At 43.8% G+C, this 144,179-nt stretch overlaps 1 protein-coding gene across 1 annotated transcript; it reads right to left on the reverse strand.

The window, feature by feature from the left end:
* Positions 1-3,107: 3,107 nt before the first annotated feature.
* LOC134355255 (calcium-activated chloride channel regulator 1-like) lies at positions 3,108-100,102 on the reverse strand. The gene is made up of 14 exons (XM_063065050.1): positions 100,031-100,102; positions 71,860-72,003; positions 68,339-68,489; positions 67,754-67,862; positions 62,279-62,444; positions 58,147-58,368; positions 56,825-57,049; positions 56,570-56,747; positions 53,574-53,680; positions 47,142-47,363; positions 29,992-30,253; positions 26,154-26,321; positions 17,111-17,335; positions 3,108-4,362 (listed from the first exon to the last, which is right to left on the reverse strand). The coding sequence occupies exons 2-14, from the start codon at positions 71,998-72,000 to the stop codon at positions 3,965-3,967; spliced, it is 2,574 nt and encodes an 857-aa protein (XP_062921120.1). The 5' UTR covers positions 72,001-72,003; positions 100,031-100,102; the 3' UTR covers positions 3,108-3,964.
* Between the last annotated feature and the right edge of the window lie 44,077 nt (positions 100,103-144,179).

Here is a 144,179-nt window from a genome sequence, read left to right on the forward strand (position 1 = left end):
TCACTCCTCACTTTTGAGGCTATGCCTTCTAATTCTGGATACCCCCTATCATAGGAAACATCATCTCCACATCCATCCTATTTAGTCCTTTCAATATTCAGTAGGTTTCAATGAGATTCTCCTACATTCTTCTAAATTCCGGTGAATACAGGCCAAAAGTTGCCAAATGCTCCTCATATGTTAACCCCTTCATCCTTGGAATCCACCTCATGAACCTCTGCTGGACTCTCTCCAATGACAAGATATCCTTTCTGAGATATGGGGCCGAAAACTGTTGATAACACTCCAAGTGCAGCCTGACAAGTGTCTTATAAAGCCTCAACATTATCTCCTTGCTTTTATATTCTATTCCCCTTGAAATAAATGCCAACATTGCATCTGCCTTCTTCACCACAGACTCAACCTTTAAATTATAAACACAAAATAATCTGCAGATGCTGGCTCAGCACTACCTACCCCTCCACTTTTCTACGTATCATCTGCAAACTTTACCACAAAGCCATCAATTCCATTAATGACAAACAATGTGAAAAGTAGCAGTCCCAATATTGACCCCTGAGAAAACTATTTCTCACCGGCAGTTTACCAGAAAAAGCCCCTTTTATTCCCACTCGCTGCCTCCTGCCTGTCAGCCATTCCTCTATCCATGTCAGTATCTTTCCAGAAATGCAATAGGATTTTATCTTGTTAAGCAGTCTCATGTGTGGCACCTTATCAAATGGCTTCTGAAAATAAAAGTAAAAGACACCCAAGGCCTTTCCTTTATCCACTCTGCTTGTTATTTCCTTGAAGAACTCTAGTAAATTTGTCAGGCAAGATTTCCCTTGACAGAACCCTTGCTGTCTTTGATTTATTTTAACATTAGTCTTCAAGTATGTTGAAACCACATCCTTCATAATAGACTCCAACACTTTCCCAACCACTGAGGTTAGGCTAACTGGCCTATAATTTCCTTTCTTTTGCCTTCCTTCCTTCTTAGAGAGTGGAGGTGACATTTGCAATTTTGTATGTCCTTTGATGTTCTGCTCCCAAGTATGGCCTTCTTTCAGCTACGACTCAGTGATGCTCACAACCTCGTACTGACCAATCTCTAATGGCGGTATGAGTTCGTCCATCTTATGCCAAATTCTACGCGCATTTAAATTCAGCACCTTTAGTCCTGCATTCTTTGCCCTTTTTAATTTTGCTTCTGTGGTTCAATTTCACTCTTTTTTTCTGTCTGCATTTGTACCCAGTCATTGGCTTGTCCTTCCTTACATTCGTGTTACACCCATCATATATTCGTAAACCTGCTGGTGCATCCTCAGCTCTATCATACTGGTTCCCATCCTTCTGCCATATCAGTTCAAATCACTCCCAACAGCTCTGGTAAACCTGCCCACAAGAATGTTTTGTGGGCCGCAGGGCCTGTATTGTGCTGTAGGTTTTTTGTGTAATATTGGTCCCCCTCGGAAGCAAGTGCAACTCATCCTTTTGTGCAGGTGCCATCTGTCCCAATTATCCAGAAATCTGAATCCCTGCTCTCTGCTCCAATTCTTCAGCCATGCATCTATCTGCTGCTGTTTCCCATTTACTTCAGGGTTCGACATGTGTATTCAGAGATGCCTTGTCTGCACACTGCTGTGAACTCTAGTGTCCGTTGTGCTGATATGAACGTCTTATCATATTATGGGCGTATTATGCCTCTGTGCCTGTACACACTGAAATTTAGAGGAATAATTGGGGATGGGGAGGCGGGGGGGGGATCTCTTTAAAATCTATCAAATAGTGAAAGGTCGAGACGGAGTGGATGCTTCCTATTCTGGAGGAGTCTAGCCTAAGAGGATACAATCTCAGAATAGAGCGATGTTCATTTAAAACAGAGATCAGGAGGAATTTCTTTCACAGAGTGTGGTGAATCTGTGGAATTCATTACCATAGGCAGCGGTGGATGGCAGGTCATTGGGTGTATTTAAGGTGGAGGCTGATTGATACTTAAGTTAGGGCGTGAAAGGTTACAGGGAGAAGGCAAGAAAATAAGGTGGAGAGTGAAATGCATCAGCCACGATGAAATAGCGGAGCAGATACAAAGGCCCAACTAGACCAATTCTGCTCTATGTCTTTATGGCTTAAAATCCCAGAGGAACAGCAGTTTCTGATATACTCAAACTATCCTGTCTGGCACCAACAATAATTCTGCTGAGATCAAATTCACTACGATCACATTTTTTCCCCAGTCTGATGTTTGGTATGAACAACTGAATTTCTTGATCATGTCTGCATGCTTTTCTGCACTGAATGGCTGCCATATAATTCAATAATTAGATATTTGTATTGAATAATAAGTGTACAGGTGCACCTAATAAAGTGGCCACTGAGTGTACTTATTGTTGTACTCATTATTACCATGTACTCTGTTTACCTTGTTACCGTCACACAATGTATTTCATTGCACCCTGGTGTCAATGACAATAAAGCGTTCTGCCCCTGGTGTACATGACAGTAAATCATTCTGACCCTGGTATGAATGACAATAAATCATTCTGCCCCTGGTGTACATGACAATAAAGCAATCTGAGCCTGGTATCAATGACAATAAAGCATTCTACCCCTGGTGTACATGACAATAAAGCATTCTGACCCTGGTATCAATAACAATAAAGCATTCTCACCCTGGTGTACAAGACAATAAAGCATTCTGACCCTGGTATCAGTGACAATAAATCATTCTGACCCTGGTGTACATGACAAGAAAGCAATCTGAGCCTGGTATCAATGACAATAAAGCATTCTCACCCTAGTATCAATGACAATAAAGCATTCTCACCCTGGTGTACATGACAATAAATCATTCTGACCCTGGTGTACATGACAATAAATCATTCTGACCCTGGTGTACATGACAATAAAACAATCTGAATCTGATTCACCCCTTTCTTCTGTGTACCTGAATTCTTCAATCCATGTCAACATAGTTCCACCAATACTTTAAAGTTTCTCTACACCAGACTTCTATGTAGCATTAAATATTTATCAATAGTCATTTTAACCACACAAAGGAGACAAAATTTTCAATGGAAATATTTTATTAGTGCATAGCAAAGGGAAATGCTACAAAATTAGTCCATTTTACATATTGTCCATTTCAAATACATGGTTGAGCGAGCTAGGGTTTTTCGGTGAGAGGTGACTTGATGAAGCTGTGTAAGATAAGAGCCATTGGCAGAGTAGAGAGCTAGCACTTTTTTGTCCCCCAGGGTAGAAAAGGCTAATCCAAGATGGTGTAATTTTCAAGTGATTGGTGGAATGTATCAGGAATATACAGCGGTACTTTTTTTTTACACGAAGAGTGGTGTGCGTGTGTGTGTGTGTGCGTGTGTGTGCGTGGATTGCCCTGCTAGGCATGGTGATAGAGCCAGATACATTAGACCAGGGGTTCCTAGCCTGGAGTCCAAGGATCCCATAGTTAATGGTAGGGGTCCATGGCATAAAAAAAGTAGGAAACATTTAACAGACTCTTAGATATGTATATGAATAAAAGAAACATGGAGGGCTTTGTGGGAGAGATGTGATAGATTGATTTTGGAGTAGGTGAAAAGTCCGGTTCAGGTTTGTAGCTCAGTGGCCTGTACTGTGCTGTATTGTTCTATGTTCTACATTCTATATCTGTATTGGATACACGAATTTGCTGAGATTCAAAGAGCTGGGAACCTTGGCTCAAGCACCCAGGAGTATAACCAGTACAAATCAGTTTAAAGCCTGGAGAATTAACAAATAGTCATTGAGGGTGAACTTTGCACGGGTATTCTCCCAATCGCTATAATCCTGGAATATCAATCATATATTGGAAAACTGACTTTGGATCATAATCTGATCTTCCCCCTTCTAACTCAGTCCCTAAAATGAAACCCAGTTAAGAAACCCAATTGCTCAGATCTAGGCAATTTTAATTGCAAGCAACTTCATCATTCCCTTTGTAAAATTCCTATGCATTTGCAAGATTCACTCGCTTCCTTTTCCTTCGTCGACACACAGCGCAAAGAATGATACTAGTAATTGTACTCAGAGTAATTCCACTTAATATTGGAATCCATCCTTTCCATGATAAATAAGTGGAATGATGTTTCTTAGCCAAAAACACGAAGTAAGATACCTTGGCTATGTTTGACACCTCAGAATATTGATTGCTCTGGTCATATGCACGCACAGCAAAGTAGATCACTGTCCCATTTTGCATGTTTGGCTTCTCAGAATAAACAGTTAGCATTTCTTTGAAGCCATAAGGTTGCGGAATCATGACAGTCGTGTTAATTAGTCGAGCTTTGGGAAAATTATCTCGTAGTTGTAGCAGTTTGTCACTTGTTCTCACTTCATAATGAGATGCTAAAAAAGATAGAAGAGGATTGATTTTAATATATTTTTATATACTCAGTGGCCACTTTATCAGGTACCCTTCATCAGCTAATCAGACAGCAGTAACTCAATGCATAAAAGCATGCAAACATGGTCAAGAGGTTCCATTGTTCAGACTAAACATCAGAATGGGGAGGAAATGTGATCAAAGTGACTTTGACCATGGAATGATTGTTAGTGCCAGACAGGGTGGTTTGAGTATCTCAAATACTCTAATTTCCCGTGATCTTCACAAACAACAATCTCTAGAGTTTACAGAAAAACAAAAGAAGTTTTGAGTGAGTGGTACCTTTTTGACGAGAAAGATCAGAGGAGAATGGCCAGACTAGCTCAAGCTGACAGGAAGGCAACAGTAACTCAAATAACCACGTGTTACAACAGTGGTGAGCATCTTTGAACACACAGCACAATGATCTTGAACTGGATGGGTTACAGCAGCAGAAGACCACAAATATACACTCAGTGGCCATTTTATTAGGTCCAGGAGGTAGAGTGGATGTGGAGAGGATGTTTCCTGTGGCGGGGAGTCTAACATCAGAGGACACAGCTTCAGAATAGAGGGGTGTCCTTTTAGAATAGAGAGGAGGAAGAATTTCTTTGACTAGAGAGTGGTGAATCTGTGGAATTCATCGCCACAGGCAGTTGTGAAGGGCAAGTCATTGGATATATTTAAGGCAGAGGTTGATAGATTCTTGTTTAGTCAGGGCATGAGGAAGGAAATTAGGGCTGAGAGGGAAAATGAATCAGCCATGATGAAATGGCGGAATTGGGAACTGAACCTGGTCAGGTGTCAGATCTCTCAGTGGGAGAGCATTTTGCAGATAGTGATCACAATTCTGTCACCTTTATCATAGCATTGGAGAGGGATCGGAACAGAAAAGTTAGGAAAGCATTTAATTGGAGTAAGGGGAAATATGAGGCTATCAGGCAGGAACTTGGAAGCATAAATTGGGAACAGATGTTCTCAGGGAAATGTACGGAAGCAATGTGGCAAATGTTCAGGGGATATTTGTGTGGAGTTCTGCATAGGTACGTTCCAGTGAGACAGGAAAAGGATGGTAGGGTACAGGAACCGTGGTAAAGGATGTTCTAAATCCAGTCATGAAGAAAAGAAGAGCTAACGAAAGGTTCAAAAAACTAAGTAATGATATAGATCTAGAAGATTTTAAGGCTAGCAGGAAGAAGCTTAAGAAAGAAATTAGGAGAGTCAGAAGGGGCCATGAGAAGGCCTTGGCGGACAGGATTAAGGAAAACCCCAAGGGATTTGACAAATATGTGAAGACCAAGAGGATAAGCCGTGAGAGAATAGGACCAATCAAGTGTGACAGTGGAAAAGTGTGCATGGAACTAGAGGAGATAGCAGATGTACTTAATGAATACTTTGCTTCAGTATTCACTACAGAAAAGGATTTGGAAGTTATAGGAGTGACTTAGAGCAGACTGAAAAGCTTGAGCATGTAGATATTAAGAAAAAAGATGTGCTGGAGCTTTTAGAAAGCATCAAGTTGGATAAGTCACCAGGACTGGATGGGATGTACCCCAGGCTACTGTGGGAGGTGAGGGAGGAGATTGCTGAGACTCTGGCAATGATCTTTGCATCATCAGTGGGGACGGGAGAGGTTCCAGAAGATTGGAGGTTTGCAGATGTTGTTCCCTTATTCAAGAAAGGGAGTAGAGATAGCCCAGGAAATTATAGACCAGTGAGTCTTACTTCAGTGGTTGGTAAGTTGATGGAGAAGATCCTAAGAGGCAGGATTTATGAACATTTGGAGAGGCATAATATGATTAAGAACATCAGCATGACTTTGTGAAAGGCAGGTCGTGTCTTACGAGCCTGATTGAATTTTTTGAAGACGTGACTAAACACATTGATGAAGGTAGAGCAATAGATGTAGTGTATATGAATTTCAGCAAGACATTTGACAAGGTACCCCTTGCAAGGCTTATTGAGAAGGTAAGGACGCATGATATCCAAAGGGACATTGCTTTGTGGATCCAGAACTGGCTTGCCCACAGAAGGCAAAGTGTGGTTGTAGACGGGTCATATTCTGCATGGAGGTTGGTGACCAGTGGTGTGCCTCAGGGATCTGTTCTGGGACCCCTACTCTTTGTGATTTTTATAAATGACCTTTTTTCCTTGGAGCGATGGAGGGTGAGAGGTGACCTGATTGAGGTGTATAAGATGATGAGGGGCATTGATCGTGTGGATAGTCAGAGGCTTTTTCTCAGGGCTGAAATGGCTAACATGAGAGGGCAGAGTTTTAAGGTGCTTGGAAGCAGGTACAGAGGAGCTGTTAGGGGTAAGTTTTTTTTACGGAGAGTGTGGTGAGTGCAAGGAATGGGCTGCCAGCAATGGTGGTGGAGGTGGATACGACAGGGTCTTTTAAGAGACTCCTGGACAGGTACATGAAGCTTAGAAAAATAGAGGGCTATGGGTAACCCTTGGTAATTTCTAAGGTAAAGACATGTTCGGCACAGCTTTGTGGGTCGAATGGCCTGTACTGTGCTGTAGGTTTTCTCTGTTTTTTATGCAATGGGCCAAATGGCCTAATTCTGTTCCTATATCTTATGTCAAATAAAGTGGTTACTGAGAGTATACAGCTGGAAAAAGCACACATTTTCCTTGGCTTTATGAAATGAGTCCAAGGGCATGAGGGCAAAGAAGTCAAACCCTCATTAAGCATAGATTAGGCCTCACATAGTATGTGCTAAGCAGCATACTTAAGCAAGGATATCATGTCCTTGGAAAAGGTGTCACAGAATTTTACCAAGATGCTGTTCAGCCCTGGCTTTTGTAGCACTGAATGCATCTCTCCATTCTCTTCCCATAATGATGCACCACAGAATCAGAGTCAGATTCATTATCAGTAAGATATGCCGTGAAATTGATATTAGTTAGACTGGAAGTGTACAGAGAATATTTCCAAGGATATTTCCAGGATTTGATGACATGAGTTAGAGGGAAAGTTTGACAAGGTTAGGACTTTATTCCCTGGAGCATAGGAAATGAGGGGATATACAAAATTATGAGGGTGTGGATAGTGTAAATGCAAGCGGAGTTCTTCCACTGAGGTTGGGTGAGCCAAGAACTAGAGTTCATGGGTTAAGACTGAAAGGAGATATAAAAACATGAAAAATAAATATTTAGTGCAAAAAAGAAATAGCAAGATAGTGTTCATGGGTCCTGTTCTGATGCATCACATCTTGGCATGGCAACTGTTCTGTTTGAGATCATAAAAAACAACAGAGAGCTGTGGACAAAGCCTAGTCCATTATGGGGACCAGCCTTCCCTTTGGAGTTTGTCCACATTTCCCACTGCTAAAGCAACAAAAATGATCAAAGATCTCACCCAGTCTAAACATTCTTCTCCCTCCTCCTATTGGGGAGAAGATACGAAAAGCTGAAAGCATGTATTTGTACTGATACTGGTTTATTCTTGTATGTGTACCAAGGTTCAGTGAAAAGCATGTCTTGCATATTGTTCATACAGATCAAATCATTACATGGTGCATTGAGGCAGAGTAACATCAGGCTGCTGTTTATTGATTACAGCTCATCACAATCCTGCCCTCAATTCTGATCAACAAGCTCCAAGACCTGGTCCTCTGTGCCTCCCTCTGCAACTGGATCCTTGACATCCTCCTGAGGAAACCACAGTCCGTGCAGATCAGAAATGACATCTCCTCCTCACATGACAATCAACAGTAGCACACCTCAAGGATGTGTGCTTAACCGACTGCTCCACTCTCCCTATACCCACGACTGCGTGGTTAGGCACAGCTCAAACTCCATCTATTTACCTCTCAATGTCACAACTATTGTTGGCATTAATTCAAGTGGTGATGAGGAGGTGCACAGGAGCGAGATGGATCAGCTGGTTCAGAGGTGTTGCAGCAGTAACCTTGCACTCACTCAGAAAGGCCAAGGAATTGATCGTGGACTTTAGGAAGGGGAAGTTGAGATATCACATACCAGAATTCAATGGGGGATCAAATGGAGAAGGTAATCATTTTCAAGTTTCTGAGGATCTCTGAGGATCAATCCTGGGCTCAACATATTGACGCAGTTACAAAGAAGGCATGACAGTGGCTATATTTCATTAGGAGTTCGAGGAGATATGGTATGTCACCAAAGACACTTGCAAATTCCTACAGATGTACCATGGAGCACATTCTAACAGGCAGCATCACTGTTTGGAATTGGAAAAAAGCTGCAGTAAGTTGTAAACTCAGCCAGCTCCATCATGAGCACTAGCTTCTGCAGCATCAATTTCACTTTCAAAATGTGATGCCTCAGAAAGGCAGCATCCATCACTAAGGACCCCAATCACACGGAACATGCCCTACCATTACAGAGCCCGAAGGCACACACTCAACGCTTCAGGAACAGCTTCTTCCCCTCTAGCATCATATTTCTGCATGGGCAATGAACCCATTACTACTGCCTCATTTTTTTCCCTCTTTTGCACTACTTATTTAATTTCATTTTCTTTTTTATATATACTTATTGTCATTTATAGTTTTTATTATGCATTGCAATGTACTTCATGACATATGTGAGTGATACTAAACCTGATTTTGATTCTAATTCTGATTCTGACAAGATACGAAAATAACAATCCAGAGTAAAGTGTAAAAACTACAGAACAGATAAAAATAAAGGACTGCCAGGCTCAAGGAGATATACTCTATCCTATTACTAGAAGACTATAGAATGGGCCCCTAGTATGATAGGATGAATTCCTGACCTTACAATCTACCTCATTATGGCCTTGCACCATATTGTCTCCCTTACCTACTGCCTGTTATGCCGCATTTAGGGCAGCAATGAAGGTCCTCAATTTCTGTATGTATAGAAGGATTCTTCATTGTTGTTTCGGTAACGATTGTTTTTTGACTAGTCAGGATTGTTGGCCCTGAGCTGAACTCCAAAACCTGGAGGACTGGTGGGGCACTCTTAGTCTGGCCTCTACCCTTTGACCTGTTTGGCATGGATGACCTTACCAAAAGCTAAAGCACAAGGCCCTGACTCCAGCCAACATAGTGCTCCGGGTCATTGAGGCACACAAGCCTCTAAACCCTATGATAGGGTCTTGGAGGATATTATCTATCTGCACAGAACTTGCTCTGTAGCTGTAACACTTTCTTCTGCATTCTATTATTGATTTCCCTTATACTATCTCAGTACACTGATGTGATGAAATGATCTGTGTGGATGGCATGCAAAGCAAAATATACCACATGTGATGTGTGGTAACTATAAAAGTAATTTACCAGTTTTGTGGGGGCCAGTCCCTTCAGATTTACTGATATTTTCTTCCTTCTCCATCAACCACTTCGCTTCTTGTAGCACTCTCTAATGCCACCAGAGGAGATGCATGTCATGCACTTTCACTGCATCCTTAATCAAGCACAGACCAAACATTGCTTTCAGGGGTAGCAGTGACTCCTTGCACTTCCTGCAAACTAATGTATTTGGTGCTCACAATGCAGTCTCCTCTTCCCCGCAGAATCCAATATAGATTGAATGACTGCGTTCAGGTCTCTCTGAGCACTTTTCAGAATTAGAATCAGGTTTTTATCACTGAAGTAGTATGAAATTTGTTGTTCTGTGGCAGCAGTACAGGATAATGCATTTATATATATTTCTATAGACATCTGTTAGTCTCATGAGACCATGGATTTGCACCTTGGAAGGTTTTGCGCCTGGGCAAGGTTGTATGGAAGACCGACAGTTGCCCATGCTGCAAGTCTCCCCTCTCCACGCCACCAATGTTGTTCAAGGGAAGGGCACTAGGGCCGATACAGCTTGGCACCGGTGTTGTTGCAGAGCAATGTGTGGTTAAGTGTCTTGCTCGAGGACACAACACGCTGCCTCAGCTGAGGCTCGAACTAGCGACCTTCAGATCACTAGACCAACGCCTTAACCACTTGGCCACGTGCCAACACAGGGTAATACTATAATTATGATAAGAAATATAGTATATAGAAAATAATTAAATAATCAGTGCAAAAAAAAAAGAGCAAAAATAGTGACACACATCAAAGTTGCTGGTGAACGCAGCAGGCCAGGCAGCATCTGTAGGAAGAAGTGCAGTCGACTGCACCTCTTCCTACAGATGCTGCCTGGCCTGCTGCGTTCACCAGCAACTTTGATGTGTGTTGCTTGAATTTCCAGCATCTGCAGAATTCCTGTTGTTTGAGCAAAAATAGTGAGTTGGTGTTCATATGTTCATTGTCTATTCAGAAATCTGATGGCCGAGGGAAAGAAGCTTTCCTAATGCACTGAGTGTGGATCTTCAGGTTCCTGTACTTCCACTCTGAAGGCAGTATTGAGAAGAGGACATGTCCTGGATGGTGGGGGTCCTTTATACTGGTGGCACTTTTCTTGATGGTGTTGGATCTGCCTCATTCACCTGTAAAGTTATCCACCTTAGGGGTGACACAGCAGCATAGCGGTTAGCGCAGTCGCCTTACAGCACCAGTGATTATCAATCAGGGTCCAAATTGCATTGCTGTCTGTAAGGAGTTCGTACGTTTTTCCCGTGACTGCAAGGTCCTATTCTGGTTGCGCCAGATTCCTCCCACATTCCAAGGACGTTCAGTTAGTGTTACTAAGTTGTAGGCATGCTACTGGTATGTTGTTACTGGAAGAATGGCAAACAAAAAGCGACGCTGGTTGTTCCCAGCGCAATCTTCTGACTGTGTGTTGGTTGTTGATGCAAAATGACTCATTTCACTGTACGTTTCCATGTTTCATTGTACATGTGACAAATAAAGCTAATCTCTTTAATGCTAACTCATTTAAGCTGGAGCTTGGGAGGGATAATTGCGCCTAACGGCGACTCCTTTGCTTGCATCTTTGGAAACAGTTCTATTTCCACATTTAATATTTTTATTTTTCCCTTTCAGGGTTCTTTTGAAGACCCTGGCCTGGAGTTGTGCGCAGGCTTCGGTTCTTTGTGGGAATGGGACCCTTTCTCGGAGTTCCACATGCCAAGGGTTTGGCCTGAGAGTCTCAATCGTGTTATCGGGGTTCTGGAGATGGGTGGATCGAGGGTTGGTGTCATGGCAGGAGACTTGTTTGTCATTGGGGAGGCTGGAAAATCTTTTGCTGTGGGCCAGAAGACCTGAGGCCTTTGCAATCTTTGGACACAGAGCTTGAGAAAAGCGACGAAACGGACTTAACATCGTAAACCAGCGGGTTGTTGTTATGTCTCCCGCTCGCTGTGAAAATGGGGGACACCTCCCTCTCCCTTGCCAGGGAGAGAGAGAACTTGTGGTTTGTCGAATGTCGGATGAAATGCGAAGCCTTTGGGGTAACTTTGGTCTGTGTCTTTGCTATTGCTTAGCACACGCTTGGGCTTGGTGATGGTACCGATGTGTATTTTTTGCTGGTGGGGGAAGGGGGATCGTTGCTCGCTGCTGCTTACATGTGGGAGGGGGGAGCTGGGGGAGACTTTAGGGTTCTCACATTTAACTGTTGTTCATTCTGTGGGGCACTCCTCTGCTTTCATGGATGTTTGCGAAGAAAAAGCATTTCAGGATGCATATTGTGTACATTTCTCTGACATTAAATTAGACCTCAACCTTTCTCTCTCCACAGAACCTGCCTGTTATTTCCCCTCAACTATCAGGCTTTGAACCAAAGGATATAACTTCATTCACCTTCACTTGCTCCATCTCCGAACTGTTTTCACAATCTATGGACTCACTTTTTACTTATTATTATTGCTTCTTTTCTTTTCTTTTGTATTTGCACAGTTTATTGTCTTTTGGGCACATGGCCAAGTGGTTAAGGCATTGGACTAGCGACCTGAAGGTCGTGAGTTCGAGCCCCAGCGAAGGCAAAGTGTTGTGTCCTTGAGCAAGGCACTTAATCACACATTGCTCTGCGACGAATGTGGTGCCAAGCTGTATGGGTCCTAATGCCCTTCCCTTGGACAACATTGGTGTCATGGAGAGGGGAGACTTGTAGCATGGGCAACTGCTGGTCTTCCATACAACCTTGCCCAGGCCTGTGCCCTGGAGAGTGAAGACTTTCCAGGCGCAGATCCATGGTCTCACAAGACTAATGGATGTCTTTTGCACACTGGTTGTCTGCCCTGTTGGATGCGATCTTGCATTGATTCTGTTATTGTTATTGGACTTATTGAGTGTACCTGCAAGAAAATATGTCTCAGGTTTGTATATGGTGACATATATGTACTTTGTTAATAATTTACTTTGAACCTCAATTTGTACACCTCTATAAGATCACCACTCAGTCTCCTATGCTCCAAGGAATAAAGTCCTAACTTAGTCCCTCGAGTCCTGACAAGATCCCTGTAAATAGTTTTGGAACTATTTCTAGTTTAATAACATCTTTCCTAGAACAGGGCGAGCAAAATTGAACACATTCCTCTAAGTGCAGCTCCAAATGGAAGATGGACAAGCAGCTGAGATGGAAAGGAATATCAAAAAGGATACACTGAAGGGAAGGGATAAAGGAGGAAGGCAGGTACCACTGATTGAGCTGAATGATCCAGGGTTGGGGTTGAGGGTGCCTAACCCTCACCCAAACCCCAATGCAACCCTAAACACATCCCAAATCTCAATCCTATCTATAACTCCAACCCCAGTTGTAACCCCAGCATCAACCCTAACCCTAACCCTAATCCTAATCATATCCCCAACATCAACCCTAACCTGAAATTTAACCATAGATTGTGATCTACCAAAGCAAAGGTTAGGTTCAAACTTTAAAGAGTTTGATAGAGGAAAAGAGGAAGAAACTGCTTATCATAATAATAGTGTCAGTAACTGAAAACTCAAGTTTAAATTTATTGACAAAAGATTTAGTAATGTGCAGGGTTAGTATTCTGGTGGGATGTGAAGAGGAAGAACTATAATGGGTACTCATAAACACAAAAAAAATCTGCAGAGGCTGGAAATCCAAGCAACAAATACAAAATGCTGGAGAAACTCTGCAGGCCAGGCAACATCTATGGAAATTCTTTTCGAGTCCTGATGAAGAGTCTTGGCCTGAAACATTGATTCTTTCCTCTTTTCAATGGACGCTGCCTGGCTTGCTGAGTTCTTCCAGCATTTTGTGCGTGTTGATTATAAGGGGAACTGCTGAGATCTGAAGGGAAGGTGGAAGGAAGTTCAACAGCAGCTTTCAAAAAGATTGGGATTGCAGAGCGATGAGAAAGATCAGGAGCCAGTAGGATGAATGGATAGTCCTTGTACAATACAGACCGCCGAGAAGACCCAGCTGGTTTTATATGTAGTTTCACTGATTCAATGATAAAATGGGAAAGAAAGAAAGAAAGCAGCTCTCAACATCTAAATAGTTAGCAATAGTTTCCAATGAAAGGTCACATAAACATTGGCCAAAATTCAATTTTAGTGGAATGTGCATTATTAAACACAATAATGTAAATCTTTCTATCTCACCACTTCTTTATTATGTACTCCATTACATCTTCCTTGATCAAAAAATTTTAGACATAGGAGCAGAATTAGGCCATTCAGTCCATCAAATCTGCTCTGACATTCCATCATGACTGTTTTATTATCCCTTTCAGTTCCATTCTCCTGCCTTCTCCCTGCAACCTTTTGTGTCCTGACTAATCAAGAACCCATCAACCTCTGCTTTAAATCTACCCATTGACTTGGGCTCCACAGCCATTTGTGGCAACGAATTCCACAGATTCCCGACTTTCGGGCTAAAATAAGGCATGATGAAGACTTAGCATCAAATAACACTTAACAATGCTTATGTGAAGCAATTTACAGTGTTTTGCTTTAAAGCTGCAGAGAAATGTGTGTACGTGTGTGTGCACACGCATGCATTTGAATGTGCCTGTGCACATGTGCATGTGTACGTGTGTCTGCCTGTTTGTCTGTGAGTGATACCTGTAACCAAACCTAAATCAAGAATACAACTCCTTTAACCTAAGCCAACATTAAACTCAACATTGACTAAAAATTGACTGGAAAAACAGTCTGTCGTGGGTCGGAACTTGAAAAACAAACTGATCAGAACATTCTGTGAAAGGAGTCCTTTAGAATCAGAATCAGGTTTACTATCACTGATATATATCTTGATGTTTGTTGTTTTGCAACAGTAATGTGGTGAAAGGGGAGTCTAGGGAGGGATAGCAGCTGAGGTGAAGGGGCTTGTCATGTCCAATCCAGGGCAGCTCAATCACCTTTGGGCCCCACTGGACAGTGGCCACAGCTCGGTACACTGCTTCAACAGGTGGGCTAAACCAGGTGAGGGTAGCCAGCAGTTTCATACCCTGGTGAGATAGGGACATGCATGTCCTAGCATGCGCGGTCAGCTCCAGACCTACAGTGAGATCCAATGGCCAGGAAGGTGCTACTGCAACACTCCATGGAGCCAAGTGCCTGACAAGGCACAGAAGACGTCATGGTCATCCTCTGCAACTAGGGAAGACCCCAGTTTGTGACACTTGTTTGTACCACTGGACCTGGACTTTTGAGTTCGAAAGAGTGGAACTGTCCCAGTAGAACAGTTTTTCCACTTTAAAAGCTCTCCCGCACAGGTTTCCTGTCATCATTGGACACAATGGTCACCCACTGCAATGCAATGCATTGAAATTACTATAAACTACAAGATAAATAAATAGTGCAGAAGACAAGGTTCATGGGTCAATGGACCATTCAGGTATCTGATTCACACACATTGCAGACAATTTACTTATCTGCTTTCTCCTCAGATCTTCTGTGTTATGTCTGCCCAAACAATTTTCAAGTCAACAGATGCATTTAAATGATCATGAAAGTAAAAAAGTTCTTAAGATGCTGATAAGCTCAGTGATCTTCTCAAACCAATGAAATGAAAACAAGTATGAATTTTAGAAGGCAATATCAAAGAAGATGGGTTTGCCAGCGTTTAGTTTTTGGATATTATTATTTAGAAAATGGAACTAGATTAGGTGGACCTTGGCTGGCATAGATGAGAAGGGCAGAATGGCCTGTCTCCCTGTTGTACTACTCTGTGACTATCACTCTATAAAAAAGAATGCTTCAGAGCAACTTACAAGGGAACTGCAGACAGAACTGTTCACCTTTATGGATAGGAGCTGGCTATCCATGCAAGTTATCACAGGGTGAGCTGTAATCAGAATTTGGGTTCAAGAAATATACATGTGTTGTAACTACAGTAACTGTTTAGATTTGAAGCTTTGTAAGATTGTCAGAATGCAGATGTTGTGTCAGTGTGTGGTATTTTGTATCTTACACACAATGGGCTGAATGTACGCACTCAGTGATCACTTTATTAGGTACAGCTGTACTCCTGCTCATTAATGCAAGTATCTAATCAGCCAATTGTGTGGCAGCAACTCAGTGCATAAAAGCATGCAGACATGATTAAGAGGTTCAGTTGTTGTTCAGACCAAACATCAGAATGGGGAGAAAATGTGATCTAAGTGACTTTCACTGTGGAATGATTATTAGTGCCAGATGGGGTGATTGGAGTATCTCAGAAACTGCTGATCTTGAGGATTTCCATGCAAAACAGTCTCTCGAATTTACAGAGAATGTGCATAATTCAAAAAGAATGAGTGGCAGCTCTGTGGACAGAGATGTCTTGTTAATGAGTGAGGTCAGACGAAACTCGCCAGACTGGTTCAAGCTCACATTAACTTAGATAACCACACGACAATAGTGATGAGCAGAAGAGTATCTCTGAACATACAACACATTGAACCTTGAGGTGGATGGGCTACAGCAGCGAAAGACCGTGGACATACACTCAATGGCTACTTTATTAGGGACAGGAGGTACCTTAATAAAGTGGCCACTTGATGTATAATTCTTTTGCAACTTCTTTCAATAGTTTAATAAATATGTATTGCTTTAAGGGTCCTTAAGATTGTTATAGCTGGGGACAGTTATGGGAACAAACTCCTGCTGCCTATTAAATGCTCCCAATGGTGTGCGCCTCAAATAGTCTCTGACAACCAAGTCCAGCTTCTGGCCTTCATGTGTGGCTTAGCTACTAAGCCCGGCGGAACCTTTTCTACAGACAGAAGGGGCAAAGGTGGGTTATCAGTGCCTTAAAACCAGTTACTTCGGGGAAATGGGGCTCGTCAGCCATGGTTGACAGCTCTGCTAGAAGAAGGAAAACTCGGATCTCAAACTTCCGCTGCCTTGCGGCAATGCCTACTCATGAGGAAGGCTTTGGGAGTAAACCCCAAGAGAAAAATCCAGAACTGGAATCTCTAAGGCAGTCCTACGTTGAGCTCAATACTGACTGGCAACTCCTGCAACACTTCTGGTACTAAACTGGATCGGTCTCTGCCGTTCCTTTGGGTTCATCAGATGCATGGAGAGGGGGAGTTTGTAACATGGGCAACAGCTTGCTCTCCATATTGTACTGTCCAGACTTGCGTATCTGAACCGCTAGAAAGCATTATCCATGGTCAACTCTGACGGATGGAGGCCCTCATTCATAGTATAATTCATAGTATATTATAATATTCGTGTATTAACAATGCTTTATATTATATTAGTTCTAATAACCTTCTAAAAATAACTCTGCATTGTCCCTTTGTGTCTTGACTTGATTTAATCCACCCAAATGTTTTAGGATCAAATCAGGTATACAATACGTGACAGCTATCTACATGTCCCTGCAGGCTGTCAAAATTCAAACCCAGAAAGCAAAACTATTCTTAAGTAACTTCAGCCCAGCCAGAGTTACCTGATCCATGGTCATAGTCTCCTCCTGGTGCCGTCCATTCCAGATGAGTTTTATTCTCAAGTAATGTTGCTTGAAGGTCTGTGATTTTACTTGGTGGGAAGTCATTAGTGGGTGTGAAGGGAAGCGAAATTGATCCTCCTGCTTGAACCCTGTTGAAGTCTCCTAATTCGCTATTAAGTTCCTTCTCAAGAAGTTCAGGTTCTAATGAGTTTATTTCAAAATTTCCTAAATGGAGAAAAAGGACATGCATATTTATTTCCTGACTTTGTGGGCTTAAATGCCTCATGACTTCAAATTCCCTAGGTGTTGTTATTTCAGTGGATCTGTCCTGGGCCCAGTATGTAAGTGCAATTATGAAGAAAACATGGCACCTTAGCCATTTGTGAAGATTCGGCATGACATCTAAAATTTTGAGAAACTTTTGTAGATGTGTAGGGCAGAGTATATTGACTAGTGGCATCACAGTCTGGTTCACCCTTGAATGGAAAATCCTACAAAGAGTGGTGGATATGGCCCAGTCCATTCCAACCATTGAGCTCAATTACATGAAACTCTGTAACAGGAAAGCAGCATCCATCATCAGGGACCCCCACCAGCTAGGACATTAGAATTAGAATCAGAATCAGGTTTAATATCATTAGCATATGTCATGAAATGTGCTAACTTAGTGGCAACAGTACAATGCAATACATGATACTATAGAAAGATTGTGAAATACAGTAAATATATATCTATTAAATAGTTAAATTAAATAGGTAGTGCAAAAACAGAAATTTAAAAAGTGGTGAGGTAGTGTTCATGGGTTCAATGTCCATTCGGAAACTGGAAGACAGAAAAGAAGCTGTTCATGAATTGTTGAGTGTCTGCCTTTAGGCTTCTGTAACTCCTTCCAGATGGTAGCAATGAGAAGAGGGCATGTCCTGGGTGGTGGAGGTCCTTAATGGTGGACTTCACCACCTTTGTGATGGACATACTCTCTTCTCGCATCTGCCATCAGAAAGAAGGTACATGAGCCTCAGGACTCACACTACCAGTTTCAGGAACAGTTATAACCCGTCAACCATCAGGCTGTTGAACCAAAGGGGATAACTTCACTCAACTTCACTTGTCCCATCATTAAAATGTTCCCACAATCAATGGTCATCACAAGGACTCTTCATCTCATGTTCTTGATAATTATTTCTTATTTATATATTTATTTACCAATCAATCAATTAACTATTTTTTGTATTTGCACAGTTTGTTGTCATCTGCACTCTGGTTGTACTCCCTAGTTAGGCAGTCTTTGATTGATTCTGTTATGGTTATTATTCTATAGATTTATTGAGTATACCCACAAGAAAATGAATCTCAGGATTATATATGGTGATGTACACTTAAATAATAAAATTTACTTTGAACTTTGATAATTAGAATCGGAGTTAATATCACTGAATTACATGTTGAGAAATGTGTTGCGTTGCAGCAGCATAATAATGCAAAGATATAAAATTACTATAAATAACAAAAATAAATGTGGAAACCATAGAAAGGGTGTAGAGGAGATTTACAAGGATGTTGCCTGGATTGGGGAGCATGCCTTATGAGAATAGGTTGAGTGAACTCAGCCTTTTTTCCTTGGAGCGACGGAGAATGAGAGGTGACCTGATAGAAGTGTATAAGATGGTGAGAGGCATTGATCATGTGGGTAATCAGAGGCTTTTTTCCCAGGGCTGGAATGGCTGGCACGAGAGGACACAGTTTTAAGGTGCTTGGAAGCAGGTACAGAGGAGATGTTAGGGGTAAGTTTTTTTATGCAGAGAGCGCTGAGTGCGTGGAATGGGCTGCCGGCGACGGTGGTGGAGGCGGATACGATAGGGTTTTTTACGAGACTCCTGGACAGGTACATGGAGATCAGATAAACAAAGGGCTGTGGGTAACCCCAAGTAATTTCTGAGGTAAGGACATGTTCAGCACAGCTTTGTGGGCCGAAAGGCCTGTATTGTGTTGTAGGTTTTCTATGTTTCTAAAGTAAAAATGCAAAGAAATGGAATAATGAGGTAGTGTTCATGGACAGTTCAGAGATCTTATGACAGAGGGAAAGAAGCTTTTCCTCAATCATTGAGTGTGGATCTTCATGCTCCTATGCCTCCACCCAGATGGTATTAACACCAAGAGAGCTTGTCCTGAATCATGTGGGTTCTTAATGATGGATACCTCCTCTTGAGGCAGCATCTCTAGAAGACGTTCTGGATGGTGGGGAGCTTATGCCTGAGACAGAGCTTGCTGAGTCTACAACTCTTTATAACCTCTTGCAATCTCACACATCAGCAATGCAATTTCCATCCAGACCGCAGCTGATTGAGTAATTCTCTGAGCAAACAAGTCAGCTAACCAGATCACAGAATTTTCTGGAGGCCAAACATTTTAATTCCCATTCTGGCATTTTGTTCCATGGCTTCCTATTGTGCCAAGATGAGGCCATGCTCAGGGTGGAATAGCAACACCTTATATTCCATCTGGATACCCTCCAACCAGATGGGATGAATATCAATTTCTCCTTCTAGTTAAAAAAAAAATCCCCCCCTTCTTTTATTCCCTTCTCTGTACTTTTAGCTCTTTTTATTTACCTATCACTTTCCCCTCCTCCTTTTCTTTCCCTCATGATCCACTTTCCACTCCTATCAGATTCCTTCTTCTCCAACCCTTTACCTTTCTTAGCCACCTGGGTTCACCTACCACTATTGAGGAAATTTCCTTCCGTTCCCCCACCTTTTTATTCTGGTGTCTTCTCCTTTCCTTTTCAGTCCTGAAGAAAGGTCTTGGCCCAAAACGTTGACTTTATATTCATTTCCATAAATGCTGCTTGACCTGCTGAGTTCTTCCAGCATTTTGTGTGTGTTGCTCTGGATTCCAGCATCTGCAGATTTTCTCAAGTTTATGAATGTAATTGATTTTTGTTATGTGTAACTCTCCTCGAGCATGTCATAGAGTTCCTCTAGCATTTCGTGTCATTTGTTCCTACTTGCCAATACTTGCTAAGCACCTCCTTTTTTTCTCTTAACCAGGTCCTCAGTACCTCTTGAAAACCAAGGTTCCCTACACTTATTATCTTTAACTTAAATTCCGACAGGCACATATAAGTTTTGTACAATCAAAATTTCAGTTTTGAAGTCCTTCCATCTTCCAAGTACATATTTTCCAGACAACAGCCTGTCCCAATCCACACTTGCTGGATCATTTCTGATGCCATCAAAATTGACCTTTCCTCAATTTAGAACCTCAACCCGCAGATCTGAATTTGCTCCCCCATTAAAAAAAGTAGTCTATGCCTTTATTTCTTCTACCAAAGTGTATGGTTATACACTTTCCTACACTTTAATCCATCTGCCCTGCTACGTATTGTAGATAATTAAGTCCATAGGACTCACTGCCTTTTAGTCCCACTGACCTCTGGTGCTATGTTTGTAGTCATATTCTTCAGCTCTTCAATCTTGCTAGAAACTTGGTTCCAATCAGGCTAAATATTTTATGAAATAATACAGATTTGAAACAGATATACTTTCCCTTGTGCACCAAATCATAGCTGGAGTGGTTTTCTAATGTGAATTACAGGAAATATTAAAGATAGTTATTACAGGCTTATTAAATTGCTAGAAAAGGCAGAAACCTGAAGACTTTGAATACTCTAGAATTGAGCAAAGGATGACAAAAGAAATTAATAAAGAAAGAGAAAACTGAACTTATAATAGCATAAGAACTAAATAGGTTCTTTTGGTATGTAAAATGGGAAAGGCTAGTATGAGTTAATTGGACCCCTGGAGATGCAAGAGGCTGTAAATGCTGGAACAACACACAAGAAATTCAAGAAACCTAAGAAACGCAGGGAGTCTGGCAACATCTACTGCGGGAGATTAGAGGTCAACGTTTTGGATTGAAACCCTTCAGCTGGAGTGAATTGGATCCCTTCCAGGCAGTAAAGTTTATAAGGAAAAAACAATACAGTTAAACAAGAATTTGCTGTTTCTGTTTTTGCAGAAAGCACATTAAATCACACAGAAATATGAGGAAATCAAGAGTTTTCTGGGAATGAGGTGTTACGAGAATACACATAAAATTAAGATGTTTGCTGGCCTGGGTTAGCATCAGTGACATCAGCAGTTGGTCTGCCACCTGCCCTCAGGGGAAGGAGAGATAAGGAACAATGGAGCAGCGTCTGGAGATGTGTAATGAAGGGACGTGGGAGAGAGAGAGCTGTCTGGAGCGGCTCCCCCTTTGAACCCTGAACTGTTTGAAGTGGTGGACAGGCGATGCCCCAGCAGGGGGATAAAAAGGGACAGGTTCGCTAAGGCTGGACACACGCCACCCGAGGTAACGAGACCCTGGAAGCGGTGCGCCTCTCACGAGTGGGTGAGAAGTATCAGACAACGACAAGGGTGGAAAGGTACGATCAGCGGGAACCCGGTGTGTGTCCGCCCTTGCCTGGGTGCCGGGTTCACTGCAGAGGATTGACCGCATCTGGAGGAGGGGTCACAGTCGGTGACCTCAGGTGACATCACCAAGGACCCGCCCAAAAGTTGCTTGTGAGCCATCTCGCTGGTCTGTGAGTGAAGCAGTGTTCTGAATGATCAGTTGTTCCTGTTCTCTCTGTCTCTTCCCCCACCTTGTCCATCGCCATGGCAACGATTACTGCGAACTGAACTACTAACTGGACTGAACTTTGAGTCATTTTGAAATTTGGTCATTTACCCCTAGACAACGATAGAGCTTGATTGATGCTGTTATCTTAATTCTGTGCACATGTGTGTTTATCATCACTGAACTGTTGCATTTATTATCCTTTCGATTACTGTGTTGCTTGTTTCTTTAATAAAACTTTCTTAGTTCTAGTACTCCAGACTCCAACTGAGTGATCCATTTCTGCTGGTTTGACAACCCAGTTACGGGGTACGTAACAGAGGAAATAAATAAACAATAGAAAATTTATACTGAAGATAATTAATCTCCAAGTTGAAAAATTCCAAGGATATGATGATGTATATATATTCCAGAGGGGATTTTAGTGGTTGCTGTGTTCATCACCTTCCAAGATCCTACTGATTTTGAAATGGTTTCTGCTGATGAGAGGGGAGCAAATGTGACTGTTTAATTAAAAAACAAGAGGGGCAGAAAGCAGGGTCTCAGAACTGGAGTTAATGCTGAAATCTATAATTTTAGGTTCTGGTATCAAGACACTTAGAAAATTGTAATGAAATTGAACAGAATTAATATGGATTAAGGAAAGACAAATCATTTTGAATAACTGTTTGGAATTCTTTGAGGATGTATCTCAGTGAGGGAGCGGGTCAGTTAGTGATTTTTGGAATTCTGGAAGGGTTTCATTAAGGTCTTACACAGGAGACTGGTGAACAAAGTGAGTGCACATGGAACTGAAAGCAGAATACTAGCATGAACTGGGAGTTAACAGACCAAAAAAGAAATAGTTGGACAAAGCAAGCTATTCTCAGGTTGGCTGACTCTGACTAGTGATAGAGTACAGGGATTGGAGCTGGGGGCCTAAATACTCAAAAGCTTATTGCAATGATAAAAATACAAACATTAGCTTTGTTTGTCACATGTGCATTGAAACATGCAGTACAGTAGGTCTACAGCAGATGCAATATCACTGGTTCTATCACCTGGACAATACTTATACTGTACTTCTGTCAGGCTGTTGTTTATTGACTAGAGCTCAGTGTTCAACACAATCATTCTTACAGTTATGAGCAAAAAGCTTCCAAACCTCCCCCTCTAACTGGATCCTCAACTTCCTCATCGGAAGAGCACAATCTGTGCAGATCAGCAATAACATCTCCACCTCGCTGATTATCAACACTGGTGCACCTCAGGGATGTGTGCTTAGCCTACTGCTTATTTTCTCTACACCCATGATTATGTGGCTAGGCCAGCCCAAATGCCATCTTTAAATTTGCTGATGACATAACTGTTGTTGGCAGAATTTCACATGGTGACGAGAAGGTGTACAGGAGTGAGATAGATCAGCTAGTTGAGTGGTTTCACAGTAACAACCTTGCACTCAATGTCAGTAAGGCCAAAGAACAGATTGTGGACTTCAGAATGGGTAAGACAAGGCAACACTCACCATAGAGGGACGGTCTCTCGTAGAGGGATCAGAAGTCGAAAGAGTGAGCAACTTCAAGTTTCTGTGTGTCAATATCGCTGAGGATCTATCCTGGGCCCAACATATTGAGGCAGTTACAAAAAAGGCACAGCAGCGGCTATATTTCATTAGGTGTCTGAAGTGATTTGGTATATCACCAAAGACACTCGCAAATTTCTACAGATGTACTGCGGGCTGCTTTCTTGTTGGCTGTATCACCGTCTGGTACGAGGAGGCCATTGCGCAGGATTGACAGAAGCTGCAGAAAGGTGTGAACTCAGTTATCTCCATAAGGGCACCAGCCTCCATAGAATCCAGGACATCTTCCAAGAGCGATGCCTCAAAAAGGTGGCATCCATCTTTAAGGACCCCCATCACCCAGGTGACGTTACCATCAAGATGGAGGTACAGAGGTACAGAAGCCTGAAGGCACATACTCAATGAATCAGGAACAGTTTCTTCCCCCTGCCATCTGATTTCTGAATGGACCTTGAACGCAAAAATACTACCTCACTACTTTTTTGTACTAATTATTTAATTTAACTATTTTATTTATACATATACTTACTGCAATTCGCAGTTTTTATTATTATATATTACAATGTACTGCTGCTGCATAACAACAAATTCCATGATATATGCTGCTGTTATTAAACCTGACTCTGATTCTAAAATACATTGTTTTTATGTCACGTCATGGTGTGGAGAACGTATATGCCGTGGCAGGAATTGAAACTCGATCGCTAGTGCTGTAAAGCTTCGTGCTAATCACTGTGCTACTGTGTTGCCCATGGCAACTGAGGTTTCCAAATGTCCTGTTTCTGTGCTTGCTGATGACATAACTCACAGCAGAAAGGTGAGTGGTGATGAAGACTGAAAGAGGCTGAAGGGGGTATAAATGTACTGAGTGAACGGGCAGCAACACCTCAAGTGGAGTACAGGGTGGAAAAATGTGAGTGTAAAAGCAGAACATTTCTTAAACTGCTGGCAGATTAGGAAATGTTGTTGTTCAAGTTAACCTAAGTACCCTAGTTACAAGATGCAAAGCAATAACGTGCAGATGCAACTTTAATAAAACAGTATAAACCAGGAATAGGTCCTTTAGCCCACAGTTGGGAAGGAAATTGATATATTGGCAAAAGGTGTTAAATACAGTATTCATTTCCCACTATTGTCTGTAAGGAGCTTGTGCGTTTTCCCTGTGACTGTGTGGGTTTCCTCCGGGTGCTCTGGTATCTTCACACATTTCAAAGATGTACAGGTTAGGGTTAAATTGTGGTCATACTATATTCATGCCAGAACAATGGCGATACTTGCAGACTGCCTCCAGCACAATCCTCAGACTGTGTTGGTCATTCACACTAAGGATGCATTTCAATGTATGTTTTGATGCACACGTGGCAAATAGAGCTGACCTTTAATCTTTTATTGTGATTATATTGGTCCTGATAATACAATTCCTGGAGCATTTTGTACAATTTTGGCCTGAAGTGCAGGTTAAAAAAAAACATATTTGCTTTTGGGCTGAGCAGTGAAGATTCAGCAAAATCCCATGATGCCTGATCTACTGTGCAATCAGAGCCTGAGCAGGCTAAGCCACTATTTCCTCAGGTTTAGAAAAAAAATCAGAGGGGACAACAAGGGAGATGCAAAGTACTTTAAGAGGCATTTAGATGAGCACAAGAATGTGAAGAAAGTGGAGGAATATGGACATTGTGTGGGCAGAGGAGATTAATTTGGTTAGCCATTTGATTACTAATTGAATTGGTTTGACATAACATTGTAGGCCAAAAGGCCTGTTACTGTGCTGTACTGTTTTATGTTCCATGTTTCTCTGTCCTAGAATGAGGGATCATGGTCTCCAAATAAAGGATAAGGTCTTTAGGACTGAATTGTGTAGAAATTCTTTTACTCAAAGGGAGGTCACTTACTGGAGTTCTATTCTCGGGAAGTCACTCATTGGTTGCATTTAAAACTGCAATCATTTACTTTGGCTTATTAAGAGTATCACATGATATGGTCATTGAGAAGAAAATATTGTTTGAGGTGGAAGATCTTGTTGAATGGTGGAGCAGGCTCCACTCCTCCTCTTTCTTAGGTTCAAGAGCCTCCAAGAGGACCAAAACCTTGCTGTGATTTGAAGGCTTTCATGCTTCAATAACCCAGAGAGCTATATTGGCTGCACTCATGGCTTGTGCTTTGGCTTTTAGTAGGGTCATCCATGCCAAAAAGGTCAGGGGGTAGAGGACAGACTAAGAGTGGTCCACGGTCTTCCAGGTTTGGGGGTTCAGCTCAGGGCTAACAGCCCTGACTAGTAAAACAGAACTGTTACAAAAGCAGCAAAGAAGAATCCTTCTACATCTATGGGCGACAGTATTCCTGAGTCTCCACCTGGAACTTGTATGACTGACAGTCAAGAAAACAGAGCTTCTGACACAATGAAGGAAGCCTTGAACACCACCGGAGATGGTGGACCTTTATTGTTGCCTTAAATGTCAGTGGCATAACAGGCAGTAAGTGTAAGAAGGTTCAAGTGGAGTGAGACTTGCACCCACAGCTCTCTGCCTCTGAAGTGAGAGTGTCATTGGTAATATCCTAAACAAACCCTTTACTTTGGTGTTCACTTTCATTCCCCTGAATGATCGCAACAGGAAAAAGACTTGGGATGCTCATACGTTCAATAAAATCATGGTTTTGATTCGCATATCAGATGTTTCTATCAGTAAAATGCATTGGAACAATTCTGACCCTTGGTCTCTGACCACTGTCTACATGTCAACAACAATCCAGGCCTTGATATGAGCTGTAAGGACCAATATAGCCGAACTCAATGATTTACCTTGACATCAAATTGTTCACTGTTACTATAATAATTCCACATTGCTACTTTATAATATGTATTACCATTTTCCATGAATCCTGGTAGGCACTTGGCCTGTCCTCCTGTTCTGACTGTTAACTTTGTGGTACCTTCGAATCCCTGTACACGCACTTTAACCGCATATCTTCCAGTTCCACTAAAGTCGAAGAAATACTTAGAGTAAATCCCGTCATTCCTGACGATATCAGCACCTAAAGTCAAAATAAATGGATAAAGACTACTGTCATAATATAAAGAAATCTGAATACAGAAAAATTAAGTGACTGTGTACAAGAGGTACAAAGGATATTAAAACTTCACTAATAATTGCTAAAAAACAGGATTATGGAGGTGACTAACCTCACCATAATATGTCCAAACACTGAACTTCAAAACTTTCTTTGGTTGTTGTGTTGCATTGGCTTTGATGTCAATAGAGCCACAAAGCAGCGCTTTGGTCGAATGAGTCCACGATGCCCATTCAGCTAGACCCAATTTCCTACATTTTGCCTGCATCCCTCCAGGATCCTGCTTCCATGTACTTTCTTAAATAATACTATAATCTGCCTCAACCACTTGCTTCTTCTGGCAGATCATTCCATATACTCACCAGACTCTTCTTAAAAATTTGCCCCTCAAGTTTCTTTTAAAAACTTTTCCCTCTCATCCTAAGTCTATGTCTCCTAGTTTTAGATTCCCCTGACTTGTGGAAAAATACTGTTACTATCCACCTAATCGATACTTCTTATAATTTCTGGTTATAACCAACTAATGCTAATATTTGACTTGCATTTCAGAGTCACGACATGGTGTATTAGACAAGATAAATCTGACCTTCTCTAAAAAACTCCAGTGAACTAGATTGGTATGGATTTTTAAAGGAACAATTCCACTGATTGTGGCCACCCTTGGGGGCTTCCCTTTTATAGTCCCTATTGTTAACTGAATATAAAATGGAGAGTTTTGTTTCATGATGAGATTTGTTGAGTCAGGTCTCTTGATTTAATATTCTGGTAAGTTAACTTCTGCCCTACCACCACATCCATAACGAAATGGTATAGGAAGATGAAAACAAGACAATTTCACAAGTTGGAATCTGTAAATTAAGCCAAGCTACACCAACTATTTTTTGATCCAGAGCTGTTTTGCTTTTCAGCTGCACAGAGACTAAAAATCAGCTTTATTTCAAGGCCAAAGTCAAGGTAAAATTTATTATCAAAGTACGTATATGTCACCATATTTCTTACAGGCATTCACAGAAAAATAAAGAAATAGAATAGAATTTATGAAAAACTCTACATAAACAAAGACGGACAAGCAACCAATAAGCACCAGAAGACAACTGTGCAAAATAAAAAAAAAATAATACTGAGAACATGAATTGTAGAGTCCTTGAAAGTGAGATCATAGTTGCAGAATCAGTTCAAAGTTCCGGTGAATTTAGTTATCTACGTTGGTTTAGGAGGCTGATTGTTATAGGGTAATAACTGTCCCTGAACCTGGTGGTATAAGAACTAATGCTCCTGTACCTCCCATCCAGTAGCAGCAGTGAGAAGACAGCATGGCCTGGATGTTGGGGGTGTTTGAAGATGGATGCTACCTTCTTGCAGTAGTACTTCATGCAAGTATATTAAAGGTCAATGTAGACATGGTGCACACAGAGCATTCAGAGCAAGTGCAAGGCCTGGACTCGTTGGTGTATCATTGGAACTACTGCTGACTCAATTTAGGAGATGAAAGGAAGGTTGCCTTAGCAATGAGGGGAAGAAGCCTGCACCTGCCGAGAAGGTGTAGATTGAGTTTGTGGAGACGGTGAGCAACAGAAGCACTGTGCCATGAGATCTCTGAATTTACTGAACTGAGTTATATTTACAACGTTATCTTTCGGTACTGTGATGCCTTACAATCACCTGACCAAACAGAGACTGTCCATGAGCCAATGCTGAAAAGCCTTGAGCGAAGCAATTCTTCAGATTGTAATTTTGAATTTACTGACTTTATTCCATGACAAAAAAGAGATCAAAAATGAGCTTAATTTGTCATATGTATATCAAAGCATCGAAACACATACTATTTGCATCAACAATCAATGTAATCCAAGCTTTTTAAAAGATGTTTTAGTGAGCTAGAATGTGGAATAGCCCTTCCGGCCTTTACAGCCACACCGCCCAGCAATCCCCTGATTTTAATCCTAGCCTAATCATGGGACAATTTAGAATGACCAATTAACCTACCAACCAGTAGGTCTTTGGAATGGGGGAGGAAACCGGAGCACCCAGAGGAAACCCACATGGTTATGGGGAGAAGGTACAATCTCTTTACAAACTGCAGTGGGAATTAAACATCAATCTTACAGCTGGCACTGCACCAGCATTACATTAACTACTGGGCTACCTCCAATACACCTCCAAATTTAGTGGTTTAATCTCACTAATTACATCTTGCGTCACATCACATCATATCCTCCATCACATCACCCCTCACACCCACCTAATTTTGATCAACACTCACCCTTCATTTTCCTGATGCGTGTCCAGTTATCTGTCCAACATTGCCAGTAACCCTTTTCTTTTTGCAATGTGACACATTTGCCTTATCATCTCCTGACTGAATGGGGACCATACTATGGCCAGACATTGAGAAGATCCAAGCATGGCGATCGTAAAAACCACTGAGCAGATCACTGGGTTCTCTCTCTCTCCTATTTGTGACATTTACTGGGAATGTTGTATACAAAGGGCCCAAAGCATTGTTGAGGATCCCTACCAACCATCTGACAATCTCTTTAACCCACTACTATCAGGAAGGAGGTACAGGAACATCAGGTCGAGAACTGCTAGACTGGGTAACAGCTTCTTCCCTTTGGCTGTGAGACTGGTGAATATCCTGCCACCACCAAGCTGTGTTCTGTTTACTGTACAGTTTGCTATTTACTGTTTATATGTGTTGTGCTCTACATGCATTGTGAATAATATTTTATTAGTTTATTTATGGTAATATTTTGTTTTATGTGCCATGTGTGAACCATGGTCCAGAGCAACGTTGATTCGTTTGGTTATACAATCAGATGACAATAAACTTAAACTTGGACTTGTTAAGATTGTGATGTTGCCATGGTTAAATCACAGTTGTTCCTTTTGTCCTCATCTGTCCAAAATTGTCACAAGACATGCATGAAAATAATTCTTCAATGGCTTTCTCCCCTCCATGGGCACTGTCACAAGACGAATGGACCTATGGAAGAACTTACGCATGTACCAACGTGGGACTGTTCAAAAAGTTAGATTCTTATCTGCTGAAACACAAGCCAGGAGGGAAAAGAAGTAAGCACCAGAATTCAAAGTCAGGTATTAATTGTGAAGGTGAAAAGCTTAAGAGAAACATGATGGGGATCTTCTTCACTTAGCGGATGGTGAGAGTGTGGAACAAGTTGCCAACAGAAGTGGTAGATGTGGGTTTGATTTCAACATTTAAGAGAAATTTGGAGAGGTATATGGATGGGAAGGGTATGGAGGGCTATGGTCCAGTGCAGATCAATAGGATGAGATGGAATAACAGTTTTGCATTGAATAGATGGGCCAAAGGACTTGTTTTTGTGCTTTAATGTTCTATGACTCTAGGAGCAGGGAGAAATGGAGATCACTTTAAGGCAGGGAAGATGAACGTGGGATCCACAGTGACTTGGATCCAAAGATATAGTGTAGTGGTGGAAGGTTGTTGCACAATTCTAACAGCTTTCAAAGACAATGTGTTATTAATCCCATCATTATGATCTATCATATAGTTCTTTAGAAAGGAAGCTAACTTTCGATATATCTGCAGTTTTGGAATGTTCAATAGGACTACACTTTCTTATTTACAGGGACATTTAATGAGTCCTACCTAATCCATCATCCAAGAGCTTCAGTGTAACTGGAGGGCCTTTGGGACGTTCAATAATAGCCGTCACATTTGTATTCAGAACCGGCTGAAATCCATAACTAACTTCCACATAGGAAATCATCGGGCTGGTGGGATCCTTCCTGCTGATGTACCCACTAACTTTGATTGGCGGAGCTTGTGGATCTGCTGCTCGTGACGTTATGATGATTGTTATGACCTGTTTGGTTCCTGGGTTTTGAATGCTGTAGATCCAAGTTCCAATCTAGGAAACAAAGAGTTAGAAAAATATTATTCTTCCTCATTGACTTGTTTCATATAATCCAGCAGAGCCCATGTTGTTCTTATGCCAGCTGAATTGATCTCAGCCAAGTCTCCTAATGTTCATTTCAATTTCTTTTACAGTTACACAGATCTACCATTGCTCTGTGCAGGAAATATTTACATGATCTGAAAACTCTGGGGACCTTTTTTTTGAAATATGTATACTATGACTATTGAGAATGAAAATTGAACAAATCACATATTTTTGATTTATTAATTGAAGTATATAATGAAATACAGTACAAAAAAGAAAATCGTTAACATTTTGTAGCTTAGATGGCATCTGTCTTCAGCAGGCTGGTGGTTTATTAACAACAAGCTATCCCATTCCATTCTATGTTTATTATTAAAATTTGTGACAGTGTTGTAACTTGAAACACTGACTATGTAAATATGTTGAATCTCTAAAATGTTTCAAAGTAATTGTGGTCTGTTTATCATTTAGAAAATTTATGGATTATATTCATCAACTCAATTAATTATGCAATTTCACAATTATATTAGCATAATCTCAAAATCATACTAACATTATAAGACCATATAAGATATAGGAGAAGAATTAGGCCATTTGGCCTGTCGAGTCAGCTCCTCCATTTCATCATGGTGGTCCAATTTTCCTCTCACCCTCAATTTCCTCCCCATATCCCTTCATGCCCTGATCTATCAAGAATCTATCAACCTCTGTATGTATATTTTAGGCTTAGCCTCCTCATCTGCCTGTGGAAAGGAATTTCACAGATTCACCACTCTCCGGCTGAAGAAATTCCTCCTCATCTCCATTCTAAACAGACAACCCTCTATTCTGAGGCTATCTCCTCTGGTCTTAGACTCTCCTACCATAGGAAATATTCTCTCCACATCCACACCATCAAAGTTTTCACCATTCAATAGGTTTCAATGAGGTCCCCCTCATTCTTCTGAATTGCAGCAAATACAGGCCCAGAACCATCAAGTGGTCTTCATATGTCAAGCCAGTCAATCCTGGAATCATTTTCATGAACCTCCTTTGAACCCTCTCCAGATTCAGCACATCCTTTCTAAGATAAAGGCCCAGAATTGCTCACAATACTCCAAGTGAGGCCTCACCAGTGCTTTATGTAACAGAAAATTACAGCTGCACATGAACGAAGACTATGTGCATGGGAACATTTCAGTCACCGCCGGTCACACACCCATGCAGCTCAGAGGGAACAGTACTCTCAAAATAGCCTCATTATTATTTGCTTGGCTTGGAAGCAATGGCCAGGACACTTATGGCTGACTGCTTTCCAGCTTTTATTACTGGGCATTGAATTCAGGAAGGGGGACGGTGCACATGTTCCTGTCTACATCTTGATGAAAAGCTTCAAAGATATGCACAATCAACACTTTTTATTGACACTTTTACCTTCAACTCTATTATTAAGCGCACTATCTACAATGCTAATCTACTGGAAGAAAATTGCAAATAGTTGTGCAGAAGCCTAAAGATACCAAAGCCAAACCTTTTCCACTCACTATCAGTCTCATCCATTCTCTAAAGATAAAGCTTAGCTTTTTTTTATTACACGTACATCAAAACATGCAGCAAAATGTGGCATTTGTGTGAACAATCAACACAGTCTGAGGATTGCTCTGGGTGAAACCTGCAAGTGAGACTATGGCGACCCACCTTCCAGCGCACACAAAACGGCACGCGGCGGCAGAGAGGCCGGCCCCAAAAAGGGCGCCAGGCCATCTTCACCAGCAGGGGAAAATCCACGCGCGGGAAGGGTCTGTGAATATGCGTTCCCCACAGCAGTCCCGCCCAGGGAGGGCGGGAACGGGAAGGTTTTAAAGGAGGCTGTGAAGTTTGAATAAATCTCTTTTATCGCAACTCCAACTCACCGACTACGTGTCATTATTCTAGCGCTGTGTGTAGCACATCGTTACAATTGGTGACCTCGATGGCACAAACGATATTTGGACCAGAGATGACCAACACCGCATCTGTTCACGCAGCTTCGTTAAAACTGCCAAGCTTCTGGACGCTGCGACCTCGCTTATGGCTCAAACAAGCAGAAGCACAATTCCACATTCGGCAGATAACCTCCGATTCCACTCCTGACTACTACGTGGTGAGCTCCCTTGATCAGGAGACAGCTGCACAAGTTGAGGAGTTTATACAGTCACCCCCAGAGGACGGCAAATACACAGCATTCAAAGCCCTGCTCATAAGGACTTTTGGACTCTCGGACTCTCATGGCGCGAGCCAGCTGCTCGCTTACTGCACCTGGATGGTTTGGGAGACAGGCCGCCATTGGCATTAATGAACGAAATGCTGGCCCTGGCTGAAGGACACAAACCCTGCCTCATGTTTGAGCAGGCGTTCCTAGAGCAACTGCCCGAGGACATATGCTGTCTGACGCAGATTTCAGTGACCCCTGGGAGGTGGGGGCCCGGGCAGATGTGCTGTGGAATGCCAGGAAGGAGAGAGGGGCATCCGTCACACAGATCACCAAGCCGCGTGCCCAACGGCAGACCAGACCAGGCCCGGCAGCAGAGCCTACAAAACCCGGCGACGGGAGTAAATAGCCCAACGAACAATGGTGCTTCTACCACCAGCGGGTGGGGCACAGAGGCCCGCCACCATAGACCGCCCTGCAAATTCCCGGGAAACGCCAGGGCCAGTCGCCGCTGATGGCTACGGCGGCGGGCCATCAGGACAGCCTCCTGTACGTCTGGGACAAGCAGTCGGGATGCCGCTTTTTGGTCGACACCGGAGCGGAGATCAGCTTTTTACCTCCAAAGAGTTATGACACCCGCAACAGAGAACCGGGACCCACCCTGAGGGCCGCAAATGGCAGCACAATAAGGACCTACAGCACCCGCATGGTGTGGCTACAGTTCAGCTCCAGCCGGTTCACGTGGGACTTCATACTGGCCGCCGTGGCCCAACCACTCCTGGAGGCAGATTTTCTGCGAGCCCACAGCCTGCTGGTCGACCTGCAAGGGAAGCGATTAGTCCACGCCAAGACTTTTCAAACGTACTTCCTGGGTGAAGCCAAGTTGCCAGCCCCACACCTGGACTCCATCACGCTGTCCGATGACGAATTCACCAGGGTCCTGGCGGATTTCCCATCAGTTCTGACACCGCAGTTCACCGCAGCCATGCCCAGACACGGAGCACAGCACCACATCCCGACCCAGGGACCACCCCTCCACGCCCGTGCTTGAAGGCTCCCCCTAGACAAGCTCCGACTGGCAAAGGAGGAGTTCAAGAAGATGGAGGAATTGGGGATCATACAACGGTCCGACAGTCCATGGGCCTCCCCCCTGCACGTGGTGCCCAAGGCAACAGGGGGCTGGAGACCATGCGGCGACTACCGCAGGCTGAACGAGGCTACAATGCCAGACCACTACCCTGTGCTGCACATTCAAGATTTTGCAGCAAACTTACATGGCGCAAGGATCTTTTCCAAGGTAGACCTCGTCCGGGGATACCATCAAATCCCGGTACATCCGGACGACATCCCCAAAACAGCACTCATCACCCCGTTCGGCCTTTTCGAATTCCTCCAAATGCCTAAAGAATGCCGCACAGACTTTCCAGCGGCTAATGGACGTGGTGGGATGTGACCTGGGCTTTGCATTCATCTAGTTCGATGACATGATCATAGCCAGCAGTAGTCGTCAGAAGCATCTGTCCCACCTCCGTCAACTCTACTCCCGCCTGAGCGAATTCGGCCTTACAATCAACTCGGACTCGACACCGTCGACTTCGTGGGCCACAAGATTACTAAACTTGGGGCAACCCCTCTGCCCACCAAGGTAGACACGGTCCGCCACTTCCCCCGACCCAACACAACCAAAGGCCCGCAGGAATTCGTGGGTATGGTGAATTTCTATCACCGTTTCCTCCCCTCAGCAGCCCGAATCATGTGCCCCCTGTTCACCCTGATGTCAGGTAAGGGCAGGGACATTACCTGGGATGAAGAGGCCGTGGTCGCTTTCGTTAAAACCAAGGAAGCCTTGGCAAACGCCGCGATGCTAGTGCACCCCAGAACAGATGTTCCTACTGCCCTCACAGTGGAACCATCCAACACAGCGGTCGGTGGAGTGCTGGAACAACTCATCGAGGGTTGCTGGCAACCCCTGGCGTTCTTCAGCAAACACCTACAACCACCCGAACTCAAATACAGTGCTTTCGGCCGGGAGCTATTGGCACTATACCTGGCAATCCGGCATTTCAGGTACTTCTTAGAAGGTAGGCCCTTCACCGTGTTCACAGACCACAAACCGCTTACCTTTGCGTTCACTAAGGTGTCCGACCCCTGGTCGTCCCGCCAGCAGCAACATCTGTCCTACATCTCCGAATACACGACGGACATCCGGTATGTCTCGGGAAAGGACAACGTCGTGGCGGACGCACTATCCAGACCTACCATACAGGCCCTGTCCCAGGGGGTGGACTATGCAGCGCTGGCAGAGGCACAGCAGGCAGACGATGAGATCCCTAGTTACAGAACTGCGGTCTCCGGTTTGCAGCTCCAAGACCTCCCTGCAGGCCCAGGTGAGAAGACCCTACTGTGTGACGTAGCTACTGGCCAACCCCGCCCCATCGTCCCAGCAGCCTGGCGCTGGTGGGTTTTCGAATCCATTCACAACTTAGCGCACCCCTCCATCAGGACAACTGTCCAGCTGGTCTCCAACAGGTTCGTGTGGCATGGACTTCGTAAACAGTGAATGGGTCAAAACGTGCATGCAGTGCCAAACGGCCAAGGTGCAGCAGCACACCAAGGCTCCGCCGCAGCAGTTCGAACCCACCCGCCAGAGGTTTGACCACATTCATGTGGATATCGTGGGGCCCCTGCCAGTGTCACGAGAAGCGCAGTACCTCCTAACTATCGTAGACCAGTTCACCAGATGGCCAGAGGTGGTCCTGCTCACCGACACCACCTCTGAATCCTGCACCCGAGCACTGGTCGCAACCTGGGTAGCCCGCTTCAGGGTACCAGCCCACATTACCTCCGACAGAGGGGCCCAGTTCACCTCCAGCCTGTGATCAGCTATGGCCAGCCTTTTAGGAATACAGCTACACCACACAACTGCCTACCACCCACAGTCGAACGGACTAGTGGAGCGTTTCCACCATCACCTGAAATCGGCTTTCATGGCCCACCTGGAGGGGCCTAACTGGGTGGACGAACTTCCCTGGGTCCTGCTCGGAATCCGCATGGCGCCCAAGGAGGATCTGCACACCTCGTCGGCCGAGTTGGTGTGCAGCGCACCCCTGGTAGTCCCAGGAGAGTTCATACCAGCCCCAAGGGGGCAAGAGGAAGAACCCACAGCAGTTCTGGACAGACTACAGGAGAGGCTCAGTAACCTGGCCCCCATACCCACTTCACAGCACGGACAGAGCCCGACCTGCGTACCCAAAGACCTGCAGAACTGTAAGTTTCTTTTTGTACGACGGGGCGGACACCGGGCACCGCTACAGCGACCCTACGAGGGGCTGTTTAAGGTGATCAGGAACAATGGGTCCACATTCGTGCTGGACATTGGGGGGGAGAGAGGAGGTTTTCACGGTGGACCGACTCAAACCGGCCCATGTGGACTTGGCACAGCCGGTCCAGGCTCAGGCACCGCAGCGCAGGGGCAGACCTCCCAAACAGAGGCCGATCCAGACTGTGGACATTGGGGGAGGTATCGCCAGTTCTGGGGGGGCGGTTATGTGGCGACCCACTTTCCAGCGCACACGAACCGGCTCACAAAATGGCACGCGCCGGCAGAGAGGCCAGACCCAAAAAGGGCATCAGGCCATCTTCACCAGCAGGGGAAATGCCCGCGCACGGAAATGGTCTGGGAATATGCATTCTCCACAGCAGTCCCGCCCGGGAAGGGCTGGAACGGGAAGGCTTTAAAGGAGGCCGCGTGGTTTGAATAAATCTCTTTTCTCGCACCTCCAACTCACCGACTACGTGTGGTTATTCTAGCACTGTGTGAAGGACACCGCGACAATACCATGCTTCTGGCACCAACATAGCATTCACTACTCTCTTACTAACTCCAACCGGAACACATACCTCTTTGCAATATTGGAGGAAACTGGAGCACCCAGAGGAAAACCATCTGATCACAGGGAGGACGTACAAAATCCTTCCAGACAGTGGTGAGAATTGAATCATGATCGCTAATTGTCTGTGCTGTAAACTATTACACCAACAGCTACTGTGACAACCATGCTGTTCAGATATAGCTCCATTCCGCACAGCAGACTTGCTGGTTTTGAACAGCAGATTGAACCTGGAGAACTCAAAATGTACCGGGGAAGTAGTTCTGGTGTGAAACAAAAAGCTCATTAAATGTGCTGTAAGGAAGGGTGAGAGCACAGCTAACACAAATTTTGCTTCACAGTTCCAGAAACCTGGTACAGTCCTGAACAATGAAACAACCTCACCACTGCATGGAGTCATCAGCCAATAAACTCAAAAGGCGAAGCAGTATTCAGGAAGAACTTTGATTGTCTGGAATCTCTATTATGTAGGCACAGTGAGGTCAAGCAGAAATAACAAAAGAAATCTTCAGCACCCTAAGCAATCCATTCAAGTACGAACTGCCAGCGCTGTGAATGATCATAAGACCAGAAGACATAGAAACAGAATTAGGCCATTCAGCCCATCAAGTCTGCTCTGTCATTCTGTCATGGCTGATCCCGGATCCCACTTAACTCCATACACCTGCCTTCTTGCCATATCCTTTGATACCCTGACTGATCAGGAAACGATCAACTTCCACCTTAAATATACCCACGGACTTGGCCTCTACCATATATGTGTCAGAGCATTCCACAGATTCTCTAGCTAAAAAAATTCCTCCTTACTTCTTTTCTAAAAGTTTGCCATTCAATTTTGAGGCTGTGCCCTCTAGTTCTGGATATCCCACCACAGGAAACATCCTCTTCACATCCACTAATCCTTTCAACATTCAGTAGGTTTCAATGAGATCCTCACACATTCCTCTAAATTCCAGTGAATACAGACCTAAGTTGGCAAATGCTCTTCATGTGTTAACCCCTTCATTCCCAGAATCATGCTCAGGAGCCTCCTCTGGATTCTCTCCAATGACAACACATCCTTTTTGCAGCCAGCAGGGTGAGTATCAGTGCATCAGAAGTGCAGAATCAAAAAGGGTAGCAAATACAGTACTCATCGTGTTACATCTCAATGCACGAAGTATAAGAAATAAGGTGGATCATCTTGTTACACGTTTACAGATTGTCAGGTATGATGTTGTGACCATTACTGAATCGTGGCTGAAGGATGGTTGTAGTTGGGAACTGAGAGTCCCAATTTACACCTTGTATCAGAGGGGTAGGAAGGTGGGCAGAGGGAGTGGCGTGGCTTTGCTGGTAAAGAATGACATCAAATCAATAGAAATATGTGACATAGGATCAGAAGATGTTGAATCCTTGTGGGTTTATATTAAGAAACTGCAAGTGTAAAAGAACCCTGATGGCTGTGATATACAGGCCTCTCAACAGTAGCTGGCTGTGAGCCACAGATTACAACAGGAAATAGAAAAGGAGTATCAAAAGGGCAGTGTTATGATAGTCATGGAGATTTCAACATGCACATCGATCGGGAAAATCATTTTGGTAATGGATCTCAAGAGAGTGAGTTTGTTGAATGCCAATGAGATAGCTTTTTAGAGCAGTTTGTCATTGAGCATACTAGGGGATCAGCTGGACTGGATTGTGTGCTATGCAGTGAACCAGAGGCGATTAGGGAGCTTAAGGTAAATTAACCCTTAGGAACCAGTAATCACAATATGGTTGAGTTCAACTTGAAATTTGTTAAGGAGAAAATAAAGTCTGATGCAACAGTATTTCAGTGGAGTAAAGGAAATTACACTGGAATAAGAGAGGTGTTGGCCAAAGTAAACTGGAAGGATATCTGGCAGGGGTGACAGCAGAGAAGCAATAGCAAGAGTTTCTGGGAAAAATGCAGAAGGTGCAGGATAGATGTGTTCCAAAAACAAACAAATTCTCAATGGCTGACAAGGGAAGTCAAAGCTAATATAAAAGCAAAAGAGAGGACATACAACAAAGTAAAAAATAGTGGGAATACAGAGGATTTAAAACCCTACAGAAAGCAACAAAAAAAAGTCATTAGGAGAGAAAAGATGAACTATGAAAGCAAGCTACCAAACAAGATCAAAGTGGATAGTAAAAGCATTTTCAAGTATGTAAAAAATAAAAGACGAGAGTGGATATAGGACTGCTAGAAAACGAGGGTGGAGAAATAACTAAGGGGACAAGGAGATGACAGATTAACTAAATGAGTGTTTTGCATTAGTCTTCACTGTGGAAGACACCAGCAGTATGCCAAATGTTGAAGGGTGTGAAGGAAGAGAAGAGAGTATTATTTGGAGAAGGTGCTCAGTTGTCTTGGTACATGTTGGTACCAATGACATAGATAGGACAAAGGAGGAGGTCCTGAAGAGAGATTTCCAGGAGTTAGGATCGAAACTGAGAAGCAGGACCTCCAGGGTAGCAATCTCGGGATTGCTACCTGTGCCACGTGCTAGCGAGGGCAAGAATAGTAGGATCAGGCAGATGAATGCGTGGCTGAGAGACTGGTGCAGGGGGCAGGGCTTCAGATTCTTGGATAATTGGGATCTCTTCTGGGGGAAGAACGACCTGTTCAAAAAGGGCAGGTTACACCTGAACCCGAAGGGAACCAATATCCTGGCGGGAAAGTTTAATAGAGCTGTTAGGGAGGGTTTAAACTAATTTGGCAGGGGGATGGGAACTGGAATGACAGAGCAGAGGAGGGGGAAAACAGAAATAAATCTAAGATGGTGAGCAGTAAAGATGTCAGGAAAGACAGGCAGGTGATGGGGCAAATTTGTAGCCATTGGGATGAGCTGCAGTGCAATAAAGTTGTAGTGAAATCAAAGCGGAAAGTACCAAATACTGGTCTTATGGTGTTGTACTTAAATGCACGCAGCATAAGGAATAAGGTGGATAATCTTGTCGTACAGCTACAGATTGGCAGGTATGATATTGGATGCATGTCTCTGGGAGCTGAACGTCCAAGGATACATGGTATATCGGAAGGATAGGAAGGTAGGCAGAGGAGGAGGCTTGGCTTTATTGGTAAGAAATGATATTAAATCATTAGAAACAGGTGATATAGGATCGGAAGGTGCAGAATCTTTATGGGTTGAGCTAAGAAATAGCAGGGGTAAAAGGACCCTGATGGCAGTTATTTATAGGCCCCCAAACAGTTGCAGGGATGTGGACTACAAATTACAACTGGAAATAGAAAAGGCTTGTCAGAAGGGCAGTGTTATGATAATTGTGGGGGATTTTAACATGCGAGTGGATTGGGAAAATTAGGTCGGCACTGGATCTCAAGAGAGAGAATTTGTAGAATGTCTGCGAGATGGCTTTTTAGAACAGCTTGTTGTTGAGCCCACTAGGGGATCGGCTGTACTGGATTGGGTATTGTGTAACAAACTGGAGGTGATTAGAGAGATTGAGGTGAAGGAACCCTTAGGAGGCAGTGATCATAACAGGATTGAGTTCACTGTGAAATTTGAAAAAGAGAAGCCGAAATCTGATGTGTCGGTATTTCAGTGGAGTAAAGGAAATTACAGTGGCATGAGAGAGGAACTGGCCATAGTTGACTGGAAAGGGACACTGGCGGGAAAGACGGCAGAACAGCAGTGGCTGGAGTTTATGCGAGAAGTGAGAAAGGTGCAAGACAGGTATATTTCAAAAAAGAAGAAATTTTCGAATGGAAAAAGGATGCAACTGTGGTTGACAAGAGAAGTCAAAGCCAAAGTTAAAGCAAAGGAGAGGGCATACAAGGAAGCAAAAATTAGTGGGAAGACAGGGGATTGGGAAGTTTTTAAAACCTTACAAAAGGAAACTAAGAAGGTCATTAAGAGGGAAAAGATTAACTATGAAAGGAAGCTAGCAAATAATATCAAAGAGGATACCAAAAGCTTTTTCAAGTATATAAAGAGTAAAAGACAGGTGAGAGTAGATATAGGACCGATAGAAAATAATGCTGGAGAAATTGTAATGGGAGATAAGGAGATGGCAGAGGAACTGCACGAGTATTTTGCATCAGTCTTCACTGAGGAAGACATCAGCAGTATACCGGACACTCAAGGGTGGCAGGGAAGAGAAGTGTGCGCAGTCACAATTTTGACAGAGAAAGTACTCAGGAAGCTGAATAGTCTAAAGGGAAATAAATCTCCCGGACCAGATGGAATGCACCCGCGTATTCTGAAGGAAGTAGCTGTGGAGATTGTGGAGGCATTAGCAATGATCTTTCAAAAGTTGATAGATTCTGGCATGGTTCCGGAGGACTGGAAGATTGCAAATGTCACTCCACTTTTTAAGAAGGGGGCAAGGAAGCAAAAAGGAAATTATAGACCTGTTAGCTTGGCATCGGTGGTTGGGAAGTTGTTGGAGCAGATTGTCAAGGATGAGGTTACAGAGTACCTGGAGGCATATGACAAGATAGGCAGAACTCAGCATGGATTCCTTAAAGGAAAATCTTGCCTGACAAACCTATTACAATTTTTTTGAGGAAATTACCAGTAGGCTAGACAAGGGAGATGCTGTGGATGTTGTATATTTGGATTCTCAGAAGGCCTTTGACAAGGTGCCACACATGAGGCTACTTAACAAGATAAGAGCCCATGGAATTACAGGAAAGTTACATACGTGGATAGAGCGTTGGCTGATTGGCAGGAAACAGAGTGGGAATAAAGAGATCCTATTCTGTTTAGCTGTCGGTTACCAGTGGTGTTCCACAGGGGCCCCTGTTGGGGCTGCTTCTTTTTACATTGTACATCAACGATTTGGATTATGGAATAGATGGCTTTGTGGCTAAATTTGCTGATAATACGAAGATAGGTGGAGGGGCAGGTAGTGCTGAGGAAATGGAGAGTCTGCAGAGAGATTTGGATAGATTGGAAGAATGGGCAAAGAAGTGGCAAATGAAATACAATGTTGGAAAGTGTATGGTTATGCACTTTGGCAGAAGAAATAAATGGGCAGATTATTATTTAAATGGGGAAAGAATTCAAAGTTCTGAGATGCAACGGGACTTGGGAGTCCTCGTACAGGATACCCTTAAGGTTAACCTCCAGGTTGAGTCGGTAGTGAAGAATGTGAATACAATGTTGGCATTCATTTCTGGAGGAATAGAGTATAGGAGCAGGGATGTGATGTTGAGGCTCTATAAGGCACTGGTGAGACCTCACTTGGAGTACTGTGGGCAGTTTTGGTCTCCTTATTTAAGAAAGGATGTGCTGACATTGGAGAGAGTGCAGAGAAGATTCATTAGAATGATTCCGGGAATGAGAGGTTTAACATACGAGGAACATTTGTCCGCTCTTGGACTGTATTCCTTGGAGTTTAGAAGAATGAGGGGAGACCTCATGGAAACATTTCGAATGTTGAAAGGCATGGACAGAGTGGATGTGGCAAAGTTGTTTCCCATGATGGGGGAGTCTAGTACGAGAGGGCATGACTTTTAAGGATTGAAGGGCGCCCATTCAGAACAGAAATGCGAAGAAATTTTTTTTAATCAGAGGGTGGTAAATCTATGGAATTTGTTGCCACGGGCAGCAGTAGAGGTCAAGTCATTGGGTGTATTTAAGGCAGAGATTGATAGGTATCTGAGTAGCCAGGGCATCAAAGGTTATGGTGAGAAGGCGGGGGAGTGGGACTAAATGGGAGAATTGATCAGCTCATGATAAAATGGCGGAGAAGACTAGATGGGCCGAATGGCCTACTTCTGCTCCTTTGTCTTATGATCTAAAAAGCTGAAAGAACTAAGGGTACATAAGTCACCCAGACCAGATGAGCCTCACCCTAGGGTTCTGAAAGAGGTAGTAGTAGAGATTATGGAGACGTTAGCAAAAATCTTTCAAAAGAGTGTTTGGATTCTGGCATGGTGCCACAGGACTTGAAAATTGCAAATGTCTCTCCATTCTTTAAGAAAGGAGGAAGGCAGCAGAAAGGAAATTATAGACCAGATAGCTTGACCTCTGTAGTTGGGAAGATGTTGGAGTCAATTGGTAAGGATGAGGTTATGGAGTACTTAGTGACACGGGACAAGACAGGACAAAGCCAGCATGGTTCCCTTAAGGGAAAATGTTGCCCAATGAGCCTGTTGGAATTCTTTGAGGAGATTACAAGTAGGATAGATGAAGGGGATGTTGTATATTTGGACTTTCAGATGGCCTTTGACAAGGTGCCACACACGAGACTGCTAACTAAGTTAAGAGGTCATGGGATTACAGGAAAGCTACTGGTATGGTAACAGCGTTGGTTGATTGGTAGGAGGCAATGAGTGGGAATAAAAGGATCCTTTTCTGGAAGGCTACCAGTGACTAGTGGTGTTCTGCAAGGGTCGGCGTTGGGACCACTTCTTTTCATGCTGTTTCTCAATGATTTAGATGATGGAATAGATGGCTTTGTTCCCAAGTTTGCAGATGATACGAAGATTGGTGAAGGGGCAGGTAGTGCTGAGGAAACAGGTAGGCTGCAGGTCGACATTAGGCAATTGGACATGGGAGTGGCAAACGAAATACAATGTTGCAAAATGCATGGTCATGCACTTTGGTAGAAGAAATAGATGTGCAGCCTATCTTCTAAATAGGGAACAGACGCAAAAATCTGAGATGCATAGGGACTTGGGAGTCCTTATGCAGAATATTAGCTTGCAAGTTGAGTTGGTGGTGAGGAAGGCAAATGCAATGTTAGCATTCATTTCAAGAGGTCTAGAATACAAGGTGCTGGTGAAGCCTCACCTTGAGTATTGTGAACAGTTTTGTCCAGTCATCTTAGAAAAGATGTGTTGGTATCAGAGAAAGTTTACAAGGATGATTCTGGGAATGAAGGGGTTATCATAGGAGGAACTTTTGATAGCTCTAGATCTGTACTCGCTGGAATTTAAAGGGATGAGGGGAATGTCATTGAAACCTTCCGAGTGTTGAAAGGCCTAGACAGGGTAGAGGTGGAAAGAGTGTTTCCCATGGTGGGGGAGTCGAGAACAAGAGGGAACGGCGTCAGGATAGTGGGGTGCCCACTTAAAATAGAGATGCAGAGAAATTTCTTTAGGCAGAGGGCGGTGAATTTGTGGAATTTATTACCACAGGCAGCTGTGGAGGCCAGGTCGTTTTATGTACTTAAGGCAGAACTTGATAGGTTCTTGATTGGACATGATATCAAAGGTTACGGGAAGAAGCCCGGAGGGTGGGGCTGAGGAGGGGGAGAAAGTGTCAGCCATGATTGAATGGCGGAGTTGACTTGATAGACCAAATGGCCTAATTCTTTCCTATGTCTTATGGTCTTATATGAGAGCCCAAACTGTTGACAATACTCTAAGTGTGGTCTGACTAGTGTCTTATAAAGGCGCAGCATTATGTCCTTGCTTTTATATTCTATTTGCCTTGAAATAAATGCCAACATTGTATTTGCCTTCTTTACCAGAGACACAACTTGTAAATTAACCTTCTGCGAGTCTTGCATGAGGACTCACAAGTCCCTCTGCACCTCTGATGTTTGGATTTTCTCCCCATTTAGTCTGCACTATTGTTCCTTTTACCAAAATGCATTATCATACATTTCCCAAAAGTGTATTCCATTTGTTTCTTCTTTGCCCATTCTTCCAATTTGTCCTGCTACCATTGCATCGCTTCGTCAACACTACCTTCCCCTCCACCTTTCTGCATATCATCTGCAAACTTTGCCACAAAGCCATTAATTCCATTATCCAAATCATTGACAAACAATGTGAAAAATAGTGGTCCCAATAATGAACCCTGAGGAACACCACTAGTCGCTGGTAGCCAACTAGAAAAGGCCCCCTTTATTCCCACTCACTGCCTCCTGCCTGTCAGCCATTCCTCCATCCATGCCAATATCTTTCCTGTAACACCACAGGATTTTTATCTTGTTAAGTAGCCTCATGTGTGGTATCTTATCAAATGCCTTCTGAAAGTACAAGTAACATCCTCTGCCTCTCCTTTGTCCACCTTTTTGTTACTTTCTCAAAGTACCTTAACAAAGTTGTCAGGAAATATTTCCCTTTACAGAAACCATGCTGAATTTACATAAGAACATAAGAAATAGGAGGAGTAGGCCATCTGGCCCATCGAATCTGCCCTGCCAAATTTAACATATTTTATCATTAATCTCCAAGTACCCCAAAACCTCATGCTTAATAATAGACTCCAACACTTTCCCAACCACTGAGGTTAGGCTAACTGGCCTATAATTTCCTTCCTTCTGCCTTCTTAAAGAGTGGAATGACATTTACAATATTCCATTCCTCTGGGACTATGCCAGAATCAAGTGAGCCTTGAAAGATCATGACCTATGCATCCATTATCTCTTCAGCAACCTCTCTCAGGACTCTAGGTTGTAGTCTATCTGGTCAGGTGGCTTATCCACCTTAAGAATTTGAGTTTGCCTAGCACTTTTTCCGTTGTAATAGCAGTAGAACTCACTCCTACTCCCTGACACTAACAGAGCTCTGGCACACTGTTAACGTCTTCCACAGTGAAGACAGATGCAAATTACCCATTAAGTTCATCTGCCATTTCTTTGTCCCCCATCACTACTTCATCAGCATAATTTCCTAGCATCCAATACCAACTCTCCCCTCCCCTTTACTCTTCCTATAACAAAAAAAAATGGTATCTTCCCTTATATTATTGGCTAGTTTGCCTTCATGTTTCATCTTTTCCTTTCTTATAGCTTTTTAGTTGCCTCTTGTTGGATGTTAAAAGCTTCCCAATCATCCAACTTTCCACTCACTTTTGCTACCTTAATAGCCCTTTCCTTGGTTTTCCTCCAATCCACCTGAGCAAGCTCCTCTCCCATGCCTCTGTAATTCCCTTTATTTAATTGAGATACTGATACATGTGACTTACGCTTCTCCCTCTCAAATTGCAGTATGAATTCAATCATATTATGATCTCTGCCTCCTAAGGGTTCCTTTACGTTAAGCTCCCTAATAAGATCTGGATTAGTACACAACACTCAATCTTAGATAGCCTTTCCTTGAGTAGGTTCAAGTACAAGCTGCTCTAAAAAGCCATCTTGTAGGCATTCAATAAGTTCCCTTTCTTGTGATTCAACACAAACATGATTTTCCCAATCCCCTTGCATATTGAAATCCCCCATTACAATTGTGACATTACCCTTATTACATGCCTTCTCCAGCTTCCTTTGCAATCTCAACCTCGCATCTTGGCTATTATTTGGAGGCCTATATATGATTCTCATAATGTGTTATTTTTTACCCTTGTAGTTTCTTAACTCCATCACAAAGATTCAGCATTCTCTGACCCTATGTCACCTCTTTCTAAAGATGTAATCCCATCTCTTACCAACAGAGCCACACCACTGCCTATGCCTTCTTGCCTGTCCTTCTGACTTAAAGTATATCCTTTCCTAAGCTCCCAACTATGGCCTTCTTTCAATCACGACTCAGTGATGCCACAACATTATACCAATAGATTTCTAGTTGTGCCACGAGTTTGTCAACTTTATTCTGACTGCTACGCACACTTAAATACTGTCCTGCATTCTCGCCCTTTTGAACTTTGCCTCTGTAGTGCAATTTAGTTCTTTATTCTGGATGCATTTGTGCCCAGTCTTTGGCTTGTTCTTCCTTACATTCATGTTACATCCATCAACTACTTGTAAACCTGCTGAGTCACCCTCAGCTCTTATCATACTGGTTCCCATCCCCCTGCCATATTAGTTTAAACCACTCCCAACAGCTAACTCTAGTAAACCTGCCCTCAAGAATATTGGCTCCACTCCCCCCACCCCCAGATTCAAGTGCAACCCGTCCCTTTTGTACAGGTCCCACCTACTTCAGAAGAGATTCCAATCATCCAGAAATTGAAATCTAATCCCTGCTCCCTGCTCCAATTCTTCAGCCATGCATTTATCCACCCCCCCATCCTATTCCTACCTTCACTGTCATGTGGCACAGGAAGCAATCGCGAGATTACTATCCTTGTGGTCCTGCTTCTCAGCTTTCTTCCTAACTCCCTGAATTCTGTTTTCAGTTCCTCCTCCCTTTTCCTACCTATGTTGTTGGTACCAATATATACCACGACTTCTGGATGCTCACCCTGCCTTTTCAGGATATTGTGGACGCATTCAGAAACGTCATGCACTCTGGCACTGGAGAGGCAAGCTACCATCCACGTTTCCTTTTTGCGTCCACAGAATCACCTATCTGTCCATCTGACTATAGAGTCCCCGGTTACTGCTGACATTCTCTTCAGTTCCCTAACCCTTCTGAGCTCGAGGGCCAGACTAGCTGTTGCTTCCACCAGGTACATCGCCCCCCCCCCACCCCCAAGGGTACTAAAAATGGAGTAACACATGCAAAAAGCTGGAGAAACTCTGCAGGTCGATAGCATCTACAGAGAGGAATACACAGTTGACGTTTTGGGTGGAGAGTCTGCTCTGTGAGTCCCACAGAAGATTCATCATCCAGCTCATAGTCCGGAGCTCTAGACTGGGAGCAAAACATCTCACACAAAATGCTGGAGGAACTCAGGCAGCTGCAATGGAACAGTTGTCATTTTGGCCAGGAGGAGCATTTCATACTTACTTTTTGGGATGCTGAAGCCTGCTGTGAAAAATAGGGTGTTATCTGAAGTGAGAATGGATGAGAATACATTTGGACAAATTAGCCAGAGAAAACAGACAATCAAATAGAAAACAATTGAAAAGCAAAAGCAAGAATACACAACTGGTCAAACAGGACCCAGATGAATGCTTTAGCTATTATAGCACATATTTTGATCCATACCTCTGCAGTGCCATTAATCTTAAGACGGGCTGATCTTGCAGACTGATCTATCTTGAAGTCAGAATTACCGTAAGTCTTTCTGCTGGGGTCATGCACAACTATTACTGGATTCGCTGTCTCCCAATTCACCACAAAAAAGGTGTCATTCCCAATTGTCTTGTCAATAACAACTGTGCCATTCAACCACTCGCTGGTCTCAAAGCTTTTTCCTGAGCTTTCAAGCTAGGACCAAACAAACAGAATTATTACTTTACTGTAATAAAATCAGTAAGTGAAACTAATGTTATGTTCCCTAGCTAAGTTGCTGGATGAACTTCAGTTGTGGCTAAATAGCAGAATCTAAAAGGTTAGAACATAGAACATTGAAGAGGACCGTGCAGGAACAGGCCATTTGGCCAACAATGTTGAGCCAAACCAGTTAAAAAGCCAGATTAAAACTAATCCCTGCTACTTATGTTATGTCCATATCCCCCCATCTTCCTTACATTTATGTGCTTATCCAAACATCTCTTAAAAGCCTCTAATGTATTTGCCTTTACCACCATACCAGGCAGCGCATTCCGGGCATCCACTACTCTTAGTAAAAAACTTACCACTCACATCCCCCTTGAGCCTAACGCCTCTCACCTTCAATGCATGCCCTCTGGTATTAGACGTTTCAATCCTGGGAAACAGATATTCTCTGTCCACTCTATCTATGCCTCTCATAATCTTGTAAACCTCTATTAGATTTTCCTTCAGCCTCTACCACTCCAGAGAAAAAACCCAAATTTATCCAGTCCCTCATGATAGCACATGCCCTCTAAATGAGGCAGCATCCTGTTAAACCTCTTCTGCACCCTCTCCAAAGCCTCAACATCCTTCCTAAAGTGGGGTAACCAGAACTGTACACAGTACTCTAGATATGGCCTTACCAGAGTTTAATAAACTGGCAACAAAACCTCCAGAGCTTTGAATTCAATGCCTTGTAAAAGCAAGCACTCCAGTAGCCTACTTCATCACCTTGTGGACCTGAGTAGCTACTTTCAAGAAGCTATAAACTAGGATCCTAAGATCTCTCTGCTCAACAGCACTCTTACAGACCTTGCCCTTAACAGTATACTGTCTCCTTGTATTTGCCCTACTGAGACACAACACCTCACATTTATCTAGGTTAAACTCCATCTGCCATTTCTCTGCCCATATCAAACTGATCTATTTCGCACTCTTTGCCAGTCTTCTACCCTATCCACAACTCCACAAATCTTGGTATCATCTGCAAATTTACTAACCTACCCATCTATATTTTCATTCAGGTCATTTATATGCAATACAAATATCAGAGGTCCCAGTGCAGATCCCTGTGGAACACCACTAATTACAGACCTCCAGCTCAAATAAGTCCCTTTGACAGCTATCCTCTGTTTTCAACACCCAAGCCAGTTCAGAATCTAAACAGCCAATTCGCCGTGGATCCCACATATCTTAATCTTCTGGATTAACCTCCCATGAGGGACATTATCAAACATCTTATTAAAATCCATGTATGCAACATCCACTGGCCTACCCTCACAATCTCTCTCATCATCTTGTCAAAAAACGCAATCAAGTTAAGAAGGAATGACCTGCCACACACAGAGCCTTGCTCACTCTCCCTAATTAGGCCATGGGTTTCCAAATGCTCATATATCCTATCCCTAAGAATTTTCATCAGCAATTTCCTGACACTCACATGAAACTCCTGGGTTTATAGTTCCCAGGATTTTCCCTTGTTTCCTTCTTAAATAGAAATACAACATTAGCCACCCGCCAGTCCTTGCCCTTGGCTAGAGACGGCACAAAAACGTGGGTCAAGGGCTCAGCAATCTCACCTCTTGCCTCCTACAACAACTTGGGGTAAACCCTATCAGGCCCTGAAGAGTTCTCCACCTTAATACTCATTCAGAGGCCCAACACTTCATCCTCCTTGACCTCGAAACACCCTGATGTATTTATACATTTAGCACTAACCTCCTGGTCCTCCATAACCTTTTCCTTGGTAAATACTGAAGCATTAAGTACTCATTAAGTATCTCAATCATATTCTCCATATCCAAGCAAATCTTCCCCCCTTCACATTTGAGTGATCCCACCTTCTCCTTAGTTATCCTTTTACTTGATGTATATATAGAATGCCTTCGGATTCACCTTAATCCTCCATGACCGGTCTTCACATTCTTAATTCCCGTCTTCAGTTCTTTTCAGGCTCTTTATACTCCTCATGCTTGGTTTGATCCTGACTTCAGAAGCTTTACACAATTTTTATTTTTCCTCTTGACTAAATTCATCACTTCTCTGGACATCAAGGCTTTCTTATCTTTCCATCCCCATCCTTCTTTCTAACAGGAGCCTTTCCTGCACTCTGCACAATTGCTCTTTAAACACCCTCCACATGTATGATGTGGTCTTGCCTGACAAAAGCTGTTCCCAACTAACTTAATTCCTGCCTAATGCCCTGATAATTTGCCCTACTCCAACTTAAAACTCTCCCACAAGAGATCATACACTACCTATGGTTAGCTACAGCTATCTTGAAAGTTAAGGAGTTGTGGTTACTGTACCCTAAACGTTCACCCACTCAAAGGTCAGTCACCTGGCCTCGCTCATTATTCAACACCCGGTCTGGTGTGGCACCCTCCCCTCTCACTGGACCATCCACATATTGATTTAAGAAACCTTCCTGGATACACTTAACAAAATCACTCCCATCTAAACTCCTTATTCTAAGGTTCCAGTTTATATTAGGGAAGCTGAAATCCCCCATGTCAATAACTCTAGTACTTTTACACATTTCCTGAATCTGATTACATATCTGTTCCTCAGCATCCTATTAAGGGGTCTGTAGTACAATCCCATCAATGTGATTACACCCTTCCGACTCCTGAGTTCCACCCAAATAGACTCGATGTCTGACCCCTCCATTATGTCTCCACTGAGCGCAGCTGTGATATTGTCCCTGATTAGTAGTGCAACTCCACCCCCTCTTTTCCTCTTCCTCTATCTTTCCTAAAACTTAGAAAACTTGGTATATTAATCACCCATTCCTGCCCCTCTCTCAGCCACATTTCAGTAAAGGCTACAACATTGTAGTTCCATGTACTGATCCATGCTCTAAGTTCATAACCCTTACCCATAATACTCTTAGCATTAAAATATACACACTTCAAACTATCTGACTCATCATACCTGTTATTTCGATTTGCCTTTCAGTACTTTTCCTGACATCTACCTTTGAGCCCAATTCTTCCCTTACTGATCTGGGACTTTGGTTCCCAGCCCTCTGCAAAACTAGTTTAAACTCTCCCAAGTAGCATCAGCAAACCTCGCAGCCTGGATATTGGTTCCCATTCAGTTCAAGTGCACCCTGTCCCTCTTGTGCAAGTTATCCCTTCCCCAGAAATGTCCCAAAGTTCCAAGAACTTGAAAACTTGTCCCCATCACCATCTCTGCAGCCACTCATTCATCTGTGCTGTTACCCCATTCCTACCTGCACTAGCCCATGGTATAGGGGTAATCCAGAGATTACAACCTTGGAGGTCCTTCTATTCAGCTTCTTTATATACTCACTGTGTAGGACCTCTTCCCCTTTTCTGCCTGTGTCATTGGTGCCATCCTGGTGTGTCTTTTGCAGCCACAGAATCTCCTTTCTGTCCCCCTTACCATTGAGTCTCCTGCCACACTGCCTGGCTTTACCCTTCTCTGTCAAGCCTCAGAGCTGGCCACAGTGCCACCAGCCTGGCTGCCGCTGCCGTGATCTGATGGGTCATTCCCCGCCACCCCCCAGCAGTATCCAAAGGGGTATACTTGTTGCAAGGGGAATGGCCACAGGGGAACCATGCACAGATGGATGGCATGGTATGGAATTTGACCATAAGACATAGGAACAGAATTAGGCCATTTGGCCCATCAAGTCTTCACCTCCAATCTACCTTAGGTGATTTATTAACCCTCTCAACCTTATTCTCCTGCTTTCTTCCCAAAACCTCATACCTGTTCTTTGGTTCTAGATCTCCCCATTACAGGAAACAACCTCTCCACATCCACTCTATCCAGGCCTTTCAATATTTAATAGATTTCAAAAGGATCACACCCCCACCCCCATCACCGTTCTTCTAAAGTCCAGCAAGTACAGGCTCGGAGCCATTAAACACTCGTAATATATTAACCATTTCATTCCTGAGGTCATTCTCACGTAGCTCCACTGGACCCTCTCCAATGCCAGCATATCCTTTCCTAGATAAGGGGGCCAAAGTTCAAGTTCAAAGTAAATTTTATTATCAAAGTACATATATGTCATCATGTACAACCCCAAGAGTATTTTTCTTGTGGGCATACTCAACAAATCTATAGAATAGAAACTATAACAGAAATAATGAACGACCACCCAACTAGGGCATTCAACCAGACTGCAGAAGAGAACAAACTGTGCCAATGCGAAAAGAAGAAACAATAATAATAAATAATAATAAATAAATAAGCAATAAGTATCAAGTACATGAGATGATGAGTCCTTGGTGGTGGAAGCATTTGAATGATGGGGCAAGTGAAGCTGAGTGAAGTAATCTACTTTGTTCAAGAGTCTGATGGAGCCACACTCAGGTTGGAGGAACAACACCTTATATTCCGTATGGGTAGCCTCCAACCTGATGGCATGAACATTGACTTCTCTAACTTCCGCTAGGCCCCACCTCCCCCTCGTACCCCATCTGTTACTCTTTTTTATGCACACATTCTTTCTCTCACTCTCCTTTTTCTCCCTCTGTCCCTCTGAATATACCTCTTGCCCATCCTCTGGGTCACTCCCCCCCCCCGTCTTTCTTCCCGGACCTCCTGTCCCATGATCCTCTCGTATCCCCTTCTGCCTATCACCTGTCCAGCTCTCGGCTCCATCCCTCCCCCTCCTGTCTTCTCCTATCATTTTGCATCTCCCCCTCCCCCTCCAGCTTTCAAATCCCTTACTCACTCTTCCTTCAGTTAGTCCTGACGAAGGGTCTCGGCCTGAAACGTCGACTGCGCCTCTTCCTATAGATGCTGCCTGGCCTGCTGCGTTCACCAGCAACTTTGATGTATGTTGCTTGAATTTCCAGCATCTGCAGAATTCCTGTTGTTTGTATTACTAAATGTGCTGGTTTGAGTGCTAACCTTCTTCCTGATGACAGCAGTGAGAAGAGAGTATGTCCTGGGTGATGGGTGTCCCTGCTGATGGATGCTGCTTTCCTGTGACAGTCTTTCATGTAGATGTGCTCAATGGTTGGGAGAGCTTTACCCATGATGGACTCAGCCATGTCCACTACTTCTTGTAGAATTTTCCTTTCAAGGGCATTGGTGTTTCCATACCAGGCTGTGATGTAGCCAGTCAATCTTCTCTCCACTACAGATCTTTAGAAGTTTGTCAAAGTTCTGGATGTCATATCGAATCTTCACAAACTCCTAAGGAAGTAGAGGCACTGCTGTGCTTTCTTTGTAATTGTACTTACGTGCTGGGCCCAGGATACACAATTGTCCAAGTACAGTCAGATTTCATGGAGGTAAATTAACGTGGAATTTGTGGCTGTCTAACATCTCCAGTACAAGGTTCAATCCGGAGCTCTTGTCCACTCTCCCAGTGACTAAATATGTGCTCCTACTTCCCAAAGGTATATTGATAGACGTTTTTGCTGCCTGATGATGGTGGCCCCATTGGTGGTAAGTCAATAATGAAACTGGAATTAATGGGAATGTGATGGAATAAATGTTAGGGCTAAAGAGGAAAAGGGAAATCGGGTGGAGTCATACAGTTATACAATTGTACAGGAGAGAAACGGGCCTTTCAACACATCCAGTCAATGCCATCCTTGTCCTATCTAGCTGCACCCAGCCTATAGTGCTCCATACTTCTCTCATTCATATACCTATCTAAACTTCTCTAAATGTTACATTTGAAACTGTATGCACTACCTCCAGTGGCAGCTCGTTCCTTATTCAATCTTTCCTATAATTTAGGTCCTCAAGTCCCCGCAACATCATTGTAATGATAGATGGGGTTGCTCTGATTTGCAAGGCCTCTTTCAGTGATACAATAATACAGCATCTAATTTTATTGTTTGTGGTAATATGGAGGAATAAACTTCATAAATACATGCTATACTCTTTAAACCATTATAGTTTTTGATACAGGTTCCCTTGTGTGCCATAATGAATTGCTACAAACCAGGGGAAGTGTGGCTTGGTTCATGGACAATGCTGCAGGAATGAGTCTGGAGCCTCAGGTTGAATAGACAGTTGGAAGACCACAGGAATAGCAAAGAGGAGAGACTCAAGCAGTTACTAAGATGGATGTCAGACATCCTGGAAGCATTTGGGCAATATGGCCCCTTGGCGTTAATATCTCCAATGCAACGGTTTAGGTAGGATCTTACTGAAAAATAATCAAACCTGGATGGACTGTTTCTTGCTGTCACCATTTCCTGATACTAATCCTGTGAAGGAATCAATTAATCCATTTACATCCACGTTATCAGTTGCTGCAAACTGTAAGCCCCCTGCAGGACAAAAATGACAAATTTTACAATAAGCTCAGCTGTTATTTATGCCACATACCAATTGAGAAAAAGTGGGTGGTATGGTATCCTAGCATTTAGTGTAACAATATTATAATGCCAGCATCCAGGTTCAAATCCCACTGTTGTCTGTAAGGAGTTTGTACATTCACCCCTTGACCATGTGGGATTCGATGAGACCATAAGATATAGCAGCTGAATTAGGACATTTGGCCCATTGAGTCTGCTCTACCATTCAGTCATGGCCGATCCTTTGTTCCTGTCCTCAGTCCCACTTCCCGTAACTTTTGTTGCAGTGTCCAATCAAGATGATGTCAAGCTCTGCCATAGATGCATCGAACAACATGGTCTCCACAGCTTCCCATGGTAACAAATTCCACAAATTCACCACCCTCTGGCTAAAGCAATTTCTCCGCATCTCCGTTTTAAATGGATGCGCCTCCATCAAAGGGGACAAGGTGCCCGTTTGTCCTAGGCTCCTACATCATGGGAAACAACCTTTCCACATCTACTCTGTCTAGGCCTGACAACATTTGAAAGGTTTCAATGAGATCCACCCCCCCCCCCATCCTTCTAAATTCCAGTGAGTACATGCCCAGAGCCATCAAGGTTCCTCGTATGAGAAACTTTTCATTCCCGGAATCATCCTTGTGAACCTCCTCTGAACCCTCTCCAATGCCAGCACATCTTAGATGAGGAGCCCAAAGCTGTTCGCAATATTCATGTTGAGTCCTCACCACTGCCTTATAAAGCCTCAGCATCATATCTCTGTTCTTTATTCTAGACCTCTTGAAATGAATGCTAATGTTGCATATGCCTTCCTGCACCACCGACTCAAAGTGTAAGTTAATCTTTAGGGTGTTCTGCGCAAGGACTCCCAAGTCCATTTGCACCTCAGATTTTTGGATTTTTCTCCCTGTTTAGAAAATAGTTTACCCATTTATTTCTACCACCAAAGAGAATGACAATGCATTTTCCAACATTGTATTTCATTTGCCACTTTCTTGCCCATTCTCCTAATCTGTTCAAGTCCTTCTGCAACCTACCTGTTTCCTCAACACTACCTGCCCCTCCACCAATTTTCATGTCATCTGCAAACTTGGCAACAAAGCCATCTATTCCATCATCTAAATCATTGATATACAGCATAAAATGAAGCAGTCCCAACACCAACGCCTGCAGACCACCAGTCATTGGCAGCCAACCAGAATAGGATCCTTTGATTACCACTTACTGCCTCCTACCATCAGCTAATGTTCTAACCATGCCAGTAACTTTCTTGTAATACCATGGGCTCTTAACTTGGTAAGCAGCCTCATGTGTGGCACCTTGTCAAAGGCCTAATACAAGTCCAAATATGCAACGTCCACTGCATCCCCTTTACCTATCCTACTTGTAATCTCCTCAAAGAATTCCAACAGGTTCAACAGACATCCTCACTTTGTCCTTTCTTGTCCTGTGTCACCAAGTACTCCATAACCTCATCCTTAACATTTGACTCCAACATCTTGCTAACCCCTGAGGTCAGTCTAACTGGTCTTTCTTAAAGAACGGAGTGGCATTTGCAATTTTCCAGTCCTCTGGCACCCTGCCAGTGCTCAACGATTTTTGAATCATTGCTAATGCCTCCACTATCTCTATGCTACCTCTTTCAGAACTCTAGGGTGCAGTTCATTTGGTCCGGGTGACTTATGTACCTTAGGTCTTTCAGCTTTTTGAGCACCTTCTCCCTTGTAATAATAATTGCACTCACTTCTCTTTCCTCACACCCTTCAATATCTGGCACAGTGATAGTGTCTTCCAAAGTGAAGACTGATGTAAAATACTCATTTAGTTCATCTGCCATCTCCTTGTCCCGTTATTTTTTCTCCGGCCTCATTTTCTAGCGGTCCTATATCTAGTCTCATCTCTCTTATTTTTTACATACTTGTAAATGTTTTTACTATCCACTTTGATATTGTTTGCTAGCTTGCTTTCATATTTCATCCTCCTAATGACTCTTTTTGTTGCTTTTTGTAGGCTTTTAACAGCTTCTCAATCTATCTTTCCACCAACTTTTGCTGTGTTGTATGCCCTCTCTTTTGCCTTTACATTAGCTTTGACTTCCCTTGTCAACCACGGTTGTGCTATTTTGCCATTGAGTATTTCTTTGTTTTTGGAATACATGTTTCCTGCACGTTCCTCATTTTTCCCAGAAATGCACACCATTGCCGCTCTGCTGACATCCCTGCCAGCAGCTCCTTCCAATTTACTTTTGTCAACTCCTCTCTCAAAACTCTGTAACTTCCTTTACTCCACAGAAATACCGCTACGTCAGATTTCACTTTCTCCCTAAAAATTTCAATTTGAACCAATCATATTGTGATCCTCTTCCTAAGGGTTCTTTTACCTTCAAGTTCCCTTGAGGCCTCTGGTTCATTACGTAACACCCAATCCAGAATAGCTGATCCCCTAGTAGTTACCTCCCATAGTTCACAGTTGTACAGGTTAGTTAATAATCACTTGAGTGTACTTGGGTAGCACTGGCTTGTTGGGCTGAGAGGGTCTCTTACTGTGCTGCACCTCTAAAAATAAATAAATAAGTCCGAACCAGTAGGATTAAAATGGTCAGGTCTTTCAGTTTTGACTTTAACTTTGCCCTTCTGACATGAAGATATGGAAGGTGTTGTGTATGAAGTGGCCACTCTGTTAGCCCTGTCCACAGTCTTAACAGGACATCCTGGGCAGTGTGTTCCCAGAATCCAGGATTATGTTCATGAAGCGGAAGACGGCTGTCCAGTGTCTTCTGCTACTCAATGTTTGGTGGGTTCACATTCCCCAGCACAGTATCTTTAGCTATTTCCTTTGACCAGGTCTTTTAGTGCCAGTTACCTGTCATAGTTGAGAGCTCTTCTAACTGTACAGCTGCAGATGGTCCTAGTGCAATAGTGTGGATTACAGCTCCACTTCCTTCCACTTCAGAGAAGCAGGTGCTTATTTGATTATCCACTCCATCTGTCAGTAAAATCATTTCATCACCCTCTGTAGCATTGTCATCACCACGAAGTACCTGCAACAATCAGATGTCAACATGGAAAAAATGCAACAGTTGAAATTAGTAGAACTGGCCAAACATTCCAGGCTTACCTGAAATCCAGCCCTAACCCCAGTACAGATGCTCGTTCCCCCACCAGCTGATGTTGGTAACAGCTGTACAAGATCCTCCCTTACGGCATCATTATCAATCCTTTTTAACTGTGTTTTAATGCTTGCAACAGAGTTAAAAGTGACAATTCCAACTTGTGATCCTGCTTCAGCAATCTGCAGTAGGAATATCTCAGCTGCTTGTCGGAGCCTGACAATGCGATTCTCCTGTACATCAGAAGAAGAAAATTCAATGTCCAGCAAAATCCTATTTACAAGACTTAATTAAACTTTATATATTGAGAAAGATTTAAAAAACAATAATATAAATTTATTTTAATCAAGCAGCCTGCCTGTTTTGCTGTGGATGGTGTTGGATTGTTTACTTTACTGTTGCTTGATCCACAGGCGTTCATGTAAGTAAAAAACCATTTCAATTCACATACATGACTTGTTACGTGGTGGAGAGGATTTTAGGGAGTCAGGAAGTGAGACTTTTGGGTGACTCCCCAAAGTCCTCTCTACCACATAAGCATTAGAAAGCTGCATAACCATCACTGAGAGCATCCACGTCATTAAGGACATCTTCAAACCGTGATCATCAACACGAGAAATTCATAAACACTCAATGTTTGAGGCTAAGACCCTTCTTCAGAACTCAGTCGGCAATGCCTCAAGAAGATGGCATCCATCATTAAGGACCCCACCATCCAGGACATGCTCTCTTCTCATTACTACCATCAGAGAGGAGGTACAGGAGCCTGAAGATCCACTCACTGTTTTAGGAACAGCTTCTTACTGCCATTAGAATTCTGAATGGTCCATGAACCATAAATACTACTGCACTTTTTGCTCTGTTTTTACACTGCTTTTTAATATTTTTCACTGTAATTTATAATAATGTAATGGATTGCACTGAAATGCCACCGTAAAACAACAAATTTCACGCATATGTCAGTGCTAATAAATCTGATTCCGATTCTGAATACCCAACCTTTGGGCTGTTCTTGTTGAAAGTCACACGAGAGGAAATTCAGCCCAAAATTATAATCTAATTAAGGATGTGCTTTTTGAGCCGAAGAGTGGTGAATTTGTGGAATGGTCTGCCTCAGAATGCAGTGGAGGCCAAGTCCGTGGGTATATTCAAAGTGAAGGGGAGAGATTTCTGACTGGTTGGAAAAACAACGGATATGACAAGAGGGCAGGTGCATGGGATTGAATGGGATCCAGGATCAGCCATGATGAAATGGCAGAGCGGATTCGATGGGCTGAATGGTCCCATTCTGCTCCTATGTCTCATGGTCTAATAACATAAAAGATCTTACCGATCCCATGCTTCCTGAGTCATCAAGGACTAAACAAAGCACGCGGTCCTTAGCCTGTAGAAGTGTGAACGTTGGTTTGACTGAACCAGTGTGAGGTGACGAAACGTTTTTGAAATCTTCTGACTGGCTGATCACATCCCAAGTGCTCTTGTAATTGCATATTTCATTCTGCATGTTGGGTGCTTCAGGATTGTGAGTCTCAGAATCACAGAATTTATCTACCTGGATATTTGTGGAGACAAAACTAGGGTTAAAGAAGGAAGACATACAAAATGCTGGAGGAACTCAGCAGGTCAGTCAGCATCAATTCGAGGAACCAACATTCGATGTTTCCAGGTGAGACCCTTCATAAGGACTGGAAAGGAAGGCGGCAGAAGCCAGAATCAAAAGAGCTTTGATCAGCAACCAACCTGGACATCTGAAGTTTTGAGAGGAGGGAATTTCACTCAGGTCCAGTGCCCAAGGATAAAAGGGAGCAGTGGATCGCTATCCCAAAATAGAGCTTTGACTAGTGACCAATCTAAACATCGGAAGTTTCAGAGGCAAACAACAGGAATTCTGCAGATGCTGGAAATTCAAGCAACACACATCAAAGTTGCTGGTGAACGCAGCAGGCCAAGCAGCATCTATAGGAAGAGGCGCAGTCGACGTTTCAGGCCGAGACCCTTCGTCAGGACTAACTGAAGGAAGAGTGAGTAAGGGATCCCTTACTCACTCTTCCTTCAGTTAGTCCTGACGAAGGGTCTCGGCCTGAAACGTCGACTGCGCCTCTTCCTATAGATGCTGCTTGGCCTGGAAGTTTCAGAGGAGTGGATTTCACTTAGGTTTACTGCCTGAGTAGAGAAGGGAGCAGCAGATCGCTACTGCGAAATAGAGCTTTAACTAATGACCAATCCGAACATTGGAAGTTTTAGAGGAGGGAATTTCACTCAGGTTTACTGCCCAAGTAGAAAGGGAGCAGTGGGTTGCTACAGCGAAATAGAGCTTTGACCATGAAGTTTTTTCCTTCCCTTCTTTATACTGTAGGTGCTCAGCTAGGACAGTATAGTTGCCAGCCAGGATAGCGGAATGCTCCTCCGTGTCCTCCAGTGTCCCTGATGATGACAACGCAAGAAGTTGGAGCTGGAAACAGATGAACTCTGGATCATTCAGGAGGCTGCGGGGGGTGATAGATAGGACATATAGAGAAGTAGTTACACTCAAGGCGCAGGACACAGGAAACCGGCTGACGGTCAGGAAGGGGAAAGGGAATAAACAGTCAGTGCACAGTTACCCCTGTGGTCATCCCCCTCAACAACTTTGGCGACTATTGCCGGGGGGGGGGTGTTGGGGGGTGGGGGGGGTTTGACCTAACAGAGGAAAGTCACAGTGGCTAGATCTGTGGCACTGAGTCCGGCTTGGTGAGTCAGAAGGGAAAGGGGAGAAGAGGCACACTGTGATGATAGGGGACATGTTAGGGGAACAGATGGGGATTCTGTGGGCGAGAACGAGATTCTCGGATGGTATGTTGCCTCCCAGGTGCCAGGATCTGTGCTACCTCAGACTGAGTCTTCAGCATTCTTTAGTGGGAGGGGGAACAGCCAGAAGAGTAGCAGAGGGGGAAGGAAGAACATCAGATAGTGGAAATCACCCCTCTGGCTGTCCTCTTCACCAATAAGTGCTCCATTTTGAGTACTGTTGGGGGGTGGGGGATCCTCTGGGTGATGCAACAGCAGCCGTGCCTCTGGCACTGTGTCTGATGCTGTGGCTCAGAAAGGTAGGGAACTGAAGAGGAGGGCAGCAATAATAGGGGACTCTGTATTAGGGGGACAGATAGGTGATTCTGAGGATGTGAAAAAGAAACATGGATGGTAGTTTGCCTCCATGGTGAGAGGGTCCACAATGTTTCTGATCGTGTCGATAATAGTCTGAAAAGGGAGAAAGAGCAACCAGAAGTCATGGTACATATTGGTACCAATGACATAGGTAGAAAAAGGAAGGAGGCCCTGAAAAAAGATTACAGGGAGTTAGAAAGGAAGCTGAGAAGCAGGACGTTAAGGGTAGTACTCTAGGGATTGCAGCCTCTGCCATGCATCAGTGAGGATAGGAATAGAATGAGTTGGCAGATTAGTGTGTGGTTGAAGAATTGAAGCAGGGAGCAAGTATTCAGATTTCTGGATAATTAGGACAACTTCTGGGGCAGGTGTGACCTGTATGAAAGGGATGGGTTGCACTTGAATCTGAAGGAAACCAATATTCTTATGGGCAGGTTTACTAGAGCTGCTGGGAGTGGTTTAAACTAATCTGGCAGGGGGATTGGAACCAGTATCACAGAGCAGAAGATGACCCAGCAGGTTTACAAATAGATGTATTTTACATGAATACAAGGAAGGAAGGATGAGCCAATGATTGAGTACAAATGCAGATGGAGCAAAGAGTTAAATTGTACCACAGATGCAAAATTCAAAAGCGTGAAGAATGCAGGACTGAAGGTGCTGTATTTAAGTACGCGTGGCATTCGGAATAAGGTGGATGAACTCATGGCGCAATTAGAAATTGGTCAGAATAACGTTGTGGGCATCACTGAGTCGTGGCTGAAAGAAGGCCATAGTTGGGAGCTTAACGTCAAAGGATATCCTTTGTATCTAAAGGACAGGCAGAAAGGAATAGGTGGTGGGGCTCTGATGAGATAGGATGGTGGTGAGATGGGATTACACCCTTAGAAAGAGGTGGCATAGGGTCAGAGAATACTGAATCTTTGTGGGTGGAGTTTAAAAACTGCAAAGGTATAAAGACCATTATAGGAATAATATACAGGCTTCCAAATAGTAGCCAAGGGGTGGTGTTGAGATTGCAAAGGAAGATGAAAATGATATGTAATAAAGGTAATGTCACAGTTGTAATGGGGGACTTCAATATGCAAGGGGATTGGGAAAATCAGATTGGTGTTGGATCGCAAGTGAGGGAATTTGTTGATTACCTATTAGATGGCATTTTAGAGCAACTTGTGCTTGAGCCTACTCAGGGAAAGGCTATCTTAGAATGGGTGTTGTGTATTAACCCAGATCTATTAGGGAGCTCAATGTAAAGGAACCCTTAGGAGGCAGTGATTATAACATGTTTGAATTTATACTGCAATTTGAGAGGGAGAAGCACAAGTCACATATATCAGTATCGCAATGGGATAAAGGGATTTACTGAGGCATGAGAAGATAGATTGAAGGAAGATACTGGTAGGGATGATGGCAGAACAGAGATGTCTGAAGTTTCTGGGCATAGTTCACAAGGTGCAGGACAGATATGACCCACAAAAGAAGTTCTCAAATGGCAGCGGTAGGGAACCCTGGCTGACAAGGGAAGTTAAGGACTCCATAAAATCCAAGGGAAGTGCATATAAGGTAGCAAAAGTGAATGGGAAGTTGGATGATTGGGAAGCTTTAAAAATCCAACGAATGGCAACTGAAAAAGCTATAAGTAGGGAAAAGATGAAATATGAGGGCAAGCTAGCCAAAAATATAAAGCGGGATACCAAAAGATTTTTCAGTTATATAAAGAGTAAAAGGACGGTGAGAGTTTATATTGGACCACTGGAAAATGATGCTGGTGAGGTAGTAATGGGGGACAAAGAAATGGCAGGTGAACTTAGTAAGTACATTGCAACAGTCCTCGCTTGGAATAATGTGAGCAGTTTTGGGCTCTTTATCTTAGAAAGGATGTGCTGAAACTGGAGAGGGTTAAAAAAGGGTTCACAAAAATGATTCCAAGATGAAATGGATTTTCATATGCAGTATGTTTGATGACTGTGGTCTTGTATTTGATGGAATTCAGAAGAATGAGGGGTGACTTCATTGAATCCTATTGAATGGCAAAAGGCCTGGATAGAGTGGATGTGGAAAGGATGTTTTCTTTGGTGGGAGAGTCTCAGACCACGAATATGTGATAAGTGCGCGTGCGGCCAATTGATCGACAGGTAAATCGATTGGCTCTCCTGCACTCTCTTTTTGCATGGGCTTTTGAGGCTCCATGTCTCTCATCTCAGCAGGTCTGATCCTCCCACACTGTAAGTTGCCCAGCGTGTACCATGGCTAACATGACACAGTAAAAACATTTAATCCTACTGCATCGATTTTGTTCTGGCTTTGTGTATACTCACATATGGTAATCCCTGTAAGTACATTATTGAAGATGATGACTTCTGATTTCTCTCTGGGAAAAATCTACATTTCTTGTTTGGTAAGTCTGTGTTTTCATCAATGGCACATGGTAAACAGTAACCGCCCTTGCACTCAGCGATTTTTCCTTTTATGTTGAGTGAACATCTGAAAGTCAAACATAATTATAAAAGCGTACTTGTGTTTACTTCTGTACATTGACAATTTTGTCAGAAAGGACAAGGAACGGCCAGTTTATGAGAATTGTCATTTCCAGTCTGTTCTTTCTTTGCGACATGTTGTTGTTACCTCCCAGTCCACATTCACTCCACTCTAGTAATATGATCATCTTTGTATTGGTCCCAAAAGATAGGAGGACATAGAGGGACATATTCATTGGAGTATAGAAAAACGAGGGAGCCGGTGGAATCTTGTGGAACCTAGCGAATGTTGAAAAGCCTAGAGGGAGTGGATGTGGAGAAGCTGTTTCCTATAGTAGGGGATTCTGGGACCAGAGGGCACAGCCTCAGAATAGAAGGACGTCCCTTTAGAGCAGAGATGAGGAAGTATTTCTTTAGCCAGATGATGCTGAATTTGTGGAAGTCGTTGCCAGAGACATCTGTACAGGCTAAGACATTGGATATATTTAAAGCAAAGGTTGACAGGTTCCTGATTAGTAAGGGTGTCAGAGGTTATGGAGAGAAGGCGGGAGAACAAGATTGAGAGGGATAATAAATCAGCCAGGCTGGAATGATGGAGCAGCCTCAATGGGCTAAATGGCCTAATTCTGCTCCTTTGTCTTATGGAATGTAGGTCACTCTGCCCCTCAAGACTATTGTGTCTTTCAGTTTGATGATGGTTGATCTGTCCTGGGTCTCATCTTCTCTCATCTTAGAGGAGATATAGCATGGTACAAGCCCTATGGACCCATGAACCCATGTTGCCCAATTACACCTATATGGCCAATTAACCTACTAACCCATATGTCTTCGGAATGTAGAAGGAAACTGGAGCACCCGGAAGAAAACTGCACAGTGACGGGGAGAATGTCCGAACTCCTCACAGCTGTGGCGGGAATTGAACCCAGGTCACAGGCCAGTAATAGTGTTACTCCAACCACTACACTACCATAATGCCCCTGTGTAAGATCCCCATTGATCTCTATTCCCCGATTTTTCAAGAAAATATCTACTTCCTCTTTAAATCTCCCCCCGCCATTGTGTAAAACTATCCTTTCTATTTTAGGTTCTTCCACTTCCACATTCCAGCACCTGCCATGTTAAGCCCTGTGATGACCTTGTGTATTTCATTATAATCAGTTCTTCTTCTAAACTCCAAAGAATATCCTGTCAATCCAATTTCTTTAACTGCTCATGACAGGACAACCATCTCATCTCAGGAAGTGGCTGAGTGAATCTCTGTCAAAATTGTAAATGTCTGCAAGAAAATGAATCTCAAGGTATTATACAGTACTTTGATAATAAATTTTCCTTCAACTTTGACCACCAAGTTCAGGAACAGTTATTACCCTTCAACTATCAGGCTCCTGAACCAGCATGGATAACTTCACTCACCTAACACTGAACTGATTCCACAACCTATGGACACACTTTGAAGGACTCTACAACTCATGTTCTCAGTACTAATTACTTATTTTAGTTTTTTTTTTGTATTTGCATAGTTTGCTTTCTTTTGCACAGTTGGTTATCGATTCTGTTGTATTTCTTTGTTCCTGCAGTGGGTGCCCACAAGAAAATGAATTTCAGGTTAGTATATAGCAATATATACATGAGAAAATCTGCAGATGCTGGAAATCCAAGGCAACGCACACAAAATGCTGGAGGAACTCAGCAGGCCAGGCAGCATCTATGGAAAAGAGTAAACAGCTGATATTTCCGGCCAGGCCCCTTCATCAGGACTGAGAATGAAGGGGAAAGGCACCAGAAATAAAAAATAGGAGGATGGGAAGGAGCCTAGTTGGAGGGTGATAAATGAAGCCAGGTGGGTGGAAAAGGTCTAGGGCTGGAGAAGAAGGAATCTGACAGGAGAGGAGAGTGGACCATGGCAGAAAGGGAAGGAGATGGGGACCTAGGAAGAGGTGATAGGTAGGTGAGTTCAAAGTGGTGAATAAAGGAAGGGGGTAGGAGGGAACCTTCTTTTTACCAGAAGGAGAAATTGATATTTATGTCCATCGGGCTGGAGGCTACCCAGAACGAATATTCCTCCACCGTGAAGGTAGCCTCATCCTGGCACAAGAGGAGGCCATGGACCACCACGCCGGAATGCGAACGGGAATTGGAATTAAAACATTTAGCCTCTGGGAAGTTCCAATTGTGGCATATACAGTATGTAGGTTGATAATAAATTTACTTTGAACTTTGAAAACTATGCCAGACATGTCCTCATCAGTCCCATGTATAGCTGTAACAATACTCCTTATTTCTAATCCTAACCTTCTGGCAATAATGATCTAAGTGCCACTTGCCTTCTTTATTAGTTGCTGTACCAGCCAATTAAGACTTTAAGATTCACATTTAAGAAGGTCTAAACCCCTCTGCACTTACTTCATCTTTTACCATCTGCAGGAAAAGTTTGCCTGTCAGTTTCACTTATCCAAGACCATAACCTCACCGGTAGCCATATTAAACTTTATATGACCCATTTCCTCAGTATATTGATATGCAACTGTAACGTCCTAATATACTGCTGCTAATACAGCATGTGCTCTCAGAATCTGAATCAGAATCAGGTGCAATATTGCTGCAATATGTTGTGAAATTTGTTGTTTTGCAGCAGTGGTAAAATATTATGTACACGATTGTAGGGCTCTCAGTATACTAGGTGGACTGTTAACTGTTGATCGCTTATTACCAAAATGGCTTCTCTGAAGTGTTATATTAAAATAGCTTCCCGTAATGTTAACTGCTGGGCAAGGGGTTCTCTGTAACTGCAATGTTTGGGTTATACAGGGAGATAATGGAAATTGTATTCACTTGTTAGCCAATGGAAGTCATGTTCTGTTAACTTGTATATGTGTGCTGAGTTGAGGAGCGCGGGCTTTTTGGGAGGCAAGTGGAGAGGACGGACGTGTGTGGAACGGACAGCGGTTCCAGGGCGGCGGATACCGGATCTCGGGAGTTCAGAGGGTGGCCAGAGTCTCGGAAGGACGTTGTGGATGGAATCGGAGGCGTGAGCTCCAACGTATTAAAATCAAATGTGCACAAGACTGATAAGTTACTTCTGTGGTGCCTACTTTTTTTGTAGTTATTTCTACTAACCCATCACCAAAAATTTGCTATAAAGTATAATTCTTTACTCGCACTTGGTATATTGTTTCATATTTGTGTTGTGGCTGTTCGTTGGACGACTCACACCTTATCCGCACCAAAGCAATTGCACTGTTTGGCGAGGTCAACGCTATTCACCCTAGGCAATGGTGGATCAGTGGGGCAAAGACCGTTACACGATATATTATACTTTATTGTCGTCAAACAGTTGATACTAGAGCGTACAATCATCACAGTGATATTTGATTCTGTGCTTCGCGCTTCCTGGAGTACAAATCAATAGTAAATAGTAAAACATTAAATTATAAATCATAAATAGAAAATAGAAAAGGGAAAGTAAGATAGTGCAAAAAAACAAGAGGCAGGTCCAGATATTTGGAGGGTACAGCCCAGATCCGGGCTAGGCTCTGTTCAGCAGTCTTATCACAGTTCGAAAGAAGCTGTTCCCAAATCCAGCCGTACGAGTCTTCAAGCTCCTGAGCTTTCTCCCGGAGGGAAGAGGGACGAAAAGTGTGTTGGCTGGGTGGGTCATGTCCTTGATTATCCTGGCAGCACTGCTCTGACAACGTGCGGTGTAAAGTGAATCCAAGAATGGAAGATTAGTTTGTGTAATGTGCTGGGCTATGTTCACGATCTTCTGCAGCTTCGTCTGGTCTTGGACAGGATAACCTCCATACCAGGTTGTGATGCACCCTAAAAGAATGCTTTCTACGATGCATCTATAAAAATTAGTGAGGGTTTTAGGGGACAGGCCAAATTTCTTTAGCTTTCTGAGGAAGTTTAGAGAATTGGTTGGCAGACAGGAAGCAAAGAGTGGGAATAAACGGGACCTTTTCAGAATGGCAGGCAGTGACTAGTGGGGTACCACAAGGCTCAGTGCTGGGACCCCAGTTGTTTACAATATATATTAATGACTTGGATGAGGGAATTAATTGCAGCATCTCCAAGTTTGTGGATGACACGAAGCTGGGCAGCAGTGTTAGCTGTGAGGAGGATGCTAAGAGGATGCAGGGTGACTTGGATAGGTTAGGTGAGTGGGCAAATTCATGGCAGATGCAATTTAATGTGGATAAATGTGAAGTTATCCACTTTGGTGGCAAAAACAGGAAAACAGATTATTATCTGAATGGAGGCCAATTAGGAAAAGGGGAGGTGCAACGAGACCTGGGTGTCATTATACACCAGTCATTGAAAGTGGGCATGCAGGTACAGTAGGCGGTGAAAAAGGCGAATGGTATGCTGGCATTTATAGCGAGAGGATTTGAGTACAGGAGCAGGGAGGTACCACTGCAGTTGTACAAGGCCTTGGTGAGACCACACCTGGAGTATTGTGTGCAGTTTTGGTCCCCTAATCTGAGGAAAGACATCCTTGCCATAAAGGGAGTACAAAGAAGGTTCACCAGATTGATTCCTAGGATGGCAGAACTTTCATATGATGAAAGACTGGATGAACTAGGCTTATACTCATTGGAATTTAGAAGATTGAGGGGGGATCTGATTGAAACGTATAAAATCCTAAAGGGATTGGACAGGCTAGATGCAGGAAGATTGTTCTCGATGTTGGGGAAGTCCAGAACGAGGGGTCACAGTTTGAGGATAAAGGGGAAGTCTTTTAGGACCGAGATTAGGAAAAACTTCTTCACACAGAGAGTGGTGAATCTGTGGAATTCTCTGCCACAGGAAACAGTTGAGGCCAGTTCATTGGCTATATTTAAGAGGGAGTTAGATATGGCCCTTGTGGCAAAGGGATCAGGGGGTATGGAGGGAAGGCTGGTACAGGGTTCTGAGTTGGCTGATCAGCCATGATCATACTGAATGGCGGTGCAGGCTCGAAGGGCCAAATGGCCTACTCCTGCACCTATTTTCTATGTTTCTATGTAAAGGTGCTGGTGGGCCTGCTTGGCAGTGGACTCTGCTTGGTTGGTTATATATACTGTATATTTTTCTATATACACTGTACTGTTGTTCCAAAATAAACTCGAGTCTCATATCATTCCAATATACATCACAACATGCCCTATTTTCATATCATCAGCAAACTGGGATATTTTATACCTGACCCTATCCTCCAATATAAATAATAGACAGTTGCGATAGAAATGCAAACTATTTCTATTTCCTTTCAGCTATGACAGACTTGATTAGAGATCCCAAAACCCAAAGGATGTCATGCAGTTAGATTTGTCATACCTTGTTGCTTCCATGTTGCCGTTCTCCGAGAAATAAAATGGAACCATATCATTATATTCATTGAACACACCCCAGCGAAGATGGGCCCACTCGTGGACAAATACTCTACCTGTTAAGACAATTTTATTTTTAAATAGTGAATTCAATATTTTCACATTCTTAAAGTATTCTCAAGAGCATCTGAGCAGTTAGGTCAGGTATCTGAGCAACTGCACCTAACCTGTGTTGAACTTGCCCAGAAAGCATCACATAGAAGCAAAAAGAATGTACTATAAACATTAGGTTGTTAAATGATGCACAATGCACAAGGGTGGTTGATGAAACATTAAGCTTGTTTTCATTAATAAGAACACAAAATCTATTAATTAGTATTATTTACACATCTTGCTTATCATTGCACCTTAAAGGATCAAGTGTAATATATAAAAGTCAGTCTCTCTCTCTCTCTCCCCCCTTCCCCCCCCAATCATGTTGTTGATCAAAGGTGTCAGAGGGGTTACCAGCCTTCAATAGTTCCGATGTCCCTTAAGCAGTCAAAACCAAAACGTATTAAAAAGTAGTGCAAACTTATTTAAAACAATTTACCTTTTGGACAATAAACTGAGGTCATTTCATCATTTAGCATGAAGTTCGGGGTGAAGTGAATGTACCGCCCCTTCTCACCACATCCACCATACTGCAGGGTGTACGGGGCATCTCCATATTTAAGATAGGATTCAGCAACGATCACATTCGCCTACGGAAGAAATTGCAGTCTTCCATATGAACGTCCTTGCACTCGGCACAAAAGGATGACTTTCTATAGCAGAAAGACTAATACCCTGTCTGAAATAATATTACAAAAAAGCCTAAAGATCCAGTGTTAGTCTTGCTCCTCTTCTCCTCATCAGTGCTTGGCTCTGATCCCCCACTTTCCCTTATTCCAAGTGTTGCCACACTCCACGCTCTCAAAAAGTTTCTGGATCTTCTGTCACTCTGGCCTCAAGTATACGGCTCCCCATTGGCCTTGTGTGCCAGATTCTCTCCTACAGATATATTCCCTAATGCCCTCTGCTGCTCAATTCATCATGCCTCCAGAGTCTGTCCCCATCCATCTCTCAAAGCTCTAAATGAAAGAGCCAACTCCATTTTAATATTCCTGGAACCTGCTTCTATAGTTCTGAGGCAAAATAAAGTGATAATCTCTATCCATTGCTCCCAGACACAAGGCATCCCAGTACTACTGGAAATGAGACTGCTTTCTTGGCAACCTTGGGCAGCAATACGGATAGGTCTTTGAAACCTGCACAAACACCGCCTCACAATATCTCCCAAAGGTGCTGGGATTCAAGATATCTCCCAATGACAAGAATATTTACAGGACTGCAGTCACATACACCCCTCCCACCATCACAAGCATCAACCCCCCCCTCCACAACCTACCCACAACAACCTCTCACTGTTTCACCATTGTCAAATCCTGTACATCCTCCATCAGAGGTTATTGCTACTTATATCCTATTGTTCCATCCCTCAATGCTACCAAGTTGTGGCCCACCCACAGCAAGCCTGTCAGCTTCTTGAATGGTTTCCTAATATCAATGACTCAGTATAGTTCCAAAATGCCTCAGTCCATTCATCAGTGCTTTCAAGCTCATGTACACCAGGGTTTTAGACAGGTAGAGGATCCCATTATCATCAAAAGAGATGCAAATAAATAAAACTTCAGTTGTTGGAATCTGAAAAATAAGCAGAAGGTGCTGGAAGAACTTAGCCAGTCAGGCAGCATCTACAGAAAAAGAGAAAGCTGTCAAAGGTTTGGGTCAGCAGCCTTTCCCTGTCTGCGTGACTGGCAGTTCTTTAAGCATCTTTGTTTATGTTTCAAAGCCAATTAGTTACTGATGCCCTCTATTGGTCAGAGTCAAACAGAGATGTTGCATCCCAGCTACCTACATGATACACAAGCCTGGGCAGTATGATATGGAGAGCAATCTATTGCTCATGTAACAAGCTCCTGCTCTGCATGCATCCGATGAATCCAAAGTAACGACAGAGACTGATACAGTTTGGTACCAGCAACAACGCAGGAGTTGCCAGTCAGTATTGAACTCACTGCCTTAGGGACTCCAGCTCTGGATTTTTCTCGGGGTTTACTCCCAAAGCCTTCCCCATGAATGTATATAGCCATAAGGCAGCGGAGGTTTGAGATCAGAGTTTTTCCTCTCCTAGGTGAGCTGCCAACCATGGATGACAAGCCCCTTCTGCCTGAAGTGACTAGTTTTTAAGTTGTCAGTAACCTGCCTTTATTCCTTTTCCTGTCAGTAGAAATAGTTCTGCCATGCTTAGTAGCTCAGCCAAATGTGAAGGTCAGGAGCTGGACATGGCTGTCAAAGGCAATTTGAGATGCATGCCATTGGGAGTATTTAATAGGTGGTGGGAGCTTATTCCCACTACCCACCCTGGCTATAACAACCTTAAGAATCCAATGAGTTACACCCTACTAGTAAAGATTATACATATTACTCTTTCCCTCATTCAGCCTATTCAAGGATAGACTATTTCTTTATCTTTAATACAGATAGACTCAGGATAAAAAACTGTAATATTGCAACAATTGATCTGTCGGATCATAGCCCAGTCTCTATGTCTCTAATCCTGGAAAGGAAAATGAGGAAAACACTATGGAGGCTAAACTCACATATACTTAATAACCCAAAAGTAATGGAGAGATTAAGGGCAGAAATCAAAGAATATCTAGACCTTAATGACACGGGAGAAACATCACCAGTGATTTTATGGGATACATTGAAAGCTGTACTGAGAGGGAAAATTATTTCCATTACTACTCACATGAAAAAAATCAATGCACAAAAATTAGCAGACCTTCAAGGAAAATTAAAACAACTTCAAGTTGGAGATAGCAACAAAAGTAATTCAAATCGAAAACAGGAAATTAGGAAATTGCAAAGTGAAATTGATGATATTTATACGTTGGAAACTCAAAGAAATTTTCTTTACCTGAGACAAAAGAATTATGAAGCAGGAGGTAAATCAGCTAGATTATTAGCATATAAATTACGAAAACAACAAGCAGACAATACAATTCATAAAATAAAGAATCCAAAGAATCCAATGAGTTACTACTGTATGCAAAAGTCAATAGAGTCAAAGAATCATAGGGTTACACAGAATAAAAACTGTCCATTTGGCTCAACTCACCCATGCTAACCAAGAATTCCCACCATTGACTATAAGGAGTATGTACATTCTCCTCATTGCCGCGTGGGATTTTCCTCTGGATGCTCCAGATTCTTCCCACATTACATATGGTTTGTGTTCGGGTTAGTAGGTTGAGGGTATGCAGTGTTGGCACTGGAAGTGTGGCAACACATGTGGGCTCAGACTGTGTTGATCATTGACACAAACAACATATTTCACTGTATGTTTTGATGTGCAGGTGACAAATAAATCTAATCTAATCTTTAGTAGTTACCTGAGCTCGCCACATTTGGCCTATTTTCCTCTACCAGGGGTTCCCAACGTTTTTTATGCCACACAGCCTTGCCATTAACTGAGGGGTCCGTGGGCCACAGATTGGGAACCCCTGCAGAACATTTCCTATCCAGGTGACTATTCAAGTGTCTGTTAAATGTTGAAATTGTAAACACCTCTATCACTTCCTCTGGCAACTCGTTCCATATACCCACCTCCCTCTTTGTGGAAAGGTTGACCCTCAAGTCTCTCTTAGTTTCCTCCTTTTTCAACTTAAATCTATGCCCTCCATTTTTAGACTCTTCAGCCCTGGAAAACATTACTTGCAACTCCTCAGCAATGATTCTAGCAAACTCCAAATATACATGTTTGTTTCCAAGAATAAGTTCCACTTTCATTGTCAGTGGGGCATTCCCGTGGCTCTATATGGGAGACTAGTAACTGAATGACAGATTGTAACTTGTAAGAAAATCTTTAGAAGTCACTGTTCTGCCAGATCTACCCTTACAGTAACTTTTCTGCACCTCTGGAACTTTGGCACAAAATTCACACATGTGAATAAGGGTTCTGGGGCGAAGTTCCCGTTGTGGAAAGTCACTCAGAGCAGTTTAAGTCTTGTACCCCACTTTTCCTACCTTCTCGTATGATTGAGTAGTTGGTCTTTGAAACAGATTTGGATTCGGTGGCCAAGTAGCAGGCAGCAGGATTTTTACATCTGAGAAGTAAAGTTGATGTTCCGTAGCGTCGTAGATGTAGGACGAGGCTTCAGTCATCATTCCCTGCAAAACAAACAGGGAATTTTTATTTTTATTTCTATTTATGCACCATTTATTTAATTTAACAATCTATATATATATATTTTTACTGTAATTCACAGTTTTTTTTTCTCTAATATTATGTATTGCATTGTACTGCTGCCACAAAGTTAACGACTCTCACAATACTAAACCCGATTCTGATCCAGTTTTCAGTAAACAGGAGAGGGGAGAAAGAACATAAAGACAAGATATTCTGCAGATTCTGGAAATCCAAAGCAACACACCCAAAGTCCGAGAGGAACTCAGCAGGTCAGGCAGCATCTGTGGAGAGGAATAAAGAGTGGATTCTTTGGACCGAGACCCTTCATTTGGACTGGAAAGTAACAGGGAAGAAGCCAGAATAAGAAGGTAAGAACATAAATATGCCTTTAACTCTCACCAAATTCTAAACTCCAAACAGTAAAATGCAATGCAAATAACATACAATGAACAAAACAATGCAAATTTCAGGCACCACCTCACCTGAATACTTTCAATAAGCTTGGGGTTATATTGGATACTAGGATTAATAGCAATGACAATGTTTCTATATCCATTATTGACCACTCTTACTCTGGAGCAGTTTAGAAAGCAAACGTTCAGGAGACAACAGAACACTAAGCCTAGGACTCTGTTAAGCATCTTCTCAGCTTCAGTTAGAGCTTTCTCAGCTGGAGAAAACTTCTTATAGTTGAAGAAGTAGGTTGTACAGTGCCACCCACATCCTGGGAGTGCACTAAAAAGGATTAGAGGAGGGTCACACCGGTGCACAATGCAAATGGGAAACTGGTTGAGAAATTCTAGCTCATTCCAATTATCTTTTAATTTGATTCCCCCTTTAAGGACTGGTGCATCACTGGAAGAGCCAACATTTATAGTCCATCCCTAGGTGCCCTTGTGAAGCTTAAAATCAAAAAGAGTTGCTCCAGATACAGAACTAATGGAATCAATAGAATTTTACAGAAAGCTGTAATGTGATTTAGGTCAGTCTGAAACTGTGTTTCAAATTGTCCCCAGGAGTTGTCCATCTTCTAAGATCCTTCCTCTCCCAGGATGAGGTCTTTGGAGCTTCTGTTGGCGTTCCACTGGGTTTATGTGGGATGGGATTGCTAGCTCTATGCCCAACCCTCCCTCCTCCTTTTGCCGCCTGTACCCGCACGATATCCATCCAGACTCCTTCCATCTGTGTACCTATCCCATCTCCTCTTCAATGTTACAACTGAACGTGTATCTACCACTTCCAATGGCAGGTCATTTCACACTCGCACCACCCTCTGAGTAAAGAAGTTTCCTCTCACCTTCCCCTTAAATATTTCACCTTTTGCCCTAAACCTATTACCTCTAGTTCTAGTCTCACTCAATTCAAGGGAGGAAACCTGCATGCCTTCACCCTGTCTATACTCCACATAATTTTCTAGGTTGCTAAAAGATCTCCCCTCATTTTCTTGCACTACAGGGAATAATGTCCCAACTTATTCAGCCTTTCCCAATAACTCAGATTCTCAAGCCCTGGAAATGTAAATTTTGGAGTCACAGAATCATAGAAAAGTACAGCGCAGTAACAGGCCCTTTAGCCTACCCAGTCCATGCCAAACCATTTAAACTGTATACTCCCTTCGACATGCACTGGGACTGTAGCTCTTCACACCCCTACCATTCATGTACCTATCCATTGAAATTGAGCTCGCATGAACCACTTGTGGTGGCAGCTCATCCCACACTCTCACGACCCTCTGAGTGAAGAAGTTTCTCCTTGTGTTCCCCTTAAACTATTCAACTTTCAGCCTTAACCCATGTCCTTTGGTTGTTGTCCCACATAACCTCAGTGGAAAAAGCCTGCTTGCATTTACTCTGTCTATACCCCTCATTATTTTGTATACGTCTATCAAATCTCTTCTCAATCTTCTATGTTCCAAGGAATAAAGTCCTAATCTATTCAATCTTTCCTTATAACTCAGTCCTCCAGACCTGGCAACATTCTTGTAAATCTTCTTATCGAACTGACAATGCTCCAACAATGTCTTAAATTTAGCCTCATATGCTGAAATGGATTCCGCTTCCTTTTCATTCACTTCTGAAACCTAAAGCATATTGCAATTAACAACGGTTTCGGATCGAAATGTTCCCGCATTACTTCCACGATATCAACAAAGCTCATTTCAGCTGCTTTGGTTGAAACAGTCAAACTTCTAAGCAAACCGTATGCCTTTAAATCAAATGCACTCGGCAAAATTGGCACCCACTTCTCACAGGCCGTTCCATTTGCTTTAAAATACTGCACAATTTACTCCATATACAATATCCAGTTAGCTGTTGTGATCAAACACGTCAATCTTTCCAATGTAGCCAAACGTTTCTACTCTTTTTTTATGATTATTATCACCCGGTACTCACTGTTTATGAACCTGTGAATTCTTCTGTTTTCTGCCTTTTTGAGTCTGTTCTTTCCCAAAGAGGCATGTACTGTGCTGTTTTTTCACTCAACCATTTCTTGTTGCCTTTTTTTTTCCAACTGGAATGTCTTGTTGCACCTCAACAGGCAGGGGTATGTCTCAGGTTCATTTAAAACTTCCTCGTCACCTCTGCTATATATTGTAGCTACAAGACATCAAACTAACTGGAATGGAAAGGACAGAGAGTCCGGAATGCAAGTCTAACTTTGTTTTCACTTTAACCAAGGTGGTGTAATGACGTTTGCCATTCATATACTTTGTACATATAACCATTATTGAACTGTTATAGACAATAAAGAGTGCTTAATTAAACAATTTATTTACAATATTATTGATATATTAAGTACACAACAGATAGTACACCTGAATACATGCTAGATGACTGATGTATGTCTGAAGGTTGCAGATACTTGGGGCATTGGTGCCTGTTCTGGGGAAGTTGAGACCTGTTCACTTGTAACTCAGCAGGGCTAGAACCAACATGAACTCTGCAGCATTGGTAACGTAATGCTCTGGTTCAGATGGTTCATATTTTTTTCTCTGGTATGCTGTTCTGTTCTGTGTACGTTGCTTGTTTGGGTTACTGTTGAAGATAAGAGATGGGAGAATTGTATCCCATTCAATTAGGATGGCTAGATTTAGGGGAGGTTTCTCCGGTGAAGGACATTAAGGTTGGGCTTGGGGCTTTGTTGGAGGAGAGGAGAGAAGATGCTGGAGGGAAGAGATCGTGGGAGTCGATCCGGAGCGGGGCCGTGATTCGCTGAAGTCCGGGGAGATCGAAAGAAGATCGGCAAAGGGGAAGCCGTGAGCTCCAACTTGTGCACATTAGATTGTTTCATTAAACTGGGTCCTTTTTCTTCTTTTTTTGTTTTTCCGTTCTTAACCCTTTAGTCAAATTAAGAATTGTAAAACTAAATCTTTTAATTGTATGCGGTATACTGTCTGTTATTTCGTTGTACTTACTTGTAACAAGGTAACACATCACGCAGCATCCACACAAACGAGGGGATTTGGGGGGCTTGCATGTTAATCTCCCACGTTTGGCGGGGCTGAAGGGTGTCTTCCCTAGACTCACGCAGACGATGGAAGCACAGTGTCACAGAAGTATCTCTGGAGAATGTTTACATTTATTGGTCAGAGTGGAACAGAGCTGAGCAAAGATTCAGGATAGAGAAAGAAAAATAAAATTGTAAATTTGGACTCAGAAAATTAGAGGACGAGGTTGAAGCAAAGGCAGACAGAAGTTAGTTTATTTCCTTTGCAAAACCTCCTTGCAAAATCTGGTTCCTGTCTTATTGGACTTATCTCATACTGCTGGATAGCCACAAGATCCTATTTTTTTTTAACCTTTTCTAAACCTAATCCTGTCACACAAAATCTGGTTCCCTTTTCTTAGACAGGTCTAGCTTCTTTCTATAAAATAGACACCACACTCTATTGTCCACCTGCACTACACTTTCTCTGTAACTGTAACACTTTATTTTGCACTTTGTTGTTGTTCTATCTTGTATAATCTCAAAGCACTGTTATAATTTTTATTTATTTAGGGATACAGCGTGGAATAGGCCCTTCTGGCTTTTCAAGCTGTGCCACCAGCAACCCACCAATTTAACCCTAACCTAATCATAGGACAATGACCAATTGCCTACTAGCCGGTATATCTTTGGACTGTAAGAGGAAACCTGAGCACTTGGAGAACTCCTTACAGAGCACATCGGGATTGAAGTCTGAGCTTCAGCATCCTGAGCTTTAATAGCGTCGTGCTAACACCTCCGTTAACATGGCACCTATGAAATTATCTGCCTGAACAGTATCCAAGGCAAGTTTTCACTGTTCCTCAGTATATGTGACAATAATAAATGAATTTACCAATATTCCAATTTACCTTATCTTGAGAATTAATCTTGGTTCTATATAGATCTTAGAACATAGAATATTACAGCACAGTACAGGCCCTTCAGCCCATGATGCTGTGATGACCAATTAACCTACTCTAAGATCAATCTAACCCTTCCCTCCTACATAGCCTTCCATTTTTCTTTCATCCATGTGCCTATCTAAGAGTCTCCTAAATGGCCCGAATGTATCTGCCTCCACCACCACCCCTGGCAGCGTGCTCCATGCACTCACCACTGTCTGTATAAAGATCTTACTTCTGACATCCCGCCCCCTTATACTTTCTTCCAATCTCTTAACATTTATGCCCTTTCATGTTGTTCATTTCTACATTGGGGAAAAGCCTCTGTTATCCCGATCTGGCCTCTTATCATTTTATACACCTCTGTCAAGTTAGAAAGAGGAAATACCATTCCTATGAATAGATCGTAATTCTTCAGTGATCACCACACATTATTCTAAATTCTACACAATATACTTCCAGATCAGTTACCCTCTGCTCAGTGGTTTATTGCTCATTCCAGGAATTGTTCCTGTGTTCCTGGATTCCATGTCCTTTACTTCATTTATCCTTCCTTAAGTAGCGAGACCAGACCTGTACATAATGCTCCACCCACAGTGCACACTTTATTTGTTAGGTCCTACCTGTACCTTCCACAGTGGTAACTGTATGTATGTTCTAGGTCTTCTGCTGCTGTAGCCCATCTTCTTTAAGCTGGGTTGAGCATCGAGCTAGCAACTCGACCTCATAAAGAGCAGTCAAATGCTATGAAAAGGGAAAAATGCCCCGCGATGTGTCACGAGGCACGAAAATGAACAGCAACACAACTATCAATCATTCTCAATTAGATCACATTTCTTCCCCATTCTGACATTTGGTCTGAACAAAACTGAACCTCTTGACCATCTCTGCATGCTTTTATGCATTGAGTTGCTGGCACATGATAGGCTGTTTAGACATTGGCATTAATAAAGGAACCACTGACTGTAGATGGTGTGCAAAGCTTTTTACTCAGTACCTGTGGCAATAAGAAACCAATTACCTAACATAATTGTAATAAAGAACTGAAATTTTTTTGCATAAGGACAAAATATTGTTTGCCTTGTTATTTGCTTGCTTCAGCCGCACATTAATTTTCAATAGCTTGGGTACTGTGAACCCAGGTCTCTGAATAATAACATATTTCACTGTCTCATCATTTAAAAGATGCCCCTTCTGTCTGCTTTCTGCACCAAAATGGATGACTACACTTTCCACCTTATACTGTATTTCATCTGCCATAAGACCATAAGACAGGCGCAGAATTTGGCCATCTGGCTCATTGCATCTGCTCCGCCATTCAATCATGGCTGATCCTTTTTTTTCTCCTCCTCAGCCCCAGTTCCCAGCCTTCTCCCCGTAACCTTTGATGCTGTGGCCAATCAAGAACCTATCAATCTCTGCCTTAGATACACCCAACGAATTGGCCTCTACAGCTGCATGTGGCAACAAATCCAACAAATTTACTACCCTTTGGCTAGGCATCTAAATTCTGTCTATATTTCTCTCAGGCATCTAAATTCTGTCTGTATTTCTCTCAGTCCTCTTGGCCTCTTGGCATAAACCACATTCTTAGCTGGCTTTTTATCAGGAGCAAACTTGGGTATATTACACCTGGTTCCCTGATCTAAATCACTGAAAGAGATACAGTACCAGCACTGATCTCTATGACAGCACACTAGTCACAGCCTCCTAACTCCATTTTATGCCTCTTCTTCATTTTCTGTCTGTTAGCCAATCCCTGGGAGACATATTCAGATTATAGAACTGAAGCAAAAGAGCAGTGAGGTCCTGGACTGTATCTGGATTAGAGGAGAAGATGAATCAGGGTGGATAAATTCTCAGGGCCCGACAAGATGCCCCTCAGACCTAGTGGGAGGTTAATACAGAAATTCCTGGGGCCCTGGCAGAGATATTTAAGACATCCTTAGCCACTGGTAAGATGCTGGACGATTGGGGGATAGCTAATACTGTTGTTTAAGAAAGTCTCTTAAGAATAAGGTGAAAGTTATAGGCCTGCGAGCCTGATATCAGTAGAAGGTAAATTGTTGGAAGATATTCTCAAGGACAGGATATATAAGAAAGAAGACAGAGGGTAGTGGTTGAAGGGACTTATTTGAGCTGGAGGTCTGTAATTAGTTGTGTTCCACAGGGATCTGTTTTTGGAGGTCTGCTGTTCATGATATAACTGACTTGAATGAAAATGTAGATGGGTGGACTTGTATGTTTGTGGCTGATACCAAAATTGGTGAAGTTGTGGATAGTGTATGTAAGGGAGTTTCGATTTTTATGTTACTGCGGAGGCTAATTAAAATGGCGTCTTTGTTATGTTAATCTGGGGAATGCGGCTTTGTTGTGTTAAGCGCTGAGAAAGTTTGCGCTAGCAGCTTATTGTGGTTTAGAGGGTGATAAGAAATACGTTATTAACCAATTGGGATAGTTGTTATAGTTTTGGTGTATTTGAAGATACTGTATGCGAGAGGTTTTGGGAGAGAAGGCGGGAGAGCGAGACAGAGGATGGACGAGGTGCTGTGAGTCCGCTAACGGGGTCAGACCCCGAGTGGGACATTCGGCGAGGAAACGGAGACGGACTCGTGCTCGTGTGGAGTGTCTGGTTGACCACCGTTGTTGGTCCCAGGCGGCCGGTCGAGGTGGTCCGAAGGGGTCGCAGGGTGAAGAAGGTCCTTGAGCTCCAACGGTTTTTGTGCACGAAGAGATTGAACTTCGGTAAGTGTGGCGCCTTTTATTTTCCTTTTATATTTTATTCTCTTTTAAATATATAGTTCCAGTAATATCTATAAACTGTATATCATTTAATTGTATCTGGTGTATTGTCTGTTATTTGGGCGGGGTGGGGTACCTCACACAGCATCCACACAAACGAATTCCCCAGTTTGGCGGGGCCGAGGCTGTTTCCCTTGACGACAACGAGCCGAGCGACCCTGAGGGTGGCCAGGGGGGCTACATGTAGAAGACTAACAAAGAATACAGCACGATATAGATCAGTTGCAGATAGCAGTTGGAGTTTAACCCAAGTAAACATGAGATGTTGTACTTTGGAAGGGCAAATGCAAGGAGACAGTACACTATTAAGGGTAAGATCCTTAACAACGTTGTTGAGCAGAGAGATTTTAGGGTCCAAGTTTCTAGTTTCTTGAATGTGGCTGCAAAGGTCAATAAGGTGGTTAAGAAGGCTTTTGAAGTGCTTGCTTTTATTAGTCAAGGCAATGAATTCAAAAGTCAAGAGGTTATATTGCAACTTTATAAAACTCTGGTTAGGCCTCATCTGGAGAACTGCATACAGTTCTGGTTGCCCCACTATAGGAATGATGTTGAGGCTTTGGAGAGGGTGCAGAAGAGGTTTACTGGGATGCTGCCTAATTTAGAAGGCATGCGCTATCACGAGAGGCTGGATAAACTTGGGTTGTTTTTTCTGCAGCGTCAGAGGCAGAGGGGAGATTTGATAGAGGTTTACAAGATTATGAGAGACATAGATAGAAAAATAGAGGATATATGTTTTCCAGTATAGAAATGTCGAATGTCAGAGAGCATGCATTGAAAGTGAAAGGGGGTAGGTATAAGGGCGATGTGAGGTATTTTACTCAGAGTCATGGATGGCTAGAAGGCACAGCCTGGTGTGGTGGTAGGGGCAAATACATTAGAGGATTTTAAGAGAGGTTTGGATAGTCACATGGATGGAGGGATATGGAAATGGTGTAGGTGGGGGGTGGAGTAACGTTTGGGTGTTTTTGATTTGCTTTTTAGCTGGTTTGGCACAACACTGTAAGCTATTCCTGTGCTGCACTCTTCTTTGTGTTATGTTCTATAAGTATTTGGCAAGACATGACCTGATTAGTGATAGTCAACATGGCTTTGTGCATATTAGGTCAAACCTAACCAATCTTATAGAGTTTTTCAAGGAGTTTACCAAGAAGTATGATGAAGAAGAAGCAGTGGATGTTGTCTACATGGACATTAGCAAGGCCTTTGACAAGTCCTGCATGGGATTTTGGTCAAGAATGTTAAGCCACTTGGCATTCAGGATGAAGCAGCCAACTGGATTCAGCATTGGCTTAATAGGGCAAGCCAGAGAGTGGTAGTAAATGGATGTCGATGTCAATGGAGGCGTGTGACTTTTGGTGTGCTGCTGGCTTCAATGTTCCTTGTCATCTATATCAACAATCTGGGTGATCAAGCAACACACATCAAAGTTGCTCGTGAACGCAGCAGGCCAGGCAGCATCTCTAGGAAGAGGTACAGTCGACGTTTCAGGCCGAGACCCTTCGTCAGGACTAACTGAAGGAACAGTTAGTAAAAGATTTGAAAGTGGGAGGGGGAGGGGGAGATCCAAAATGATAGGAGAAGACAGGAGGGGGAGGGATGGAGCCAAGAGCTGGACAGGTGATTGGCAAAGGGGATATGAGGGGATCATGGGACAGGAGGCCCAGGGAGAAAGATAGGGGGAGGGGGGAAGCCCAGAGGATGGGCAAGGGGTATAGTTAGAGGGACAGAGGGAGAAAAAGGAGAGAGAGAGAGAAAGAATGTGTGTGTATAAATAAATAATGAATGGGGTGCGAGGGGGAGGTGGGGAATTAGCGGTAGTTAGAGAAGTCAATGTTCATGCCATCAGGTTGGAGGCTACCCAGATGGAATATAAGGTGTTGTTCCTCCAACCTGAGTGTGGCTTCATCTTTACAGTAGAGGAGGCCGTGGATAGACATATCAGAATGGGAATGGGATGTGGAATTAAAATGTGTGGCCACTGGGAGATCCTGCTTTCTCTGGTGGACAGAGCGTAGGTGTTCAGCAAAACGATCTTCCAGTCTGCGTCGGGTCTCGCCAATGTATAGAAGGCCACATTGGGAGCACCGGACGCAGTATATCACCCCAGCCAACTCACAGGCGAAGCGTCGCCTCACCTGAAAGGACTGTCAGGGGCCCAGAATGGTGGTAAGGGAGGAAGTGTAAGGGCATGTGTAGCATTTGTTCCGCTTACAAGGATAAGTGCCAGGAGGGAGATCAGTGGGGAGGGATGGGGAGGACGAATGGACAAGGGAGTCGCGTAGGGAGCAATCCCTACGGAAAGTGGGGGGGGGGGGGAGAGAGAAAGATGTGCTTAGTGGTGGGATCCCGTTGGAGGTGGCGGAAATTACGGAGAATTATATGTTGGACCCGGAGACTGGTGGGGTGGTAGGTGAGGACCGGGGAACCCTATTCCTAGTGGGGTGACAGGGGGATGAAGTGAGAGCAGATGTGCGTGAAATGGGGGAGATGCATTTGAGAGCAGAATTGATGGTGGAGGAAGGGAAGCCCCTTTCTTTAAAAAAGGAGGACATCTCCCTCGTCCTGGAATGAAAAGCCTCATCCTGAGAGCAGATGTGGCAGAGACGGAGGAATTGCGAGAAGGGGATGGCATTTTTGCAAGAGACAGGGTGAGAAGAGGAATAGTCCAGATAGCTTTGAGAGTCAGTAGGCTTATAGTAGACATCAGTAGATAAGCTGTCTCCAGAGACAGAGACAGAAAGATCTAGAAAGGGGAGGGAGGTGTCAGAAATGGACCACGTAAACTTGAGGGCAGGGTGAAAGTTGGAGGCAAAGTTAATGAAGTCAACGAGCTCAGCATGCGTGCAGGAAGCAGCGCCAATGCAGTCATCGATGTAGTGAAGGAAAAGTGGGGGACAGATACCAGAATAGGTTTGGAACATAGATTGATCCACAAAGCCAACAAAAAGACAGGCATAGCTAGAACCCATACGGGTGCCCATAGCTACACCTTTAGTCTGGAGGAAGTGGGAGGAGCCAAAGGAGAAATTATTAAGAGTAAGGTCTAAATCCGCAAGATGGAGCAGAGTGGTGGTAGAGGGGAAACGGTTAGGTCTGGAATCCAAAAAGAAGCGGAGAGCTTTGAGACCTTCCTGATGGGGGATAGAAGTATATAGGGACTGGACATCCATGATGAAAATAAAGTGGTGGGGACCAGGGAACTTAAAATCATCGAAAAGTTTAAGAGCGTGAGAAGTGTCACGAACATAGGTAGGAAGGGATTGAACAAGAGAGGATAAAACCATGTCGAGGTATGCAGAAACGAGTTCGGTGGGGCAGGAGCAAGCTGAGACAATAGGTCTGCCAGGACAGGCAGGTCTGTGGATCTTGGGTAGGAGGTAGAAACGGGAAGTTCAAGGTGTGGGAACTATAAGGTTGGTGGCAGTGGATGGGCGATCCCCTGAGCGGATAAAGTCAGTGATGGTGTGGGAAACAATGGCCTGGTGCTCTTTAGTGGGGTCACGATCGAGGGGTAAATAAGAGTTGTCACTGTGCCTCGGCAAGATAGAGGTCAGTACGCCAGACTACAACAACACCCCCCATATCGGCGGGTTTAATAGTCAGGTTAGGATTAGTGCGGAAGGAGTGGAGAGCAGAGCGTTCGGAAGGAGTAAGGTTGGAATGGGAACAAGGTGCGGTGAAGTCGAGACGGTTGTTGTCCCATCAGCAGCTAGCGATAAAGAGATCCAGAGCAGACAGAAGACCAGAGCGGGGCATCCATGAAGAGGAGGAGGGTTGAAGACAGGTGAAGGGGTCATCGGTGGGGGTGGAAGAGTCCTTGCCGAAGAAGTAGGATCGGAGATGGAGACGGTGGAAAAAAGAGATCCACATCATGGTGAACGTGGAACCCACTGAGGTGTGGGCGAAGAGGGACAAAGGTGAGGCCCTTACTGAGGACACAGCATTCCGCCTCAGACAGTTGAAGGTCAGAGGGGATGGTAAAGACCCGGCGCGGATGAGAGCTGGGATTGGAGGGGGGAGGGAGGAGGCCTCGGGTGTCAGTGGAAAGGGGACGGTTGGGGTCAGAGGAAGATGGAGCCTCTGAGGGCCCAGGAGCTGACAGTGGGAGGGAGACGAGGTTGCAGAGTGGTGGTGGGGGAAGGGGAGATGGGAGTCACAATAGCAGCACATAAAGACAACATACATCAAAGTTGCTGGTGAACGCAGCAGGCCAAGCAGCATCTATAGGAAGAGGAGCAGTCGACGTTTCAGGCCGAGACCCTTCGTCAGGACTAACTGAAGGAAGAGTGAGTAAGGGATTTGAAAGCTGGAGGGGAAGGGGGAGATGCAAAATGATAGGAGAAGACAGAAGGGGGAGGGATAGAGCCGAGAGCTGGACAGGTGATAGGCAAAAGGGGATACGAGAGGATCATGGGACAGGAGGTCCGGGAAGAAAGACAAGGGGGGGGGTGACCCAGAGGATGGGCAAGAGGTATATTCAGAGGGACAGAGGGAGAAAAAGGAGAGTGAGAGAAAGAATGTGTGCATAAAAATGAGTAACAGATGGGGTACGAGGGGGAGGTGGGGCCTTAGCGGAAGTTAGAGAAGTCGATGTTCATGCCATCAGGTTGGAGGCTACCCAGACGGAATATAAGGTGTTGTTCCTCCAACCTGAGTGTGGCTTCATCTTTACAGTAGAGGAGGCCGTGGATAGACATGTCAGAATGGGAATGGGATGTGGAATTAAAATGTGTGGCCACTGGGAGATCCTGCTTTCTCTGGCGGACAGAGCGTAGATGTTCAGCAAAGCGGTCTCCCAGTCTGCGTCGGGTCTCACCAATATATAAAAGGCCACATCGGGAGCACCGGACGCAGTATATCACCCCAGTCGACTCACAGGTGAAGTGATGCCTCACCTGGAAGGACTGTTTGGGGCCCTGAATGGTGGTAAGGCAGGAAGTGTAAGGGCATGTGTAGCACTTGTTCCGCTGACATGGATAAGTGCCAGGAGGGAGATCAGTGGGGAGGGATGGGGGGGACGAATGGACAAGGGAGTTGTGTAGGGAGCAATCCCTGCAGAATGCAGAGAGAGGGGGGGAGGGAAAGATGTGCTTAGTGGTGGGATCCCGTTGGAGGTGGCGGAAGTTACGGAGAATAATATGTTGGACCCGGAGGCTGGTGGGGTGGTAGGTGAGGACCAGGGGAACCCTATTCCTAGTGGGGTGGTGGGAGGATGGAGTAAGAGCAGATGTACGTGAAATGGGGGAGATGCGTTTAAGAGCAGAGTTGATAGTGGAGGAAGGGAAGCCCCTTTCTTTAAAAAATGAAGACATCTCCCTCATCCTAGAATGAAAAGCCTCATCCTGAGAGCAGATGCGGCGGAGACGGAGGAATTGCGAGAAAGACATAAAGACAACTTTTGTTAAAATGGATCAGTCAATTTGCAGATTACACAAAGATTGGGTTCTGATTCTGGACCAGCTGAAAAAATGGACTACAAAATGAAGACAAGTGTGAGGTGTTGCACTGTGGGAAGACAGACCAGAGCAAGACTTACACAGTGGCTGTAAGGTGTGTCATGGAACAGATGGAGCTGGGAATACAGATCTATAATTCCTTGAAATTGGCATCACATGTAGATAAGGTCATAAAGAGAGATTTTGGCATATTGGCCTTCAAAAATCTGGGCAATGAGTACAGGATTTGGGATCTTGTACAAGGTTGAAGTTGTACAAGGTGCTTATGAGGCCAACTTTAAATTATTGTGTGCAGTTCTGGTCACTACATCATTTAAAGGCATCAATAAGCTTGAAGGAGTGCAGTGAACAGTGGCCAATCAGAAATCCAAAGCGTGAGAACACGTAGCTCACTCAGGTTTGCCAACTGTGTACATAAGGCATCAACTCATGGCAGTTCGGTGCTTTGAGCAATAGCTAATCAGCGATCTGGATTGATTGGCAAGAATACATTAAACTAAGGCAGGGGCAAATGGAGCGGCTATTGTTGGATTTGAGGCTTTAGCGAGGAGATGCTTGTGAGAGAAAGTGAAAAGCTCTAGCTAGATTTTTCCCCTTCAGTTTACTTATTGTTTTTGCTTCCTTATATCTGCTCAGTTAGAACAGTAGGAAGCCAGGCAGGATAGTTGAATGCTCCTCTTGTGAGATGTGGGAAGGGAGGAAGACCTCACGTGCCCCTGATGACTACACGAGAGAAGGACAACCAGATGCAGCTTCTAACAAACTGCGTTAAGTAGTTGAGCTGGAATTGGATAACTCTGGATCATTCGGCAGATTGAGGGGTTGATAGACAGAACATATAGAGAGGTAGTTACACCCAAGGTGCAGGACATGTGAAACTGGGCGACAGTCAGGGAAGGGGAAAGGGGTTAAACAGCCCGTGCAGAGTACCCCTGTGGTCATCCCCCTCAACAACAGGTAGATCACTTTGGGTACTGTTGGGGGGGGAATGACCCCCCAGCAGAGGGAAGTCACAGTGGTTAGGTCTTTGGCACTGAGTCTGGCTCTGTGACTCAGAAGGAAAGTGGGGACAGGAGGTGAGCTGTTGTGATAGGGGATTCATTAGTTAGGGGAAACAGAAAGAAGGATTGTGTATGAGAATAAGATTCCCAGACGGTATGTTGCCTCTTGGGTGCCAGGTTCCGGGACATATTGGATCAAATCTTCGGTATTTTTAAGTGGGAGGGTGAAAAGCCAGAAGTCGTGGTCCATGTAGATACCAATGACACAGGTAGGAAGAGTGATGAGGTTTTGCGAAGTAAGTACAGGGAGTTAGATGCTAAGTAATAGAGCATGACCCCCAGGGTTGTGATCTCAGAACTGCTATGCATACAACACGCTAGTGAGGCCAGAAATGGAACGTTTAGCACATGGCTAAGTAATTGGTGTAGTAGGGAGGGTATAAGCTTTCTGGACTCTCTTCCAAGGAAGGTGAGACCTGTACAGATGAGATGGTTTGCACCTGAACTGCAAGGGAACTAATATCCAGTGGGAAGGTCTGCAGTACTACATGGCGTGGTTTAAACTAAAGTTGCAAGGGGGATGGGAACCAGCGTGCCAGACCTGATAGTGGAGAGGATAGAACATAGAACATAGAAGAAATACAGAACAATACAGGCCCTTCAGCCTACAAAGCTGTGCCAAACATGTCCTTACCTTAAACTACCTAGGCTTACCCATAGCCCTTTATTTTTCTAAGCTCCATGTAGCCATCCAGGAGTCTCTTAAAAGACCCTATTGTTTCCGCCTCCACCACCGCCACTGACAGCCCATTCCACGCACTCACCACTATCCATGTAAAATCTAGCCCCTGACATCTCCTCTGTACCTACTTCCAAGCACCTTAAGACTATGCCCTCGCGTGCTAGCCATTTCAGCCCTGGGAAAAAGCCTCTGACTATCCACCAGATCAAAGCCTCTCATTATCTTGTACTCTTCTATCAGGTCACCTCTTACCCTCCGTCACTCCAAACAGAAAAAGCTGAGTTCACTGCTCCCCAATCCAGGCCAACGTCCTTGTAAATCTCCTCTGTATCCTTTCTATGATTTCCACATCCTTCCTGTAGTGAGGCGACCAGAATTGAGCACAGTACTCCAAGTGGAGTCTGACCAGGGTCCTATCCAGCTGCAACATTACCTCTCGGCTCTTAAACATAATCCCACAATTGATGAAGGCCAATGCACCGTATGTCTCCTTAACCACAGAGTCAACCTGCATGGCAGCTTTGAGTGTCCTATGGACTCGGACCCCAAAATCCCTCTGATCCTCCACACTGCCAAGAGTCTTATCATTATGCTATATTCTGCCATCATATTTGACCTACCAAAATGAACCACCTCACACTTCTCTGGGTTGAACTCCATCTGCCACTTCTCAGCCCAGTTTCACATCCTATCAATGTCCCACTGTAACCTGTGACAGCCCCCCCACACTATCCACAACACCTCGAACCTATGTGTCATCAGCAAATTTACTAATCTATCCCTCCACTTCTTCATCCAGGTCATTTAATAAAAATCACGAAGAATAGGGGTCCCAGAACAGATCCCTGAGGCACACCACTGGTCACCGACCTCCATGCAGAATACGACCCATCTACCACCATTCTTTGCCTTCTGTGGGCAAGCCAGTTCTGGATCCACAAAGCAATATCCCCTTGGATCCTATGCCTCCTTACTTTCTCAATAAGCCTTGAATGGGGTACCTTATCAAATGCCTTGCTAAAATCCATATACACTACACCTACGACTCTACCTTCATCAATGTGTTTAGTCACATCCTCAAAAAATTCAATCAGGCTCGAAAGGCATGACTTTCCTTTGACAAAGCCATGCTGACTATTCTTAATCATGTTATGCCTCTCCAAATGCTCATAAATCCTGCCTCTTAGGATCTTCTCCACCAACTTACAAACCACTGAAGTAAGACTCACTGGTCTATAATTTCCAGGGCCATCCCTACTCCCTTTATTGAATAGGGGAACAACATTTGCAACCCTCAACTCCTCTGGGACCTCTCCCGTCCTCATTGATGATGCAAAGATCATCGCCAGAGGCTCAGCAATCTCCTCTCTCGCTTCCCACAGTAGCCAGGGGTACATCCCATCCGGTCCCGTTGACTTATCCAACTTGATGCTTTCCAAAAGCTTGGTGTGGAATGATGAAAGTTTGGCACGGTCACTGTCTGTTATAGAACATAGAATAGTACAGCACAGTACAGGTCCTTCGGCCCACAATGTAGTGTCGACCCTCAAACCCTGCTTCCCATATAAGCCCCCACCTTAGATTCCTCCATATACCTGTCTAGTAGTCTCTTAAACTTCACTAGTGTATCTGCCTCCACCACCGACTCAGGCAGTGCATTCCACGCACCAACCACTCTCTGAGTAAAAACCTTCCTCTAATATCCCCCTTGAACTTCCCACCCCTTACCTTAAAACCATGTCCTTTTGTATTGAGCAGTGGTGCCCTAGGGAAGAGGCGCTGGCTATCCACTCTATCTATTCCTCTTATTATCTTGTACACCTCTATCATGTCTCCTCTCATCCTCCTCCTCTCCAAAGAGTAAAGCCCTAGCTCCCTTAATCTCTGATCATAATGCATACTTTCTAAACCAGGCAGCATCCTGGTAAATCTCCTCTGTACCCTTTCCAATGCTTCCACATCCTTCCTATAGTGAGGTGACCAGAACTGGACACAGTACTCCAAGTGTGGCCTAATCAGAGTTTTATAGAGCTACATCATTACATCGCGACTCTTAAAGTCTATCCCTCGACTTATGAAAGCTAACACCCCATAAGCTTTCTTAACTACCCTATCCACCTGTGAGGCAACTTTCAGGGATCTGTGGACATGTACCCCGAGATACCTCTGCTCCTCCACACTACTAAGTATCCTGCCATTTACTTTGTACTCTGCCTTGGAGTTTGTCCTTCCAAAGTGTACCACCTCACACTTCTCCGGGTTGAACTCCATCTGCCACTTCTCAGCCCAATTCTGCATCCTATCAATGTCTCTCTGTAATCTTCGACAATCCTCTACACTATCTACAACACCACCAACCTTGGTGTCGTCTGCAAACTTGCCAACCACCCTTCTAGCCCCACATCCAGGTCGTTAATAAAAATCACGAAAAGTAGAGGTCTCAGAACAGATCCTTGTGGGGCACCACTAGTCACAATCCTCCAATCTGAATGTACTCCCTCCACTACGACCCTCTGCCTTCTGCAGGCAAGCCAATTCTGAATCCACCTGGCCAAACTTCCCTGGATCCCATGCCTTCTGACTTTCTGAATAAGCCTACAGTGTGGAACCTTGTCAAATGCCTTACTAAAATCCATATAGATCACATCCACTGCACTGCATTCTAGCCCATACAAGAGTGTGGACAGAACACAGCTCTGGTACAAATTCACCTTGGTGTGGATGCTGTATTTGGTTGTTCCCTGTATGTTAGCCACTGATCTGAAGACATTTCAAGCTTTACTGAGTCTACACTGGATGTTATCTTTTGTCCCACCTTCCTGTCGAATAATGCTGAGCAGTACAGTGCAATCCATAAATTATAAATTACAAGAACTACAGTATATGTATAAAAATTAAATAAGTATATCTAACATATAAAAATATTAGCAGTAGAATCTGGTACTCCTTTTAGACTCCGGACAGGATTTTAGTATCTGGCTCCTTGTGTATGAAATTTGAACCCATAGGGGACTGAATATTTCTGTCAGAATTCAGTTGATCCTGGACTTCACATCTCAAAGTCTGTCCTGGATTCAACTTTATAACTGAGTAGCATTAACAATATCGACCGCGACCCTCTAGCTCAAACCTGCTATTAGTCTGCAAACAATTTCCTATGTGACATAGGAGGCCATTCATCGAATCCATACTGGCACTCAGGGCAATCCTATCAGTTCAGGTTTATTTTCACTAACATGTCATGAAACTTTGAACACAGATGTCCTGATGAAGGGTCCTAGTTCGGCTTAACATAGCGATAAGGGTGCTGAGGTGTCTAGGGAAGGAGAAGGGTATTGAGCTGGGGGTAAACTGTGTTCAGACTGAGGGCTTAGAAATAGGTGACTTAGGAGTTCAGGATGTAGAGTTTTGTGTGTGTGTGTGTGTGTGTGTGTGTGTGTGTGTGTGCGCGCGCGCGCACGCGCGCGCGTGCGTAAGGCCAAGGTCAAATTCTGACTTTTTCAGGGAAAAAGGAACTAGAAAGCACAGGAACAAAAGGTAACTTAAAGTGAAGAAGAAAAGGCCATTCATTGTGGACAGCCAGAATCTTGAGTGCAACCACATGAGAGAGATTTCTTTTTAAGGGAAACATATATGTCTCAAGTTCTACTTGCGATGTATATGTACTCTGATGGTAATGTTCCGCAATAAATTGAGAATTCAAAGTTCATAGCACAAACGTACATTTATAATCAAAGTATGTATACAATATACAGCTTTGAGATTCACCTTCTTGCAGGTAGCCACAAAACAAAGAATTCTAAAAGAATCCATAAAAAAAGACCATCAAACACCCAATGTGTAGAGAGAAAAACAAATAAATCATACAAACAATAGAAGTAAGCAAAGTGACATTCAGAACAAAAGTGGTTCCATAGACATGAAGCCTGGAGCAGCTCAGCAGACCACAGCCTCAGGCTCAGCTCAGTGCAGAGCCAACTAAATATCACAAAACAGTGTGCAGAAGTGGCCTGACCCTTGCCTCTTGTCCCAACACCCTGTGTTTTCAATCCACCTTGCCTAGCATTTAAATCATCCAAACATTGGGCCATTCCTAGTTCTAGGGCATAGACTATATCACATTGATATGCTCTGGGCCTGGACCCCACCACCACATTTCGGCCCTGTACCCAATCTTTCCAAATCATACTGGTCTTCAGATTGATGTCCAATGGGTCAGCCATTGATACTGAATGTTAAAAGTTTACTTCCTCATGACCAACTTTTAAGTTATTGGTAAACTTCTTTATCATGCTTTCTACATTTAAATTCCGATCGTAAATTCTGAATGTTGAACTTTGATCAGAAGTTTAGAAGTCTGCGGAGTCCTGAGTTTGTGAGTCTTCTGGTGAAGCTAAAGACAAATCTCTGTGAAACCACAGGTCTGCTGGAGGCTGAAGATGGCCAGTCCTGGGGTTGGAGGATGTGGATGTGCTTAGGAACCGGGCTTGTGTTTCTGTTGTTGTTTTGTTGTTTGTTGTGTTTTGTTTCATTGTGTTCTGCTAAGCATTGTGGGCTTGCTGTGTTGGTGCCATAATGTGTAATGACACTTGCCGCTGCCCATCACGTTGCTAGGTTTTGTTGGTTGATCCGATGTACATTGGCAAAAAAATCTGAATCTGTACAACAACAACGAGGAACCAAGCACAAAGTGATGTGGAAACTTAGTGGTCGCAATCTTCCTGTGATAAAGTCCCCATTAATCATTACAATTTTGTACGAAGTCTGCATTCTTCTTTGTATCATTGCTCTTTACTAAATTCACCTGACTCTGTTAAGAGAGCTTGTCTAAACACTTGCTGATCTCAAAGCGAGTTGTACCAAACACACTGCCCACATCAACCCTCTTGTAATCTCCTCAAAGAATCAACTCTTTAGACATAAACTGCCCTCTGAAAATCCAAGCTTTGATTATTCTGAGTTTTTCTGGATGAAGGTTTATGGTGTCCCTCAGGAGTGATTCAAATATTTCCACCCTGAAGTTACACTAATTCAACTACATTTACTGACTTTATCCTGTCCTGTCTTTTTAAACTATGGTACAACAATAACAAATTTCTTATGCTCAAGCATTACCCTTGTGGCCAGGGTTGATTGAAAAAAGATGATTAGAATCTTTTCAAATTCATTTCTTGTTTTTGTTTTTGCATCTGGGTATATGAAATAGCCTTGTGGTTTACGCATTTTAACCCTTCCTTTCTCACTGGTCTTATCCAATTGAATATTTTTCAAGAATTTCTCATAAATCACAACACTAATATTGCAGTCTATATTAAAAGATAGCAACAAAAGCAATTCATTAAGAACCCGATCCAAATCGTCTGCCTTTATGACTATAACACCCGATACTTTTCCTCAGTTATTATCTTCCTCTTTATGCATTTCTGTATTTTCTTTCACTTCCCCACCTGGTCCATGCCACTTCTCAGAGTTACTATCAGACAGGAGAAACAGAAGCCTGAAGAGGTTCCACCGCCACTGAGTTCAAGAACAGTTACTTCCCTACAACCATTCAGTTTTTGGAACAACCAGCAAAGCACTCATAAGACCAGAAGATATAGGAGCAGAATTAGGCCATTTGGCCCATCGAGTCTGCTTTGCCATTTCATCATGACTGATTGAATTTTCCTCTCAGACCCAAGCTCCTGCCTTCTCCCCATTTCCCTTCATGCCCTGACCAATCAAGAATTTATCAATCTCTGCCTTAAATATATGTTAAAACTTGGCCTCCAGAAATGCCTGGAGGGTTACTGATCAAAACCTAGCACTAGAACATCTGCAATGCTGATTGATTTTATACCTTACATAAAACCTTGAAACAAAGTGAAATACAAATACAGTGTACTGTAAGCTTTTAATCAAAACACAACATTGTAGGTGGAGACTGAAAGCCTTTCATAGTTTGCTGAGGTACAACAGCTGATTCTAGGATTCTTCCGATGCTGCTGAGCTGCTTTTTTTACTCTGCACTCATTATAATTTCATTATATTAATGGTATGTAATAATTTTTGCTGCTAAGTACCTACGTGTGATGGACAAGTATAAGACAAAGACTACCTACCAGTAGCACATAAATTCAGAGTAGGAAATAATGGTGATCTGAAACTATCGAATTATATATTCCAAAATCCAAAACACTTCCTGCCCCAAGCATTTTGGATAAGAGGTTCTCCATCCGTACTAAGGAGAAGCAACTGGGGAAGCTGAAAAGTCTGAAGGTAGATAAGTCACCTGGCCCAGATGGCATACACCCCAGGGTTCTGAAAGAGGTTGCTGAAGAGATTGTGGAGGCATTAGTATGATCGTTCAAGAATCAATATATTCTGGAATGGTTCCGGAGCACTGGAAAATTGCAGATGTCACTCTGCTCTTTAAGAAGGGAGGGAACGAGTTGGCCTGACTTGAGTGGTTGGAAAAATGTAGCAGTCTATAGTTAAGAATGAAGCTTCAGAGTACTTGGAGGTATATCATAAAAGAGGCCAAAGTCACCATGGTTTCGAGGGAAAATCTCATTGAACAAATATGTTGGAATTCTTTGAGAGAATAACAGGTGGGATAGACAAAGGAGAGTAAGTAGATATTGTTTATCTGTAATTTTAGAAGGCCTTTGACAATGTGCCACACGTGAAGCTGCTTAACAAGCTCTGAGACCATGGTATTACAGGAAGGATTTTAGCATGGATAGAACAGCGGCTGGTTGGCAGGAGGCAAAGAGTAGGAACAAAGGCAACCTTTTCTGCTTGGCTGCCAGTGATTAGTGGTGTTGCTCGAGGGTCAGCGTTGGGGCTGCTCCATTTCATGTTATATGTCAAAAATTCAGTTGAAGGAATTGATGGCTTTGTGGCCAAGTTTGTAGATGATACAAAGATAGGTGGAGGGACAGGTAGTGTTGAGGATGCAGTTTCTGCAGAAGGACTTAGCGAGAATGGGCAAGGAAGTGGCAATTGGAATTTGGTGTAGGGAAGAGGTGCAAAGAGCCAAAAGTCTTTGTGTAGTATTCTTAAAGGTTAACTTGCAGGTTGAGTTGGTGGTAAGGAAGGCAAATGCAATGTTAGCATTCATTTTGAGAGACTAGAGTACAAAATAAAGGATGTAATGCTAAGGTTTTATAAGGCATTGGTCAGACTTCACGGAGTATCGTGAGCAGTGTTAGGCCCCTTATCTAAGAAAAGAGGAGAGGGTCCAGAGAAAGTTACAACATAGAACATAGAATAGTAAGGCACAGTACAGGCCCTTTGGCCCATAATGTTGTGCCGACCCTCAAACCCTGCCTACCATATAAGCCCCCACCTTAAATTCCTCCATATATCTGTCTGGTAGTCTCTTAAACTTCACTAGTGTACCTGCCTCCACCACCGACTCGGGCAGTGCATTCCACGCACCAACCACTCTCCGAGTAAAAAGCCTTCCTCTAATATCGCCCTTGAACTTCCCACCCCTTACCTTAAAGCCATGTCCTCTTGTATGGAGCAGTGGTGCCCTGGGGAAGAGGTGCTGGCTATCCACTCTATCTATTCCTCTTATTATCTTGTACACCTCTATCATGTCTCCTCTCATCCCTCCTTCTCTCCAAAGAGTAAAGAGTATCCCTTAATCTCTGATCGTAATGCATACTCTCTAAACCAGGCAGCATCCTGGTAAATCTCCTCTGTACCTTTCCCAATGCTTCCAGATCCTTTCTATAGTGAGGCGACCAGAACTGGACACAGTATTCCAAGTGCGGCCTAACCAGAGTTTTATAGAGCTGCATCATTACATCGCGACTCTTAAACTCTATCCCTCGACTTATGAAAGCTAACACCCCATAAGCTTTCTTAACTACCCTATCCACCTGTGAAGCAACTTTCAGGGATCTGTGGACATGTTCCCCCAGATCCCTCTGCTCCTCCACACTACCAAGTATCCTGCCATTTACTTTGTACTCTGCCTTGGAGTTTGTCCTTCCAAGTGTACCACCTCACACTTCTCCAGGTTGAACTCCATCTGCCACTTCTCAGCCCACTTCTGCATCCTATCAATGTCTCTCTGCAATCTTTGACAATCCTCTACACTATCTACAACACCACCAACCTTTGTGTCGTCTGCAAACTTGCCAACCCACCCTTCTACCCCCACATCCAGGTCATTAATAAAAATCACGAAAAGTAGAGGTCCCAGAACAGATCCTTGTGGGACACCACTAGTCACAATCCTCCAATCTGAATGTACTCCCTCCACCACCACCCTCTGCCTTCTGCAGGCAAGCCAATTCTGAATCCACCTGGCCAAACTTCCCTGGATCCCATGCCTTCTGACTTTCTGAATAAGCCTACCGTGTGGAACCTTGTCAAATGCCTTACTAAAATCCATATAGATCACATCCACTGCACTACCCTCATCTATATGCCTGGTCACCTCCTCAAAGAACTCTTATCAGGCTTGTTAGACACGATCTACCCTTCACAAAGCCATGCTGACTGTTCCTGAATAGACCATGATTCTCTAAATGCCCAGAGATCCTATCTCTAAGAATCTTTTCCAACAGATTTCTCACCACAGACATAAGGCTCACTAGTCTATAATTACCCGGACTATCCCTACTACCTTTTTTGAACAAGGGGGCAACATTCGCCTCCTTCCAATCCTCCAGTACCATTCTCGTGGACAACGAGGACATAAAGATCCTAGCCAGAGGCTCAGCAATCTCTTCCCTCGCCTCGTGAAGCAGCCTGAGGAATATTCCATCAGGCCCCAGGGACTTATCCATCCTAATGTATTTTAACAACTCCAACACCTCCTCTCCCCTAATATCAACATGCTCCAGAACATCAACCTCACTCATATTGTCCTCACCATCATGAAGTTCCCTCTCATTGGTGAATACCGAAGAGAAGTATTCATTGAGGACCTCGCTCACTTCTACAGCCTCCAGGCACATCTTTCCACCCTTTTCTCTAATCGGTCCTACCTTCACTCCTGTCATCCTTTTTTTCTTCACATAATTGAAGAATGCCTTGGGGTTTTCCTTTACCCTACTCGCCAAGGTCTTCTTATGCCCCCTTCTTGTTCTTCTCAGCCCCTTCTTGAGCTCCTTTCTTGCTTCCCTATATTCCTCACTAGACCCATCTGATCCCTGCTTCCTAAACCTCATGTATGCTGCCTTCTTCCACCTGACTAGATTTTCCACCTCACTTGTCATCCATGGTTCCTTCACCCTACCATTCTTTATCTTCTTCACCAGGACAAATTTATCCCTAACATCCTGCAAGAGATCTCTAAACATCGACCACATGTCCATAGTAAATTTCCCTGCAAAAACATCCTCCCAAATCACACCCGCAAGTTCTAACCTTATAGCCTCATAATTTGCCCTTCCCCAATTAAAAATTGTCCTGTCCTCTCTGATTTTATCCTTTTCCATGAGAATGCTGAAGGCCAGGGAGCGGTGGTCACTGTCCCCCAGATGCTCACCCACTGAGAGATCTGTGACCCGACCCAGTTCATTACCTAGTACTAGATCTAGTCTGGGATTCCCCCTAGTCAGCCTGTCCACATACTGGACAGTTAACAAGAATGATCCCAAGAATGAAAGGGTTAACATATGAGGAGCATTTTATAGCAATAGGCCAGTACTCAATGGAGCTTAGAAGAAGGAGGATCTCATTAAAACCTATCAAATATTGGTAGGCCTAGGTAGACTGGATGTAGAAAGGATGTTTCTGATGGTGGCAAGTCTAGGACCAGAGTGCATAGCCTCAGAATATAGGGACATCCATTTATTACAGAGGTAAGGACAATTTTCTTTAGACAGAAGGAGGTGAATCTGCAGAATTCATTGCCACAGACTGTTGTGCAAGCTAAGTAATTGGGTATATTTAAGATGGAGGTTCATTGGTTTTTGAATAATTAGGATATCAAAGGTTATGGGGAAAAGGCAGGAGAATGGGATTAAGAGGGATTATAAATCAGCCATGATGGAATGGCGGAGCAGACTCTATGGGCCAAATTGCCTAATTCTGCTCCCACATCTTATGGTCTTAAAAAGCTGATTACAATTTAATTAAAATATAACAAATAGAAGACAACACAGAAGTTTGTGCTTTGAAGAATCTACAAAAGGCTGGAAAAATGTAAAGCAGCAAATGCAAATTATTTGTATTTTTAAACCACGATGATAATAGATTAAAAACAGAGCAGTGATTGGAATGAAAACTTCCCACAAAATAAGCAACAAAACAACTTTGAAGATAAAAGTTTTGATTAGCAAAAGGGGAGAAGGATGATGTTGTAATAATCAGAACAAGCATAACCAGTCTGGACTCATGAAAATGGAAATGCAACTTAAAATTTGTGAACAACTCCAATCTGATTAAATATATTTTGGTTGGAAGAATAATAAAGACTTCTGTAGTATAATTCCAGTGACTTATTTATGCAAGATACAAGTTAAAATCAGTTGCAAAACATTTTAACAACCATTTTAGGATCACGCATATTACTCTGAAAATACAACTCTACTCTTCATGTTATGAGTTAACCTTACAATCCCAACACAAGTTCCATGTCAGGTTCACACAAGGTGGAACTATTACTGTGGCAATTCTACTTCTGGCAATTGTAGGATAGTATTGACTCCAGCATTCTGGGGATTCACGTTACTGGACAACTTGACTTTAAAATGGCAGTGTTGACCTGGGAAGTGGGCAGGATAGGACAGCTTCTTCCCTTTCTCCTCAGTCTCCTTCACTATTCCCTGTCCTGTAACTAGATCCCTTGAGGTATTACTTGTCTGTCTGTAATGCCTATCTCTCAGGTCCACAAGTGCTGGTACTGATTTCCCAACCTCCTTCACAATAACAATCTCCCTGCATTTATTCCATCACAATATTGAATGGTTTGGTATCACCCATTCTTGGTCAAAGGCCAAATCCTAACTTCAAAAACAGGAAAAAGCCAATGATGATGCACAATAGTTCTTCATGACGGGAATTTCGTAAGTTAAGTCAACAACAAAATGATAACACTGCAATTTCTAGACATTATTAATTAATGGCTGAAAACTTTCTTACAATGATAACAACAAACTGCATTAATATAGTGATTTTTAAAAGGGCAGAACACATTTTGCTGAACTGTATGTCAGAAGAATCCATGATGAGTCGAAGTGGTTGGATCCAATGTATTCTAACAGATAGAAAAACAGAAATGCTTATGAAGTATGGAGTTTGTGAGTCTCCCTTGTGACACAATAGGTTTCAGGGAGATCAGGGGGACTAGAAGAACTGCAGACATTTGTGCAAATTATCCAAGTTTGACTTTCCAAGCTTGACTTTCAGTGAAATAGTGGGACAGAATTCAATTGAATGGATTAAAACTTGCCAATTCCATTGAGGAATAATTCCTGACCTTCATATCCTGGCTTTGAATTTCTTTTAAACTTTCCTAGCATTTCCATTATCCTCCCATGGATGCTCTGAGAGATTAGTGGAACCACCAATCAGATGAAAAACTTTGTGGTATCTTTGTCCATTTCCAGCACTTCCATTCTATTCCTTTGTGCATAGCTGGTCATGTATAACCAATCCTATAGAGTTTTAAGAGGATGTTACCAGGAGGGTGGATGAAGGCAAGGGAGTGGATGTTGTCTACATAGAACTTAGCATGGCATTTGACAAGGTCCCGGCATGGGAGGCTGGTCAGGAAAGTTCAGTCGCTCGACATTCAGGATGAGGTAGTAAATTAGATTACACATTGGCTCTGTGAGAGAAGCTGGAGAGTGGAATAGAGATTTGCCTCTCTGACTGGAGGCCTATAACTAGTGGTGTGCCACAGGGATTGGTGCTAGGTACTTTGGTGTTTGTCATCCATATGAATGATCTGGATTATAATGTGGTTAACTGGATCAACAAATTTGCAGGTGACTCCAAGATTGAGGGTGTAGTGGACAGCGAGGAAAGATATCATGGCTTGAAAAGGATCTGCATCAACTCGAAAAATGGGCTGAAAAATGGCAGATGGAGTTTCTTGCAGTCAAGTGTGAGGAGTTGCACTTCAGTAGGACCAACCAGGGTAGGGTTTACACAGTGAACTGTAGGACACTGAGGAGTGTGGTAGAACAAAGGGATCTGGGAATACAGGTATGTAGTTCGTTGAAAGTGGAGTCACAGGTAGATAATGTCCTAAGGAAAGCTTTCGGCACATTGGCCTTCATAAATCAATGCACTGAGTACAGAAGATGAGATGTTATTTTGAAGTTGTATAAGATGGTGAGGACAAATCTGAAGTATAGTATGCAGTTTTGGTCACCTACCTACAGGAAAGATGTAAACAAGTTTGAAAGAATACACAGAAAATTTACAAGGATGATGCCAAGTCTGAAGGGCCTGAGTTATAAGGAAAGATTGAATATTCTTTAGAAAGTAGAAGATTGAGAAGAGATTTGATAGAGGTATACAAAATGATGAGGGGTACAGATAGGGTAAATGCAAGCAGGCTTTTTCCACTGAGGTTGGATGGGACTCCAACTAGAAGTCATGAATTAAGGGTGAAAGGTGAAAAGTTTAAGGGGAACATGATGGAAAACTTCTTCACACAGAGGCTCATGAGAGTGTGGAATGAGCTGCCAGCATGTTGATCCATGTGAGCTTGATTTCAAAGTTTAAGGGAAGTCTGGATAGGTACATAGTTAGTAGGCAACTGGAGGGCTATGTTACCAGCGCAGGTTGTTGGGAGTAGGCAGTTTAAGTGCTTTTTGGCACGCACTAGATGGTCTGAAACACCTGTTTGTGTGCTGTACTTCTCTGACTCTATGATACACAGTCTATTGAAAGGACAGGCAGGTAGGCAGAGGGGGAGGGTTGGTTCTGTAAAGAATTAAATCAAAGCCTTAGAAAGAAGATTGAAAGATGGAGAATCCTTGTGGGTAGAGTTAAGAAGCTGCAAACATAAAAATACCATGATGGGAGTTATATACAAGTCTTAGAACAGTAGCCAAGATATGGGCTACAAATTACAATGGGAGATAGAAAATGCAAGTCAAAACGCTAATGTTACAATAGTCATGAGGGATTTCAACATGCATGTATATTGGGAAATTGAAGTTGGTGTTGGATGCCCAAGAGATTGCTTTTTAGATCAGCTTATGGTTGGGGCCACAAGGGAAAATGCTATTCTGGATTGGGTGCTAAGTAATGAATCAGAATTGATTAGACAGATTGAGCTAAAAGGAACCATTAGGAGACAGTCGTCATTATATGATAATTGTAGTGTTCTCGTGCAGTGTGTTGAAACTCTGACTAAACACCAAGTTAAACCGGAGCCAATGAAGACAGAGTCGTAGTAAGATTAACCATTTAGTGTTCACTCTTCCTTATTAACATCGTATGGTGAAAACTGCTGATAAAAAAATACAAACATATACAACGTCTGTTTCATTCTGGAGACCAGGCACGCTCTCTCCTTTTAGCGAGTCTCCAGCCGCCCCGAGTAGCGGGCGAGGGGGTCGCGTCAAACTACCTCCGGGCCCGAGCCCATCCCGCGTTTGAAATTGAAAAGCCGGCACCTCCTTAACAGAAACCGCGTTAATATTTTTACTTCACATACATTCTTATGAACTTACGGCGTTACTTCTATAATGTTTCTTTGTGGGTAGAGACGGAGCTCCCCACAATCACGCTGCACGCACGGAACCCGCCTTCACACCTTCCCGAACCGGAGGTTATACACAAGACGCGGCGAAACCGGAGGTGACGTCATCACATGCCGCGCTATACCATAGACAATGAATTTGTCTTTATTATACTGTAACTTAATTATAAACCTTTTACTTTAACTAGAAAGTAGTTACAAACAAATCATTTAAAACGTAGACCCAACAAAGTCATATAAGTGCCTTAAGGGCAACACAATAATAATCACCCTATTATAATATTCACCTTACAATTTGAGAGGGAAAGGCAATATTACAGTTGAGTAAATGGAATTATAGAGACTGGTCAAAGATGATTGGATAAGAGACTCTAGCAGAGATGACAACAGAACAGCATTAGCTGGAGTTTCTGGAAGAAATCTGGAAGAGGCAGGTTGGGTATATCCCAAAGACGAAGGATTCTAAAGACAGGATCAGACATCCCACCTCTCCCGGAAATTCCGGGAGTCTCCCTCAAGTTGATGGTGCTACCTCTCTGAAATGAGTTTTTGCAGGGTGGGATGTCTGCAGGATGATGCAACCATAGCTGACAAAGGACTTCAAAAACACAATAAAAGCAAAAGAGAGGACTTTAGAAAGACTAAGTCTGCACTGCTCCTAGTCACTATTGATGGTGAGGACATGGATGTGGTGAGGACCTATAAGTATCTAGAGGCGCACCTGGAAAACAGACTTCAGTGAAGCATCAACAAAGAGGCAATGTACAAAAAGGACCAGATTTGCCTCTACTTCCTGGAAGATAGTCCTTCAAGAGTGTCAGGGGGCAGAGGTGAGTGCAATTGCTATTATTAGGAAGGAGGTGCTTAGGAAACTGAAAGGGCTGAAGTTAGATAAGTCACCTGCATCAGTTGGACTAAACCCCAGGGTTCTGAAACAGGTGGCTGGGGAGATTGTGGAGAGTTAGTAATGATCTTTCAAGTATCACTCAATTGTGGTATAGTTCTGGAGGACTGGAAAATTGCAAAGGATACACCACTCTTCAAGTAGGGAGGGAGGCCGAAGAAAGGAAATTATTATCCGGTTAACCTAAACTCAGTGGTCAGGACAATGTTGGAGTCACTTATAGAAGATGAAGTCTTGGGGTACTTGGAGGCACATGATAAAATAGGCTTAACAAACTTTGCTTAACAAACTTTGCCTGACAAATTTATTGGATTTCTTTAAGGAAATAGCAAGCAGGATAGACTAAAGAAAGTCAGTGGATGTTGTTTACATTTATGTTCAGAGGGCCTTTACAAGGTGTTGCACAAGAGGCTGCTTAACAAGATAAGAGCCGATAAAATTACATGAATGATTCGAACATGGATAGAAACGAGTAAAATTTGCAGATGCTAGAAATCTAAGCAACACACACAAACTGCTGGAGGAACTCAGCAGGTCAGGCAGCATCTATGCAAAGAGTACAATCAACATGTGCAGCAAAGACACTACAGCACGCCCATAGATGTTCCTCCAGCAGTTTGTGTGTGTAACATGGATAGAAGTTTGGACGGTTGGATGATAGGGGTCACTCCACTCTTTAAGGATGGAGGAAGGCTAAGTAAAGGAAATTATAGGCCAGTTAGCCTAACCTCAGTTGTTGGGAAAGTTTTGGAGTCTATTACTAAGGATGAGGTTTTGGGGTACTTGGAGACAAATGATAAAATAAGTCAACTTCTGCAAATGGAAATCATGTTAGAGTTCTTGGAGGTTGTAACCAGCAGGGTGGACAAAGAAGAGGCAGTGGATATCATTTACTTGGATTTTCAGAAGGCATTCGATAAGGTGCCACACATGAGGCTGCTAAACAAGATAAAATCCTACTGGAAAGATACTAGCATGGATAGGGAAATGGCTGACAGGCAGGAGTAAGCGAGTGGGAATTAAGAAGACCTTTTCTGATTGGCTGCTAGTGACTAGTGGTGTTCCTCAGGGGTCAATACTCGGACCTCTACTTTTCACATTGTTTATCAATGATCTGTATAATGGATTGATTGCTTTGGGGCAAATATGATGATATGTGGACAGGCAGGTAGTGTTGAGGAAACAGGGAGGATGCAAAAGGACTTAGACAGATTACAGGAATGGGTAAAGAAGTGGCAGATGGGATACAATGTCAGAAAGTGTACCATCATGTACGTTGGCAGAAGGAACAAAACCATAGACTATTTTCTAAATGGGTAGAAAATTTTTAAAAATCCAAAGTGCTAAAGGACTTTTAAAAACACAAACACGAGGAAATCTGCAGATGCTGGAATTTCAAGCAACACACATAAAAGTTGCTGGTGAACTCAGCAGGCCAGGCAGCATCCCTAGGAAGAGGTATAGTCGACATTTCAGGCTGAGACCCTTCGTCAGGACTAACTGAAGGAAGAGCTAGTAAGAGATTTGAAAGTGGCAGGGGGAGGGGAAGATCCGAAATGATAGGAGAAGACAAGAGGGGGAGGGATGGAGCCAAGAGCTGGACAGGTGATTGGCAAAAGGGATATGAGAGGATCATGGGACAGGAGGCCTAGGGAGAAAGAAAAGGGGGAGGAGGGAAGCCCAGAGGATGGGCAAGGGGTATAGTGAGAGGGACAGAGGGAGAAAAAGGAGAGAGAGAGAAAAAGAATGTGTATATAAATAAACAAATAACAGATGGGGTATGAGGGGGAGGTGGGGCATTAGTGGAAGTTTGAGAAGTCAATGTTCATGCCATCAGGTTGGAGGCTACCCAGACGGAATATAAGGTGTTGTTCCTCCAACCTGAGTGTGGCTTCATCTTTACAGTAGAGGAGGCCATGGATAGACATAATCAGAATGGGAATGGGACGTGGAATTAAAATGTGTGGCCACTGGGAGATCCTGCTTTCTCTGGTGGACAGAGCATAGGTGTTCAGCGAAACGATCTCCCAGTCTGCGTCGGGTCTCGCCAATATATAGAAGGCCGCATCGGGAGCACCGGACGCAGTATATCACCCCAGCCAACTCACAGGTGAAGTGTCTCCTCACCTGGAAGGACGGTCTGAGGCCTGCTTCGTTCACCAGCACCTCTTATGTGTGTTCCTAAAGGACTTGGGAGTTTTTGCGCAGGATTCTCTAAAAGTTAAACTGCAGGTTGAGTTGATGGTGAGGAAGGCAAATGCAATGTTTCCATTCATCTTGAGAGAATTAGGATATAAAAGCAAGGATGTAATGCTGAGGTTTTATAAGGCACCAGTGAAGTCTCACTTGTAGTATTGTGAGCAGTTTTGGTCCCGTTATCTGAGAAGGGATATGCTGACATTGGAGGGGATTTAGAAGAGGTTGGCAAGAATGATTCCCAGAATGAAAGGGTTATCTTATGAGGAGCATTTAATGGTTCTGGGCCTATACTTGAATTTAGAAGAATGAGGGTGTTTCTCATTGAAACCTGTCAAATGTAGAAAGGCTTGGAGAGAGTGGATTTGGAGAGGATGTTTCTGGTACTTTGGGAGTCTAGGACTGGAGTGCACTGGCTCAGAATAGCGGGATCTCCATTTAGAATCGGGATGAGGATGCATTTTTTCAGCCAGCGGTTGGTGAATCTATGGAATTTGTTACCATAGGCAGCTGTGAATGCCAGCATTTATGGTGGAAGTTGATGGGCTCTTCATTAGCCAGGGTGTGAAAGGTTATTGGGGAAAGGCAGGAGAATGGGGTACAGCGGGAAAGTAGATCAGAAGTGATGAAATGGCAGAGAAGACTCGATGGGCCACATGACCTAATTCTGCCCCTATTAGGTATTGGTTTTGTGAGAGAAGCCAGTGAGTGATAGAAGATTGTTGCCTCTCTGACTGGAAGCCTGTGGCTAGAGGTGTGCTGCGGGCATCAGTGTTGGGTCTGTCCATTATTGTATGTCATCTTTATAAGCGGTCTGGATGATGATGTGGTGGACTGGATCAGCAACTTTATGGGTGACCACCAAGGTTGGGGTGTAGCAGCCAGCAAGTAATTCTACCATGGCTTGCAGCAGGATCTGGACCAGCTGGAACAATTGGCTGAAAAAAGGCAGATGAAATACTTATACTTTATACTTTATTGACGCCAAACAATTGATACTGGAATGTACAATGATCACAGCGATATTTGATTCTGTGCTCCCTGCTCCCTGGATTACAAATATTAAATATTAAAAATAGTAAAAATTAGTAAATATTAAAAATTTAAATTATAAATCATAAATAGCAAATAGAAAAATGGAAAGTAAGGTAGTGCAAAAAAAACGAGAGGCAGGTCCGGATATTTGGAGGGTACGGCCCAGAACTGGGTCAGGATCCGTTCAGCAGTCAAATGTAATGCAGACAAGTGTGAGGTTTTGCACTTTGGAAGGACCAACCAGGTTAGGTCTTACATGGTGAATGGTAGGACACTGAGGAGTGTGGTAGAACAAAGGGATCTGGGAGTACAGGTCCATAATTCATTGAAAGTGATGTCACAGGTAGATAGGGTCTTTGAGAAAGATTTCGTCACATTATCCTTTATAAATCCAAGTATCAAGTACAGGAGATGGGATGTTATGTTAAAGTTGTATAAGACATTGGCAAGGCCTAATTTGGAGCTTCGTGTGCAGTTTTGGTCACCTACCTACAGGAAAGATGTAAACAAGGTTGAAAGAGAGCAGAGAACATTTACAAGGATGTTGCCAGGTCTGAGGGACCTGAGTTATATGGAAAGATTGAATAGATTAGAATCATATTCCCGTAGGAGACTGAGAGAATATTTGATAGAGGTACACAAATTGTGAGGGGTATAGATAGGGTAAATGAAAGCATAATTCCACTGAGCTTGGGTGGGACTACAACGAGTGGTCATAGGGTAAGGGTGAAAGGTGAGAAATTTGAGGAGAATATGAGGGGAACCTTCTTCACTCAAAGGGTCATGAGAGTGTAGATTAAGCTACCAGCACAAACGGTACATGTGAGCTCGATTTCAACATTTAAGAGAAGTTTGGATAGGCGCTTGGATGGTAGGGTTATGGAGGGCTATGATCCCGGTGCAGGTCGATGGGAGTAGGCAGTTTAAATGGTTTCAGCATAAGCTGGATGGGCTGAAAGGCATTTTTTTCTGTGTTTTACTTTTCTATCACTCTATGACTCTATCTCTAATGGTCTTGTGGAACATGTTCCACTCCCTGCACATTCACACTGTAACTTGCATTGCCCCTGAACCCTGAATAGAACAGGGAGGGTGTAAGTGTTGTAGGGTGGAACTCTATTACCACTGTGTTATTTAAGTGCCACACATTTTGTGCATGCACATTTGTGATTCCTCTTTTCATTCCTGCCTTGCTGCATCCAGTATTGAGACTGCAGTCATACTGCATTAATGATCTTACTGGTAGTTGTGCTTCATTCAAGTGACTCATCTTCAGTCAGATGTGATACTGTTTCTCCAGGTTTATTTTCAAGCCAACTAAGAAGGTTTCAGATGCCAGGTCCTGGTTAGCGAACACTTCCGTGTCGAACATGGAACTCTTCAGCTCCTGGTGTGGTGAAGCATACACTGTATGATCTATTCCCATTGACCCGCACCTGGGCCATAGCCCTCCATATCTCTCCCACCTATGTACTTATCCAAACTTTATGTTGTAAATGATGTGAAATGTGTTGTTTTGCGGTAGAAGTACAATGCAAGGATATACAATTAGTCTAAATTACAAAACAAACACATAGTGCATTAAAAGTTCACGGTTGAATGAAAGACCACACCCAACAGGATGGAATAACAAGCTCTGTTGTTAAATCCATAATAACAAAGAATAAGAGAAGAACAAGTTGTGCTCATCCTCCAAGAGGACCATAAGCTTGTTGGGCAATGGAGGCTTTCATGTCTCAATGATCTGGAGAGTTATGTCAGCTGCAGTTGTCAGTCTTGTCTATACTAAGAGAGTGGACGTATAGCCAGGTGATCAGACTATCAAAGTAGGGGTGTGGAATAGCATGGTTGGCACTCTTAATCTTGGTGTAACAGTGATCCAGTGTGTTGTTTCCTGTGGTACTACAAGTGATTTGTTAGTAATAATTATTTTGAGACTTTTCCAAGTTGGACTGGTTAAAATGCCCAGAATGATAGAGAAGGCATCAGAATGTATTGTTTCATGCCTGTTGATCACATTGCACAGCTTGTCTAGAGCCTGTTGACATTGCCCTGGAGTGGATGTCCACCACTGTTGTGTATTTGCAGCCTATCTTAGTACTTAATCTGATAGTGCATATATCATGACATGGTAGTTGATGCTTTGAATGTGTTTTTATTTCTCACTCTTGCTTCCATGCTCCCACACATCACATGTTGTACTGTTCCAGACTGATGACATCATCACTGTACTTGACAAGTGTCAAACTACATTAACTGACCTTACCATTTCAATACATGACATCCCTCCTTTCCTGAGAAATGAAGTTCGATGTTTTAGAACACATTCAACTCACAGATTTAACGATTTCAATTCAACACATACAGTATTCTCTGATATGCATGACTATAACCAATATATTTTCTGTTTCAACTTAATGATAATTCAGGAACAGAAAACTTAATTTTCAACTTACAACAGTTTTCATTGTTTCAAAATCCACAACTTAAAGCTCTGCTTCAGTACAAAATTGTTAAACTTCAGAGGTTGTTTTCTAACCCTTTGTGGACTCCCTACTGGTTTCACTTTGCTTTCAACATCTGGTAATAGCCTTTTCTCACTGTGAAGCTGAGCTTGTCTGTAACTGTCCACCACATTGTCCTCCTGTCCTGGTATCTCACTGTGGGGTATATGGGGTGTCAGGGAGGGGTAGCACCTCTAGTGGGGTAACATGTCGCGTCCTTTTCAAGGCGGTTAGTCCACCTTTGGTCCCCAACTGGCACTCAGCTCTCACCTGTGGCTCCCCGTAGCTGTTTGCATGCGACAGCGGCCACACCCCGGGCAATGGCTTTGACAAGCCGGCTAAACCAGGTGAGGGTAGCCGACGGGTCTCAAACCCTCAGTGAGATAGGGAGTTGTCTATCCCAGCATGTGAAGACAGACTCCGGCCGATTGAGCAGACGAGACCAATGGAAGGTCCAACGGTCAAGAAGGCGGTCTCTGCAAGCGTCGTGGAACGTGTAGAGCAGGACAAGACACAGAAGGCGTCCTGGTCATCCACTGCGCCTAGTCCCATTTCCAGCCGTCTCGACTCTGTCTTGCCACTGGACCCAGATGGGAATTGGGAAGAGAGAGTGAGGCTGACGCTGTGCAACTCTCCCTCACTTAAATCCAAGTCACGCGCTAGTCTCGACACCATCAATAATGGTGTCGAGGTCCTCATCGACGTATGATGGATGAACAACAACATCTCACTGTCAAATCTTTGAATTTCCTTCTGTTTGTCAAGTCTCTCTTGTGTTGAATATCTTTTACATGTGTGGTGCTCCTTCAATATGTCATGGTCCGGTCCGTGAAGTCTGCATTCTGGTTCTCGGTCCGGTCCATGGACTCCGGACTCCGGGTCTTCCGGCTGTCCCTTGTTTCAGTTGGGCTTAATCATAGGCACCTGATGCTTGTCTTGGGACTGGGAATATAAGTGGCCCTGGGATTGAGTGTGATTGCTGGTTTGTCTTGTCACTATCCCCTTGAAGCAAGCTACTGGTTGAAGGCTAGAGCAGCCATTTGTTGGAGGCCTGGTTGGAGGACCACCACTTCATGGAGCCTGGTTGTCTCTAGTCAGAGCAGTCATCGTGGTATGGATTCGGCTGTTACTGGGGCCAGCCGAGTGGCTGTCTGCCACTCCGAGCTGGATATGGATTTGGCTGTTTCTGTAGCCAGCCGAAGTTGCTAACTGCCCCGAGACTCGGAGCCATCCCTGGATTGAGCTTCCTTCCTGTCCTTGCCTCTGCTGGGTAGGCCAGGCTACTCTTCTGTTACCCTGTGGTTGAATCTGTCCCTTCCTGTCCTCGCCTCCGTTGGGTAAGTCAGGCTGTCTTTGCCGTTACCCTGAGGCTGGTCTGTTCCCTTCCCCTCTCCATCTGAATCCCCGACAGTTTCCTCAGGGGTTTACCCCGGCAGTCATCCTGGTCCTGTATCCTAGTAAGCATCCCGGCCTGGCATCCAAGGAAGTGGAAAGCATCCTGGCTCTGCGTCCTAGACAGGGTCCCTGCCCTGTGTTCCAAGAAGGAGTATCTTGCCTGGTGCTGTAGACAAGCCTCAGGTTCTGGGTCCTTGTTCAGTCCCTGGCTCGGAGTCCAAACCCAGTCTCCTAGTTCCCAGTTCCTTGTCCTGGTCCTGCTTTCCCAGCTAAAGTTCTAACCCAAGTCTGTGTTCCTGACCCAGCTCCTAGTCTGTGTCCAGTCCTCTCCCTGACTCTAGCCAAGTCCAGTTCCCAGTACTTCAGTGTCTGTGTCTTGCATTTGGGTCGGCCTTCAACATCCATCATACGACACAATACTGCACTCCAGTTGGAGATTCGACTACCATTTGATTTCCTGTTTTCCTCACCATCCTGTGTGGTGTTGTGTTGAAAAATGTAGTGAATTTGCCAACATTTTCTTGCAGGATAAGCACAGTGTCCCCAACATTTGCAGTAGATTCTTGTTCTCTGATCATCTGCATACAGTTTATACTTTCCTCTTTGTTCTGCATCCAGATCTCATACTTCCAGTTCTGCTGTGTGTCCCTCTTTGATGTCTGGTAATTTCCAGCTCACTTTGCAGTTGTAGAGAAGTTAGAACATAGAACATAGAAATTTACAGCACATTACAGGCTCTTTGGCCTACAAAGGGGATGGTGAACATGTAACCTACTCTAGAAACTGTGTAGAATTTTCCTACCACATAGCCGTACCTATCTAAGAGTCTCTTAAAAGACAGTATTGTATCTGCCTCTACCACAATTGCTGGCAGTGCATTCCATGCACCCACCACTCTCTGTGTGGAAAAACTTACCTCTGGCATCCCCCTTGTACCTACTTCCAAGCACCTTAAAACTATGCCCCCTCGTGTTAGCCATTTCAGCTGTGGGGAAAAAGCCTCTGGCTGTCAAGACAATCAATGCCTCTCATCATCTTACACACTTTTATCAGGTCACTTCTCATCCTCCATTGTTCCAAGGAGAAAAGGCCAAGTTCACTCAATCTGTTCAAATAAATTATGCTCTCCTATCCAGGCAACATGCTCGTAAATCTCTTCTGCACTCTCTCTATAGTAGCCATATCCTTCCTGTAGTGAAGTGACCAGAACTGAACACAGTATTCCAAGTGGGATGTAACTAAGGTCTTTTATAGCTGTAACATTACCTCACAGCTCCTGAATTCAATCCCATGGTTAATGAATGCCGACACACCATATGCCTTCTTAACAACACTGTCAACCAATGCAGCAGCTTTGAGTGTCCTAAGGAAATGGAACCCAAGATCTCGCTGATATTCCAAATTGCCAAGAGTCTTACTATTAATATTATATACTGTCTTCAAATTTGACCTACTGAAATAAACCACTTCACGCTTATCTGGTTTGAACTCCATCTGCCACTTCTCAGCCCAGTTCTGCATCCTATTGATGTCCCACTGTAACCTCTGACAACCCTTCAGACTATTCACAACACTCCCAACTTTTGTGTCATCAGCAAACTTACTAACTCACCCTTCTACTTTCCCATCCAGGTCATTTATAAAAATCACAAAGAGGAGAGGTTCCAAAACAGATGCCTGCAGAACACATTGGTCACCGCCCTCCATGCAGAAAATGCACCATCTACAACCACCCTTTGCCTTCTGTGGGTAAGCAAATTCTGGATCCACAAAGAAAGGTCGCCTTGGATTACATGCCTCAATACTTTCTGAATGAGCCTTGCATGGGGATCTTACTGAAATCCATATATGGTACACTACATCCATTGCTCTACCTTCATCACTGTTTTGTTACATCCTCTAAGAATACAATCAGATTTGTAAGGAATGACCTGCCCATGACAAGGCCATGCTGACTATCCCTAATCAGATTATGTCTCTCCAAATGCTTATAAATCCTGCCTCTCAGGATCTTCTCCAACAACTTGTCCACCACTGAAACAAGATTCACAGGTCTATAGTTTCCTGCGTTATCTCTACTCCCTTTCTTCAGTAGGTTCAATAGGTACATTTAATGGCAGAGAAATATATACAATACACGTTTGTACATCCTGAAATTTTTTTTCTTCACAAACATCCATGAAAACAGTAGCCCAAAGAATCACAAGATCACAAGACAAAGGAGTAGAAGTAGACCATTTGGCCCATCGAGTCTGCTGCGCCACTCCATAATGAGCTAAACTATTCTCACACCTAGTTCCAATTTCTGTTTTTTTCCCCATAACCCTTGATACCCTGACTAATTAGATACCTATCAATCTCCTCCTTAAACACCCTCAGTGATCGAGCCTCCACAGCTGTATGTGGCAATGAATTCCATAAATCCACGACCCTCTGGCTAAAAAAATTTCTCCTCATCGTTGTTTTAAATGGGTACCCTCTAATTCTAAGACTGTGGCCTCTTGTCCTGGACTCACCCACCAAGGGAAACAGCCTTTCCACACCTACTCTGTCCAACCCTTTCAACATTCGAAATGTTTCTATGAGATCCCCTCTCATCCTTCTATACTCTAATGAATACAGTCCAAGAGCCAACAAACGCTCCTCCTATGTTAGCCCCTGCATTCCAGGAATCATCCTCGTAAATCTTCTCTGAGCTCTCTCCAACATCAGTACATCCCTTCTAAGATAGGGGGCCCAAAACTGCACACAGTATTCCAAATGAGGTCTCACCAGTGCCCCATAGAGCCTCATCAACACTTCCTTACTCTTGTAAACTACTCTTTTTGAAATGAATGCCAACATAGCATTCGCTTTCCTTACTGCCGATCTAACCTGGTGGATAACCTTTAGGGTATCCTGCACAAGGACCTCCAAGTCACTTTGCACTTCCGATTTTTGAATCTTCTCCCCATCTAAATAATCTGCCCGATTATTTCTTCCAAAATGTACAAGCGTACATTTCTCAACATTGTATCTCATCTGCCATTTCTTTGCCCACTCTCCTAAACTGACCAAGTCTCTCTGCAACCTTTCCGTTTCTTCAATACTTCCTGCTCCTCCACCTATCTTGGTGTCATCTGCAAACTTAGCCACAAAACTATTTAATCCATAATCTAAATCATCAATATACATTGTAAAAAGAAGCAGCCCCAACACCAACCCCTGCGGAACACCACTAGTAACCGGCAACCAATCAGAATAGGATCCCTTTATTCCCACCCTTTGCTTTCTGCCTATCAACCAATGCTCCACTTATTCCAATATCTTTCCTGTAATTCCACGGGCTCTCATCTTATTAAGCAGCCTCTTATGCGGCACCTTATTGAAGGCCTTTTGAAAATCCAAATACTGTACACACATCCGCAGCCTCTCCCTTATCAATCTTATTTGAGATTACCTCAAAAAATTCCAATAGGTTAGTGAGGCAGGATCTTCCCTTCATGAAACCATGCTGGCTTGGGCCTATCTTGTCATGCACCTCAAGGTATTTCATAACCTTGTCTTTGAGGATCTACTCCAATAACTTTCCAACTACCAATGTCAGACTAATAAGTCTGTAATTTTCTTTTTGCTGCCTCCCTCCTTTCTTAAATAGCAGAACTACATTTGTGAACTTCCAGTCCTCTGGAACCATGCCAGAGTCTATTGATTCCTGGAAGATCATTTCCAATGCCTCCACAATCTCTAAAGCCACCTCCTTCAGAACCCGTGGGTGCACCTCATCCAGTCCGGGAGACTTAATTATTCTTAGTACATTCAGCTTCCCAAGCACTTTCTCCCCAGTAATCTTGACTGCACCTAATTCTATTCCCTGAGACCTCTGGCTATCAGGTATGTTGCTAATGTCTTCCACTGTGAAGACTGATGCAAAATACTCATTTGGTTCCTCTGCCATCTCTTTGTTACCCATTATAATTTCTCCAGCATCATTTTCAATCGGTCTCATATCTACCTGTGTCACTTTTTACTCTTCATATATTTAAAAGAACTCCTAGTATCCTTTTTTATGTTAATTGCCAACTTCCTTTCATAATTCATCTTTTCTTTCCTAATGACTTTCTTAGTTTCCTTCTGTTGTTACGTAAACGGCAACAATGAATATCAATCGAGACAGGTTATATAAAAACAACCAAACATTTATTAAACACGGATAAACGATAAAGAAAAAACAAACGAAAATTTAACCGGAAGTTAACCATTATGCAGCTGTTCAACAAGTTGTCACTTGGCACTGGTTCTTAAAGCATTAAATGCAAAAACAATTCTTACAGTGATAAAGTCAGATATAGTTTTTAAAATGGTAAATTTGAAAGTCCAACAGACTTATACAGATTCTCTGGAGAAGGATTTCTTCATAGACGCGACTTTCCTGCTGTTTCTGTCCACAGGATTCACGATGCAGTAAATAAACATTTTAAAACAACTGACAAATTCTTTTGGAGAGAGAGCAAACCTTTGCATGAACTCTTTGCTCTCTTGGAAAGAGTTATCTTCAATGCAGATCACTACTCCTTCAACAAAGACTCAATAAGGTCGATCCTTTGTTAAACTGCCGAACGATGCCGACTCCTCTCGCCTTCGAATCCTGTACTTCGATAAAGTTTTCACTATCCCTTCTACTGCTGGAATAGGGTAAATCAGCACATCTAGCCAAAAATTTCCAGTCCAATAATATTGTATCTTGCAACAGAATGCAACACTCCGTTTGAAAAATGAAACTGCGTCATAAAAACAAATACGTAACAGAAACGGAGACACAGCATGTTCTACCTGGAAATCTACAAACTAAAAACTAACTGCGTCATCTGGGGTCTACCCTTATATACCCGTGGTGCACATGTCATCACGTGACCTCACATCGGCGGGAAAATTACATCAGGTGACCTCCAAAAGACCATTACATCATTCTCACAAAAAAAACCACAGATCTCCTTGAGCATGTAACACTAAGTTTTTAAAAGTCGTCCAATCCTCAGTTTTCCCACTAATTTTTGCTTCTTTGTACACCGTCTCTTTTGATTTTATTTTAGCCTTAACCTCTCTCATTGGCCACATTTGTGCCATTTTTCCATTTATGATTTTCTTTTTTCTTGGAATATATTTTTTTCCTGCCCTTTCCTTATTTCTTGTAGGAATTTCATCCAATTCTGCTCTACTGTCCCTCCATCTAGCTTACTTCTCCAATCTACTTGGGCCAGCTCCTCTCTCATACCACTGTAATTTCCTTTGTTCCACTGAAATATCGATACACCTGATACCAGCTTCTCCTTTTCAAATTTGTAACTGAACTCAATCATATTATGTTCACTACTTCCAAGAGTTCCATTACCTCCAGCTTCCTAATCGCCTTAGGTTCATTACACAGCACCCAGTCCAAAACAGCCGATCCCCTCATGGGCTTATGGACAAGCTGCTCCAAAAAGCCATCCTGTAGGCATTCTACAAACTCCCTAAATCCCCCATAATTATCTTGACATTTTCCTTCTGACATACTTTTTCTATTTCCAGCTGTAACCTGCAGCCCACATCCCGGCTGCTGTTTGAGGCATGTATATAACTGCTATTAGTGTCTTTTTACCCTTGCCATTTCTTAACTCGACCCATAAGGATTCTACCTCTTCTGATCCTGTGTCCCTTCTTTCTAGTGATTTGATATCGTTGCTTACCATCAGGGCCACACCACCCCCTTTCCCTACCTTCCTATCTTTCCTATACACTGTGTATCCTTGGACATTCAGCTCCCAATCACATCCATCATTTAGCCATGACTCGGTGATGGCCACAATGTCATATCTTTTAACCTGTAGCTGTACAATAAGGTCATCCGCTTTATTTCTAATGCTGTGTGCATTTGAGTACAGTACATTTAAGTAAGAATGAATGACAGTTAAATGCTATAACCCCAAAGCTCCCCCCCCAGCTCCCCCTCCTATGCACGAGCAGCAGCAAGGCAACAATACCCCGCCCCCACCAACCAGCAAAAAAGCATCAGCCTCCTCCACCAAGCACTTAAGCGTGCAGCAAAGCATCCATAAAGACACAGACTTCCAGTACCCCAAAGACTGCTCATTCACCTAATAATTTGACATACCGCAGGCTCTCTCTCTCCCTAATAAAGGAAAAAGAGGTGTCCCCATTTCACATCGAGAGGGGAGACATAACAAACAAGTCGCTGATTTATGATGTTAAAAGTCTGTTGCATCGCTTTTTCTGAATTCTGCACGCAGAGAGCTCAGGTCTCTGGACACACAGCCAGTAGCCAAACCACTGCTCCCGATGTTCCGTGTTCTCCCACGTCGTCTCAAGTCAGGGAACAAAGGAACAACATTTGCAACCTTCCTATCCTCTGGTACTTCTCCCGTCCCTTTTGATGATGCAAAGATCATCACCAGAGGTTCAGCATTCTCCTCCCTCACTTCCCACAGTAGCCTGGGGTATATCTCATCTGGTCCCAGCAACTTACCTAACTTAATACCCTTCAAAAGCTCCAGCACATCCTCTTTCTTAATGTCTAAACACTCAAGCGTTTCAGTCCACTGTAAGTCATCTCCACAATTGCTGAGATCCTATTCACTGACAAATACTGAGCAAAGTATTCATTAAATAACTCCGCTACATCCTCCGACTCCATGCATGCATTTCCACTCTCGCTCCTGATTGGTCCCATTCTCACACAGCTCATCCTCTTGCTCTTCACATACTTGTAGAATGCCTTGGGGTTTTCTTTAATCCCTGTTCACCAAGGCCTTGTCATGGCCCCTTCTAGCTCTCCTAATTTCATTTTTAAGCTCCTTCCTGGCACTCTTGTAATTTTCTAGAGCTCTAACAGTACCTATTTCCTTGAACCTTTCGTAAGCGTTTCTTTTCTTCTTAACTAGATTTTCTACATCCTTTGTACACCATGGTTCCTTTACCCTACCATCCTTTCCTTGTCTCAATGAAACATACCTATGCAGAACACCATGCAAATGTTCCCTGAATGTTTCCCACACTTAGAACCATAGAACCATAGAACATTACAGCACAGAAACATGCCTTTTGGCCCTTCTTGGCTGTGCCAAACCATTTTTCTTCCTAGTCTCACTGACCTGCACCTGGACCATATCCCTCCATACACCTCTCATCCATGTACCTGTCCAAGTTTTTCTTAAATGTTAAAAGTGAGCCCACATTTTCCACTTCATCTGGCAGCTCATTCCACATTCTCACCACTCTCTGTGTGAGCAAGCCCCCCCATGTTCCCTTTGAACTTTTCCCCCTTCACCCTTAACCCATATCCTCCGTTTTTTTTTCTCCCCTCGCCTCAGTGGAAAAAGCCTGCTTGCATTCACTCTATCTATACCCATCATAATTTTATATACCTCTATCAAATCTCCCCTCATTCTTCTACACTCCAGGGAATAAAGTCCTAACCTATTCAACCTTTCTCTGTAATTCAGTTTCTCAAGTCCCGGCAACATCCTTGTAAACCTTCTCTGCACTCTTTCAACCTTATTAATATCCTTCCTGTAATTTGGTGACTAAAACTGTACACAATACTCCAAATTCGGCCTCACCAATGCCTTATACAACCTTGCCATAACATTCCAACTCTTATACTCAGTACTTTGATTTATAAAGGCCAATGTACCAAAAGCTCTCTTTACGACTCTATCTACCTGTGACACCACTTTTAGGGAATTTTGTATCTGTATTCCCAGATCCCTCTGTTCTACTGCACTCCTCAGTGCCCTACCATTTACCGTGTATGTTCTACCTTGGTTTGTTCCTCCAAAGTGCAATACCTCACACCTGTCTGGATTAAACTCCATCTGCCATTTTTCAGCCCATTTTCCCAGCTGGTCCAAATCCCTCTGTAAGCTTTGAAAACCTTCTTCACTGTTCACTACACCTCCAATCTTTGTATCATCAACAAATTTGCTGATCCAGTTTACCACATTATCATCCAGATCATTGATATAGATGACAAATAACAATGGACCCAGCACTGATCCCTGTGGCACACCACTAGTCACAGGCCTCCACTCGGAGAAGCAATCCTCCACTACCACTTTCTGGTTTCTTCCATTGAGCCAATGTCTAATCCAATTTACTACCTCTCCATGTATACCTAGCAACCAAATCTTACTAACTAACCTCCCATGCGGGAGCTTGTCAAAGGCCTTACTGACGTCCATGTAGAACATAGAACATAGAACATACAGCACATTACAGGCCCTTCGACACACAATGTTGTGCCGACCCTCAAACCCTGCCTCCCGTATAACCCCCCACCTTAAATTCCTCCATATACCTGTCTAGTAGTCTTTTAAACTTCACGAGTGTATCTGCCTCCACCACTGACCACGCACCACGCACCAACCACTCTCTGAGTAAAAAAACCTTCCTCTAATATCCCCCTTGAACTTCCCACCCCTTATCTTAAAGCCATGTCCTCTTGTATTGAGCAGTGGTGCCCTGGGGAAGAGGCGCTGTCTATCCACTCTATCTATTCCTCTTATTATTTTGAACACCTCTATCATGTCTCCTCTCATCCTCCTTCTCTCCAAAGAGTAAAGCCCTAGCTCCCTTAATCTCTGATCGTAATGAATACTCTCTAAACCAGGCAGCATATTGGTACATCTCCTCTGTACCCTTTCCAATGCTTCCACATCCTTCCTATAGTGAGGCGACCAGAACTGGACACAGTACTCCAAGTGTGGCCTAACCAGAGTTTTATAGACCTGCATCATTACATCGCGACTCTTAAACTCTATCCCTCGACTTATGAAAGCTAACACCCCATAAGCTTTCTTAACTACCCTATCTACCTGTGAGGCAACTTTCAGGGATCTGTGGACATGTACCCCGAGATCCCTCTGCTCCTCCACATTACCAAGTATCCTGCCATTTACTTTGTACTCTGCCTTGGAGTTTGTCCTTCCAAAGTGTACCACCTCACACTTCTCCAGGTTGAACTCCATCTGCCACTTGTCAGCCCACTTCTGCATCCTATCAATGTCTCTCTGCAATCTTTGACAATCTTCTACACTATCTACAACACCACCAACCTTTGTGTCATCTGCAAACTTGCCAACCTACCCTTCTACCCCCACATCCAGGTCGTTAATAAAAATCACAAAAAGTAGAGGTCCCAGAACAGATCCTTGTGGGGCACCACTAGTCACAATCCTCCAATCTGAATGTACTCCCTCCACCACCACCCTCTGCCTTCTGCAGGCAAGCCAATTCTGAATCCACCTGGCCAAACTTCCTTGGATCCCATGCCTTCTAACTTTCTGAATAAGCCTACCGTGTGGAACCTTGTCAAATGCCTTACTAAAATCCATATAGATCACATCCACTGCACTACCCTCATCTATATGCCTGGTCACCTCCTCAAAGAACTCTATCAGGCTTGTTAGACACGATCTGCCCTTCACAAAGCCATGCTGACTGTCCCTGATCAGACCATGATTCTCTAAATGCCCATAGATCCTATCTCTAAGAATCTTTTCCAACAGCTTTCCCACCACAGACGTAAGTTTCACTGGTCTATAATTACCCAGACTATCCCTACTACATTTTTTGAACAACTTCCACTGCCTTCCCTTCATCCACTTTCCTGGTAACCTCCTCGAAAAACTCTGATAGATTGGTTAAACATGACCTACCACTCACAAAGCCACGTTGACTCTCCCTAATAAGTCCCTGTCTATCCAAATACTTGTAGATCCTATCTTTTAGTACTCCTTCCAATAATTTACCTACTACCAACGTCAAATTTACTGGCCTTTAATTTCCTGGATTACTTTTAGAGCTTTTTTAGATAACGGAACAACATGAGCCACTCTCCAATCCTCCGGCACCTCACCCATAGATACCGACATTTTAAATATATCTGCCAGGGCCCCTGCAATTTCAACACTAGTCTCTTCAAGGTCCGGGGGAATACCCTGTCATGTCCTGGGAATTTATCTACTCTGATTTGCCTCAAGATAGCAAGCACCTCCTCCTCCTCCTCAATCTGTATATGTTCCATGACCTCACTATTTGTTTGCTTTATTTCCATTGACTCCATGTCAGTTTCCTTAGTAAAGACACAGACACAAAAAAACCCATTTACGATCTCCCCCATTTCTTTTGGTTCCATACATAGCCGACCACTCTGATCTTCAAGCGGACCAATTTTATCCCTTACTATCCTTTTGCTCTTAATATACCTGTAGAAGCTCTTTGGATTATCCTTCACCTTGACTGCCAAAGCAACCTCATGTCTTCTTTTAGCCCTCCTGGTTTCTTTCTTAAGTATGTTTTTGCACTTTTTATACTCCTCAAGCACCTAATTTGCTCTCTGTTTCCTATACATGTCATACATCCCTCTCTTCTTTATCAGAGTTCCAATATCCCTTGAGAACCAAGGTTCCTTATATTTATTCACTTTGCCTTTAATCCAGACAGGAACATACAAACTCTGCACTCTCAAATTTCTCCTTTGAAGGCCTCCCACTTACCAATCACATCCTTGCTAGAGAACAACCTGTCCCAATCCACACTTTTTAGATCCTTTCTCATTTCTTCAGATTTGGCCTTTTTCCAGTTTAGAACCTCAACCCAAGGACCAGATCTATCTTTATCCATGATCAAGTTGAAACTGCTGGTTTTATGATCACTGGAACCAAAGTGTTTCCCTACACACACTTCCATCACCTGTCCTATCTCATTTCCTAATAGTCATTTAGAAAACTTTCCTGAACACATTTTACAAACTCTAACCCGTCTAGACCTTTAACGGTATGGGAATCCCAATCAATATGTGGAAAACTAAAATCCCCTACTATCACAACTTTATGTTTCCTGCAGTTGTCTGCTATCTCTCTGCAGATTTGCTCCATCAATTCTCACTGACTATTGGGTGGTCTATAATACAACCCCATTAATGTGGTCATACCTTTCCTGTTTCGCAGCTCCACCCATATGGCCTCAGTAGACAAGGCCTCTAATCTGTCCTGCCTGAGCACTGCTGTAACATTTTCCCTGACTAGCAATGCCACCACCACCCCCCCACCCGCCACCCTTCATTCCTCTGCCTCTATCACGTCTGAAACATCGGAACCCTGGAACATTAAGCTGCCAGTCCTGCCTCTCCTGCAGCCAAGTTTCATTAATGGCTATAATGTCGTAATTCCGTGTGTCAAACCACACCTTCAGCTCATCAGCCTTCCCCACAATACTCCTTGCATTGAAATAGACACACCTCAGAAGATTATCACCACCACACATAACCCTTCTATTTGTGACTTTGCATGAACTTTTAACATCATTTATTTTCACCCCCACCCCACTATCTGCTCTGGCACTCTGGTTCCCATCCCCCTGCAAATCTAGTTTAAAGCCTCCCCAATAGCACTAACAAACCTCCCTGCAAGGGTATTGGTCCCCTTGTAGTTCAGGTGTAATCGGACTCTCTTGTACAGGTCCCACCTGTCCCAGAAGAGGTCCCACTGATCCTGAAATCTGAAACCCTGCCCCCTACACCAGTTCCTCAGCCACGTGTTCATCCGCCAGAGCATCCTGTTCCTACCCTCACTGGCACGTGGCACCTGTAGCAATCCTGAGATTACCACCCTCGAGGTCCTGCTTTTTAACTTCCTACCAAGCTCTCTATACTCACTCTCCAGGACCTCCTCACTCTTTCTTCCTATGTCATTGGTACTGATGTGTACCATGACATCTGGCTGATCACACCCCCACTTCAGAATGCTGTGTATGCGATCAGAGACATCCCTGACCCTGGCACCCAGGGGGCAACAAACCATCCGGGAGTCTCTGTCACAACTACAGAACCTCCTTTCTGTACCTCTAACTATCGAGTCCCCTATCACTACCACTATCCTCTTCTTCCACCCTCCCTTCTGCACTGCAGAACCAGACTCAGTGCCAGAGATCTGGCTGCCGCAGCTTGTCCCAGGTAAGTCATACCCCCCAACAATATCCAAATCAGTATACTTGTTGTTGAGGGGAATGGCCTCAGGGGAACCCTGCTCTGCCTGCCCTTTCCCCTTCCCTCACCTGATGGTAACTCAATTACTTGTGCACTGCTCCTTTGGCGTAACTACCTCCCTGAAGATACTATCTATAAACACCTCATTCTCCCAAATGATCCGGAGGTCATCCAGCTCCTGCTCCAGTTCCCTAACGCAGTTTGTTAAGAGCTGCAGCTGGATGCACTTCTTGCAGGTATCATTGTCAGGGACACCAGAGGTCTCCCTGAATTCCCACATCCTACAAGAGGAACATTTCAACAACCTGCCTGGCACTCTCTCTACTCTAAACATACAAAACAAAACTTAACGGAACCTACCCTCTCCTCTGCCTGTTCACGCTGAAGCCTGTTGAGCCAAAGCCATCTCACTCCGCTCCCGCTCACTTCTCCCATACATTTCCCTGAGAACGACTGCTTCCAATTTATGTTCCCAAGTTTTTGCCTCATAGCATCATATTTCCCCCACCCCAATTAAATGTTTTCCCAAATTGCCTGCTCCTATTCCTTTCCAGCACTATGGTAAAGGAGATAGAGTTGTGATTACTACCCCCAAAATGCTCTCCCATCAAGAGATCTGAAACCTGACCAGGTTCATTTCCACATATCAGATCAAGTACAGCTCTCCTCTAGTTGGCTTATCTACATTTTGCATCAGGAAATCTTCCTGAACATACTTAACAAACTCAACCCCATCTAAACCCCTTGCTCTAAGGAGATGCCAATCAATATTAGGAAAGTTAAAATCACCCATCACAACAACCCTATTTTTATTGCATCGCAGTTCGGCAGGACTTTTCACGGTAGTGGCATGTTCCACACATCTGTACACAGTCACAAACTTTCTCAGTTCACATCGCCAGTCAAGTCCCTCTGCTCGAGCAATCCTAACCCTTTTCATCAGTGATGTATTTTGGCGCTCCACTTCCCCATTTGCCTGAGCCCATATTTGGCATTGTTTTCAGGTGTTTGATTCTGTTATTCTCACAATATTCCTTGAAATGTTCAGATCTGAACTGAGGTCCATTCTCTGATTTGATAGATATGGGCAGTCCATGTCCAGTGCAAATGTTCTCTAGACTGTCATCTACTCTCTCTGCAGTTCTAGACGTCAAAATGTCATATTCATAAAATTGGCTGTAGTAATCAACTACTACTAGAGTGGAATGGTTTGCTGATATTGGTCCAAGCAAATCAACAGCTACCTCCTGCCAAGGACCACCCGGCAACAGTGTCAGTTTAAGTGGTGCTGGAGGGTTCGGTCTAGATACTGTTTAACAGCCGTGGCTAGTTTTGTAGTATTTCTCAGCTGCTTTATCCATACCAGGCCACCAAACTTTGGTTCTGAGATGCTGTTTTGTACCAACTATTCCCAACTGTCCTACATGACCTAGGGTGAGTGCCCATGTGTGCAAGGCTTTAGGTAACACAATCCATGTCCCTCTGAAGGTAAGATGACCCACTACACAGAGTTCATTTGCAATGGGTGCATATGCCTTACAGTTCTCAAAGTGTCTATTCATGATGGCCTCACGCAGTTTCTGCAGCCCTGGGTCTGTGGCTGACGCTCTCTCTACCTTTCGTGTTGTCAGGGCTTTAGATGTAGCACTCATAACTATGAACCTGACAGATTCCTCTGAATCATGCTTGTGTCTCTTTTCGAGCAGTCTCTCCCACTAGCCTTGACACTGGGTCTGTTTTCCTGGCATGCGTATGACTCTCGAGTCATATGGTTGCAACCTCAAGACCCATCGCTCTGTTTGTGTGCATGGTTTAGACCTTGGGCTGTAAATCATCTCCAATCGTTTGTGATCTGTGATCAGGTCAAATTTTCTCCCATACAAATAAGGATGAAGTCTCTTACGGGCCCATACTAGTGCTAATGCTTCTCGCTCTGTTTGTGAGTATTTTTGATCACAGCCTGTGAGACTATGGCTCACATAGCAGATAGGTACCATTTCTTTATTTTGTTTTTACATCAGTACTGTCTCCAGTTAGACTGGGCTGGCATCTGCTATTACTTTAGTTGGTGCATCTTTATCAAAATAGGCCAATGTACCTGATCTTGCTAGTTAATCTTTAAGGGCTTTGAAAACTTGTCTCGGTGGTTCTGACGAAGTTGCAAACTATGGTATGAATCTGCTGCTGTAGCCAATAAGAGCAAGGAAACTCTTCACTTCTGTGGTGTTCTGTGGTTCACAAGCCTCCATTACTGCTCGCACTCTCTCCTCAGCAGGTCCGATTCCAACATTTCAAGTATAGTTTGCTGAACAACGCAGCTCTGTTCATACTCTGTAGAATCTCATCTATAGTTGGAATGGGATATCTCTTCCTCACAATTGCTTCAATTACCCTTCTCATGTCTAGGCACATTCTGATGTCCCTGTTGGGTTTTGGTAAAATTACTACAGGGTTAATTCAAGGAGTTGTACCTTCAACTTTCTCAATACTGTCCATTTTTTTTAGCTGTTCAAATTTTCTCTCAACCACCTCCCTTAAATTGTAAGGTATGTGCCTGAATGGCTGGGCCATAGGCTTTACCTTTGGATCAATGTACAGACTGATCTGCTTAGTGTTCTGTTTTCCAATCCTTTCAAACACTTTTGGGTTCTGCAGCTTAAGTGACTCTCTAACATATGTCACTACTAACACATTTTCTCCAATCTTTAACACACCCAATTTTGTAGCTATTTTTTTTATTTGGGTGTGGTTCACCATTGCCTTTTATGACAATGAACTCTGCCTGGTCTGTTCTGTTTTCAATAACAAACAAGAGAACATCTGCACACACTGAAAATCCAAGCAATACACACAAAGCTCCGAGCTCCACCCTGCACTAATGACCCCTTCTCTCATCTTCAACCCTCCTCCTCTTGCTGGACACCTGGCCCTGGTCCTTTGCCTGTTCTGGACCTTTTCATTGCCAACTGCGAATGGAACATCAACCGGCTCCACTTCAACACTTGTCTCTACAATTCCAACCTCACCCCTTCCGAAAGCTCGGCTCCTCACTCCCTCCGCAGTAATACTAACCTCATCATCAAAGCCGCAGATAAAGTGGGTGCTGTAGCAGTCTAACGAATTGACCTCTACTTTGCTGAAGCTCAGTGAAAACTCAAATGCCTCCTCTTCCTTACTCCTCGTTCGGTTCCTCCCACTTCTTTCAAACAAAAGATTTAGCCATGGGCATTTGCATTGGTCCCAGCTATGCCTACCTGTTTGTCAGCTACGTGGAACGGTCTATGTTTCAAGCCTACACTGGTGTCTGTCCCCCACTTTTCCTACACTACATCGATGACTGAAATGTTGATGCATCCTGCATCCATGCGGAGCTCATCAATTTCATCAACTTTGCCTCCAACCCAACCTGCCCACAAATTTACCTGGTGCATTTCCAACACCTCCCTCCCCTTTCTCAATCTCACTGTCTCTATCTCTGGAGACAGCTTACCTACTAATGTATGTTATAAACACACGGACTCACAGCTACCTGTACTACACCTCTTCCCACCCTGTTACTTGTAAAAACGTCACTCCCTTCTCTCAATTCCTCTGTCTCAGCCACATCTGCTCTCAGGATGAGGCTTTTCATTCCAGAACAACAGAGATGTCCTCCTTCAAAAAAAGTGGCTTTCCTTCCTCCACCATCAATGCTCATCTCAAACGCATCTCTTCCATTTCACACACATCTGCCCCTACCCCATCCTCCTGCCACCCTACCAGGGATAGGATTTCTCTTGTCCTCACCTACCACCCAAATAGCCTCTGCATCCAGCACATAATTCTCCATAACTTCCACCATCTCCAGCAGGATCCCACCACCAAGCACATCTTTCCCTCTGCCCCACTTCCTACTTTCCACAGGGATCGCTCCCTATACAACTCCCTTGTCCATTTTTCCCTCCCCACTGATCTCCTTCGTAGTACTTACCTTTGCAAGCAGAACAAGTGCTACGCCTGCCCTTACATACACCACCTCCCTCACTACCATTCAGGGCCCCAAATAGTCCTTCCCGTGAAGCGACACTTCACCTGTGAGTCTGTTGGGGCCATTTACTGTGTTTGGTGCTCCTGGTGTGGCCTCCTGTATATCGATGAGGCCCTACGTAGACTGGGAGACCGCTTCGCTGAGCGCCTACGCTATATCCACCAGAAGCAGAGGGGTGGCCACCCATTTTAATTCCACTTCCCATTCCCAATTGGGCATGTCAGTCACATGGCCTCCTCTACTATCGTGGTGAGGCCAAACTCAGGTTGGAGGAACAATACCTTATATTCCATCTGGGTAGCCTCCAACCTGATGGCATGAACATTGATTTCTCAAACTTCCGGTAATGCCCCCACCCTCTCCCCTTCACCATTCCCCATCCCCTTTTCCCTCTCTCACCTTATCTCCTTGCCCACCCATTGCCTCCCTCTGGTGCTCCTCCTCCCTTCTCTTTCTTCCACTGCCTCCCGTCCTCTCCTATCAGACTCCCCTATCTCTAGGCCTGTGTCTCTTTCACCAGCTCTTTACTTCACCCCTCCTCCTTCAGGTTTCACATATTACCTTGTGTTTCTCTCTCCCCCTCCCCCCACCTTTTAAATCTACTCATCCTCTTTTTTTCCAGTCCTGCCGAAGGGGTCTTGGCCCGAAACATCGTCTGTACTTCTTTCCATCGATGCTGCCTGGCTCCCTGAGGTCCTCCAGCATTGTGTGTGTACCGATTTCACATTCAAACACTCCCTTAACCTCCAGTGATGTGCTGGATGAATATGGGTACCATTTTCTCTTCTGCTTAGGAATATATGAATGGCACTTTTTTTTAATGGCTTGAGCTTTTCCCACACATTTTCTCTCAGTATATTATTTCTGACTCTTGAATCTACTGACATACACAGATTTACACCCCCTATGGAAGAAGTAATTTTTTTCAGATGACTCTGTCTCATTAACAACAAATGCAAATTCCTTCTGTTCATCCTCAACATTGTTAATTTTTGTATCTTAAACCCTTTTGTCTGGTACATTTTTTGCAAAGTGGTCCTTTCCAGTGCATTTTCTGTATGTCTGTCCATGAGCTGGGCACTTTGGGTCTCTACCCAGGTGATCTGTGTTTCTACAACTGTAGCATTTCCTTTCATTTATATCAGTAGACTTCCTTTTTCCCTCTGTCTTTTTGCCATGTGTTGTTTCCTCACGGTGTGAAACATGGTGCACAGTCTTCTGCTGGCTGCCTTGGAGTGACACGGCTGACAATGATTCCTCTACTTGTTCACATTGTCGCTATTTCCAGTGTGCGGGCAGGTGTTAGGCCCTGCATATTCTCCAGTAGTTTTCTCCGCACGTAGACTGAGTTACATTTTCTCACTATGGCATCCTTGAGCTGGTTGTCTATGTCAATTAGAAACTTAGTCTTTTGCTGCCTGCCGAAGGCGAGTAGAAAACTGTTGAACCACCTCACTTTGTTTTTGGGCAAGCTGATGAAAATGCTGACGTAGTGTTGACCTGGGAAATGGAGTAAACATTCAGCGAATCCACCGCAGCCACCTAATCTATGACTTGTCCCGTGTTTTGTAGTGTTGAGAATATATCCTGCACATCTAGTCCTGCGAGGTGCAAAATGCTGAGGTGATGCTGAGCCTTTATCAGACACTGGTCAGCTGCACTTGGAGTATTGTCAACAGTTTTGGGCTCCATAATCTCAGAAAGAATGTGTTGTCATTGGAGTAAGTCCAGAGGAGGTTCACGAGGATGATTCTGGGAATGAAGGGGTTGACATTTGAGAAGCGTTAGGCAGCTCTGGGCCTGTACTCACTGGAATTCAGAAGAATGCGGCGTGGGGGTGGGAGGAGGGATCTCATTGAAACCTACCAAATGTTAAAAGGACTAGATAAGGTGGGTGTGAAGAGGATGTTTCCTATGGTGGGGGTATCCAGAACTAGAGTAGACAGTCTCAAAATTGAGAGGTAACCTTTTCGAATAGAGGTAAGGAAGAATTTTTTTTAGCCAGAGAGTAGTGAATCTGTGGAATGTTTTGCCACAGACTGCAGTGGAGACCAAGTCCATTGGAATATTTAAGGTGGAAATTTATTGTTTCCTCATTGGTCAGGACATCAAAGGATATGTCGAGAAGGCAGCTGTATGGGGTTGAGTGGGATCTGGGATCAGCCATGATGGAATGGCGGAGCAGACTCGATGGGCTGATTGGCCTAATTCTGCTCTTATGGTATTATAGTTTTAAAAATAGTGCTCTTGTTCTTTGCTTTCTATTATCTGTTGTGTTATCATCCACTATCAGTCCTTTACTGTCGGCATAAAGTTCAAATGATTTGAGCCACCGTGTCCAGCCACCTAGTGTCACTGGTTCCATAAAACATTACGTGTTGTTCTGTCCCAGACTGATGACATCCTCAGCATACTTAATAAGTATCAAACAACATTAACTGGCCTTACCATTTCAATACATGACAACCACTAGCAAAATGATTGCTGAAATCTCCCACCGCAGTTAAGATGGCCAGCACTTGATCGCGAGGTGTTCCAGGTTTGGTAAATAGGACTGAGACAGCACCGCTATGTTTCTATACCATGAGGAATTAATCATGAAGCATACTCAACCACTGGCTTTAAAAGACTCAGCAGTCCTATCGTGGCAGAGTTTTTTGAGCCTGCCAATTTGAATCGCTTCATCCAGAATGGAACAGGTTAACCAAGATTCCATGAAACAAAAGACACAATTCGTCCTAATGTCCCTCTAATACAGCTCCCTAGCTCTGAGATCTTCAACTTTATTTACCACAGACAGCACAGCCAGCAATATAATCTGTACCGGGAGTGAAAAGCCTCGTTTTTTTAAACACACTTTTAGTCCTGCACAGCAACCTCTCTCCTCTCTTCCAGTGCTGTCTTAAAGGGGCAGTGCACTGACCAAAGACCAATCTATTTCCATCAGGTTTGAGTAGCGATCGATTATTTAATCATTGTTACTAACTATACAGACTTTAGATGCACTTGTGGTTCTCAGCGGTAGCAGGCTAAAACAAGAGTACTTGATGGTTTTCATCCTATCCATTGGAGCTGCCACCCAAATCGTCCTATTCTCTGGCATGGTGAAAGTAAGTAGGGTTGGAAGAGTACAGAGAAAATTTACAAGGATGTTGCCAGGTCTGGAGGACCTGAGCTATATGAAAAGATTGAATAGGTTAGGTCTTTAATCTTTAGAATGTAAAAGGTTGAGGGAGATTTGATAGATGAGTACACATTTAAGTATCATTTATGAATTTGTAGCTGGGATGAAGCAGGTTAAGACTTTATTCATTAGAGCATAGGGGATTAAGAGTGATCTTGCAGTACTGTATATAATCATGACGGAGACAGCCAGGATGAAGGCACGCTGTCTTTTTTTCCTTGTGAATGGGAATAAAATATAAAACATAGAACATAGAAAACCTACAGCATAATACAGGCCCTTTGGCCCACAAAGCTGTGCCAAACATGTCCTTACCTTAGAAATTACCCATAGCCTTCTATTTGTCTGAGCTCCATGTACCTGTCCAGGAGCCTCTTAAAAGACTCTACCATATCCACCTTCACCACTGTTGCTGGTAGCGCATTCCACGCACTCACCACTCCCTGCGTATAAAAAAAAACTTATCCCTGACATCTCCTCTGTACCTATTTCCAAGCACCTTAAAACTGTGCCTTCTCAAGCGAGCCATTTCAGTCCTGAGAAAAAGCCTCTGACTATCCACATGGACAATGCTTCTCATCATCTTATACACCTCTATCAGGTCACTTCTCATCCTCCGACACTCCAAGGAAAAAAGGCCGAGTTCACTCAACCTATTCTCATAATGCATGCTCCCCAATCCAGGCAACATCCTTGTAAATCTCCTCTGCACCCTTTCTATGGTTTCCACATCCTTCCTATAGTGAGGCGACCAGAACTGAGCACAGTACTCCCAGTGGGGTCTGACCAAAGTCCTATATAGCTACTACAGTAACTCTTGGCTCCTAAACTCAATCCCACGATTGATGAAGGCCAATGAACTGTATGCTTTCTTAACCACAGAGTCAACCTGTGCAGCAGCTTTGAGTGTCCTATGGTCTTGGACCCCAAGATCCCTCTGATCCTCTACACTGCCAAGAGTCTTACCATTAATACTATATTCTGTCATCATGATTGACCTACCAAAATGAACCACCTCACATTTATCTGGGTTGAACTCCATCTGCCATTTCTCAGCCCAGTTTTGCATCCTATCAATGTCCCGCTGTAACCTCTGACAGACCTCCACACATCCACAACACCTCCAACGTTTGTGTCATTGGCAAATTTATGAATCCATCCTTCCACTTCCTCATTCAGGTCATTTAATAAAAATCATGAAGAGTAGAGATCCCAGAACAAATCCCTGAGGCACACCACCGGTGAATGACCTCCATGCAGAATATGACCTGTCTACAACCACTCTTTGCCTTCTTTGGGCAAGCCAGTTCTGGATCAACAAAGCAATGTCCTCTTGGATCCCATGCCTCCTTACCTTCTCAATAAGCCTTGCATGGGGTACCTTGTCAAATATCTTGCTGAAACCCATATACACTACATCTACTGCTCTTCCTTCATCAATGTGCTTAGTCACATCCTCAAAAAATTCAATCAGGCTTGTAAGACACAACCTGCCTTTCACAACACCATGCTGACTATTATGCCTCTCCAAATGTTCATAAATCCTGTCTCTCAGGATCTTCTCCATCAACTTACCAACCACTGAAGTAAGACTCACTGGCCTATAATTTCCTGGGCTATCCCTACTCCCTTTCTTGAATAAGGGAACAACATCCGCAACCCTCCAGTCTTCCGGAACCTCTCCCGTCCTCATTGATGATGCAAAGATAATTGCCAGAGTCTCAGCAATCTCCTCCCTTACCTGGGATACATCTTGTCCGGTCCCGGCAACTTATCCAACTTGATGTTTTCCAAAAGCTCCAGCACATCCTCTTTCTTAATACCTACACGCTCAAGCTTTTCAGTCCACTGTAAGTTATCCGTACAATCGCCAAGATCCTTTTCCATAGTGAATACTGAAGCAAAGTACTCATTAATTACCTCTGCTATCTCCTCCGGTTCCATTATAATGGCCTTTTAAATGTAATTTATTTGATTTCTTTTCACTAACTACTTTCCACAATGCATCCCCAGGGTCCCTGACCTTTCTTTCGCAATCTTTCCTACCTACTTGTCTCAATCGGGCTATTTTCTTAATATATGAAAATGAAAGTAATCTCTCCAACCTTCTGAACCCTCTGGGCACTTCTGGACCTTTCCTTTTCCTATTTTAATATCCTAACCATGTAGGTGGTTCAGCTCGAAACTAGGGTCCCAGACCTCTATTCTTTTTTTCCATAAGCCCACCCAGAATCGCCAAAATTGTTCACATTCATCAATGGAACTACAAGTAGGTTAGGAAACTCACTGTGAAACTTGTAATTACTTAAAGCTCGCACTTTATTATCTTAGCTATGTCGACCCTGGCCAACAACTTAAAACATGAATTCTACTGTTCCCTTTCTACCAATACTTGCTCAGACCACTTTTCCAATTTATAATTCCGAAACAGGAGATCTCCATTGGCCAGATGATTGATCCTTTCTCCTCCCAGATCCTGACATGTGAGATCTTCCTTGCAATGGTGGATCTCTGGAGAGAGTTGTTGCCATCTTCTATCTATAAACCTCTGCTTTTATATCCATCCCTTACTAGTTCAAATGTTGTCCTTCAGTATTACTGGCTATGGGTCATTTGACTGACCTTCAACACCTTCTTATTAGCTCTGGTCCAGAAGAGACAACTGTTAATTTATGGTTCTTTGTTTAAACTCAGTTATTAAACCATCAACCAACTCGTATCTCTCAGGTCAGAGACAGACCTCAACGTTCACAAACCCACATGTTATATCAAACCAAAGAAAACTTCACAAATAGCTCCTTATTTGGAAATTACCTCTAGTCCAGCAGATTACCTGGAGCACTTTAATACACTGATTAAGCCAAACAACTTAATTCAAAAACTGAAGGATCTAGAGCAGTTCCCAAAATGGCAGCCTCCATTCATTTGGCTTCATGGCAAGAACAAAGACAATCGGTTTGATTGCTTTCACTGTCCTCGACCCAATGGACTTCGACATTTTCTTTCATATTTTAATTCCACCATGGCCAACAGTTGTAGATGGTTGCCTGTGACTAGTGGTGTGCCACAGGTATCAGTGCTGGTTCTGTAGTTGTTTGGCATCTATATCAATGATCTGGATAATAATAAGTCCAGAAGACATAGGAGCAGAATTAGTCCATTTGGCCCATCAAATCTGCTCTACCATTCAATCAGGGCTGATCCTTCCCACCCCCCCCCAGCCGCATTTCCCAGCCTTCTCCCCGTAATCTTTGATTCCGTGTCCAATCAAGAACCTGTCAATCTGCTGCTTTAAACACACTCAACCACCTGACCTCCATAGCTGCCTGTGGTAACAAATTCCACAAATTCACCACCTTCTGGCTGAAGAAATTTCTCTGCATCTCCGTTTTAAATGGATGCCCCTCTATTCTGAAGTTGTGCTATCTTGTCCTATTCTCCCCCCACCATGGGAAACATCCTTTCCACATACACTCTGACTAAGCCTTTCAACATTCAAAAGCTTTCAATGAGATCCCACTTTATCCTTCTAAATTCCTGTGGGTACAGACCCAGAGCTATCAAATGTTCCTAATGTGATTACCCTTTCATTCCCGGAATCATCCTAGTGAACTTCCTGAAACCCCTTTTTACCGGGCATCTCTAGAGATCAGGCTTGTTTATCCTTCACTAACAGCCACAGGACTCAGCGGTGGGAAAGCCCCCTTTCACAGATTCTGTACATCTGGAGTCGATATGACTTGGTTCCCACCAAAACCGGCAAGTTGGGATGTCTCGCCCACCCGAACCATGATTTGTGTTTGCAATTGCCTGTTGGCAAGAAATAACAGATCGTACATTGCATATAATTATAAAGAACATATTGTATATTTATAAATGGTAACTTAATAAAACTGTTTTTAAAGAAGAAAGAAAAAAGGGAAAAAAACAAAAGGGCCCATCATAACTTAAACAGTCAAATGTACAAACCTTTCAAGAGCTGATGTGTCCGATGTACTCACAGCTCCAACTCCTATTCACCAATCACTGGTAGGATTTCTCCTCTGAGACTCCATTGAGTTGCACGTTCCCGTTGTATCAAATCCTATAGCCAGATCTCTTGACCTTCTTCTTTCTCCATATCTAATCGAAAGGACCTCAGTGTCCATCACAAAACATCTCTGCCCAACATTCCCTAGAACCTTTCCCAATTTCACCATCGTGATTGGATGACACAGCATTCCTAAGCATAAGCATCACAACCCCTTATCTTTAACGCTTAACTCAAGCACTACCAGTAGAGCACACTGCTTCTACAGAAATCCATTAAATGAAAAATCCTACAGCATCAGCAGTAAAATCTTAACTAGGGCATTACACCCTCCCCCCACCAAAAATTGTCATGTCATCGTGAATTTGAAATTTACCAACCCATCATTAATAACAGTTTTTAAAAGAATTTTGTGATGTCATGCTCTCCAATCCATTTCTAAATGGTGGTGACATATCTCACTAGGGGGATAGACACAACACTCTGTTCCCCTGGTGCGTCATAGGCCAGCCTATCTGGGGATTTCCTGACTCTTTGTGACCTCTTTACCCCAACCTCTGCTTCTTCTATCTCAGATGCTCCTTGGGATCTTTCCTGTCTACTTGGAGGCCTCACCCTGACCATACTCGTGCCTTCTGGCAACTCAGGTCCCCTGCCACTTAACTGAACTCAGATTCATTCTCAATTACTTTGGAGCCCAGTTTCCCTTCACTGTCCAGCTGTAAGTCTGCCTGTTGACCGCTAGATCCCCCCCACCCGCACTCCATCCAAGTCAGCATGAGGATTTTTGGGAATTTCTTCATCAATTATTGGAGAATTGCATAAGCTAACATATATAGTCATAGTCATACTTTATTGATCCCGGGGGAAATTGGTTTTCATTACAGTTGCACCATAAATAATAAACAGCAATAGAACCATAAATAGTTAAATAGTAATATGTAAATTATGAAATAAGTCCAGGACCAGCCTATTGACTCAGGGTGTCTGACCCTCAAAGGGAGGAGTTGTAAAGTTTGATGGCCACAGGCAGGAATGACTTCCTATGACGCTCTGTGCTGCATCTCGGTGGAATGAGTCTCTGGCTGAATGTACTCCTGTGCCCACCCAGTACATTATGTAGTGGATGGGAGACATTGTCCAAGATGGCATGCAACTTAGACAGCATCCTCTTTTCAGACACCACCGTGAGAGAGTCCAGTTCCATCCCCACAACATCACTGGCCTTACGAATGAACGAATGGTCTTACTGGCCTTATCACACCCCCATTTCCGCATCCTTTGAGTCCGTACAGCATTCAGTTCTTAAGTTCCCTTCAGGTCTCTCCACTGCTTGTCTCTCTGTTCTCCCACTTCAGCGCAGTGTCCTCCTACGAGGTGTAGGGTCTATGTCAGGCTCTGGATCAACATGTATCTCCTGTCCTAGAGGTAAAAGGTAGTTCCGATGGAGAGCTTCGCGGGCGTTTGGCCATTGCAAATGCCCTATCAGCAGCACTGGATGTTGGAGTCCTGGGAGATCCAGAGTCTCCCAGAGAACTACATCTGCGTGAAGTGTATCCGGCTGCAGCTCCTTGAAGACCGTGTTAGGGATCTGGAGCAGCAGCTGGATGACCTTCGGCTTGTATGGGAGAGTGAGGAGATAATTGATCAGAGATACAGAGAAGTAGTCACCCCAAAGTTGCAGGGGGTGAATAGCTGGGTGACTGTCAGGAGGAATAGAAATGTAAATAGGCAGTCAGAGCAGAACACACCTCTGGCCATTTCCCTCAGAAAATAAGTATATCGCTTTGGATACTTTTGTGGGGGATGGCCTCCCAGGTCACGGGGACCGGGTTACATGGGTCCGTGGTGCAGAAGGGAAGGAGAGAGAAGAAGGGAGTGGTAGTGATAGGGGACTCAATAGTGAGGGGAACAGACAGGCGATTCTATGGACGTGAATGGGACACCAGGATGGCATGTTGCCTCCCAGGTGCCAAGGTCAGGGACATCTCAGATCGCGTCTTCAACATTTTGAAGAGGGAGGGAGAGCAGCCAGATGGATTGGTACATATTGGTACCAATGACATAGGAAGGAAAAGCAAAGTGGTCCTGAAAAGAGATTTTAGAGAGCTAGTTAGAAAGCTGAGAAGCAGTACCTCAAGGGTAGTAATTTCTGGATTGCTGCCTTTGCCACCCACCAGAGAGGGCAGAAAGAGGATGATCTGGCTGATAAATGCGTGGTTGAGAAGCTGGTGCAGGGGGCAGGGCTTCAGGTTCTTGGATCATTGGGATCTCTTCTGGGGAAGGCATAACCTGCGCAAAAGGGATGGGTTGCACCTGGACCCAAGGGGGACCAATATTCATGTGGGTAGGTTTGTTAGATCTGTTGGGGAGGCTTTAAACTAATTTGGCAGGGGCATGGGAACTGAAGTGAAGGGACTCAGGAAAGGACGGATGGTAAAGAAGTAAAGATAGCGTGCAGTCAGACTGTCAAGAAGGGCAGGCAACTGGTGGGGCACAGTCGCAGCCAACAATGTGAGTATCAGTATATTAGGATGCAAAATCAAAAAGGGTAGCAAATATAGTACTCAAGGTATTGTAACTCAGTGCACAGACTATAAGAAATAAGGCACATTATTACAGATTGTCATGTATAATGTTGTGGCTATCACTGAATCATGGCTGAAGGATGGTTGTAGTTGGGAGCTGAATGTCCAAGGTTACACATTGTATTGGACGGATAGGAAGGTAGGCAGAGGGGGAGGCATGGCTCTACTGGTAAAGAATGGCATCAGATCAGTAGAAAGATGTGACATAGGATCGGAAGATGTTGAATCCTTGTGGGTTGAGTTACGGAACTGCAAGGGTAAAAGGACGTTGATGTCAGTTATATACAGGCCTCCCAACAGTGGCTAGGAGGTAGACCACAGATTACAACAGGATATAGAAAAGACGAGTTAAAAGGGCAATGTTATGATAGTCATGGGAGATTTTAACATGCAGGTCAATAATGGATCTCAAGAGAGTGAGTTTGTTGAATGCCTAAGAGATGGCTTTTTAGAGCAGTTGGTCGTTGAGCTTACTAGGGGATCAGCTATACTGGATTGGGGGTTATGTAATGAACCAGAGGTGATTAGGGAGCTTAAGGTAAAAGAACCCTTAGGAACCAGTGACCACAGTATGATTGCATTCAACTTGTAATTGGATTGGGAGAAAGTAAAGTCTGATGCAGCAGTATTTCAGTGCAGTAAGGGAAATTACAGTGGTGTTAAAGTCGAATCTGAATAAAACTCGGGAGACCAACTTCTTATAGTTACAACAATTTATTGTACACCCTCCTGCAGGAGTTTGAGACCCAGATGTCACGTAAGTACTGCCACCATCTGACGAGTGGACCCACTTAGTCAGGTTACAGCCGTATATTTACAATAGTAAGTCCCATACATTACAGTTGTATGGGGTGTCTAGGGAGGGGTAGCACCTCTGGTGGGGGGGTGGCCTGCTGTGCCCTTTTTCAGGGCAGCTTGTCCACCTTTGGTCCCCACCTGGCGCTCAGCTCTCACCTGTGGCACAAGTAGCTGTAACACGCGTAGCGGCCACACCCCGGTAAACCGTCTCGGCAGACGGCCAAACCAGGTGAGGGTAGCCAACGGGTCTTCGGCCCTCGGTGAGGTAGGGGATCTTCCTTTCCCAGCGTGTGAAGTCTGGCCATGGCGGATTGAGCGGAAGAGACCAATTAATGGTCCAACCATCAAGGAGGCAGGCCATCAGGCGTTGTGGAGCGCTAAGAGCACGACAAGGCACTTAGACATCCTGGTCATCCACTGCAAGAGGTGGTGATCTCTTTAAACTCACCCGGCAGAAGGCAACCTCTCCAATCACCGTGACTGGGAACTTCTGTCCCTCGAGGGGTGCATAATATTGGCTTTCCTCAGTGGCGCTCCCCGTAAGGTCATAGCGCAGGGTCACATGGGGGTCGACCACTGGCAGAGGGGGTTCAAGCGAAGTGGAGTCCAGATTAAGTGCCCACCACTGGGGTGGTCGGAAACTGGGGAAGCTGTCGGTTGTTCTCTAGTCCCAGGGTGATACCCTTGTCTGTGCATAGAATCTCGACTTCCAACGGACAGAGCAAGTCTTTTCCTGCTAGATTACACTCCAGACTGGTGGTGACTCACACTAGTTCCCCTGGAACTCCACCTGCAGTGGCTGGATACGAAAATACGTACGTTCCGTGCCTTTGAACCCGGACAGAGTGATTGTAGCATCCGATAGCTGGAATCCCTGTTCTGAAACTATTTCCTGATCAAGAGTGGATGTGGTTGCCCCTGTATCAATCATGAACGGAATTGGAATTCCAGCAACTTGCAATGGAGTTGGCCTGCGGGCAAGTCTTGCCAGTTTCCCATGGTGCTGGAGGCTTGTTTCGTCAGGGTGTAGGCAAGGATTGCATATAGATTGCAAAGAGGGAGCCAGTGACCAACAGCGGGATCTTGCAGATAGCTTACAAGACCACATTATACTCCCCTTAGAAAACATAGAAAATCTACGGCATATTACAGGCCTTTTGGCCCACATTGTTGTACCAACCATGTAACCTACTCTAGAAGCTGCCTAGAATTTCCCTACCGCATAGCCCTCTATTTTTCTAAGCTCCATGTACCTATCTAAGAGTCTCTTAAAAGACCGTATTGTATTGGCCTCTACCACCTTGGCTGGCAGTGCATCCCACGCACCCACCACTCTGTGTGAAAAATTTACCTCTGACATCCTCCTTCTACCTTCTTCCAAGTACCTTAAAACTATGCCCCTTCGTGTTAGCCATTTCAGCCCTGGGAAAAATTCTCTGACTATCCACTGATCAGGGCCTCTCGTCATCTTATACACCTCTATCAGGTCACCTCTCATCCTCTGTCGCTCCAAGGACAAAAGACCAAGTTCACTCAACCTATTCTCATAAGGCATGCTCTCTAACCCAGGCAACACCTTTGTAAATCTCTTCCGCACTCTCTCTATAGCATCCATATCCTTCCTGTAATGAGATGACCAGTTCTGAACACAGTGCTCCAAGTGGGGTCTAACTAAGGTCTTATATAGCTGTAACATTACCTCACAGCTCAAGCTCAATCCCACGACTGAAGGCCCACACACCATACGCCTTCTTAACAACACTGTCAACTTGTGCAGCAGCTTTGACTGTCATACGGACACAGAGCCCAAGATCTCACTGATACTCCAAACTCCAAGACACTTATCATCATCATGGTTAGCACATTGGCTGATTGGTAAGAAGCATCGAGTGGGAATAACAGGATCCTTTTCTGGTTGGCTGCTAGTGAGTAGTAGTGTTCCGCGGGGGTTGGTGTTGGGACCACATCTTCTTATGCTGTATATAAATGATTTAGATGCTGGAATAGATAGCTTTGTTACCAAGTTTGCAGATGATACGAAGAGTGGTGGAGGGGCAGGTAGCGTTGAGGAAAGAGCTAGGATGCAGAAGGATTTAGACAGATTATGAGATTGGGCAAGGAAGTGGCAAATGAAATGCAATGTTGGAAAATGCATGGTCATGCACTTTGGTAGTAGAAATAAGTGTGCATATGATTTTCTAAACGGGGAGAAAATCCGAAACTCTGAGATGTAGAAGGAGTTGGGAGTCCTTGTGCAGAACACCCTGACAGTTAACTTGCAGGTTGAGTCAGTGGTGAGGAAGGCAAATGCCATGTTAGCATTCACTTCAAGAGGTCTAGAATACAAGAGCAAGGATGTGATGCTGAGGCTTTATAAGACAGTGGTGAGGCCTCACCTTGAGTATTGTGAACAGTTTTAGACCATAAGATCATAAGACAAAGGAGCAGAAGTCAGCCATTCGGCCCATCAAGTCTGCTCTGCCATTTTGTCATGAGCTGATCCATTCTCCCATTTAGTCCCACTCCCCCGCCTTCTCACCATAACCTTTGATGCCCCTCATCTTGATGTGCTGGCATTGGTAAGTGTCCAAAGGAGGTTTACAAGGATGATTCCAGGCATGAAAGGGTTATCATATGAGAAACGTTTGATGGCTCTGGGTCTGTACTCGCTGGAACTCAGAAGGATGAGGGGGGATCTCATTGAAACCTTTTGAATGTTGAAAGGCCTAGACAGAGTAGATGTGGTAACGAGAGTCTAGGACAAGAGAGCACAGCCTCAGGATAGAGGGGCGCCCTTTCAAATGCGGAGAAATTTCTTTAGCCAGGGTGTGATGAATTTGTAAAATTTGTTGCCACATGCAGCTGTGCAGGCCAGGTCGTTGGGTGTATTTAAGGCAAAGATTGATAGGTGTTTGATTGGACATGGCATCAAAGGTTACGGGGAGAAAGTCGGGAAATGGGGTTGAGGAGGAGTAAACAAAGGATCAGCCATAAATGGCCTAATTCTGTTCCCATGTCTTAAGGTCTTATATCTGGTATAGTGATCAGTAATAACCAAGACATTCGCAGTGTTGCTGTAATCAGGCATTTGGAGAGGAAATCCACACATACTAAAGCAAATGGCCCTGCACTCTGTAAATGGGATAAGGGAGTGACCCTCATAGGCAATGTTTTCCTCTGAATACATCGAATGCATGACTTACAGTACTCTTCAACCCCAGTCTTCATCTGGGGACAGTTGAACCGATCACATACCAATCTTGTCAAACCCTAATTGACCTGAGTCATCATGAAGTGACTGCAACACAATCTTCTGAAGCTTCTCAGGTAAAACCAACTGGGAACACCAATGCCTGTCTGGAGGAGTTGTGGCCCTGTATAGAACCTGGTTCCTCAGCTCCAGTTTGTTGTATTCTCTCAGCAGTAGGGGTAAGGTCAGGTGTTTCATCTTTTCAACTTGGGCTATATCCCCTTCTGCAACAGCTGGCCAAACAGTACTTACACAAGGGTCATCTCGCTGCGCTGCTGCCACTTCCCCCAGGACTCAACGTAGACAACTGTTTCATATTTGGAGCAGTCAACTTTCAGTAAGCTTGTGGAATGGCACAACCAGCAGCTCTATCCTACCCTGGCCTTGCCTCTGATTTCCCTGTGGCAGAAAACCGTAATGTTGCTTTTACTCTGGATGCAGGAACACTCTCCCACTCTCCATTCATTTCCAGCCCTTCATGCAAATGTTGGGACAATACATCCACATTGATGTTCTGGCTCCCTGGCCGGTACTTCAGGCTGAAGTCATAGGCAGACAATGCCACCAACCAGTGATGGCCTGTGGGATCCAATTTCACCAAGGTCAGGATATATCAATGGATTGTTATCAGTCCTCACCTCAAATTTGGGCCCAGATAGATAAACACTCAACTTTTCCACCACAGCCCATTTCAATGCTAGAAATTCCAATTTGTACACAGGGTGGTTTTGCTCAGAGAGTATCAGACTATGGCTGACAAAAATGACAAGTTTCAACCCTGTGCCCTGATCCTGATATAGAACACCCCCTAAACCCTCTTGGTTGGCATCTGTATGCAATAAATACAGCAATTGAGGGCTTGCAAAGTCCGACACAGGTGCAATAGTCAGCAGTGCCTTCAGCAACTGGAAGGCCTGTTCATATTTTGCATCCCATCTTGTTCTGAAAGGCACCGAATCTTCTCCTTTCGTCCTCCTCCCTTTCTTCCTCAAGGGAGGGTAACTGCACAAAAGCTGATTCAAAGGGAGGCTTACTTTGGAGTAGTCCTTCACAAATCTCCAGTAGTGCCCAGAGAATCCAAGGAATGAGCATAGAACACTCACATTCTTGGGCCTTGGCCATGTGGTTACCATTTCTATCTTGGACAGATCTGTAACTACTCCATACCATAAGACTATGTGCCCAACATAGCTGACAGACACCTTGCAGAGCTGGCACTTGCCCAATGACAGTTTTAACCCTAGTACATTCAGTAGCCTTGTCTCGTGCTCTTCCAGGGTGGACCCGAACTCTATGAGGTCATCCAGGTACACCAGTACCTCAAGCAAATTCAGGTCCTCAACAGTCTTCTCCATGACACTTTGGAAAGTAAGTGGTACTCCTGATATGCCCTGGGGCATTCTTTTAAACTGAAAAAAGTCCAAGTGGACATATGAATGTCATCCTCTCTTTCTCAGCTTCACTCAGGGGTATCTTAGGTCTAGCACACTGAACCATTTGGCTCCACTCAGGCAGTGGAACAGTATATTGCTCATGGTCTGTATGTCAGTTCAGAGTTCAATAGCCAACACACATTCATACCTTCCCATTCTTCTTCCTCACCACCACTATGGGTGAAGCATTAGGACTCCATGTCTCAGTGATAATCCCAGCTTCCTTCATTTTCGGCAGATGCTACCAAACATCCTCTATCTCTGCAGGTGTTAACTGCTGAGGCATTTCTCAGAAGGGGGTGTCCTCTGTCACTCAGATGGTGTGGCAGGTACTCTTGGAACAACCCACATCAAAATCATCAGTAGAAAAGACATCTTTGAACTTTATCGTCTTCTCCATCACTCTCCTTTTCCAACCCCCAGGTACTGGGAGTCAACAAAGTTGAATGACTTGGCTGTCAACTTTCCTGATCCAGAATGTTGTTTCCCTCCTAGCTCTCTCACAGGAAAACTAGACATTACAGTCACTGGAAAAAGATGTGCCATCGGCAACACTCCCCCCAACCCCAAAGGTGACCACTCTCTCCAAGCTGTTCAACTCTGCAGTTCAGGCCTCACCAGTACCCCAGCAGGTAAGCGAGAGTCTTCATCATGGTCTTTCGGAGCATCCATGAAGAGGGCCTCGGTATCAGGCATTCCAGGAAACTTGGTGTTTCCCGTCACTCTAACTACTTCCCCAGGCTGCAACACAACAGATTTGGGCGGGGTGTATCACACAGCTCCTCATCCAGTCCAGGATGGGCTTGCGCTTTCTCAAAAACAGCTCTGAACACTGGGTGAATGGAGAAGGTTTTCAGAAAGCTGTGTCCAATTCTTTCCTTGCAGTGTCCCCCTGGCCTCCTCACAATAGGAGAATTTTTTTCCTTCTTAACCGTGTCAGGGCATACCAACACTAACGTATCAAGGACCTCAGCTACTCCAACATCTGCCTTTGAAAACTCCAGCTTTAATGACAAGTAGCTATAATATGGGTAGTCATCAGTACTAAGGCCCCAGAGCTCTAAGGCACAGAGGAACATCAATGATAAATGCATCAAATACCGACTGTAGAAAGATCTGTTCAGAAAAGTAACTTGAGAACCTGTGTCAAGTATGGTTCTAGCATAAATACCCTCAATCCATAGGGATACACTGGAGCTTGGCCCCACTAAACCTTCAGGAATAGGCTTTTGCACTTTAGTGTTTTCCTTGATACATTGCTCAGAACATGTTTCCCCCCAATATGCCAGGCCATTCTCTCACTGGGTCTCTCCAAGTTTTCCTGACTTTCCCTTTTGCTTAAGTAACCATTCTGCTTAAGCACATGGATTACAGAGCCGAGATCCAGTGAGGCAGCACCCTCTGCGTCTGAGCAGTCCTGTTTAGGGAGGCATTGCTCACCCTATAATTAGGGAAGGGCCTAGAAAAGGTGGCTCAAACAAAGCCTGCTCACACCAACCTGGTCAGACTGCCGCAGCTAGTGGGTCGTCCAACTCTAGCGGTAAGAATCACAAGCAAAATCTGATCGTCGCCTCATGGAACATATGAACTCTGTTGGACAATGCTGACTCAGAGAGATGCACTGCACTTGTTGCTCGTGTAGAGTGGACATTGTGGCTCTCCAGGAGTCCCAACTCACTGGAGAGTGCGCACTTTGTGAAGAGAAAGGAGGGTACACATTCTTCTGGTCTGGCAGGCCCGAAGAAGAACAAAGAGAAGCTGGTGTGTGATGGCTATCAAGAACTGCCTCGCAGCAAAGCTACCAACCCTGCCTGTTGCTGTAAATGACTGAATCCAGACTTTGCGTACACCTCTGCAAGGAAAACGCCACCTCAGCATAGTAAACGTTTACGCCCCAACTCTGACTAATCCCAATGAAGTCAAGGAGGCATTCTACAGTGAGCTGAAAACCACCATCAGTAGTGTGGCAACTTCCGATAAACTGCTGTTGCTGGGAGACTTTAATGCTCGGGTTGGCAAGGAGTCCACTGTGTGGCCTGGTGTGATTGGATGCCAAGGGGTTGGCAATAGTAACGGTAACAGTCTACTGCTCTTCTCGATGTGCACAGAATTCAAACTGTGCATTACTAACACACTGTTCAGATTGCCAGACAAGCTCAAATGCACATGGATGCATCCACGATCTAAAAGCTGGCATTTCGTTAACTATGTCATCACTCGACAATGAGACATCTCCGACGTTCGTATCACCAGAGTTAAGTGTGGAGCTGAGTGCTCAACTGATCATCAAATGGTGTGGTCGGATCTATGTCTATTGACATAGATATTTACGTTTGTATGTCTATCGATCAAACCTCTACACAGACTGAATGCTGCCAAACCACCCAAAAAGCTGAACACCACCAAACTGAAACATCGCAGTGTGCTGATGTCCTGAAATCCTCCATGGAAACTGCTCTAAGCAGACTAGTTGAGAATCCACCAGACGATATTACTGAGTACGGGGATGTCTTCACAGAAACGGTCGACAGCGCTGCCCAGGACACCATGGGGAAAGCCAAATGCGAGCATCAGGACTGTTTTGACGAGAGAACCAATCTGTGCAAGAGCTTCTCAGAGCTAAGGCAGCTGCACACCAGGCTCTTCTTCGACACCCAAACTCAAGTTCCAAAAAACGTGCCTTTTTGAGTGCAAAATCAACTTTGCAGAGGCAGCTCAGGGTTATGAAAGACCAGAGGTGGGCAAACAAGGCCAAGGAGTTCCAAGCCTTCGCTGACTGTAATGACTCAAGAAGCTTCTATGAAGCAATCAAGGTTGTGTATGGTCCATCAAAATGGCACCTCACAACTCCTGAGCAAGGACAGTACATTCATCTTCACTGAGAAGTCAGAGCACATGAAAAGATGGCAAGAACACTTCCACAAGCTGCTGAACAGACCAGGAACCATCACTGATGAAGCACCGGACAGAGTACACCCTTGACCCATACTGTTTGAGCTAAATGCTCCCCTACTCTTCACGAGGTCATCAAAGCCATCAAACAGCTAAAACCCAACAAAACACCAGGGCCTGACGGTATTGCAGCCAAGATCTACCAGTATGGTGGTCACACACTGACATCATGCCTGCACCAGCTGTTCACAAAGTTGTGGGGAGCTGCAGAACTACCACGAGACTTCAAAGACACATCAGTTGTGATCATCTACATGAACCAGGGAGACAAGAGAGACTACAACAATTACCGTGGCATCTCTCTTCTGTCAGTTGTGGGAAAATGCCTTGCGAAGATCATCCTTAGGTGCTTGGTGTCCAACATCAGTGAAAACATTCTTCCAGATAGCCAGTGTGGTTTTCGAACAGGCCATAGTACAGTGGACATGATCTTTTCACTGAGGCAGCTCCAAGAGAAATGTGTTGAGCAGCAGAGAAGTCTCTATGTCACATTTGTTGATCTAACCAAAGCATTTGACACTGTTGGTAGAGGTGGCCTGTGGAAGCTCCTACCAAAATTCTGTTGCCCCCCCCCCCATGCCTAACCAACATCATCCGTCAGTTACCCGAAGGCATGGAAGGCCGCATCAACATGTGTGGTGGGTTGTCAGACCCATTTCCCATCAGCAACGGCGTAAAACAGGGTTGTGTTCTGGCTCCTGCTCTGTTTGGACTATTCTTCGCTGCTGTTCTTCAGGATGCCACATCAAACCTGAAGTTAGGGGTCTTCCTATAAACGAGGGCTGATGGCGGGCTCCTCGACCTCACAAGACTGAGAGCAAAAACCAAAGTCAGGGACATTATGGCGCATGAGCTACAGTTTGCTGATGACTGTGCACTGGTTGCCCACTCTCTCGAAGACATGCAGGAGATCACCAGTCGCTTTGCCAGTGCAGCCAAAAGCTTTGGACTGACAGTCAGCCTGAAAAAAAAGTAACCATTGGTTCAATCTCTGAAGGTTTTCCCATACTTCACGCTCCCGCTTGAAATGTCTCTCCTCACCACAGCTGTAACAGACAAAATTCGAGGGACCCCATTCAATAGCAGCCCTCAACTTAGTACGTCTCATCAGTGGCTTTGGCTCCTGATCAGCTCTGTCATGCTTGTTGGCAGCATCAGCTGATATCAGCTGAGATACCTCAAATCTAAAATCTTGTACGAAATCATGTAAAGCCCCCGCCTGTGTGACATCAGGGGTCGCTTCAGCAACAGAGACTACTGCAAAGGACTGTGTCCTGCTGACGGAGGCCTTCCGCTCCTCCATCGCCTTTTCCTTCCCTCTTACTTCTCTGATCAGCTCAACAAACGAGGGAGGGGGTCGCATACGCAAGGCATTCGGAGGCTTAAAGCAATCAAGTCATGTGACTGTCGTCCATCCTTAATTGATTCACGTCAGCCAGTTGAGTGGCCCCTTTATACCACAAGCAAAGCAGCTGCCTCTCTAGCCGACAAATGTAGGCAGAAAATTGCTCCCCCTTCTCCTGAAACATGTTCCTAAACCCCGTCAGAAGCTCCACTGGGCTTCCAGTAATGCCAAAAACACTTTCCAACACGAAAGTTGTAGCCCACGAAAGTGGCGAATGGGTTCTCTGCCTTCAAGGACCTCACCACCTCAGCAGCTGAACCCTTTAGACTCTCGACCAGATGCTGCCTTTTCACATTATCAGAACACTGCCACTCATACAACATAAGACCATAAGACAAAGGAGCAGAAGTCGGCCATTCGGCCCATCAAGTCTGCTCCGCCATTTTATCATGAG

The sequence above is a fragment of the Mobula hypostoma genome, chromosome 12, assembly GCF_963921235.1.
Source record: "Mobula hypostoma chromosome 12, sMobHyp1.1, whole genome shotgun sequence".
NCBI classification, from domain to species: Eukaryota; Metazoa; Chordata; class Chondrichthyes; order Myliobatiformes; family Myliobatidae; genus Mobula; species Mobula hypostoma.

What these genes read in the sequence shown, in the direction of transcription:
- LOC134355255 (XM_063065050.1), bottom strand. Translation starts at nt 72,000, where the DNA reads ATGATGACTGAAGCCTCGTCCTACATCTACGACGCTACGGAACATCAA. An exon ending in AGATTAATGGCACTGCAGAG is followed by an intron (nt 30,254 to 47,141) that starts GTATGGATCAAA and finishes TTTGTTTCCTAG; the next exon opens with ATTGGAACTTGGATCTACAG. An exon ending in GCTCTTGGATGATGGATTAG is followed by an intron (nt 26,322 to 29,991) that starts GTAGGACTCATT and finishes TTTTGACTTTAG; the next exon opens with GTGCTGATATCGTCAGGAAT.